The sequence below is a fragment of the Telmatherina bonti genome (assembly GCF_933228915.1).
Source record: "Telmatherina bonti genome assembly, chromosome: 2".
Classification (NCBI taxonomy): Eukaryota; Metazoa; Chordata; class Actinopteri; order Atheriniformes; family Telmatherinidae; genus Telmatherina; species Telmatherina bonti.
The window spans coordinates 29,563,779-29,707,957 of NC_136620.1; the positions used below are offsets into that span (position 1 = coordinate 29,563,779).

Sequence of the window (144,179 nt, forward strand, 5' to 3'; positions counted from 1 at the left end):
TATAAGGAGCACCCTTGAAATGAAATGTAGCTGCTAAAGTTAGAATATGTGGGTTTCTGAGTTCTGATTAAACCTGTAAGGCTACACTACCGAACTGCAATAGATAGCTTACATTCTTTTCTTTTTTTTTTTAAATAAAGCCAAAGCAGGTTTGTGGGATTGTAAATATTGCTTTAAGATATACAAATATCATAACTAATTTAATATAAAACATGAATTAATACGAATAGGAATATGAACTAGTTTGGGGCGAACTATTGTCATAGTTGCAGTTGACAGTCGGGAATGGGTTTATCGTTGAAAAAGAGGAACTTTCCTGCAAAGATGTTGAAAAAGAGGTGTGTGTAGCAGCATCCCCGCCTTTCCCCCTTTTTCCTGTCTTTAGGCAGAGATGGCCATTGAAAAAGTGCTGGTTCAGTCTCCTTCTGTCTCTGGGCATTGCTTTGATCAGTCCCACCTCAAGACTTCTCCTGGAGGGAACGCTGTACTTCTATTCTCCATGGCTAATCATACTTCCTGTCTTTGTCTTTATGTGCTTTAGACAAGCGTCAAATAGAAGCACAGGAACAGATTTGCCCCGAAAACCTGAAGAATAAAGCCTCTGGTTGTGCTGCAGCTCATCCAGCAGATTTCCTCATGAATATTTCCACAGTTTTTGGAGTGGTGGATTTCAACCCATCGCCGCTTTGAGAAAAGATGCTTTTGAGAGGCAGAAAAATAAGTCTTTAGAAGTTCAAGCTCGCAGAGTAAATGTGATGTATGTTGGCAGACTGTGGTGGATCATGTATTTTTAGCTGTACCTACATTTGGTGCATTACAGGCGGCTTGCAGACCAGCTATGGGTTCTAAATTGGTTGCTCCACAGTGTAAATGCTTGTTAACCAGTCGGGAGACAGAAGCGTGAAGTGGTTAACAAAATAATTTCACATGCACAGCATATTCTTTGGGCTCAGGCAATATTGCTCTGCCTGCCACCGGTGGCACTTTTCACCAAGAAATGTGCTTTGTGGGTTTCACACAATTGCAGAAAAGACCATTTACGCCAGGAGCCAAAAAGAATAAAAAGAAATAGACAAAAATCCTTCTTCTTTTTCAGGGGAAGCTGAAGGCTATGAAAACCATCTTGTGTTCTATTTTTGAACTCATTTCCATTTCCATGGCCACCTGAGGGAGGTCAGGCTGCTTGGGCCAACTTCCTCACAGGGTGAGGAGCAACTGGTGACAGGGACACAAACCCAAAGACAAACCATATAATATGGGTTCCAACACCCATGCCACTCACTATCCTCACTGGCACCATCAAGAGTCTCACATGGAAACATAAATTAATGGCAGTAAAGAAACAGAAAACAACAAAATCTTTTTTCCCTTTTACCTCTTTCTAGCTGTTTTTCTTGCTCTTCAAAGCCTGTTACTCTCTGCGGTGCCCCAGGGTTAATTAACATGAACCAAACAGTGAATGATCAGAGAGAATGGGAAATCTCCAAAGGTTAAGTCTCACATGGGAAGCGTGTTGTCAGAAGAAGCTGAGGAGGTAGGCTGTTTTTTGTTTTTTTTTCTTTCCCTTCCCTCTGCATGTTCAAAATCAAATGAAAGAGCAGCAGTGCAGAGAGAAGAAATTTGTAGACACCTTTCCAAAACTTTGCATTTCTCCTGTCAGAGCTTCACAGGCAGGCTTCAAACAATATCTGTAATTCCGTGACATTCAGAAGAACAAAAGAAATCTGCAGTTTTCTCTCACTTGCCGATCTTCCAATGGATTTTACTCCGCTTTCTGTGTGTCATTATGATTCACTTTATAACACACACAACACAATTTAATAATGCGATAAGCAAAAACCCCTGAAAAGAAAAAAGGGAGGAAAAAAAAAAACCCCAAAACACTGATCAGAAAGTTAATCACTGCTTTTATAGACCTACTCATTGAAATTGTGTCTCCTCCTGGTATCCCTGCAGGGAAAAAGAGAAAATGACTTCATGATCCACAGATATCCTGGATGGCGTGTTTTGCAGGTGAAATTGTATGATTTCCCCCTGTAATAATTAACATGGGCTCCTCTTCTCTCCCTGTGGCTTGCCGCTGACATTTGGTTCATGCTCGAGTGTCTGCTTGGCTGATTTCAATCTTATTCATGGCATGAAGGTGGGGCTGTGCATGCTTGTGTGTGTGTATGTGTGCACAAGTATAGGGTCCAGTGGCCAGTCTTACAAGGACACTGAAGACAGGCCTTGCCTTTAGTGGATGGGATTAAACATCATGACAATATGTATTAGCACCCCCCACCCTTCAGTGGATCCCAAACCTAGAGCAGGTTAGACGTTGAAAGCCAAATACCAAAACACAAATTAGTCTTGTCAATGTGTTTGTGTTTTTGCAAAACCGTGTTATGTAAAGGGTCATAGCTCACTCGCCACTGAATAGGCATTTGACAATTCCCAAATTTATCACACCGATATCTATACATTTAGTCTGCACTGACACCCTGCATTGATTTACACCAAACACCTCAGACTGGCCACCTCATTCGCAGCTGCAATGGACCTTATTTAACAATATTACATTATGTATGCAGGCTTGAGTATGGATAATGGATGAATCTAAAGCAAAGCAGTTTAATTACCTACCATCATTCTGTCTCACCAAGCTGCAGAGCACACATCTTATTAGCCATGATGTAAATAAACATTAATATGCCACCCTGATAAAGACTGTCCTCCCTCTTGCAATTCTCCGTATGCTATCATCATCGCTGCAAAGTACACACACCCAAACTGATCTGGTGGCATGTGCAAACAACTGAGGAGATGCTGAAGTCGGGGCCAGATGATTACAACCACTTCACTGAAAATTATCATTAGTGCTTCTGGCTTGAGGCCACACAGGCTTGTCTAAAGATAAAACCGCACACGCATTATTCACAAGAGGGTCGTGTGTGTTAACATTATATAAAAGAGAAGCTGCGACTTAACCAGCTGATCCAAACCAGAGGGATCGCAGTCCTCTCATGCAGCGTCTGGCAGTGTTTTTGCAGGCCAGCAAGTTGCAGAATAGGCATGTGGTATTAGAGACGTCTCTGTGGGCTAGCTGAGGGAGCAGAGACATAGATATATGTGGGGGATAAAGATATATAGCATGTAGGTTAACCAGCCGCAGGGTATTCTCATCCTTTCAGCACAAGGCAATAAAGAAAAAGCTTCAAGCAAAGAGAAAACTCAGCATCCCGTCCAGCTCAGTGCTGATCTGATTTAACTACATAATATGAAAGTCTAGTTATGACTGGAGGATGGCTTTTTAATAAAAGGTCACCATTGATTTAATTCACAATTGATACAAAGGATGATTTCATCAGGTGCAAACTGCACCTTGTGTGTATGAAAATGGAAGCTCGAGCGCAGCATGCAGAACACACTTCAAGTACAACCTTGTTGAGAATCCTTTTGGCATTTCAGATGACAGAAGCTGAACTCTTCAAAGACATCAGTTGTACTGCTTGTACACAAAGCTCTTTTATAAACTTCTCTATATGTCTTTTTTTTTTTGTCTGTAGATGGACTGACTGAAACCAAAACCCAAGAGAAGACAGGCCTTATTCCGCTCTCTTATGTTGTTTCAATCACCAGTCTACTGTACAAAGGAGGCAGCCTGATGCCGTGATGAGTGCACAGCGCTCATCTGCCTGTGCTGTTGTCTCAGTTTGAGCCTCATAAAAGGAAGCGGGCCTGACAATGCCAGAGGCAGAGGATCCGGCTCCACGGTCTGAGCAGAGAAACATCGTTCGGCAGAGAGTGCCGTTCTTTAGAAGGAGATGTCCTTCACTGTGGTGCCAAATCTCCCTGGGGCAGCAGCATAAGACACAGCCTCTTATTTACCATATACAGGATCTCTTTGTGCCCTTAATGAGCCAGGATATTCTGCATCACAGAGACAAAGGCCACACTTTCACTGAAGAAGCTGTGGTTTTGCTGAATTAAATAATGATAATTAAGAAAATATTAATCAAACTCTGGCTCTCTCGGCTCTGTAGATGTGTTGAGGGAGCAGGTCTTGCAGCTTAGCCTGTAGGAGTTCTCATTTAGAGTATGCCTGCGACCTATGAAGCTGCAGGCAAACACACATACACACACAAACACACAGAGATGCAGCATACAATTAAAAGCAAACCCTGGTGGCCTTCTACTCTATAATTAAACACCCTTTGGTGCTCTGTACAAAAATACTGAGCTGGGTTCACATGTGTCAAGGAGAGAGGAGTGAAAGGAAACGTTAAGAAGCTGTTGGTTCTCTATGTTGCAAGTTCTGTTCAATGCAATGAATTAATAAAAAGCACAAACTAATACCTTCCCAATGTGCAGTTGGTATGTCTGGCGGGGCAGCAGCAGCAGCTATACAGCTGTTCTGTGAAACTTTAATGCTGCTGCAAGCCTTGAGCTTTGCCTGGGCGTTTTTTTCCTCAGAGGTGAGGTGATGTTTTTTTTTTAATTTATTTTTTTTACAAATTCACTCTAACTGGGGCAAGTGTTTGAAGACAGAAAATAATTCCTACAACCTTTAAAACCTCAAAATACAGCTGCCTGACAGGTGGAAATGGCCACTAGATCCCAAACAGCATCTTTAAAACTGAAACTTCACATGCATATTTTTCTAAATATGTATGAATTCAAAACTTTATTCTCAATAAGCTATTAGATGCTTGTATGGTTTACTTCTTCACCTCTTTTGATTCCAGAGTTCTTGTCATGTGGCTGTAGTTGTTATGGTAATGTGAGGTAGTCCATCTCCTTCCCAGCATGCTCTGTGTTTGACATTCATGGGGTTAAAGTCCTCTGAATGATGAAGTGCCAGTGTTTGGGACAGTAAATTGCATTGTTTCAATTGAGAGGAGAGTTCCCCTTGGGTTTGCTGGAGGTCCCTGCGGTCTGGCCTTGAGCAGAACAGCATGTTGTACATCCATATAAAAAAGGGGAAAAATATGGAGGTACTTTTCTCTTTATGATGCAGAGATTAATCTGTCACCATATTCAGACATAAATCTCCCTCCATGCTTTGCAAAATACTGTTTTATCTTACTTTAAACTATATTTTATTTTTTTTATTGCCCATAAACACAAACCCTCACAAAGGGCTAATGTTCTCATCAATATTATTACAAAATGATCATAAATCCAATCCCTTGTTAAAATTTGAAGTCCTCTCTCTCCCAGCTACTCAACCATTGAAAATATTAGACAGAAGTATAATTTATCAAGCTTACAATAGGAGGTGATCCTCTAACAAATATGAGCTACAGCACACCACATTTTTTTTCTCCCCTGCATGAAATTATTGCACTTTTCTTCCCATCCTTTCCTCATCAGTGTGTTCAGCAGTTCTGACTCTTTGCCTTTTGGGGCTATATTTTTCTTATACTTCAGTAGAAATGCCTTGACAACACTGTGGTGGTTATTTCATCCTGAGAGACCACAAACTAAACAGCAGAAACACGTTGTATAGACGCTTGTTTAGTGGTATGCAAATCATCTTTGCCGGAGGTAAAATTAACATTTTCAATTAAAATATTAGCACCAAACAAACACAGAAAAACACACTAATGATTAAATCATCTAGATAGAATAGTACAGTGGAAAAAGAGGCTTACTGGATGTTTATTTTATCTATCACAAACTCCTGTTTTCATAGTCATGTATCTTTATGTTGGTAATTGAAGGTTTAAGTATAAACACAACTATTTTAACATTTTTTATTCATTCACACGAGAAGGTTTCATGCAAATCCAATGAGGTCTAATAGCTGTTTGCAATCATTTTAACTTGTGCTACATCCACTCATTATCAAGAACAGGGTTGTTAAAAGACTGTTAAAACATGGCATTTATGGTCAAATATGCCACAATATTTTAAATTTGAACGTCTCGACATTTCTTCGTTAGGTTTCACATTACAAGGCCGTTGTGTTACACGAAACTTTATCGCCCCCTGGTGGTTATTTACAGAAACAGCATCTACTATGTCGGAGGGAAGAAAAAGAAGAATGGTGTAACAGACAAAAAATGTAACTCAGATTTGCATTTGATGTTGCACTCATAAGTCCAGAAACAGCTGTTTGCAGCTCCAGGGTGATATGTATGAGCCCAAATTCCCAACTAAACTTTCTTGTGGTAGAAATTGGTCTCAATCATTTTACTGCTCTGGTCCACAGAGGCTGAGCAGAGCCTTTTGGTAGTCTCCCTTGGTATGTTCCTGAGAAGTGAAAAGTAAAAGAGCAGGTTAGTGGTGCATGAGAATACAAACTTCATGGTGAATCAGTAACTGGTCCCTTACTGTAATAGCCTGCTGCAGCGTCTGCCCAAAGGCATTCTTGTATTCAGAAGCGATCTTTTTCAGGTCCACTTCACAACGTGACACAATAATCCTGGTCACTATCTTCTCTTTAGCTCCTTTACTCTGAGAAAAAAAAATGAGGAGCACAAGTCAGCATTTAAGTTTTACAGGCCTTACACTTTACTGCAGCAGCTGATGCAAGACAGTTGTAAGATAACTTTTGCATACTTTGGATTTTGTGTTCCTGCAGCAAAATTGTACTTTCACAAGCAAAAGCACTTCTTACATTTGTTGGAGAAAAAAAAAAAAAAGACTAGCCCTTAAAATAGCCACACTTCAACAAAGGGAAAAAGGAAAAAGAAAAAGAACAGCTCAGTGAGTACCTTCATGGCTTCATTCAGTCTTTTTGCGAAGAACAACTGTTTGTTTTCAAAGCACTGAACTGGAACCACAGAAACACAGAATGAGTATATACAGCAGTACATCTAGTAGGCAAAAGCTTCTTTTCTCATTTTCTCATTGTTCATTCAAAATGTTGCCTATTTCTAAAACTATTGATAAAAAATAAAGAATAAAAAAAACAAAAGAGTACCTAGTACCAGGAAGGACCTTTGCAAGTCTCCCTTAACTTCCTTCACAATGCTCTCCTGCATGTCGTAGGGGCTGTAACTCTTGTACTTCTGAAACACTATAGAAACATATTTTTACTTTGAGTTTTGCAATCAAAGTAAAAAAAAAAAAAATTGCAATCTTATCATTGACAAACTTCAACACGTGCAGTATTTATCTGTAGAGTTCTTCAGTAAAACTGAGTGCAGTACCTTTCTGCAAGTGGGGAACGCTTCTCTCAGACATAATGGAGATCCAAGTGGCAACGTCAGTCCCTTTTATCTTCACTCCAGCATCGTAAAGAGCCTAAATGAAATAAACAAAAACACCAGTTTTATACTGCTTGTGGTGTTCAGGTAGTGTTTGATGGTTGAATAAATACCTTAACAGTTTGTTTATTAAAAACCAAACATCTTTAACATTATGTAGGTCAACGTAAAATGGGTTTGTTTATCGGGAAAGGATGATATATAAGGCTTATTTTAGAATCAATGTCAGAAAAGCTTCTTTATCAAGAATAAAATATTGTGAACTGTAATTCTCTTTTCAGGTAATTTTATATCAGAAATACTGTTCATTTTCTTTAATCAACTTATGTATATATATGTAAGTGTATAAAAACCAGTGACTTACTCTGGCATCGTCATCAATCTTCTCATAATCTACAACAGCAGAAGGTTCAGCCCTCTTTGTCTGTGCAGAGATTAAAGATAACATTTGTCAGTTTTAGCAGGATTTTTATATAAATATATGTTTAGCCAAAGATGGTCATAGTCACTGTCATAGTTCACCTGAACAAGAGCCAAGAGCAGCTTAGCAAAGTTTCCAGAGGTATCACCGGCCACATCCTTCTCCAGTTCCTTCTTGAACACTGTAGGAAGTTAAAGAATCATTTCTTCGTATGAAGCTCCAACTGCACATTAACAACTATCACATAGCTAATTCATTTAATGGTAAAAGATCTTTAAGCCTCTTGATAAAGCTTGCATAAGCCAGTTGAATGGACAGTATAGCAAGCCATGGGTAAGACTATATTTCAAGCTCTTCGTATAAAAGCCTAAGATGCTTTGAACTCACAGTCTTCGTAGACTTTTTTGATTTCCACCAGTTCATCCTTGCTGCGTGAGCACAAAATCTCAATCAAAGTTTCTTCATCTGTTCCCAAGCCCTAAAAGAGACAGAAATCTTGCAGAGACACCAGTCTTCCAGTAGAGGGCGGTGCTATCCTTCAACTGAATTCTCTGGTTAAATTTCTTTACCTTGATAGATCCTCTGATCTCTGTGGCATCATACTGGGCTGTGCTCTTCATCAGTCCAAGAATCACCGTTTCCAGTGATCCAGACAGCGCTCCCTTCAGAGCTGAGATCATATCCTACAAGTACAACATCAATGATCAACTACTGGCTCTTTAATGAGTACCATGTGGTTTAAAAACCTGTGGACTTTTCAACTGGACCTATGTTGTACCTTCTTTGTTCTCCTTTCATATGAAAAAGCAATTTCTCTCCTCTGGGAATAGGTCCGCTTTGTTAGGACATCAATGATGGTCTGTTCATCAACACCTGATATTTGAAGAGTTATTCACATTAAAACAAAAACAAAGCAGAAATAAGACAGATTAGGGGTTTATAAGAACATTTCTGTGACTGGAGAGTTTATGGAAAGGGAATACACAATGTTTTTAGACTGCCTGGAGATAAAGAAAGCTTCTCCATGACCTGCTCATTTCATTTGTACAATTTCAAAACTAAGACATTTTTTTTAACAACAACAAAATGGAGGGGTGTCCAAGAGTCTGTAGTCAGACTGCTGACAACAGCTCTGCTTCAGTGGCCAGGACTTATTCAGCCAGTAGTTAGACAGAGATGTGGAGGAGTTTCCAGTATGGTCAAAGAGATTTTAAGTCATGGGAATGACTCACAGATACCACTCAGCTGTAAAGAGGAAAAACTTTTTTCTTTTTTTTTCTTTTTTTAAAGAGACAGGAATGCATCTTGCCTTTGGTTTTGATAGCAGTTTCAATTCTGGCAGCATCTCTGTCAGGGTCAAAGTCCAAAGCAGGTACCAGACTGGGGTACTTAGGTTTATTTGCCTGCAATTCAAAGCAAATCATTGAGATTGAGCTCCATTGTTACTAAATTCAGCATGTATATTCAGTCATGAAAAACAGGAAAATATATTACCGAAGCATTGAGGGACAGCTGTCCGAGGAATTCTGATACCATGGCCATGTTGAGAGTCCTGAAAAAGTCAGAATCTTGCACTGAAATCTGCTTGTAATCTTATCATTGATTTTAGTTTAACCATGCAAAAGGCCATGTTTATTCAGACTGGAGATATAATCATGTGAGCCAGTGAGGAATGTCTGGACCTGAGTCAGAGATGATTTGTATTAAGTTGTTGTTTTCGGTATAAATGAGTGACTGCAAATGCAGTTTTATCAAACATCTTGTTTTGAATGCTATGCCATGTTCACATTCACAGTTTCTAGTAATAATATGTTCTGTTTCTTCAAATCCTTGCTGAGCCCTACACATCCATTACAGCAGGACTAAAGAGACACACCCTGGAATGATTGCTACTGTACTTCTCTCTTGTATGACAACTGAGTACTTCACATGTACACAAGAAAATTGACTTAAGAACTCACATTGGGTGTAAAAAAAAGAGCTTAAATAAGTTGAAAAGTTTAAACTTTAGTCAAACAATGTAATCTCTGTGAAAAGTTGAGCCTGAGTCATGAGTTGGAAAATTCCTGACATCTTGGTGCAGAATAAAGTCATTTTAAATTACAAACGGAGCATTTAGTCTAAAAATGTCCAGCTACACAAGACTTACCCAAGTTGTGGATACCGATACGATGCAGAGATTTGTCCTGGTGATGTTAAAGTGAAAAGGGTGTGGAAGCTTAGCTTTAGTCATGTAGAAAAAGGCTTCAGTTTTCACCACCCAACTCAGCCCCCTCCCCTTTCCATGCAGTCATGACTCCACCCTACCCCAGACAGGGCTCAAACCAGCTCGAAGTTTGGAAGCTTTGCAAAGTTTCCTCAGATATATCCAGTGACTACACTGATGTGCCTTCAGGAGATTTCTCAAGGTGGTGTCTCATCTTGACTTTGCACAATCCAGATGGTGGCAAGATCCAAATATTTAAGACAACTAACACAATCCCATATGAACACATGGAAGTTTATTGTTTTTCTGCTTTAACAAAACTTGGCTTAATATAGAAAATGCAACTGGGCAAAAGGGAAATTTTAAAAAACAAGATCTAAACAGGAAAAGTGCCTCAATGTTCACATTTCAAGTACAAATCAAAAACAAGAAATGTGATATTTAGTTTTCTTCTTTTCTTTTCCATCTTTGTCAGTACAGTTTCAGCTAACTAAAATATTAAATGATCATCAAATAAACAAGATGAAGTTGAATCTTGAGTCCTGAATCCTAATTCAGTGATTTTAAACCGATTTCTGAATTAGCTTCTTTATGTATTTGTTACGCCTAGCTGCACGTTTTTGTTTGCCCTTCTTGTTGCCTTGTGCATTTGGGTTGTTCTGACCTCCTCCATTGTTGTCGCCACCTTTTTTTGTTGCCTGGAAGGATACAGGAGAGTAAAACATTTTTATTTTTAGTTATCAGTCTAAAATAAGGTAGTATCACAACTTATTTTTTAAAATGAACTTTATATAATTACTCTTAGATGTGGCAATCGATGATAACTGTTCTGCCTGTTCAGTCACTTAAAATGTGCTGACACTTTAACAACAATAAATTCTAGGCAAGAATCCAGTGAATGTCACAAGTATTCATTAAACAAGCATGGAAGCTTCTGGTTGCTTTCTAATGGCTCCACTATGCAGTTGTGCACCAGTAAAGCTGGTTTGATAAGAAAACAGCTTGTTTGAGTGCAGGCACAAACAATAAGTCAGAAAAACAGATTACCATTCACCTTTTATACAAAGACAGAGAGTGTGTGTGTGTGTGTGTGTGCGTGTGCCTGTACCTATCCAAGCAGGTGAGATTCCTACGCATTAAACCAATAACCCATTACAATAAACTTCGATCTTAAATCAAATACCCACCATGGGGATGGTCTTTGGGGGAAATGTGCAGGGAACTCGTCCATGTTGCTGGTGGAAAGGCAGGAGCACACCTGGATCTACAGGTATCCAGGGTACATAGCCTGATGCAGGGGGTTGTGGAACATCACTGTGGATCTGCTGCAGGTTGTACCCTGCCCGACTCACACTTTCTTTAGTTGCTTTTAATAATGTCACAAATGGTTCCCCTGCTTTATGTGTAATGAGGTACTGTCCTTCCTCTAACCTACAAAAGAAAATAAAGTCACTGAAGGTGTGGCACAGCGAAAAGCCCAACACGGAAACATGCTGTAGCACTGCAATGGTTTCTTTACAGAAAGAATGACCCCTTCATTACTGGAATGTAGGTGAGCAACATCTTAAAAAAAAAAGCAGAACATGACAGATCTGCTGTGTGTCATTGAGCAATCAGTTGTGCAAGTCTTCAACACAGACATGGACAGAATCTTGAGTCAGATTTTTACTCCCAAGCCAATAGAAAATTTCATCATCTTAAAGACAAATTAAGACTAGTTTGAACAAAGAATCCTTCAACTAAACAGTGTTGAACAGCAAGTTCTGAAGTGCTTGAAATTTCACTGCGTCATTGAGTTATTATCACCTTTATTACAAAGTCCTACATATTGATGACTCTACACATTTGCTAAAAATCCATGTTTGCATTTGCACTGGAGCAGAACTTCTGCGTGAAAGATGAAGATATAACCACCACCCCCCCCTTAAAAGAAGTTCTGTGTGCATAAATATTGCCACTGAAAACAGCTTTATATATTAATGCTTTTGCAATAAAAAAAAAAAAAAAAAAAAGAGAATTGAGATGGTGGTGCTTAAAACGAAAAAAAAAAAAGGAATGCAACTTACCCTGTTAACTTTTTCAGTATATGGTGTAATATATTCAGTGACTTAGCAGGTCTATAAATGAAAAAAAAAAAGATAATCAGATGGGTGAGGATTAAAATTTAAACTCTGCGATAACAAAGACAGCATGGTATAAACTAGGGGTGCAGAATATAAGTATTACTTTGCAGTTTCATAGTAGATGAACCTTTACGACTTCATTAAGTATTACAAATACTGTTACTGCAATAGAATCAGAGCTGCTTAATATATCAGAGTTAACAACCATCATAAAAACTAGTTAAACCACAACATACATTTGGAATACGTTTTAGAATAAAAGATTTCAGCTACAGCCATAAAACCAAAGAATCCGACTAGTCATGCAAAACAAAAGTTGATTACTTGATTTTGACTTCAATAATCTTCAGTTTTACGTTATCTTCAAACAAAAATGTAAAATGTGTGAGTTTCTTACATGACATTTTTTTTATTGTAATATACTTTTAACATTGCATAGGCTCTAGTGATCTTTATTGTACAGTTGATGATGATAAATGGGATCAGGTAGATGCCAGGATTAAACCTGGGCTGTCTGGGTTTATTGGGTGTCTGCTATGCTTTGTGAATACACCACACCCTCAGACGCATTCAGCAACAACAAAACCAGTTATTTTCCTTGTCTTTCTCTTTGGTCTTTTCATTCCTGAAGCACAACATTTCTGTGACAGCTAAGTAACTGTAGTGCTCTGGTCTCTTGCCTCCACCATCGGTGAAAACTGACAGAACTAGCTGTTAAACTTGTCCTGCTACTGCCTCTAAACTGAGGTCAGGAGGCTAAGGCATCATTCTTCCTCAGGGGTAAACCTGCAGCTAGTTTCAGCAGTGGTAAAGCAGACACAGGACTCTGCTGAAAACAGATTAGCTGTGTGGTTTTTATTGCTAAAGGTTGTAGCAAAACATTCACCACTAGATAGGCAATTTCTAACAGGTAACTTTCCCTGCTCAGACATTCCCACACTCTGACTCAAACCTGAGCTGTGTGACACAAAAGCTGACATACTGTGTGTGTGGCATTTTTCCCTACACTCCCTTTATGTCAACTTTAAAATCCAGGGCTCAACAAAGTTACAGATAATTTTTAAAATATCATTTTATGCTCAAATTGGCCCCTCTGGACAGATTGCACTTTCAAGTTACCTCCGTGGTGGAAGATCTGTAAAATATTAGAAGCCCCTTTCACACTTCAGTTCTGCAACATGGGCCACAAAATTGAGCCTTTATTCATGAAGACACAAACACGAAGCTGTGGAGCTAAACAAGGTATTATGTAAAGTCAGCAGCAGTAGCACATAGTGTTACATATACATATATAACATATGTGAAACATATGTATCCCTACAGTCTTTTCAGTTGACCGTAAGCAGCATACAATGCATTGCATGATTGCAATATGATGTAAAAATATTCAGACTCTTTATGTGGTAGTATGTATGAACCAGTAATGGAGTTTACGCTTCATGCGTTGTTAAAAAAAATTAGGCTTTTGTGCTACGATGCAGGATTGATTCATAAAAACAACTATGAGCCAGGCTTGTTCTACTTCTCCTTCTACTGCCCATACTTGCTCAGAGGCTGTCCATAGGTGGGTCAACTTTAAAATCTCATTTTGCCTGTTTTTTTCACAATCACACCAATTTGAAACAAAGCACAAGTAGGCATACAATGAAATCTGGAAACTATAGTCTGATAACAGCCAGATTGCTTATTAGAAGTCTTGAAAATAAAGATGTCAAGGCTACTGAATAAATTAAAAGTTACTTTTGTATAAAAATAATAAAGCATATGTATATCTCCATAAAAGTTTTTTTATTTATTTATTTTTTTTTTTTACACTTTTTAGTCAAAATGCACCAGTAGTGCTATTTAACTAAGAAGTAGAAGGTTAGGTGGCATGACATGACAGAGAAAATCAGCAGACACATATGTGTACCGCTGCTACAGATACGCATGTACGGATTTGCTCTTGTGTAGCTGTAAATGAAAAGGCCCTGATGGCAAAATGTAATTATGGATATAAAGGTGCCAGTTATGGTTAAAGAGTCCTGCTTCAGAGGCTGCATGTCTGATCGGTGCATCTCATTCATCACTGATTAAAAAGGCTCAAATTAATGAAAAGCTAATTCCATCTCTGGAAAACCTTTAGATGATCTCTAGCCTTAAGATTTTGGGCATTGAAATCACTCTCCTCACATATGCTCTAACAAGACTCACTTGAATCCGCAGGAGATGTTCTGCTTCCAGTCGTCAGGCAGCTTTCTTAGCAGAACCACTTTAGATGTGTGTGCATTGATGTGAGCTGCACAGCCATAGAGAGAGAGAGAGAGAGAGAGAGAGAGATTCACTGAGACCAAAACAAGCGAGTCTAAATCAAGAGCTTCACTTTAATGTGTCCTTGCCATTCTTTGTGCTGACGGTGTAGTTAGTCTGTGGTGATTTGGCAGCACTGTTACAACCATGAGTTGGTGGTGAGAGGACACTACTTATTCAAATAAGTTAGCTTTCAGTTAGTGTTTATACAGCCTGCAACCACAGCCATAAATACACAACTGGGGAATGCCACATGATAAGCCACGTGGTGAGCTACAAATCACTGTGAGGAAAGTCATTGCTTTGCTATGCTTGTTGCATAATGACATTACCAAGGAGATATTCAAATATTTTACACAGATCAAATGTTACCACTATTTCCTTTACACTATTCAATTACTATGGTAACATAAAAAGAAAGAAACAGGAAAAAAAACTAAAGATACTGGGCAACACCTGATTATTAGCAGGGCGGTGTTCTTTAGCACTGAAGTGGCACATAAAGAAACAAATCAAGCTTCTAGCACTGTCATTATTCATGTGAACTATGCAAGCAAACTGTGAAGCTACATAATTTAGGATGTGCTTGTAAAGAAAACATCATTTAGCTGGACATTTTCAGACACCACCTACAAAAGTCGACAATTCAGAGAATCTAACGCTGAAGGAAGGGTGGAGTCATATGAATCTTGCGCTACAGGTAAGTAACACATACATGTTGACAAAATGCATTAAGGAAACATGACTGTAGCTCCAGACATCATTCAGTTTATCTTCACACATTGTACTCTTTGTTATTCCCCTTAATCAGACGTGTCTGTAGCCAAGGTAACAAAATAAACTTCAACATCACTTAGTTACAACATGTTGAGTCATCTATTCAACTGGTTTGCGGGAGGATCTGCCATGTGGTCTCCTCTGAACCAAGTAAGGAAGGAAAGTATGAATGAATGTTCCTTTGGCCATTTTCCTGGCATTGTGAAGAGCAATATTCGTCTATAGTTTAATAATATACATACATATATATTTTACCTATGTAAGATATTGTGCTGGAATGAAGCAATGTTTCTGTCCACAGCTGACAGGCCTCACTGCTGGTTAGACATTCCACACCGTAAGTGAGCTGGTACTCCAGCTTCGGCAAGACATGCACTGGAACATACTGTTCGGTGAGAAGATAATACACATTAAGAGGCTTTAACATATATTAAATTTTATGTTATTCCAAACTGTTCTGCAGTATGTATACCGAGAGGGGTCTGGCTGCAGAGCTCTACTGTGGGGACCATTCTTTTGCAGGCTCCACCCTCAGGCCACCTCCACAATACGGCAGGAAGAAAAAATTTCCCACACCCCTCCCTGCCTCACCTAAAGTCACCCGAGAGGTGATTAGACAATGAAGAACATTTGCCAACCATGAGCAGAACAAGAGGAAAATGACTAAGATAAACATCTGACATTGTAAAAAAGTGTAGAGCACTCACTCAAATAAAAATGAGGACCTTATCTTATAACACAATAGTTTTATTGTAAAAACATGAAATGTATCAAGTAACAAAATAGATCTTTTTTTTTTACAATAAAACTTATTCAGTTTTAATGTGACATGATTCACGTTTTTACAATAAAACTATCATGTTAAAAAACAATAAGGTATCCTTTTGATGGGTGACCGCTCTACACTTCCATAACATTAAAGACACTAAAAACTGAACGGCAAGCAGAACTCAGTTAAGAAAACTGAAACCTAAGAAAACAAAATACAAAAACAAATTAACCGAAAGCAAAAAATTAGCATTGGAGTGTTGTCATTTATGTAATATAAACACAACATTTAGCTGAAGTCTTTAGGTGCAGGTATACATTCACTGGGCCTATCATATGCAGTTATCAATATTTTCCATAATTAAATCAGAAGACTGTACCAAAAACATTCAAAAGAGTGTTATGAAATGAAAAGTATGTTGTATTTATGAGGACAGGAGACTGTATGCTTGTTTGATCAGTACCCTCAATGTTATTTAAAACATGATCCACACAGTGACACAGTAGTTATACCATATTGATTTTGTCAGTGCATTTTAATTTGAAAAATTTTCTGTCTTTTTTTCCTATCTGCCCTACGGTGGAGGTAGCCTGAGAGTGAAGTCTGCATCAGAGCTGTCCTCACATTGGAGCTCTGCAGCCAGACTGTTTAGCACATACCTGGTTTTGGCTGCTCCCTACATTTCTTGTGTGAGTCAGAGACACAGAGCTGCGCACCAGGAGTAACAAGTCTTGCAGACTGTAGAGCTTGTAGATCAGGTTGCCTTCTTCTGGAGTGTCATAATCTTGCACATCTTCAGCACAAACCTGAAGGTCCTGGGATAGTATCTCTGAATGGGGGAGGGGGTTCAAAGAAAAAAAGAATTGGATGCTGACTGAATTTCACAAATGCAAATTGATGCCACAAAATGAAAATAAAATACACTCACTTTTATGCTCTGCAGCATTATTTCTGCTAACTGCTGATTCATGAGGAGCAGCACAACTCTCGCCATCCTTGTTTTGGTGTCTTTCCAAGTATGAGGTCACACAGGGTTTAACCAGGGATGTTGTATGACTATGCACTAAAGGCTCCACACATCGACTCGGGGACTTAGTTGCAGCTGTCCCATTGTCAGACTTGAACATGGCAGTCTGCATGCGCAGAATTTCACCTAATTGATCCCCAGACACTTTTGTTCTTTTAGACTGTCGCCTGGACCTTGTACCTTTATGAGGAGATGAGTCTGAATTTACAGGAGCAGACTCAGGGGAAGGGTTCGTGGCTTTTTTTACAGGTGTTGCTTTTGGAGACACAGACTCATCAATAGCCAGCCTGTCGTCATCCGAGTCTCCTGTAAAAGCTTGGTCTTGGTCACTTTCTTGGGAAGAGCCCTGTCTTAATGGATCAGTTTTAGGTAGAGCAGTCTCATTCACAATCAAGTTGCGCATCTTGTCTGGTGAACTACTGCTCAGATTTCTTTTGGCCAGATGTTCACTGGACCTTTTAGACCCACTTGAAACTGGGGAACTTGTAGCTTTTTTATTCACAATTACTCCATCCTGTTTATTCTGTGTCTTCTTTGTCATGGACGTTTTAGTGGTCGTTGACTCTCCAAACGTCTCCAGGTCAGTGAGGTCTGCCTCAAAGTCAAGACCACTGCTATCTACAGGCACACAACTTCTCTTGGAGATCTCCTGTGTTACATACAGAAAACAAAAAGTGATTGCTATAATTAAAAAGGATCAGGTACTTGACAGCACTAGAAATACCATGCCTGCCTGCTTTTTAGCATACCGGTGGGATCTGCTGTTCAGGACGCTGTGTCATCAAATGAAAAACATTTCTGCTCCCATTCTTCATGAAGGAAAGCTTCAAACTCTCCTCGTGATAAATATGACTTCTCTCTCTAACTGCAATTTCAGTCTTCAGAAGCGGCGAGTCTACGTAAACCGTCTTCCTCTGTTTACTCGCTGTTGATAAAACATTGGATGAATTAGTAATGTGAAACAGCACCATCAGGAGGCCATTGAGGATCAATACAATGATATGACCAACATTTTCTCACTGCTACACACAGACAAAAAGAAATCTAGAATCTGTCAATGGGTTAAAAAAAAAAATCACTGCAGTTCACACACACTTTTCTTCGTTATCATTATTGAGCTCATGTACTGTGTTGTTATATTAAACCTCTGGTGCGTTTAAACATGTGTTACACTGTTTGCATTATTTAGATAAATTTGATAATTTAAGTACCTTTTCTATTAAAGACATAGAAAGAGACACATACACATTCTTCTGTACTTTCTAATACTTTCCCCTCACTGGACACTAGTCTGTTCGTCATACCTTTTCCTGGGTTTACTTTCACTGAAACAGGCAGTTCCCACTCATCCCCAAAATCAGGGCCGTGGTTGTTCAGTAGTCTGACCAAAGCATCTCGAGTCAAACAGATATGAGGCTCATAAGAGGCACACAGTCTCTCTGCATTTCCATCTTTACTGATACCCTGGGAAAACAAACCAAACAAAACAAAAACCAGTAAATTATGTGACCAAATCCTTTACTCCATCAGTGAATCTAACACAAGTGTTCCTGTTGTAATTAAAGTGTTTGATAGTACTATGTACAAGCATCATTCAGAAATTAATTTGTGCTCAGCAAGACATGAGCACCCTCTGGTGTCCTTTGTGAAAACTGCAAGTGTTAAGACAGTTAAAATAGACCTGCGGTCATGAATCCCATTCTGGCAGTAAAAAATCTCTGTGACTTACTTTATAGGAGCAATTAAAAAAAGGAAGACAATTGCTTACAGCATGCATGTCCTTAGCTTTTTTAGCTGGAGGATTCTCTGATGAAACACTCTGATAATCCGATGCAAGCTGTGCATCAGCAGGCACTATCTTGTGGTCTGTAATGTTCACACAGCCCTGGAGAAGTAAAAAGTACAAATATGGTAATGGAGAAAGTTAATCAGCACTGGGCGACTGATTTTGCAATTCAAAACTTTAAAAATATGGGAGAAAAAAAAATAATAAATGAAAATAATATTATTATAGCTTTAGAGTTTGAAGTTACAGTCTTAAACTTCTGGGGTGGATCTGCAACCCAGGAGTTCATTACCAGAGTTAGCAGCTGTTTTTCAAAAGTCAGCAGCAGTCCAGGATCGAATGTTCCCCCTGTCAGACTTGTCATCTCATGGATCTGATAAAACTGAGGAAGTGTCTTAAGGTTCTCTAAACAAACCTTGAAGAATTCCTGAAAAACACAGTTGGTGTTTATTTTTTTTCTTAAAAAAACCCACAAAAGAGCTGATGACAGGTACAACACTTGTGAAATCGATACCTCTGTATACTGCATGGCTCCTTGTGATATGAAGTTGTAGTCTTCAGGACAAATTTTAGCTACATCTTGCAGATACTTCATGAACTGCATCACCTCATTGTTTAATCGTGCCTTTAAGCTCTGAAACATTAGAGATTATTTTAAAGAAATCATGAACACAACAACCATTAAGATGAACAGAGAGACAGTTAAGTAGTAAATTATAATACCTGTGCTGGACTCCTGCCTTTCTTTGTCATCAAATAGCCAACATATGTTTTCTGTTCTTTACTGGTGAGACTAGATACACAGGGAAAGGGCAGCCTGGGTTCAGGATAAGCATCACTGGCTTCAGTCTCCTTCTGCTTTTGCTTAGCTTTGGATTTTGTGCCATGTTTACCGACTTTGCCTTCAGCACCATTGTCCCCACATGGACCATCACTATCACAGCTCTCCCAACAGGACAGTTGGCTGCTGATGCAACTGTTATCTTTTAAGTCTGCAGCATCATTTTTTGACATAGAGCTGGAGGCTGCTGCAGGCCTGACATCACACTCTTGTTTTATGTTGTCATTTTGTGAGCCACTAAGAAAAGAAGAAAAAATAAATTAAAGCAACAAAATGTGTCAAATAAAAATTTAGTAGCCATTCTTAAAAAGGTAAACAAAAGAAAACTATAACAATACACCTCAAATGACATATTACTTAAATTATATATTACTGACAAACCTTTGGAGAAAGGTCCAGAGTTCTCTGATATGAGGAGCAAGTGTATATTTGTCATAGAGATCTCTGGTAAAGAAAGGACCGTCAGGGATTGGGTGGTCATCCCTGTTGATAAAGGGGTAAAACAAATTAAATTAATATGCCTTGTTGTTCCATGGCAGTTCTTAATTGTTATGTCCCTTTAATGGAACAAACTAACTTTTCTTTTACACACAAGACAGAAGAAGTTTACTTGTGTCCTTAAGTGGCTCTGGTGGGAGAGTGAAAGTAAATTAGTGCTTTTAGTGGATCTGATGTGTCTGTATCCTTTTCTTTTTCTGAAACTACAAGCATGGTAAAGTTTGTTTTAAAAGCAGGTTTGTCATGAAGCTAGTATCTTACTAAAACCAAATTACTCCATATGAAATATACTGACCACTAATTCAATAAAGAAAGAGAATAATAATTATTTTATTTACCAACACATTACTATTACTAACCAGAGTAAATTATTCTGAGTATACAATATGCTTTAACAAAAGAAATACCACCTGATAAAGGTTTTTAAAAGATTATAAAAACATTTAGTATTGGATTTTTATGTCTGAGTGCATTGCTCATCATAATACAAAATCAGCCACAGTATTAAAAAAAAAAAAAAAAACGGCTACTAATCTGTATGTATTTGTATTACCCCAAAAAAAAGCTTGGACTTTACAAAGCATGAAGTCCTCAAGACTTCCAAGGGTATTCTTTGGTACCCCGCACAAATACTTGCCCTAGAAATTCTGGGCACCAATAGAGTGACTTTTCCAGCATTCCCTGCAGATACTTGGAGCTGAGATCCAAAGAACTGTTCAAGCCATGCCATGAACTCTTTGTTTGAGTTTTCAAACTACTCCTTTACTGATTTTGCATTGTAGTATTATTCACATTATTCTGCTGCCAAAAAATACTTCTGGCATTATTGTTTTGTTTGTGCAAGTGGTGGGTAGCATTTATCAAAAACTTTGACGGAAAGCTTTAAAGAGCACCACCCTGTCTTGTCTTCTTCCCATAGCAACCTCTGTCAAGGAGGTAATGCAGCTGGTTGAGCTTATTTGTCAGTTTAAAATAAAAATTACAGACTCAGTCAATGTGGCCTTTTTTTAAAAATTTTTTTTTATTTTTAAATTAATAAATCAGAGATCAAAAATGGCCAAACCTAATAACAATTAATTATGTCAATTTAGATTTTCTTGGCAGGTCATTTTTCATTCTTCCTACATCCCCACAAGTAAATGTAACATATCCACCCAGCCGTCAACATTGCAAGTGGGAATAATCTGACCACACCGAACTGTCTTGCTCCTTTGTCTTGTTATAATATTTACATCCTAATTTTATGTGCTTGTTGTTAGGAATCAAGACATATCAATTTGAACAATTTGCAAAAAATCAAAAAACAAAACAGCATGATTTTCATTCACACTACAACACTGGTTATCTTAAAAGTACACTTTTCATCGTGGAAAAGCACCCAAAGACCTGCCTTTTTGGAAAACTCTTGCCCAGTTGTCTAATTCCTACTGTTTGCCATTAATAAAATTCCCACATAGACTTCATCCTGCCCAGTTATCATACCAATATATCAACCTCCAAGTGGCAATTATATTTTTACTCTTTTAAAATACGCAACTCACATCGTTTATTCACGTGAATAGCGTGAATCACGTGATTTATTCACCCTTCTATTTAAATAAGATTTAACTGCTGAATTGAAAAGCTCGACTTGGACTCCTTTTTGCTAACATCAGCTATCAAAAAGTTAATTAGGTAATTTACTTGGTTTGACTCAGAATCTACAATACAATACAAGGACTGCATTTTGTAGGAGCGATAATTAAACTTACCATTCAAACTCCATTACTGTGTCTGTGCTTTTCCACTGGAATAACAAAGCTGAGACTGTGGAAAAGATATGTTTGTGTCCGCTAACTTACTGTCACCATCCTGTAACTAGGAAGTGTTTGACAACGACACTCTTCATCTGGTGAGAATAAGCTATCATTAAAGCGCCGTGTGCACATCGTTGCCCCCTTGTGGACATTAGCTATAACTGGTCTCATTGAACATTCATGCTCCCTGTGATCTGTTTAATAACGTTTTCTGTTTTATGTTACTCTGTGCTCCTTCCAGCCTCTCCCGCATCTTTGACAATTTTTTGATGCTCAAAGTGTAAAGAAATATCCATATTTAAATTTATTTCCTCTTCTTGCGCAAACTATTGCCATAGTTGAAGGTTAATAATGTCCAACCAATCTTGAGATTGCAGTAACACACCTCAGCTAAGACCCCAAACTGCATTTCTGCATTGACAGTAGATTATTAAATTAATAAAAAAAAAAAACTGTCTTTAAATGCTATCCTTTCAGTTATGTGGAATAAAGGATGTGGCACATTTATCAAATTTTTTATTCCTAAAAATGTATATATCCTAATCTTTTACTCTAAGAGTTACCTTGGAATGCATATTTTCCCTAAAATGTGTCTTATAAATTAATTTGAAGAAGTAAAATCACTTCTGTGACAGTATATACACAGAAAAACTTCCTGACTAATTGAAATAATGCAATGGCTTTTCTTTTTGCATTAAGCAATCGCTTAAATTACAACATCTGCACAACTATTTTAAGTATGTGGCATTAATGGGTATTTATGGAAAATACATTTAAAATGTCTGCAAATTATTCCACAACTTTATCACACTGCAGTTCATAAAATCTCTAATGTATTACAAAGAAAAATTAGATGAAAAATTAATACTGCTTGCAGGGAAGTTGAGTCATTCATTAAAATAACAGACACCCCCCACCCCAACCCACCCCCATCTGAACTGCTGAGAATGATCTTTCCTTACCCTGCATTTTCAGCAATTATCAGATTTAACTCATTTCTCCTCAGTGACCTGCTATGTGTCTAAAAAAAATAAAATAAGTTTTATGATGGTGTGGAATTTGTCTCCATCATCTCACTGGAAGAGAGTTCCTGGGTTAAGCCTTGGCCTTTGAGGAGCATGGGAGGATGAACCAGACCTTTGAATATACTGGTGTAGAAAATGGATGGATAAGTAGAAGGGGTAAAAATAATAAGCAAAGCTGAATTATATTTAAATATCTAAACTATTTGAATAGTTTTGCAGTTTGTTGGATTAGGAATGAATGCACACTGTTATTAGAGTGATTATGTTTTTGTTTGTTTTTCCATCTTTTGATTGTCAGGTCCACATATTTCAACCTTTCTATTTGACATATTTTACAAATATAGATGTTTCTACTGGAAGTAAATACTACTTTAAATATTGTAGCATTAGGGTACTGAGGTTGGAAGTCATTATAAATTTGAAATAAATGCCATTTGTTTCATGTATTCAAGAGAGAAAGCTGGACAGAGTTGAGAAATTTCACAACGGAGAGATGAAGAATCAGCAGAAAGAAACCCATTACAAGCCGTAAATTTTATTATGGGATAACAGCACATAAAGCACATCTAAAATCGATGTGTCCAATGCACTTTTAATAAAGGTAATATTAAAGGTACAGTTTCTAAGTACAATATAACAACATTCATATTAGAATGAAAAGTATTTAAAAGACAACATTAAATTTCTTATTTTTCTTTACAGCTGTATTTACAAAATGAATCAAAATACTTATTTTTCATATTTAAGAATCAGACAAGAAGGAGCAAAACTACGCTTGTGAAGACTACCTGCTAAAGAGATTTTAAAAGAGCTGGATAAAAAGGTACATGATCATCTGTCCCCATTTAACATCAGTAGCAAACATGTGACTTAGAAATTTGTGACAACCACACACTAGTTTGGGCTTTTCCAGAATTTGTACTTGGTTTGCATGGAAAAACAAAATTCACCCCTGCTTCACCCACCCTCAATGTGGCGTTACCCTAACAGACTGAGGGCACACTGAACATAGAACATTAAAGAAATTCATATGAGTTGTATACCTGTTTTACAAACACATACAAATACTTAATATACAATGCATTAGGCAAATCTTCTGTTTGCAGTGAAATAAAAAATGGGTACCACAAACAGAAAACTAAGAATGTGGGTTTTCTGTTAGTTTCTTTTTTTTTTTTTTTTTTTTTTGCTTAATCAGAAAAAAGACCAAAAGACAAAAACAAACAAACAAAAAAAAAACAATATACATGTGCAAGTATACAATTCTGTAATGTTTTCCGCGAGCATTTATTGACCATTTAAGATCAACACAAAACAAACTTCCCAGCTTCTGAAACAAGGTGAGGGGTGACAATGTACACTCAAAACAGACCATCTATACATTGAAAGCCTTCAACATCGCCCACCAACCCATGTAAAAACAACTAACACCACATGAAAAAAAAAAACAACAAAACAAATCTAAGCATGTGAGGGTGAAATTTCACCCTCATATACAAAATACATCGTCACTTCAGTACACGTCTGGAAAAACCACAAAAAGGAGACAATCAAAACCATGTATGCATTTTGTTACACCGAGAGGCACTCAGTGTGATACGCTGTGTATTATTGCGAGCATATTCTGACTGATATTTGCTACAGAGAAAAGGTCGACTTATGTCTTCAAATGGCAATCCATTCATGTACATTTTTAACACTTCATGTGGTGCAAAAAGATTTATGCCACTAGTCTGAAGAAACCGTTGTTTCTGGGTAGTCGAAAATGGAGAACAACAAAAGCATACCGAGGTGTTGTTTACTAAAAACCAAGCACCACTTCCCTGCATCAAGTGAAGGACAATGCAGACACAAGAGGTAAATAGTATCTTAAAAACCTGACAAACTAAAGCCTTAGTGAGTGGTTTTTACAATCAGACAAAGGAAAAAAAAACAAAAACACAATACTGCTGTTTCATTTTGAATATCATAAATTTTTCCACAAACCAGAAAAGCAACCTTAAATAGCTTGTTAATTATCAGATTCTAGATTTGCTATAAGTCAGAAGGAAATAAGTGCCTTATCCCAGGACTAGCACACTGATACAGGTACTGGCTGGGTAATTTTCTTTTACCGCTATCATTTTTATTATCATTATTATTCATCCGAGTCCTAATATCAATAATACGTTAATAGGCAATTAAATGAATGATCTAATAGGGCGGCCAGGCTTAGGAATCAATACTTGGTTCACAAAATTAACTTACCTAGCACCACACATTAGGGCAACACAAAATAAACGTCAGCACACCCTATCTCTATCAAACTAATCCTACAGGAGGGAAGCAAAGTAGAAACAGTTTTATCATACAGTATGATGTAACTGATAAACAAGATAAATATTTTCACTGGGTAGGCCTTAGTAGCAGTATTTTCCTCTTACCTATACAGACAGAAGTTACAAAGCTACCTTTATACATGTGACCGATAATAATATTAAATATGGTGACTAAACGGCTGAAAATGAGGGACAGAGTGAGAAAATAAGATATACAGCATACAGGCCATATCAAGTTCTACGTTCTCCACCTGGGAACAGAACTGGTCAAATATACAGATGAAACATAAAAACATCCACAAAAAAAAAAAATCAACACAAAATAAAACCGAATAGTGATAAATAAGAGGTGTATTTACATGCAGATGTTTAAAGACTATTATGCACAAAAGAATGAGAAATAATACACTGACATATATTATTGCTTGACATTCGATTATGGCTAAAAGTTGCTGTTCATTTTTTTTTCTTTAAACTATATTCTTAAACATAATTTTAATCATAAATTCTTATCGCCTGTGCTTTGGAGAATGAGTTTTGTTAAAATGCGACAACTGACTCGTAATTCTGGGTAAAACATACTGGCAACTTTAAGCGTGACGTAACACCGATTGTTGCAATTTACAGTCATGAGAGCTCAATTCTATAATTTAAAGCCCAGATTTTCTGTCCTTCAGGCCTGCGGTCCCCCGACTGATGGCAAAGCAGGTTTTAGCTGTGAAGCTGGTCAATGATGCCTCACAGAGCTCTGCAGACCGCTGAATTGTTGAAGGTATTATGTCACACTTCTTAAAACCTACAGTTATTACGGATGGATCAAGTTCAGCATTAGCAAACCTTTTTTTTTTCTTTTCTTTTTTCCTTCTTTAAAAAAACAAAATAAACAAAATAAAAATCAAAACCTCCTTGTCCACATTACCCTAGTCCTCTGTAATTATTAAAGCCTTGTCTGGGGTTTTATTATATTCACACTGAGAACACACACACACACACACACACACACACACACACACACACACACACACACACACACACACACTATTGCTTTTTACAAAACAGACAACAGAGCAGAGACAGAAGGACCAGCACGTTTTACTGTATACTATACACTGACTGAATAGCACACATAGCATCAATCCTTTTCTTTAACTGGGATGTTGCAGATGAGAATATACAGAACAGGACTTCAGGCCTCTGAATAGGCATCATAATTACTTGTGTGTTTGACTGTTTTCTGTTGTCTTGTCTTTATCACAACCATACATTAATAAAGAATGGGGCTTTATTACTTCCTTTTACAAACTGAGAGTAAACATTATCGGTTGTTTGAATACAAACAATTTAAAAGGCGGATGACTGCAATGTAGAGACCCGTAATTTTAACACAAGGCATATTGCTTGTTATATATTGTAGAACAGATGACCTGCCACTCAACTCTAGTCAGACTTGAATAAAAGCATAATGAAGCACGTTTTCACATCGTGGGGAAAGACCCATTAGGTGGCAGACATTAGGTGTTCATGTCTGACTAAATACTCCACTGTTAATGTGACTATCAAGCAAGATAATAAACAAATTAAAATTAAAAAAATTGAATTAAGAAAACAAAAAAAAAAAACCAAACAATTTTTGCAAACTTTCAATAGGAAATCTGCCAAACAGGAACTACATGTTTAGTGTGCTATGCCTAAAAGTTCAGCCAAGCTCCTCTCATCCACTGAGTGCCTTAAAGAGATTCTTCAGGTCACACAAACTCGAAAGCAGAGCTACTCCTCGGCTCTGCAGCTCCAGTGGAAAGCGAGCTATGTTTTTCCAGCCTACCTGTTACCTCCCTGAGCGTTCCCACCTCATCCTCTATTTGTTGCTCTTGCTGGGGCCGCTGAGGCCTCTAACACCTGGATTGTCTAGCAGTGTTCCAGACTGGGTTTCTTTTGCTCTGAGACTGAGGTTAACTAGTCGTAGAGGGCTTGTGCATATCCAAACAACATTGGATCATAACAGAGATTATTACTACAGCATATCTAGTATAACCCAAACGCAACCGATTTAGTATTGCATAAGAATATTTGGTTTTCTAACAAAGAGGGTAATCATTTATAAAGACCCTGATGACACCATTTTAAATCAAGAGATTTTTTTCATGTGACAAGAATGTGTTGTGTGCTGAAAAACTGCAGTTTGTAAAAGAGATGGGGCTTTTCATTAATTATACAAATGATTCATTCTTTTCTTTTCTTTTTTCTTTCCAAACTTGGCTGGAGATCTCTGATGGAAATGTAAAATTCTGAGTAACAATTTTCTAATTTTTATTTCAACCTCTTCTTCTTAAGGAACCTCCCTGAAACAAACAAACAAAACCTGACACATATAAACAAATGTCCTCGTAAACAGAAAACACAAAAGAAACTCTTCCCTGAGGGGTGACAGCACAAGGCAGCAACGCCTTGTACAAATTGCACGGCAGAGGAATGATGGTGTGCAAACAGAAAACATCAAGAAATAGAACGAAAATCTCCAAAAACTGGATTCTATCATTCAGTTGGTGACAGATGTGTTAACATGCTTTGTTGGGTTTCTAAAGGGATGTAATTTTTCTTAATTCTTTTCCCTGTTTTTGCTCTTTTCTTTTCTTAAAAAGGTATTTCTAGAAGCCGCTACTGAGATTGCTGGAATGTCTTAGGAGTCCATTCTACATTATAGACGAGTAGACTGGAAAGTGGAAGCAACGACTACTGTTTGGCACAACCAGGTTTTTTTTCTTCTTTTTTTTTTTTTTTAAACCACTTTACTACCACACTGACAAGAAAGACACTCAACAAAACAGAAGCACAACAACAAAGCATTCTGAAAATAGCACTTGTCCTACCGTTTTTATGTTTCTCCCCTAATCATACAAACAACAGCTAGTCTAATTATTGCAGGGATATAGTTAAGTGCTACCTGACATCTTTTTCTCTCCCTTGTTCTCTTTCGCCAGTTTATTAACCAAAACAAGTTACAAAAATAGAAGCTTTACTACCAGACAAGGCTTTGAAAATTCACTTTCCCTTCACCATTTCCTCTGTGTCCTGTGAAAGCGTTGCTGGGCCGAGGCTGTGGCGAGAAAGCAGGAAGCCACTCTTAATGACAACAACAATAAAAACATTTGACAGAGGTTCATAACTGTGCTTTTTGGATGGACCCTGGACCTCTGTCATGCTTGCTTGTTGTATTTTTAACCCTCCACTAGGTGGAACAGTTGGATTAGAGACTGAGTAGTTTTTCCCTGTCAGACCACATTGAACCCTGCTGGACTTTGAAAAGAACGCCAATTTCTTTTTTTTCCTCATATATATGTACATAAAGTGAAGTTTAGATGATAAAAGAAAAAAAATTATACCTTTTATTTATAAATAAAAGGTATATTCACATATGCAGTTTTGCAAATATTTCAACTGCACCATAATTTCATTTTCAGACGCTATAAAATCTGGAGCTCACAAAACAAGTAACAGAGCTGCATTTGTTTTTTTTTTTTTTTTTAACTGTTTGACGGGCAGCACTCCGGCAGTAGCTGAGGAAAAAAGGTGGAGTGTCTTTAACTTGCCTTCTCATCCACGCCTCTTTGATCGCCATCCAGCAGCCACGCCAGCCACCCTAAAAGACTTTCTACACGCTTCCAGACCAAAATCTTCTGCAGCTCCCAGGACTAACCTCTGTGACCATGATTCAACTTGTATTTCTTGTGCACATGCAACACATCACTAGGTAAATATACAAGTCTTAAATTAAAGAAAGGTGTAAATAAAAGTGCCTTATCAATTCAACAATTAAGAATGGTCTAACTACTAATATACATGTTATTTAAAATAGATTCTATAAACATTACTTTTTTCTGTATAGTAAGTACTTATGACCATATACCCTGTAGTACATTATAAAACAGGTGGAATGGACCCTTTTCATTGTGTTGGTGCCCTGTGCTTCTCCAGGGCACCTTTCCAGAGAAGGATTAATAGCAGATGGCCTTACATGATTTCACTATGCAACAATGGTGGATGGAGTCTTTGACAACTAAAATCATTGCGTTTTTATTAGAATTACCAGAATTCTAGGTTTCCTCTTTTTTTTTTTTTTCTTTTAAACGATTGTCCGTAGAGAGGCGCCAATTGCATCACATTGCCAATGGAACCTCCCTCAAAAGTTGCTGTGAGTTTCATTCCAAGCACTGCGTTCAAAAGATACGACTGAACACAAAGAGAAAAACTGCTGAACTTGACCAAAATGTGCGCATTTTATCAGTCATATAATTCGGTTTGGGGATAAAGAGGACACATTTGATCATGGAAATACTACAGCTGTTTTAAAGGAGTGCAACCTGGAAAGTAATACTGATGCGGTCATCTTCGACATGAAGCAAATACTCCCAAAACTGTCTGCTTAGTTGTTGATATGCACAAATAACACATGACAGAGGGAATAAAAAGGAATGAAGAGTGCGTTTTAGTTTAGAAATGCGCATAAGAGGGTCAAGTTCAGCTACAGAAGTTGCTCGTTCATATTTCCTCTTCATGTCCCGTAAGGTGTCGGATCCCACATGTCTTCCAAAGAGAACTAAATTCAATAAAGTAAACCTTGACAATCAACTCCCCAATGCCCTCCCCCTACAATGTAAAAGAAGAAGTTGAACAGCGTGCCATCTGTCCGCTCTGGTTTGTGCAGGGCACCGGTAAAGTGTCTCAGATTCCTCCTCCACATTCCCCTATGGTGGGCACACTGGCACCTGGCAGGGCTGCTACCCGTCAACGGGCATGGACTGCTCAAAGTCTGATCCAAACAGCTCCTTGTATAAGGGGGGGAAGTGGGCACGCACAATGTCTGGGTATATTGCTTTGAAAGCTGTGAGCTTCTCTGTATGCCTACTGCACAGCGCTCGCAGTGTCGACACTTTGCATATCAACTGTGGAGAGAGAGGAGACGGGCTGTTTAGATTCACAGGGAAGCAAGGACATGGAGCAATGGTAGTGGGAAAAAAAACCAAAAACATTTCTCCCTACAGTGTTTTCTGTCCTGCACAGGGGCAAACAGACTTGTAAATATTGAGACAAGCACTCAGGCATAAGAAAAACCTGACAGTTTCTATTAAGGAGCAGGTACAGTTGATAAATTGCCACTTCTCTACTGATGAAAAGGCATTTCGTGTCGCTTTATTAATGTTCCCCCTGAAATCTTTGTTCAGCCGATCTAATGTACTGAAAGTGGTGTATGGTCTGTGGATAAGGAGGCTAAACACTGGGAGATTACACTGCTACAAATTCAGAGCAAGCTTCGCAGGCAGCCACTTTCAGGGATAATAGATGGAGTGTGTAACGCATTGCGTTGTACCTTTGTAAGTATACCATCCTCTCTGTGGTTCTTCTGCAAGACATGCTGGAGGGCCAGCTGGATTTTCTGCTGGAGCTTCTCCACCTTCACCTTCTCCTGGAGCCAGGAACGGTCTAAAAATGCACATTGTCACAATTTTATTTACTGTAAAACAAAAGCACGTCTTAACTGGTAATATGAGCTGTTATCTGTTTGGAGGAAATGAACAAACAAACAAACAAAAAAAAAAAACGGTAGGGGCAGCAGCATTCATTGTTGTGATGAGTGATAGTATGGCTGTTTTTCCTCTGTGCTGTGAGTGACACTTACCAGCAGACATCAACACAAAGGCAGAGAACAGGGCGATCTCATCCTCAGACAGGTGCATAGAACACAAGTTTTTCCCAAACTCGAAGACGGAGCTGATCAAGTCGTCACAGCCTGCCACAGCAAAGGACGGAGAGAGGGGGCTTAGGATGAGGAAGACCAAAGAACAACATTCACTCTTGATCTTTATTGGGAGAGAGGCACACGGGGAGGATAGAGGAAGGGGAAGGGATGAAAAGGAGTGGCGTGCTGACAGCACATGGGAGCGTCTTAAACAGAACAGGCAATGCTTTTACTGAGTTTTGCCTCCCAGACGAGTCACTTTTGGCAGTTGGGTAATGTTATGCAACTTAAAATGAGGTCACTATTGAGGCTTTTAGTTAAATCAATTATCAGGACAGAGAGGGAGAGAGACAGGCGGATGCCACTGCAGTTCGGGAAGCCCATCACTCTCCCTCCCCCGCCAAAGACCTCCTGAACATAACTCACAGGACACAACGACAGATGCACATGCTCACTCATATGCAAACACAAAGTTATGGGGAATGGGTGTGTACACACCAAGAAACAGTAATCTGAATTTTCACAGCCACCGTGGGACGCATTTACACTTTTATTTGTCATTGAGCTTGTTGGAAACAAGAAAATCCATGGTAGGAAAATCTAAATAACATCATGGCAGTCGAACATGATTGCTGTTTGCTTTTGCACGAGATGTATTATGTCAAACTATCACAGACAGTTTTGATGGCACTCTCCCCAAAGACACTCCGTCTGGCTTTATTTATTCCAGTTACAGAAACCATATGCAGCAGAGCCTCACTAACATGTCTGTTCTACCATAAATAACCACAGAAGAGACAGAAATGCCAGGTGAGGAAGGGATGAGTGCTCAGTGTTTGCTTCTAGGCCTTCAGCATTGTGCACAACAGAAGAGCCGACTCTAATTTTGGCTGTTACGCCGGGGAGAGGAGGAAGACACTGTAAAGACACACACGTGCACCCACACACCCACACACCCACACGCCTGCACCCACTCCACTTACCTAATGACTTGAACACATCAGGTCCAGCATATTTTCCATCAAAATAGACTGTGTTGTTTTGTGAGTCAAAGGCACGGCACATTCTGACAAACACAACTTCCAGAGAGCCTGTGGAGACAAGACAGGAACAAGATGCTGAATCTGAGCTTTGTCTCTCTCTCTCTCTTTCTCTTCTTTTTTTTTTTTTTTCTTTCAAACACTTACACATCAGTCAGGGATGCTAAACATACGATTGCGCTTTGTGCTAATCTTCCACAATATGAGTAACACAAGCACTTTGAAATAAAAGATCCTTGCCATCAGAAAAGAAAAAAATAAATAAATTGCCTCAGAGGATGAAAATATCATAGAAAGAAGGCTATTCTTCTTTAGTGACATGACAGATAAAAACTACTTCATTCAGCACTGACAGTGCTTACTCATACCACCTTTATTTAGCTAGATAGGTATTCATTATACAGTATAATTTGTATCAGTCACTGGGAGTGGATAAGAGGATCTAGAGTATGTAACAGAAACTAATATAGCCTCTGAGGGATATGCCACTATTTTAAAATGGCATATCTGACAAGGGATATCAGTTTATATTTCAGCATGGATTTTGGTTTTGCTAATGTAAAAAAAAAAAAAAAAAGAAAACAAAAAGACTCAGGAGAAGGGTTTGTTTGTTGCATCTATCTATATTTGTGCATAAATAAAGGTGACAGTATGCAAAAAGCCACAGCAGTGTTACGTGTACTGTTCTGTAAGCACATCGTAGGGGAGAGCAGTTTGAAGAGACATCTTCGGTGTCTGCGAAAAGTGAAATGGCAGCCGGCATGATAGGTACTATCAGAGCTCAGGAACACATGACTTATCTAATGCTGCGTCCGTCCCTGCTATACATGTAATGAACAGAGGAAACGGGGAGACAGAGCGGGGGGAGGAGGGGGGAGCGGGCGGGGTGGGTTCTCCTGTCTGTGACACTGTGTGCATGTGAAGAAGAGAGCTTTGTGCAGTCAGGTCAGCAACACCCTTGTGACAATGCCAGGGAGGGAAGGGGGGGGGGGGTAGTAGTGGTGGTGGTGGTGTGTGAGTTTGACAGCAGCAGGCCATGTTGACAGGCTGTCATACCTGCTTTCAGCAGCACTATCTGATCGTTCTGACACAGCTCCATGAAGCCGTCGATGCGCTTGGCAAACTCCACCACATATTGAATGGCCTCTGTTATTTTGATAGCACACAGCTGCCACATGACTTCCCGGGGCTAAGAGCAGATAGGACAGAGAATGGGTTATCTGCTTTAAAACAATGCTTTATGATTACGGTAACTGCTGTTGAGGCCTAGGTCGGACCCTGCGTGGTCAAGCTACCTTGTTCTGGTAGTTTTCCACCTCCTCTTGAAGGAAAGCCTGCCAGGTCATCTGCTGGAGCTCCTCTCTCAGGTACTGACATGTCTCCATGTGCGACTTTGAGATGTTCTGGGCCAGGTGCTCTGTAAAAAAAACACAAAAACAAAACAAAAAAACACAGATGAGATCTGCATGTTATTCGCAATGATATATGAAATCGAAGACCTCACTGATGAAATATGCCACAGGAAAAGAAGATTTATTTACTGAGCTTTTATGAAGGAGGAGATGCGGATATGCGTGGGCTTTTTCTTTTTTTTTTTTCCCCTTTCTTTTTGACTGGGAAAAGGCTTGTTGACATTTCCTTTTAATGCCTGCAGGAAGCTCATAGCTTAAGGTTGAGGCAAAGCCAATCTAGTTATGACACAAATGCATGGAAAGGGGGGGGGGGGGGGGGGGGGGGGGTGTACAATGTTACTCACTAAAACAAAGGTCACATTTTCTCTGCGAGAAATATTGAGTATAAGAATTTAAATGGTTTTGAAAACACATCTGTTAAAAGGAGTTTCCGAGGCACGGGGGAGCCTAAAAAAATGATTTCCCCAGACTCCTGCCCTGCTGGATCCTGATTGGCCCTAATTAATGGAAACTAATTACAAAAAAGAGGCTCTTTTAATGAGTGTTGGAGATGAGTCTCCAACCTCCTGCTATTTTAAGCAACCTTTGTGTCGTTTGCCCCACGGTTGAGTTGCCCCCACCCACCCACCATTTTTTTTTTAACCTCTCCCTTTCTCTCCTGCTTCTTACCAAGTTCAGCCATAGACACGGTTGGGGAGGTCTCTCCGTTGGTAAAGGAGCAGTAAGGGAAGAAGCCAGAGCCAGGGGCAAAGTCGCAGATGGGCTCCGGTTTGATACCGTTGATGTCCAAGCCTGACTGGTCAGGAGATGGCTGAATGTCCAGGTAGAAGCTGCTGACTGCTGAGTCTGGTTTGCTGCCATCGGGGGTGTGACCATCCATGTAGCCGCTGAGGTCATCGTGGAGCTCTGTGAGGCCATTGGCTGAGAGGCCATAGCTGGGTGTGAGCGGCTCTGCCTCTCCGGGCTGCTGTTGGTGGTCTCGCTGCTGCTGCTGCAGCCGGTGCTTCTGGACCTCAGCGTACAGGCTGTCTCGCTGCTTCTTTGACATGCGGCCAAATTTCACCGCTGTTAATAACGAGATGAATACATTGTGAGACATTATGGGGATGTTACATATGCAGCATCCCTAAAGTTTTCTTTGCATAATATAATACTATAACAATCATTTTTACACAATTACCTGAATCCATTTGATGTCACTGAATTTCTACAGAGTTATCATTTGCATTTGTCACAATTTAAAATCAATTAAATCATAAATTATGGGGATGTTGTTATCACTCAGTCTTGATGGATGCTTTAAAAATCCAGGGAGACCACTTTGGCAATAAACAGATTTTAGCTGATGTTGCTGGGTCATTTCTTACTTTAAAAATAAACTACAACATTGACAACAGAATTTAAGACAAAACTTCTTTAGAAAACAGAACTAAGGTGGGCTTATAGACACATCATTTACCCATAATGCACAAAATGTGGATCTATTTTTTTTCTACAAATCAAAATTCCACCAAGATTTGTTTAATAAATAGTCTTGAAATCCATCTGTTTACAATAACATTACTTTTTGACTCAGTATTGTAGTACATGGAGTACCAAGTACTAACTATTATGACGTCAAATAATTGGAAGGGGATTGAGGGTAACCAGATGAAGGCCATCGGCATTGCAGGCCATTCACATCTATTTACATCAAACCCTAAAAAGTTTAGTACACTGCATTTTGTTAATCATACTGCTGAAATGGAGGGAAATTAGAGAGCAAAATAACAATCCTGCATAGACCAAAAGCATGTAAATTCTGTTTTAACAAAGTGAATAGAAAGTCCTGTATTATTGCTCCTCATTTATTTATCTATTGTATATTTTATATATAAGAATGGAAAAATTGTTGAATTTTCACAGTGGTTTGCTTCATTATTTGCTGCACACAAGGTAACGGAAATTATTGCAGCCATGCAGGTATGTTTCTTTTAACCTTAAGACAACCTGCTAACTTTTCTGATAACTTCACCACATGATTACAAAAAGTAATAGTCAGGCATTTGTTAATTTGTAATGCAGTGTAATTTTGCAAAGCAAAGATGGTGCTGCAGATTCTGCCAAGCCCAATTGGTCACACACGTCTGTATTACTGCACTTTGAAGACAGATCTGTTCTGCAAGCTATGATGAATTAGTTTTGTAGTGGCACAATTCTGATCTATGTGTACTGCTATTTATGATGCATCACGTTACACATCAAGTTTGATCTGGCTGTACTGGTTGCAAACCCTTTGGCTTGTCTGAGCCATTAAACAGAATCTAATTATTTATTATCATATTTTAAATAAACAGTATAGGTAGACACAGTAAAAACATTATCCCCTTTTTTCATATTCATACAGATTGTAAAATTATTATAAATCTTAACGCTTTCTCATTTTGCACAGAAATCCAGTAACAGTAACACACTGTAATCTGAGTAATATTTTACCATCAGACCAGAAGCATCATACTCCATTAGACTCATCTATAGTACGAGACAGACACAATCTTACATAACAATGAGAAAAATCTACAATAAAGATCATCACATTTTGGAATGGATCATTAAATCTTACACAAACAAGCAAACAAGTATAGAGACAAATGTGGGATGTGACAAGGAGAAGGGATAAGGTGCTGCTTTCTGTTTCAAGATTTCCAGACTAAACAGTGGTGCTGAGAATGAGACTCCTTGGCTTCTGTTTTGGGGGCCTGGCAGTAAGTCAGACATTTGCAGTGTGTATGTGTGTGTGTGTGTGTGTGTGTGTGTGTGTGTGTGTGTGTGTGTGTGTGTGTGTGTGTGTGTGTGTGCGTTGTTGAAAGTGAGTGGAACGACACAGAGGAGAGTGCGGGCAGATGGGCTCTGGTGTGTTCAGCGAAGGTAAGAGTCACCTTCGTCTGTCCTGAGTGTGCATGTGTGTGCACACATGACCACGTCAGTGTGCATATGCGGTGTGTGTACTGCATGACCACACACACACGCACACACACCTACAGACACACATAGGATTAACTTCTGCGTTCATGGATATTCATGAATATGCATAAATGTGAGTATGAAAAAGTGCTGTCCTCCGTGAGACTATGTTTTACCTTACTTCACATCTGTGTTACTCCTCTACGTAGTCTACTAAAAATGATCACAGCTCTGCTCTGTTGTGAGACAATCGTCTCAGTCCAGTCTGAGCTCAGGCCTGCCTGTTGAAGTATCATTCATCCTGCACACATCCCTACTTGTGTGCACCTTTTACTGAATCTCAGCTGCAGTAGAATTATAGATAGTCTTACAAACTCCGACTGAATCAAACCTAGTTTCTATAAAAGAGACAAATTAGGCATAGCAACAACTCTGGCAGACGCTAAACATAGACTGACATGTTTTCAAGTTCATAAAGTTCCTTTTCAGATAAAATAGTTTTGCCTCCTAATTTTACTTCTGTCTGTTACAATATAATATTTTATTAAAGATCAAAATTAAGTTGTTTGGCCATTTCACATGAGCTGATATTTAACTGCCCCACAGCAAGTCAAAAATAAATTAATTAAAACATAAAAAAAATGTAAGGTCTAATAAGTTCTTCATTGCATTTAACAGGGAAGAAGGTGACCATGGATGAAGGTGAAGCATGGATCTGAAAGCGCCCGAACAGAGCAGAGTCTTGCCCACACGGGGCGCTGAACCTGGGTTCTCTACCTCTCACTAATCACCATACAACCATCTTTTGCTTTTCTTCCATGAAGCACTTACCATCTCGTGACATTCCCACTGCCAGGCACTTCTGCAGCCTGCAGTGCTGGCAGCGGTTGCGGCTGGTGCGGTCGATCAAGCAGTTTTTCTGACGGGGGCATGAGTAGGCTGCATTGCTCTGCTGACTCCTCCTGAAGAAGCCCTGCATGGACAAAAAAAAAAAAAAAAAAAAAAAAAAGCAAAGATACACCTTGGGTTGCTGGATGAACCTTTGCAGGTGGAATCATTCTCTGGCATGAAAACATCAGTTCATATCTCACTCATGCCTTAGCGCAGCCATGATTTATTGTAAGGCGATGGAAAGCTTGTGTATTCCCAGTGATATATTTTTTTTTATCTCCTTGCTGCCAAACTAATAAATAACAATGCAATTGTGTTGGTATTTTCCATGCTGTTACGTTGTACTGTCTGGCATTTAAAGAGCGTTGTATCTCACCGGCGTACACAGCATGAGGGTGGTGTGTTTGGGTAGTCGTGATTACAGGGGATAGTATTTTTCTTTAGTGGTGTTCTTAGTGTTGATTAATGCGGCACTGGCATGTGCACTGCTAAAGGATTGCGAGTGCACACCGACTGGATTCCTCATCCTTTGACTTAATGAATTGATTCCAGCACATCATTAACATGCCCCACTCTACTGCTCCACACACATATGTCTTAATTAGCTGCTCATTGGCTGTTTAATTACAAGAAAACAGCTGACAGCTGCCAAGTTGCTTTATAATGGAAGCCGTTATGGAAACAGAGTAAAACTGCCAGTGACAAGCAGGACTCTTTAATAATGCTATGATTTATGATCCAAACTTTTATACGTGCACATATCATTAAAGGCTTCTCTGCCCGGACTAATTAGCAATCATTAAAGATAGATTTCAGCAGTTTTATTCTTGAGTGTTTTGTCCACCGCGCCTCAGTGTGAGAGGGAGGAGCGCCGGGAAGAACGGCTGAAAAGGAACCTCTTTCTGTCCCTCACAAACATGCACATGCACCCACAGGAGCCAACAGCAAAGGTGCAGGCTGGCTGTGGAATGCTAATGATGTGCCTGGTGACAAGCACGGTTACAAGAATACACTCTAAGCACAAAATTCCCCCTCGCTTGTGAATGGCTGGGGTATTTGAAACAGTACAAAAGGTGGCTTCAATAGAAGCAACACACTGTAGCAAACAGCCAACAATCTGCTGTAATTCAAAGCGCTCTCCTTTTGATCATTTTATTTCAAGAAGAGCCGGCTGCAGTGGAAGCAAAAGCAAAAAAAAAGGAGGAAAAAAAAAAAGAAAAAGCAAGACGTCCCTGGGAGGGAGATGGCAGAGAAGGCAGTGGAATAACTTTGTCCCACTAATTGTGGTTCTCTGTGAGGTCCTCCGTGGTGCTTGACCACTTTAATGATTGCACTCTGTGTTTACACTTTGCAATCCTCTCTGAATCGTCGTCAAACTTCAGCAACATTTTCACATGTTCTTCCTGGCAAGCAACTTTTTTTTTTTTTTTTTTTTTTTTTTTTTTTACCTTCTCAGTTTTCCCTCTCTTTCTGCTTTTAGCTCTTCTGTCTCTCTCTCTCTCTCTCTCTCTCTCTCTCTCATACACTGGCACACCTTCACGCACACCACCTCCCATCACACTAACTGGTTCAGTCTTTTGATGCTTACCTTACAGCCTTCACATGTTATCACACCGTAATGGATGCCTGATGATTTGTCTCCACAGATCTTGCAGGGAATTATTTCGATTTGAGCTGCGGAGAAGAAAAGGAAATGAAAGAAATAAATAAATAAGAAAGAAAAAAAATCAACATTTTGCTGTCACAAGTCACTGTACAACACACTCACCATGGATCCATGTTGGTACATGAAAGCACACTGTGCTTCTAAAAACATCTCATCCAGTACCTTTTGAATCCTCACTTCCACAGAGCATTAGCTGAATATCTAGAGTGAGTTTGTCTATATGTGTGTGTGTGTGTGTGTGTGTGTGAGTGTGTGTGTGCGAGTGTGTGTGTTACCATGTGTGAAGGGAAGTATCTCATTTTAAGTCCCTACAAACAGCCAATGTAAACATAGTGTCAATTTGCATCCAGCATATACTCAGTAAAAAGAAGCTACCCACGGATTCCCATATATTACAGCAGCTGTAATATAAACCTTGTGCAATGACAAAGGCTCATTTCGCGACATGAGAAGGTCGATTCCCCTGTTGGAAAACTTCACTTCATGCAGCCTCTTAAATTTCAAAACCATAAAACCCCAAGGAGCAAATCCACTGCAGCCACAAAGAATCATAACATGCCCGCTGTGTTGGATGGAGTAACGGGAATGACTGTGTGTGTATCTGTGTGCACTACAGAAAAAAAAAAAAAAAGAATGGATTCAGTTGCAGTTTGGCTGCGGTGTTGTGCCGTCGACAGGCCTGTGATTCAGTCGCCATAGAAGACAAAAGCACTGAAAGGATGGGCCTCATCCATCGTTGGCTCTCTCCTTTGGAGCAGACCACAGGGCAACACAACACAACAGACAGAACACACAGACATCAGAGACCCAGAACTCCCAGCCTGTCCCACTGCTCTCAGCTTTATCACTGCAGCCACCGATGCTACATCCCTCTCCATCTCCACCCTCCCCACCCTCCAGAGATTTCTATCTCACAGCCCTCCTCCACATCTCGAACATCTCTGTCCCGCCATTGCAACAGTACTCTACCGTGCCAGACAAACACCCCTATCTGATATAAATCGAGGAAAGATCACTGTAGGATATTTCTTTTCGTGATGTAATGTTTATAGTCTGAACAACACTGCAACCAACCAATCAAGAGTACATGTGCTGATGCAATTTAATTCTAGACCAATTAAGGGAGAAATGTTATGATTTGTCTTAATAGGGTGCAATAAAGATTATAACTCTCCAAAGAAAAAAAAAGGTGGCACATTGTCACACTGTTACATCAGCTTTTCCCCTCTAACCAGGTATAACTGTCTGCTATAATGCCTCAGGTCTCTTCTAAAGACAAAAGGCTTAAAATATCTATTGCACACCTTAACAACCAACCTCTTTATTCTAGTTTGATCACATCAAAAGTACTTTTATTGGGGTTCAATCCACAGATCCTTGCCCATTTTAATCAGCTGCCTGGAAGCCTGTAATGTGTCATGTGGATAATGTCCTTGTCCCTGAGGCATGCCCGGGAGAGGCCCTTAACACAGAGCCTCTAATCCACCAACCCGGGAGCCACACTCTGTTCATTCAGGGATCTCAGTCTGTTCTCTTCGCGCTGCTGGAGTCAACAAGACCAGCCATGTTTACTTGGAATTAGCCTAGATTTTAGTAAAATGAACAAAAGGGAGTGGTGAAACATGCACGATTAATTCTCCTCCAGACAACACCTCCTGCGATTTGTGATTCTCATATACAATAGAGGGCACTGCACCTCGTCGGCCTGGATTAGAGGGAAATCCAGGCAGGAGGCGGGCTTTGACAACCTAACTGAGAGGGTTAATTTATAATTAATCTTTTCCTTACTGTGCACAGTTGCTTGTTATTTCATTTAGGTCTATCTCTGAATGAGTGCACTCTATTGTTTGTTTTTGTGTTCTCCCTGCATGAGCATTAGCAGTGCTGTGTGTTTCGACTCCTTTAGCATTTTCAGCCTCATTACTTACATAATTTGTTCTGACATGCACTCACAACAACTGAAGCGTGCTGTAATTATGACTAGCTGCGGTTATGGCGAGCTAGAGGTTGTAGTAACAAACCCCAGCCATTGGGTGGCAGTGCAGGGCTGTGGCTATGGTTGTCTTACCAGGTTAAGCCAAGCTTCCACCCACCCTGTCCAACTCACAGGCTTTTGGCTATGAGCTCCAGCCTCTGATAGCTCCAGGCTTCGGCTGCTGCTAGCTTCCCCCACCCCCACAGCCTAGCTGTGAGATGCCTTCATCTCTCCCGAAGAAGCAGAGCTGGCTGGGCACTTGCTCAGGCCTGACAGAGGCTGTGCCACATCAGGTGAAAGCAGTGGGAGTATAGACATAGGGGTGCCAAAGCTGGGCAATGCATGCATTCACACAAGCATGCTTCACAAAAGCCCTATCTGCAGCAGGAAGGCCCTAAGTGCACGCAGTCTCACCAACTAACAAACCACAGCTTTTTACTCCACCATTGCACGAGCCTCTAGATGTTCAGTGCACTCAGCAGTAAAAAGGGTTTGTCTCTGGACTAGATGAGGCAGGCTTTATAGTTTTGCATAAGAAAAGCCATACATGTACCCCACATGAAAATGAACTGGATTTAAAAATATCCCGATACAAAGAAATGACACATCGCAGATTAAATTTAACATGATGTCAAGGAGTCATCAACAAGTATTTGTCCCTTTGAATGATCGGTCATTGGGTTTACAAGCCATGCTTCAGACACAAAGGATGATTTAAACTGAATTCACATAGGAGGCTCAATCAAATTAAAAGATCTACACTTAAAGGCACTCCCAACCTGGCAGTCAATATCTATTGACATGAGCTGTGGTGTTAACTGCCTCTTGGTGTGAAACAGGCAGCTGCTGGCTCCTTTGAGCTTGACCAGTGCATTGCTACTGATCCCATTCACCGCGCCTGCCTGCCTCCCTGCCTGCCCGCTTCCCTGCCAGCCAGCCTTGCCCGCTCTGTTTACAACATCAAAGTCAGGCACAGTTATACAGGCAACCATGCTAAAGCCCATCCCAGAAGCCTGCCTGTCCTCACTACACTGAGACATGGCCTCTGCACATAGGCCACTTCAAAGACACCTGCTGAGATGCCAAGATTAGGTTTGAATTACACCACAGCAAAAAATCACACCCTGGCCATTACCATGATTGTCCAATGGTTGCTCAGGTCTGATTTCCTCCATGCAGTATTGCATCACGGCATATGTTCTTGCATAACCGGCATGGAAAAAAAAAAAAAAAAGAGACGGTCCAGCAGAATGTTAAAGCTTGTTCTTTGTCTGTCTGTAGCAGAGCAGCTCAAGGACACTGATTCACAACACTAGCAGCCCCTTTGAGGGGATGACGTGTCACTCAGTGCACATGTACAATAGGGCAGTCAGGCCATTGCATGTTCACCCAGTGCCCTTCACTGTCTTCTCCCCTGCTCTGAGATCAAGCCGCTGCTAGAAGAGTTCAGCACATTATCAAAGAGCAGGAACATAACACTCGAACATGAACACCCAAAAACATCTGCTAAAAGCATTATTACCAGTTTACAGAGGCCTTGTCATTGCTTGTTTAATAATAAACTCTAAAAGACAGGACAAACACATTCCCTCCGTATAATGAAAAATGAATGCAGTCGCCCTTAAAGACATAAAAATACTTTTATGAAGCAGCTGAATAGTAAAGATGAATAGTATACTGAAAATGTAGAGTTTTTCCCTTTAGAAATATGATCCAGAAGTTACAATGCAGTGTAAACAGTTGATGAAAACTCAAACACGCATCTGCTGAAAGGACTATGTGAATGTATCTTCCTCCATGTTCTGCAGTTAATGTCAGGTATGCATAAAGATTTAATTCTTTTGATATTACCCGGTTTAGCCAGGAAACAACACTCACAAAATAAAGAAAAAAGTGTAAATCCTACAGGCATGTGCAAACATGGAAAAATCTCAAGTCAAAATCTCCTGGCTGTTCCCACTGAGCCCTTGGTATACTGACATAACGTTGCAGGATTAAGATTATCCCTTACATTACAGACCCATGCCCAGGCCACCGTCATAATGCTGGGAGCTTAACCCATTACTCGATTGGACCATTAAATCAGTTTCTCGTGGCCTTGTGATTCGCAATAGACGTTCACAATAAATTAAGTCTGAAACCAAGGACTGTGTGTTTTTGTGTATCAGCAAATATGCTTTTAAAAAATCTACAGCACTATTTATCTTTCTACAGCCATGTATATCTGTGAAGAGGACATTTTAAACAGTTTGAGAAAACACATTTGCTTGTCTGTGTGCGACAGTATGTGTGTGTGTCAGCCTTGTTGTGCCGACAGCTGTCAATGACAGAGTGACGCAAGCCAACGGGCTCATGTCAGAGATTATGTAAGGTGGACAGGGCACAGCTTTATGAACAGATTCACAATTCTTCTCCCATCAGAAAATATGTGTTAATACATTCTTCTCAAATATTTCACAACAAAAGATCCCGTCTCCCAGGACTCTTCTACATGGTGCCGTTTCTTAAAGAGCCAGACGCGGCATTTACATGTGGTCAACACACAAACACAAGAGTCACTGAAACCGTTTGGCAAACATGCAAAAATCAGTGTTCCTCCTTCATTATCTGCAACTATTTATTTTTCTGCATGAACTTCCCATTTGGCAACCGAGTTCAGCTGTGGGTTGATAAACAGTCTTTTCTAAACAGATACCCACAGCAGTCAGATGGAGCTGTGGATGGGCGACAGCCTAACAAGACACTGAATCAGAATTCTGCCTCTCTTCATCTGCCTGCGCTCTGCTGCCGTGTTAAGTCACACAACACATCCTGTTTTATTTCCATTTATGCAGCAGAAGAAAGGTTATTTGAATGTCAGCAGGAAAGGACAGTCGTGACACAGAACACAGCCTGAACTGTATAAATGTGTTATTTGTTTAGGGTTTGGAAGAGTCTTGGCATTTTCACCACAGAACAGAGCGATTCTAATGGCATCAGGTATTGAGATAAACCTGCAGGCCAAAGCTTTGCATTCTTTGCAGCTATCCTAATGTCATAAAAAAAAAATACTCTGAACCACAAGGATCAGAGTGAGGAAAGGCATAATTGAGACGTTTAGATTCTTCTGTGCTGAATCTGGTTAATTCCCCTCCAATCATTTAGCTGCCTAAGCTGTGATCCCCCTTCACTAGAGACCAGCTACAGTGCAGTTGACGAGATATTTCCATTACGGAAAATGGGCTTTTTAAGCCTTTTTTTCTATTATTCCTTCATAGCAATGCAGTGACTTTGCTAAAGCTCAGGTCTGGACCATTGCCCTAGGCTGCTTTTTGGATGAACTCATGCGTACATCTCTGTGTTTGTTTGTGTGTGAGGCCTATTAATATTTCAGCACTGCCCAACTCCAGATGCCTGTACAACATAGCAGTGCTTCTCTCTTCATGTCTCTCCTTGTATTTACTTGACTGTTTTATTGAAGTGCATTCTGACACCCCCTATGAGGCGGAGCAGGAGAAGGAAAAATGTATTCCCAAACCGCAGCGCAAGACATCTCTCTCTATGTCTCTTTCTCCACCAGCACAACAGTAATTTGGGCACTAATTTATGTATTGTTATGGCAAAGATTGACGAGCTTCCTGACTGGGAGTCTGCTTGGCTGCACTCTAGGGGGAACAACAAAAGCCTGGGTTTACTGAGCAGACGAGCACCATGAAGGGTAGCATGTGTGCGGCACTGACTCTCCCCTCCCTACTCTGTCCCACCTGAGCTCGCATCTCTCTCTCCCATCACTCTTAACTTTCCTCTACGCATCCTCCCCCACTTCTCCTTCTCCATGTGTGCAACCACGGGGACAAGTGAAGTTGCGCCTGGCTGAGACTGGAGGGCACGCCCCTTCTGTGTGCGCCAGCCTGTGCGCATGAGCAACATGCGTGCCTCGGAGAAAGTCTCGCACTGTTTACTCCCATAGCTAAATACAATCTCACTCATGTATTCTAGCAGCCCTAACTTTAGCCATGGAAAAAACCGCGAGAGCTGAGAGCTTTTCTTTATGGAAAATTTTGTTTCAATCAATCAAATTCATTCCGTTTTGTGAAATGCATCTTTGAATAGAAATATAAGCTTCCTGGGAGTCAGAGTCAGAGTTGATTGTGTGCATTGTGTGTTCTTTGTGCTTCACGGCATTGGGATGCATAAAAACTCAAAACCACTGAGGCTGAAATCACACTGGGCCGACTGATTGACTGGTGCAGGAGCTGCTGGTTGAATTCTAAGAGTTAGCTGGAAATCATGTGATGCTTCCGAGTCCGTAGTCTGACCACTTGAACTTAGTAGGAAATGGTTAAAGACTCTACTGTGGTGGAGTGCCTTAGTTAAGGACCCCTCAGCCTCCAAATCTCCCTGCAGGGATAGCAGCCTAGTAGGCTCCTTTAGAAAAACAAGAATTTATAAATAATGAATCCTTCAAACCATCCACTGCAATTACATGCAGAAACCTTTACATAACAACAAAGAGCCTTGTTTCATTGCACCAGGGAATTTGCCTCTGCCACACTGTACAACTTCCTTCCTCCTATAATTGCTGTATTAGCATGCATTTCTGTAAGACAACCAGGGTTCTCATGTGTCTGTTGTGAATAGGATATTTTTACAATTTCACATGCTGAAATCAAAGCTTACATCTGCAAAAAACCTCTTGCGCGGTCTTTTTGTCAGAGTAACTGAGTACTTTATATGTTTATTAAAGTGCACATTTGGTCGCATTGTTTATGGTGAACACTCGGGGGAGAAGCGAGAGTGTGAGGGAGAAAAGAAGAGGCGGGAGGCTGGAAGTCCCATCTCATGCTGCTGCTTAGGGTCACTGGGTCAGAGGCACGCAGCCAGAACACACATGCAGAGCAGGCTGAATAGTTCAGCTGACAGTAATTGTCCCTCTGTGGTCTCTTTAGGAAAACATGTTTCCAGACATTGCAGAGTGGCTGCACGAGCCAGATAGTAATCATGATCTTGATTCGCTCTATCGAAGGGGGAAGCTCAGCATAAGCCAGTCATGGCACGAGTCAGTGTTTCCATCAGAGCTGAAATCAGCTGAAGCAAACGTTGGGCAGCAGAGTTGCACAGAAATGCCACGATGCAATATTTCTTGAAAAAAATGGCAACAGTGAGGGGATCTACAGTGGGACCTTTGCTTAAAAAAGAATGTTTCTTTTTCTATATTCTGCTGGAAATGCTTTGAAACGTTAAACTAAATCTAATAATGACACCATGGCACAACCCCACAACCAAGACTCAGAGTCCAGACTAAACATGGTGGAATGGCATTTAGCTGGAATGCTGCAAAGGAGTGGAACAAAAATCCAGTGGAGATTTCACCACATGTTGACACCTTTAAGTCCATGGACAGCATATCCGGTTAACAACATTTTCTTTCCTTTCCTACCATATGCATGGAACCTGCACTGCATCTTTTTAACTTATCTACTATTTTGTTTGCTTTTAATCATTATAACTGGATTATTTAATGGTACTTTATCATGACTTGTGCATACTCATAAATATGTCTTAATACAGGAGTGTCCAGGTCAGGTCCTCGAGGCCCACAGTCCTGCAGGTTTCCCATGTAGCCCTGTTTAAACACACCTGCCTCAAATGAATCAGTCATTGTGCAGAACTTCATCGGCTGTTGCATCAATTAAATGGCAGCCACATTTCCAACATGGAAAACCTGCAGGACGGCGGCCGTTAAGAGGCAACTTTGGACACACCTCTTTTAATATTATTTTTTTTTACTCAAAAATGTTCTTTTATGTACTTTTGAATGCCACTTCTGCACCCCTGTACTTAAAATATGCTATACAAATAAACCCTCATTGCCAAAATAAAAAAGTTTACCACAACTTTCTTTTTTTAAATGATGTCGTTTGGTTTTTGTGAATGTGTGATCCAAAAATGTGAAAAAAATAATAACATCTGCTGTGATTAGACTGTCAGCCTTGTCAGTTGGAGCTGATGTGTTGAAACTGCAGCAGCGGCCAAAAAAAACTGCTGTGGGAAAACAGAAGATAAAAGTGTCTGCTCTCGCTAGTTGTTTAGTGTTGTGAGGAATTGTCAAAGTGAAACTAAAAATGAAAGAAAAATCAGTTTTTTAAATAGTTGACTATCAATCTGAAAGTTGGTCTACTTTTTTTCTTTTGGAAAAGTTATTCATGTCCACTACATGTAATCATGAATGCTGGACACAGCAGCACCGTTACTCAGCAGTTTTCACTCGGATGAGCAGTACCTCTACTATTCTGCTTGAAGGTCTTCAGCTGAAAAAGAGCAAGCAAGGACAGGGAAGATGAATGACATCAATGGCCAGCCGATACTTCCAGGGACGTGTGATTGAGACAAATGAGCCTTGTTACATTAGCCTGGATACTGAATCCTGCTGCTCAAAGATCCAGAGCTTGATAGAGCTGAAACTAGAGGCACCCAACCTTTCTACAGATCACTGGTGTCATGGGGCCTCAGAAGAGGAGGGTTTTTTTTTTGTTGTTGTTTTAAATGTGCCTGGTGTCTTGCGATTCTTTTCTCTAGTTCAAATTATTTTCCTTATTTATGCACATGCACACACACAAGCACCACCATATGACCTTCAAAGAATTCTTTGCCTGCTTTTCCAGGTGCAGATAAAACATTTTAAAAAGACAAAGTTGTTATCTAATCATCACACATTCCACGCAAGTATCAGAGTCCTGAGAAGGTTTCTATGTTTCCCTTTCTTTTGGTAAATAGCTCACCTGCTGATTTTTATTTTAGCCAATAAACACTGATCCTAAGTTGTTCTAATGTTTATCTAAAACTGTGTCATGCTTGTCATTATTACACTGTAGCTGCATGAAATATAAAGATCGTCAAGTTTAGAAAACAAGATAAAACAAATAATTTATTATATCTATATGATAAAAAGTACAAAATCTACCAGCATGTTAAAGCTTCTTTGCGTTCACTGTGAAGTAGCTGCTGAGCGACTCCTCTGACATCCTTCAGCTGTATCAGACTGAATGAAAGGCATTCCTAGACAACAGGGGTGCAACATGGAGTATCTGCTGCCACGCTGAGTTCGTGGACTGCTTACAGCGTGTTAGCCACATTCCCCTCTACTGCTGTTTTAATAGTCCTTAAAAACACTGGCCTGGTTTTGTTTAACATGGCAGGATTAAGCAGCCATGCACAAAGCATGCTTCCCCTTCTTGCGCACAATCTCTGCTACCTTTTGGTGAACCAGCTTCACGGTGAATACGCTGGTGATCTAATCCCAGTCAAACAAACAAGTGCCAAGATTAATGATTGCATAAACACATCCCAAAAGCCCTGGAAAAACAATCAGCTCTTCAGACTGTTCTGCTGCCATGCAAAGGCTCTTGGATCAGCTGACTAGTATCCTCTTCACCTCCTGCTGCTTCAATACAACCAGGAATTGTTTGTCTTTTGTTGCTTCATTAAAGACAGGAAACTGTCGATATTTGCTACGTGAGGAAAAGGAGGCGCTTCAAAACAAAGCAAAAAGATCATGCACAGCTCTTCAGCGTGGCTCTTTTAGCTGCTTATCAAGGACACCAGTCTGAGGCCATAGTACAGGCAACATGGAAAGAATGTAGCAAAGGTCTCATGGTTTTAATTAATTTGTCAACTCTGTTTTCATCATAAGTGGCAAAACAATAGCCTTCTGGACATAAAACAAAAACAAGAAAAATAAAATAAAAACAAAAAAAGGCTGTTGACATCAAGGGGACATCCGTCTTGTGTGCAGATATAAATCACCACCACAGCAGACCGAAATAAGGCCATTAAAATGACATTAGGAGCCAGGACCACCCTCTCATTTCTGTTTAACCATGTCTGGAGCTCTATGATGAGCTGCTCTGAGATGAGGACAATGTTGTGGAGACAGGAAGAAAGAGTGAAAAAGAAAACTAGAGAGGTGCAGTGCAGTTCACTGGTCTAGGAGCAGGGGAGCGCGGATGTCCAACTGACTTGGGAGGCCCCTCTCCAGGAGGTTGCTCCTCAACATGAAGGCAGAGGCAGGACATCGCCTAATGAGGGGTGAAGTGGAGCCCCCCCGTGGGACCCCCTCAGGCACATTCATTAGGAGATGAAATAGCATTTCCCGCAGCAGAGCAAGTGTCTGCCTCGGCTCGGACATGTTTAATTTAGGGCCATGTGAAAACATAAGGCCACACTGGTAGATAGGCTATCACCAGTAAAGGGAGTCAGTGTCACTCAGGACCCAAGAGCCTGAGCCCGACTTAACAGTGCTCAGGGAATCAAATGATGTTTATCTTCTCGAATGGGGTTTGATACCACCCTTGATGCTTGGAACATTCCTGTTATTATGGGTCATGTGCAGTGATGCTTCAAACTGTGGGCAAAACAAATCTCCTGTAGAAAGGCTGTTCCAGTGAAAATGCACGGCGTATAACAACTTTCAGTACCTTCAATGCATTGCATTTTGTTGCATCTTTTTGGCTGCAGGCAAAAATAATAGATTCATTTAGCCAGTGGTGGTTTGAGGAAGGGAACCAAGGATTATGGTAATGTAGCGCTGAACGCTGCGAGCAAAAATACAGTAAAAGAGAAAATGCTGCGGCAAGAGGCACAGGATGAATATTTCTGAGAGGTTCATTTATGTGATTGCACAAATCTGCATTAAACAATACATGGTGTAAGATGTCATATTGCACATGTATAGTATTCATAAAGAAAACAGAGAAGACAATGGATCTTTTCTATTCTATAGAAGGACCTTACAGGGCATTGGTACACGGTAGATCAGATACTGTGCATGTCCGCTTATCACAGCCACTTATCCTTGTTTCTCACATCCTCACATTTATTAAGGCTGTCTCCTTGCCTTGTTAGATACGAATAACCAATCTCCTGTAATTAGCAACTGCTAACCTTTGGGGTGCTAATCCCCCATGAACTGTGGATTTGTACATCAAAGCCCACACACTCCCATATAGCTGGTGCTTGAAATCACACCATTTGAAACCTGCAATTATTTGTATAGCATGGATGCAAACAGTCTCCTCTTTTATGTCTCTAAGAATCCCGTGGGTTTGCAGTAAAGAATCCTTAATCCACTCCAGTAAAAAATCCAAATATAGAGTTAACGCTAGCTTCCGAAAATTTAGACGCACAGCCAAGTGCTTTTCGTGCGATGGAGAAAGCGCTCCCGTCTTCTCTTTTGTTTATCGCTAAGATTTGATCTCTTTAGTAGATTAGATGCATCATATAAGCAATGGATTTTGCCCAGGGGGGTGCAACACAACGGTACTTCAGTAACAGAGCATGCTTGTGTTGGGATCCTGTCCTTTCTTACTTCTTAAATAACAGTTAAAAGTCAATCAAACAATCAATAGTACTATTCATTATTCAATTTTTTCTTAATGTAATCATGTGTCCAGGACTGTAAATACCGTGAATCCTGTTGAGAGTCAGCTGATTTTGCACTTTTTTTCATTCAAGGCCAGAATAAATCCATTCTGGGAGGAGGGGGGAGATTATAGAGTGAAAATAACTAAGATTGCCCCCCATACATGCACACACACACACACACACACACACACACACACACACACACACACACACACACACACACACACACACACACACACACACACACACACACACACACACACACACACACACACGCACACAATGCTCATATACACACTAACTTGATACACATGCATGGAGGATGCCTGAAGCATTCATCTACTTTAATGAGAGACATGAGTCTCATGTATCAGTGATGCACAGCATGGGAACAAAGGAGTTGGCTTTAATTCCATCAATCTACTGTATTTATCCTTGTATCACATCAATACCTGTCAGTTAAGCAGGATGAGATCAAGCCTGTCAGGAACATACTGAGCTCATGCACACTTTAAACTTCAGGTGACTACAGTTAAACACATTCATCAACAAATTTAAGGGATGGGTTGTAAGCAAAGGACAACAAAAAATTATAAGACATAAAGATCATCCTTCCTGCACTTACTCTAGTAAGTGATTAAAAAGGTATGAATTAGCAATGGCGTTGTAAGGTATTTAGAGGAAACGATACACCTCAGCTGTCACCTAAGCCTCGAATGGAAATATCTTTACTTACCTTATTGTAACAAGAATCACACCTCTTCTAGCAGTTTAATGAAAAACAGACACCCCACTATCTGATGCCTCAAAGAAAATGCATGCATTACTGTGCTGAGCTATTGAATGACATAGAAAACGTGACAGTGACGAGAAGAAGTCGCTCAACAGTGTTTGTATATTGTACTGTTTGCGTGAATTTGCCCGAGCTTACCGCAAAGCATGTGTAAATCTGCATTCATTTGTGAGCGCAGACATAACACTGTGTGGAATCTTCTGAAAGCTCTTCTGCACATATGTGCAATAACATAAGATTTATCATCAGAATTGGAAAAGTAACATATAAAAGACTTGGAAAATTGACTTTGAGCGATAGCAATACCCCTACAGGGGACCAAATTATGATTTATATACTTTGGCTTGAGAGTGCAAGGGGCAGTAATGTATATATTTATGGTAGCTGGGCTTCTCACTGCAGCACAGGAGAGAGTCTGACAGAATACATTTGGTGTAAAATTGCTTCATCTGTTTACAATTCCATTTGGAGTTTATGAGAAAGACAGGCAAACACAGCCTGATATATTGCCCCAGTGTCACGGCATGGCAGGAGCATCCACACAAAGATTCATCTCTCACTTAGAAGCCAAATGATACGTCTAATTTGCTGCAAGCACAGTTATTTTTAACCTCTCAAAGCTGTCAGATAATGGAGCTTGACTGTCAGCTCTGGCGTGTGAGTGTGTTAAAAGGTTGCAAACTCTTTTCAATTTACCATTCCCTTTGAGGGAATTACAAAATGCAGACTCCCATTAGTTCACCTGATTGACATTACTTTTTTCTTTCATCAAAACCAAAGGATCGGTTCAAAAAGAGTTGACTGAATTAAGATGGAAGCATCCAACAACAATCTAAACTTGGTTTTCACATAAATTGTCAATAACTGTGCTGGTTTGAAAACATCTCTGGAAGTTGGCCAAGTGATGGATGTTTTTTGTGGTTAATAATTAGACATTCTGCCTTTTTTGTCTTCCGTTTTGTGCACCGTGCTAGAGTAACATCATGTACAAATCTGATAAATCACCTACCCTCTACAACTGTTCCTACATTATTCAGTCTGCATTTAGGAAGGTGAGTCACAGGGTTGAAAAGAAAATGTGGTGCTTAATCTCCTGAGCTTTTATTTCATTTGGACATTTCTGTCTGACAAGAGACACAGCTGCTTGTTTCCTGTCTTCTGTGGTTCTTTCTCATTTTTTAAACAGCAGAACTGCAGCACTATTAAACTACAAGAAAAAGGCCAGTTACATAAAGCATGATGAGTCTTCTTAATCAATGAACTGTAAATGTGACAGACATTATGTCTTCCAGGCATCGAAAAATCCAAAGTCAAGAAAAAGCCCTAGTTACTTACAGAATAGTCAGTTTCCAGACTTTACTTTCAATGCATCCTCTATTATTTAACTCCATTACTCTATAATTTAACTGCTTTACTAATTAGTTATTTATTCAATTCATGGGCACCAGGAAGGGAAGAATTGTTTGCCTCTCACAGCCATCTAATTCTCCTACTGTAAATAAATCCACTGTCCCAATGACCAGCTGACCTCTCATGTTTGCTAACTCCAGCTTAGCTGTATGTTACGTAAGAAAAGTGAAGGAGACATGAGGAGAATGAGCACTGTTCACTTTGACCATACCAGAGCAGGCAAAACGCCTGATTGCTTTTTGCTCTTGCAAAAAGTACAGCGGCCGGAGCAGAGTGACACTTCATATTGATCAGGTCTGACTTTGGCTTTAAGAAAGCTCGTGAGTCACAAACAAGCCACGACTTCAGCTGCTCCCAGCCCTGTAATTACATGACCAGACCAGAGCTCAAGTGACCTGTTATGAAATAGTTCCTGATCTCTGTGTTCAGCTATAAGCTAGGGAAACTTTTGCTTTGAAATCCTACTACAAGGGGTAGTATCACATCTAAAGATAGAAAACAACAGGTATTAAAAAGCCAACAAAACTTCTGACAACATATATTGTAGTAACTTATAGTTACAATCTGAACATGTCCTGCTGTTTGCTTTTTTTCCCCTTTTTTTTTATTTTTTATTTGGCACAGGATTTGATGAAACGCAGATACGTTTTTGTGTTTCTGACCCAGAAAAGTAGATAATCATATGCTGCGCTTATGAAGAAATTAATAAATGTAGGTGCTCCAAAAGAAAAAGGCGGATCATCTTTTTCTCCTGCAAAAACAGATTTTTTTTTTTTGCAAATAAGCTGATTCGGAACAATGCTGTACTTGCTCAAAAAAAAAAAAAAAAAAAAAAAAACCTGCTGAAAAAGCTTTTATGTATTCTAACCAAGCACTGACATGTCATGCTGTAGCAGGTGAGCAGCAAGTGTACTGTGAATATGTTTCCATATTGGCAGTGTCTCCTGCCTCACTTCATACAAAGCAGAGTTTCATACTCAGGTACCAACAGCAGTGCTCTTTAGGGGTTACATAAGTAGTAGCTAATGGTACTGGGTCAGTATTTGGGATCTAATCCTCGGGAGGCAACACGAGCTGCTACAACAGCTTCCAACTTGTTGTCCTCATGTATAAGGAAACATGACACCCTGTATGAAACTGAAAGAAACCACACAGAGTTGGTAACAACAGAAATGATGATTTCATCCTTTGCCTTCTTGACACGGCGGTTTTATTTTTGTCTGTTCATTTGGCACAAACATCATCAAATTACAAAGAACACATGGCTCAGGGAATTTTCTAGTAAACCCATCGCAGCTTTCCTCTGTGCTTGTTAAATTACAGAAAAGGCCACAGCAGGGGACTTCAGAACACAGCTACCAATCAACCGCAGCAATTCTCCTGTTGTGTTTGTCAACACTGCTGTCTTGTGTAATTGGCATAATTGTCAGGTTGGAGCTCGCAAAAAACTGGGCGTCCTCTTGGCGAGCTTGGGCCGTGTCAGAGAAAGGGACATGTTTCTGGAGGCACTCCCGGGGACACATAACACCCGAGCATGTTGGAGCGACAGTTCGGCTGATAAAATGGCTGCCTCTTATCTCTACTATGCATATGAAAGGCTTATGCCTTCTCCATGACAGATTCTCTGCCACATCACCGCGGGATTTTCCCAGATACACCAGAACAGACGCTGGGAGAAAAACAATGTATCACTCATATAGCTTCTCCTCAACACTGTCAGCTGTTAGCATGTGTGTATTCTTCTATATCAGAACACATACATTCCTGCTCACTTAAGAAAAAAAAATACAGAGGGAACATGAACACAGCACACCGATTCAGCACAGTCTGCTATGGAGGGCGAGACGCGTCTTCTATCTTACACAGTAATTCTCAGTTTAATGGCAGCTCAATGAATTTGGCAATCCTGGAGCAAGCTTCAATTATCTTGATAATCTGTAATGACTACGTGATATAATAATGATATAGTATCTGTAATTACCATGACGATGTGCGGTAGAGTGTGTTGAGAAATCATCATCTGTATCACCACCAATAGGTAGCAACATTATTAATCTGACAGGCACTCATAAAGCGCTCTGTTTGTTTACTCTGATTGCTCTTTTACAACCAAAATAAACAACTTGGCTCCTTTGAGTTACAGCGGTATAATTTGTTGGAACAGCAAAGGCATTTATCTATAAATTTATTTTCAATTTGAGGTAAGCTGCAGTCACGAAAGCTAAATCACTACCAGGGAGAAGATTATTCTAATTACTAACCAGCTGTTGCACATGCTGCATGAGCACAGGATGTGTCAGAACACAGAGCAACCAGTAATCAGTTTCACAGAATCATTTGAGCACTCATTTACATCTTGCACTAGATGTTAAACATGAAATTGTCTTGATTTGTATGGTAATTTTGTTAAACGAAAAGAAGCATAGACAATAAACACGCCATGACTGAATTTAGAAGCACACATTTTATGGTCAATTTGTGATGCGATCTGAAAAAGGTGAGTCTTTATTGGGAGCTGTAATAAGCCCAGTGGCATTTTAGATTCACCTCAAATTATAATGAAAGATATATTGATCACGTGACACAGTAGGAATGTAAGTTATATACAAGGACTACAGTGGATAATGTTTATTTTAAGAAGTGGGAAGTAAAAGTGAGTCTGAAGGTATGCTGTGATTTAGTCATGCAGTAAGCTGGTAAGGCAGAGGAGAGAAATTTTCTCATATGGTAGTCTGTCTTTTCCAAGCTTCAGTATATCTGAATTCGACCATAATGCAAGCGTAGCTTGGTCCCTAGGGTTTTCTTTGCCATTTGCACTGCTAGCGCTGCAATCCCCCTGACAGGCCTGTTTATGACTGCTCTGCTATCAGAGGGCTGAGCAGAGCCAGGGACGAGCCTTCATTAGAGATTAAAGTGACCGTCACAAAGTCCAAAATCATCACAGCTTCCCACAGCAAGGCGAAGGAAGACACTGAATGGGCTTAAGCTCATGCATCAACAACAACTCAGACGGATCCCCTGCTTAACGCGAGTTCTTTTTTAATTTCTGTAAGTATTCATGAATGACATTTAAAGACACTTTTTAAATTGGCTACAATCAATCTTGTCATGTTCATGGCTTTGCTGTGATAAAATAGACGCAATTCGCCAGATACCATGCATGACATTACCTTGGAAATGCAGCTGTATTTTAAGCTTTTTTTCTGATTTCTTATCATGCAATTACAACAGGCACACAAGGCCGTGCTGCATTATATGAGGATATGACAGTTTTGCACATATTAGAAATACTCCATATGTCTGCTAACTGTCTGCTAACTGCTAAAGTTAGCTGAACTTGCCTGTAGCTGTGCACCTTATCCATCTCCAGATCCACTGGAATTTATTACTTAGTGGAATGAATGATATGAGACAGAACATGTGCAGCAGGATGACATTCCTGGCCTTTTGACCATAAACCCTGACCATAATTACTACAGATGCCTTCCCCCTTCAAGCCATTATAAATTATCTACGCTCATCTGTGTCTTTCCAATAACCCTGCAAATTCACCATGAGAAATTTTACTCTACAAGGAAACTGATAGTTTTTCAGTGGGAACACTGGAGGATGAGTTTAAAATTCGGCAGATCTGTGCATTCTTTTACACCTACACTGTAGGTAACAAAGACCACTGTAGCACAGAAAATAATAGCAGACGGAGGTTAAACAAAGCAACAAAGCCTTTATCCACATTACGGCAATCCTCCGCCATCAAAAATTCTTGCTGTAACTCCAGAACAAAGCAGCTATTCTCCGAGGAACATGAAAGACAGACACCTGTCAATCACTGCTCCTGCGACTCCATATTTCCTGTGTCAGAGGCAGCAGAATGGAAAAATGTGCAATATTCTGATAATATTTCATGCAAACTAATGCGAGTCAGAACACTTCCCTGCTGGCCAGAAGGAGGGGGAATGAGAACAGGTAATTATCGGATTGCCTCAAGGCAAGAAATGATAGAGATTGCAGAGAACGGGGATATTTAGCCCTGCTAATGAAGGCCCATGTTTTGGGAGTACTGGGAAGAGGAAGCGAGAGGAGAATGGTTGGGCTGGGGCTCAGCAGGAGGGAGAACCTGATAAGGTGATCTTACATAATGGCCCTATCCATGCCCAGCTTGCTGTTTGGACCAAGGCTCTGTGTCCCTCACACTATACCCTGTGTATTCTAGGTCTCAAAATAATAAGTTAATTCACACGAGGTACACTTTGTAAACTAGGGGATGTGCTCATTTACAGAAACTCCGAAACAACAGAGTAATACCGAAAAAAAAATCCACGACTGCTAAGCCATTACACACTCAGTATACGTGTTATGATAATTCAGAGACAAAGACGAGTGAATGAAGGATTGCTCCCTTTGGCCCTGCCTATTTAACCTCTCTGAAGGGTTTATGTTTGCCCATCTCGACAGCCCCACTTAAAGTGCTGAAAAATAAAAAGAGATTGCTTATTTTGTATATGCAGCACTTCCCCCGGATGGATATGAAAGTTTAATCATGGCATTAGGATTCACAGGCATTCCCTTGCTAGACCTGCTTGCAGACATCAGAATTGCTAATTTGCCAGTTTGCCCAGGAAGGGCTGGCTGATGGCTGAGGAGGGGATGAATGGAAACAGGAGTCTGATTTGTCCAGATAACCTTGAGCCCCAGTGCTCGGCTTCCTGTGAACATACAGAACTCAATCAGTCCCCCTTTATCGTGCTGATCTGAGCTGCCGTCCAGTGAAGCGGCCAGCACAGTGCCACACTTACTCTTACCTGACTATCTGACTACTTACCTATGATCACCCCAAATCATTTCCTGCCTTCTTGGACAAAGCCGTTAACTCCTGCTGGCATGCTGTAGATAAATACAGCGGCATAATTGTTTTAAAAGACAATCTAAGCTTAGCAGTACGATTCCAATCAGATATCAACTTTAAACCAAAAGTAAGTCGTTGACAAAAATCATAGTAATTGTGGCTCAGTTTCTAATCAGGAGAATTAATTTCCATTGCTTGTGACGAGACTCTGCCGGAGGCATAGACATGATAAAGAAGAAAGGTCCTGACAGGGTTATGAGTCAGCAGAGATGTGAAATTCAAATTAGCGAGGCTAAGCAGTTTGGAGCTGATGTTGATTTGAGTAGACTCTCTGGTCAGCCCAACAGTACAGCACAGGAACCAAGGATTGAAAGATGGTGGCGTTACTCATGGACACAGGTGCTTTATCAGCAAACCTCACGTAAGGAGGAAGCAGTCATTACTGTAAGCTGCACTTGTGCGTTTTAGTTAATATTATCAAACAAGCTACCATTTCCATTCCTATGTCTCCTAACACATCTCACGGTTGTCCTTATATTAGAGAAAAGTGGCAGGAATGGCTGTTGCGAGTCCATCCTTGTGTGGGAGCCGGCCTTGTGTTATTAACTAAATCAAAGTGCAGATCTGTCATTGGTAGGGAAAGATGGAGCAGCAGGAGCAGAAGTCTTACTGTTTTCTGTCACAGCCTCAGCTGTGTGCACGTTCTCTCCTTGCACACTGCCATCTTTCACTCAGCCAGACACTCACCTCCTCGCCCACTGTGCCCACCAGGCCCGGGCAGCACGCGACGCTGCAATAACATCCATTTACTCCCCGCAGGACTCCCCTCTGTATCTGAAGTGGTCCTGTCGTTGAGAACTATTTAGATTTCACTGCGCTGAATGCCAGGTTAATACCTGTAATTTCACCAGCTACACACACACAAACACGCACAATGCATGAGATTAAAATGCTTATAGTAAAATCAGCTTTGATCATTTCTCAGGTAACACCTTTACAAACTGACTAGCTAGACGTGATGGAGGGTGGTAATTGCATCCCTGTAGTGAGGCCAGAAGCCTTTCAGTGTATGTGTGGAATTAGTATAAAGCGTGTCGTCAGGATTCAGCTAGAAAAGCTGTAAAACACACACCATTATATCAATTCCACATATTCTGTATGTACAGTACGTCTGTGAGTCTTGTGTACTTTTGTGCTCATGAGCTAAAGCTGTGGGAGCAAACATGTAATAATATATTAATATAATATATGAGAGGCAAGACCTGATGACCAGAGACATTTGCTCTCCACATTGAATCCCACCTCCAACATCTTAGCCTGGAGGCAGATTTAATGCTAACCTGCAGATGCTGCCTTTGTCTTTGAAGTAGAGCGATGGATGTACCAGAACAGATGGAGATGTTGGATGCTTTCAGGAATTATTAATGGCATGCTATGATCCCAAATGACCTTCAGCAAATAGTCTCCCAGCACTGGAGTACACAGGCAGCTCTGCACATCCATATTGTATTTGGACAACACACCTGGTTCAATGAAGAAAACACCAAGCCATCATTACTGTAGTGTGAGAGCTACAGTCATCCATTTGGGAAGGTTTGCTTGCTCTCTGTACCATTTAATCACATTAACTACAACCACACATTTCAGGAATAAATCAGAGATTTATGCAGAAAACACACTAACTCTATAAAGTCCTATTTGTTCAGCTAAGAATGGAGCCACGCTGGAATTCATTTGCAGAAAGCCTTTACTCTGATTTAAAGAATAAACAGTTCATCGCTGGAAGCTTTTGTGATTGCTAAAGTGATGCTAGGAATACAACCATGACAGGAAAATTATTTTATAAACCAGACATCAGTAATAACCATATAATAACATCATCTGTAGATCAGTACAAAATTTACCATTTAAATTACCACTGAAAGAAAAAGTTGTGTCCACAAAATGTGTAGTCTTGTCATTTTGAGTTATCTCTTTCTTGTTTTATTTTGTACTTTTTTCCCCTTGTGTATTATGTTTTGCTTCCTGTTCATGTCATGGCACACCTGGTTGAATTTGCTCATTTGCTTCACCTGCTCGTCATTAGTTGTCGTCCATACATATACCCCTTGGTTTCATTCAGTCTTTGCCTGATTCTAGTTGTGTTTCCCATGTTTCATTTGTGTAAGTTCCCCAGTTACTGTCACTAAAACACTATTCTTGCACCCGTCTGCCTCACGGTTCTGCATTTGGCTCCATATACTCTACGTAACGTGACACCAGATCATTTTCCCCTCCATTCCTTACACTGTAAAATAAACAATTACTAAATGATGAGATCATTTGCATTCATTTAAAGTTTTAGGAATGTCTACATTTCACAAATAAGACAACAAAAAAGAAATTGACTTTACAGTTTCTGAACAAGCATTAGAAAACTTCAGCAGATTTTCTAATGATGCTGAACCTGCATCAATCCTGCATCCTGCATGTGCTGTGAGATCTCTCCAGACAGCAAAAGTCAGTCTGATGTTTGGTCTTGTGTCTTGTTCTGGTTCTTTCCTCTTTCTCTCCGATAATGTCTTATTGTTGACATGCCATATTAAAACCCAGCTAGGAAGTTATGGCTCTACCAATGTGCATAATAAATGTGCCAGCCAATGAATCCAGAATGCAAGATTTTAAATACAGAAAGTTACACATTGCAACTTTAATACATTACAAAGGTAAGTATTCATACAGATAGTAGAGAAATCACAGTTACAGATTTTCTTAGAACAGTTATTGTCAAAGACATAATTGAGATTATAAAATTATCACAATAAATGTGTGGATTAATTTCCCAACACTATAACTGTGTGAAATCGCAGAAATAACCCTGTCAAAATTAAGTTAAAACTTTGTTTAAGGGACACTCTGTAAATATATATATATATATATATATATATATATATATATATATATATATATATATATATATATATATATATATATATATATACATACATATATATATACATACATATATATATATATATATATATACATATACACACACACACACACACACACACACACACACACACACACACACACACATATATATATATATTTTTATAAAATGTTTGGTACAAACCCCTCAAATGCTACAGTGAACTGCTGTTGTTCATTAGTATTAATATAATGGAATAAATGTTACTTATTCATAATAAATGCTCTTAGTTATTATTTTAGGTTATATTTTTGATATTGCAGTTGTTACTATTTACATGTAGGTAGTCTTAAGTAAATTCGTATGTACATCTGACAATTGATGATAATAAAGCTAAATAAAAATTAAACAATTCACCAATTTTGAACATCTTTAAAACCTTTTACAGTGCTTCTCTTCCTTTATGGCACTAATAGTTCAGCAATACCATAGTTCCTCTTTTACAGCTGGCTCTTCTTAAATACATATTTATGTATTAGGGCTGTGATGATTTGCTTTTGTCCCGATTTGATTCAATTCAGACTTTTTTGGGTGCTGATTCGATTTAAACTGCGACTCTCAAAATTCTTCAATATTGCTGATTTTTGTAGATTAAAAAAAAATGTATTCAACTGTTTTTTCTTGTCATTTTTGTTGATTTCAATGAGAAAAAAAAATCAACACAGAAGCAAGATTATCATTCTGATGCTATAATGCTCAAGAAGTAAAAAGATCAATTAAAATAACAAAAGTTTTATAATGGATTATTTTCATTTATTTAAAAAGAAAAAAAAAAGATTTTCTAACAAAAAAAAAAAAATTATTGTGAAGCCAAAAATCCCAATTTTTGATTTTTTTAATTTGATTTCCCCACCCCTAATATGAATAAAGAAACATTTTTTTTGCATGATTTTATGAAGTTGTGCCTCAGGTCCATGGAAACACAACATCATTATTGTGTATAAACTGCACATGTAATGACCAAGTCCATTTACTGTGAAAATGGACTCTGACGTAACCTGAAGCTGCAGTCCCACAGTGTGGCTAAGATGTCACTGGTGTGGCTTTTATCTAGAGCTATACAGTACCTCTGTTTAGGAAGAATTGTACACTTTAACAATGATTCAGGAAGTGGTGCCTTGCAACATTTGTAGAGCATCTGCACAGTTTGCAAACCCTCAGTTTCTGTATAAATACCATGGTGGTACCCTCATAAGACACTGAATGTCTTCAAAGAGCTACATCTAAGAGAGGAATTGATCAGACACTTTTTCTCACACTCAGTATGAGTAGAGAGGAATAAATTATTTGAACAGTGTCTATCTAGTTATTTGCCACGGCCTCTCATTAATTACCTTAGGGCTTGCTAATGAGAATTTGTAAATGAATACAATGTTAATCTACTATGTATACCATGTTTACTCAAGTTATCTGAGGCCAAAGGAAAAAACAAAAAAAAGCAAAATCCCCTATGTATAAATTATAATAATCCCACATCAAGAGTGGAAAAAAAATCCATGCAGAGATCAAAGCACAAAGGCCCAGTGTAATCATGTGTCAAAAGATAAAAAACAACCTCCTTACCAACTCAAGGGGGCAAGGTATGTCAGATAAGCTGTAGTTGAACCTTGATCCTTCCCAATTGGAAATCATGCCAAAATCATGCCTGTGGTAATTTGCTTTCTCACCTGTTTGCAATTAATTCCCAACCGGGCTGATACATGTAGAGAAAAAGCATATTATGTTGTGCAAAAGACAAAATGTTTTTGAAAATGAGATCTAAGCGTGAATGTCCTGAGGTTTAGATCTGTGAAATACATCTCCAAGGATAGAATGTAAAATCATGTGATTTTATAACAGATTAGTCCATTTTTCTTGCACACAAACACACTAATGGTCAAGGACATATTCAGTTAACTACTTATCTCAGACAGATCAGGGTGTCACAAGGTACGTGTTTGGAGCACCTCACTGCCTCTTCCTGTCCTGATATTTTACTTACGAAAGAAAGCTGAGGTTAGACAATTGCCACTTATTTAAAAGGAATGGTGATGCCTCTTCATGAGCTCTAAATTAGCTATGAAATACAAATACAGAATAAGTGAGACCTCTTTATTAGCCTGGGCAACCACAGGGCAGATAATAGGGTTGCACATTTGACCAAAACTCTGTAGGATGCAATTAACATCTTCCCTTGGTTGCATTGCTGAGCCTAAGACTTAGTGGGTCTGTTATCATCCATCCCCCACGCTTTTCAGCACATGTCTGTGTTTGTGTGTGTGTGTGTACATGTGTGTTTCTTTTCCTCCCGAAACTCACAGTCAAAAAAAAGAACATCAGAGTCAGAGGCAATCAAATGGCAAAAAGGAGGCTGACTGTCCCTGCCTAAGAGATTCTATGTAACCCACAGGCTATTCTGTGAAAATGACACATTCCAAAAAAAAAAAGAAAAAAAAAACAAAACAAAAAAAGCTACTGGTAAAAAGGCAGCACAACCAGCAACTTAACTTATATAGAAGTATCTTTTGTTTTGGGTTTTTTTTTTTTTCTTTGCTTTTTTTCTCCATTAGAAATAAAATACTGCATTACTCCTGAATCTAGGAGTTCCAGTTCACACCTTACACTAGGGATCTCAAACTCCAGTCCACAAGTGCCACTGTCCTACAGGTTTTAGATGCTTCCCATGTCCCTGATTCAAATTATATGCATCTAAAAGCCTGTCATATTCTGCATAATGGGCCATTCATTTGAAGCAAGGAAACATGTAAAACCCTCTGGACAGCTGCCCCGGAGGACCAGAGTTTGGGATCCCTCCCTTACACTACCAGTGATGGTAACACTTAATAATCAGTCTCCCCTGTCCTTCTCAACCTCAAAGTTAGCATCAGACTTGGAAAAGAAAAAGCAAAAAATATGCAAATTTTGTACAGACCACTTGGCTCACTTTCTGTCACTGTGATAACGATAAAATGTCTCATGTGATGAGCATCTATTACAAAGAATGCAGCCAAAGCCGGTAACAATGCTTTAGTTGTTGGAGCGTTTATAATAGATATGCTAAAAAAGAAAAAAAAACAACAAAAAACTGTGTTATGATTACTGTCTGACCAACAAAAAGCCCCCCGGCAACCCGAAGCAGAGAGGAGTCAGGAGGATTCAAGTTATTGCTGCTTATAATATAGCAAAAGAAGCTGAAAGCTTGCAGATACAGACCATTTGCCCTGCTGAGGATATACATAGGTCTCTGAGATAATTAATCATTGAGCAAAGAAAAGGTGCTCCAACAAGAGCACGAAAAGGACATTTTCAAAACCATTAAATGATCCATTAACAGATATTTATACCGAATTGTTTGTATAGCACAACGCTTTTTGAGAAATTGACCATTTAGTAAATTTAGTCAATTTAATGGATGACAGATTCCTTTTACAGTTACACTAAAATCACAGTGAAGAAGGTGCACATAAGTCATGTGGCATTCACCTGAAAGGAAAAAAAGGGCATCACTTTAAATCTATTTTTCATTTATTTTATAAGTATCTTTATTTTACTGGGTATATAACATAATAATACAGATGATCATATTTAAACCATAATTAGCCCTTAGTCAATATATCGATTGTATTTCTGGTGGGTGAGCAAAAACCTTAAAGGCATTTAAGCAACTTGCAGTAAAACTGCGCGTGATGTGTTTGACAGTGGGATGTCATTAGTAATAGGCTGTGCAAACAAATCTGTTTGGGCGGATGCATCTTCTGTTCCCCCAATTTGCATATTAGAGGCTTAAAAACCACTATTGGTGTAGTACGAAAAGGACAGCCTTCCTTTTGCATTGCCACTACTGACAAAAACAAAATTTAGAGACCACAGCAGCTGATTTGTAACCAAGTGACAGATCCCTGCAAGCAAATAAAGCAGCTGTACAGTAATATTGCTAGAAAACTGATTTCTTGTCAAAGAAAATTCACCTAACTATATAAAAACCCCTTAAGAGTTTACATGAAAATCTATTTTTTAGGACTATTTTTTCCATTAATTTCCTGCTTTTGTCCCACATTTGATTGTAGGCGCTCTAAAAATGAGAAAGAAGTGATTTTTTTTCCATCAGGAAAGAAGATCCCGCTTTCCCCCCCAAAATGAAGCCCCTGTAAGAAGGCGATCATAAGCAAATCCGCAGACTTTGAGCGTGGGTCTTTGCTGTGCTGACGCTGCTGTTGTTGAGGCTGGACTAGGATGAGCTGAGCAGCCAGGTTGACAAGGACCTGTGCTCAGCACTAGGAAAGCTCTCATCCAGAAACAAGAAGCCCGGGGGAACAAAGGCAACAATATGCCAGAAAACCCACTTGAAAATAACAAAACAACCCAAAAAGCCTCCAAAAGAGTCAGTGGTGGGTGATTGCCAGCTGCACTCCAGATTGCCAGGCTCTGAGAGTCTTTTAGCAATTTCTGAGGGCTGTAACATCCTCTCCAGCTCCTTAATCAGTTCTGCTGGGGAGGGATGGATCCTGACATGCAAAAGGCTCAGCGCGATGGGGAATAAACTCATAATCAGCAATCAGATATTCCACATTGCTAGAGGGGGTGGGTAGCTCATCTTAGACGGGTCAAGGATCTCTCCACAGCCGGTTAACCCCACTGATCCAGCAGGGAAACATGCACACACTTCATTGTCTATGACAGACACTGTATAGTTGGCTCTGATGCCTGACTTGCTGATGCAGGATACCAAGGCCAACAAATGCACAAAGAGCTCAATGTTTTCCTCTATGTAAATACAGTTTCAGTTTCAAAACACACTTTATGAATCTATAAATGGCGCTTGGATTTCATTAACACACCATGTCCCTGAATAAGCTTTGTGCTGTGGCTTTAAACAAAGTTCATTGCCTTGCACATTCTGCCTCCTTTCATCTTTGTAATTAGCACTGAAGCAGCATTTCTTTTATTTCAAATAAATGCATGTGCATAAAAATCAATCTTAAACAGAGTGTGCTGGCAATGCTGTTTTACTTTGTTATCAATGATAAATTCTTTTTCATGCATGGGACAGATGCCGCTGTTAAGATTCTGCCTGGTGGCAACATGTAACCAGTGTCGACAGTTACAAAGAAGTTGGGAAACAGTCACAAGAAAACTCTGGGGCACAGATTTTCATATGATTTGTCCCTCTTGAAGAGCGCCCCCTAGTGCTCAGGAGGATTTACACTCCGTTCATTAGCCCCGACACCAGATCAGATGAGTGTAAATGATGGAATCCTACAAGAAGAACCCCTAATAGGCTCTGCTGGGACATGTAATCAAACGCCTTACACACTTCTCTCCTTTTGTAATCAAGTGGCAGAGCACATGTTGTGACGACCTTTGTTATAAAGCTGCCTGTTCCCTCGTCTCATCAAAATTCCATACGCCTCTCATTTTTCATCCCTGCTTTCCCACCAGGATCCCAGGATGCCACAGCAGCTCTCCATGGAGTAGAAGGGAGTGTGTCTTAGTATGCCGTGAACTCTGACCCTTCCTCATTCCTATAGCATACTTGTGCTGCAATTCTGCCTTCATGCACAGAATTGCTTCGAACTATAAATTCTCACATGTGCAACCGAGTGTGTGTTCCAGCAAACTTCATAAAAGGCGACTACGCCCCACCACGTCCTATCATCAGCACAAGTGCTGAATAAAGCATAACAGCGACAAGCTCTTATCAGCAGCTATCAGCGAGGGTTCCTTTTCAGACACCCTAGGTCACATTAACACTAGACAAGTACTCCTCTCTTGTCTCACCACTGCTGGGCTGACGCAGGAGGAGGATGAGGGTGATAAACCACACAAACAATACTCCTCTTCTTGCCTGCTGCCAGCATGCTTGCCTAGCAGAGAGATCTGATTACAACTGAGAAGAGAGCAGCTTGGTGTTTCATGGAAAAGCAGGTCAACTGTAGAGCGCTGTCAGACCTCGGGAGTCACCGGCCTGATGGAGGAAGAGGAAAAGCTATCCGACAAGGTGGAGAGAGACAGAGGTTTGTCTCCAGTCGTACAGTAATGGGCTTTATTTACTCTCCCATTAGGAACAGAGAAGAGAGCAGAAATGATGGAAGTGAAACGACTGAGCATCAGACTCGAGGGAAAGATGCATTAGTGTTGTCTGCCGTTCCTCCTCACCTTTTTTTACCTCTTTGGGTTTCTCCCCCCCCCCCCCTTCTCCCTGTGGCTCACTCACATGAGACGGCGCTGCCCCACTGCCAACACCTAACTCCTTATGTGTTTTTCTGTCCTCAGTGTTTGAGTCAGACAAAACGCAAAATCAATAATGCTTTTTCTCCCCCATTTCCTCTTTGATGCAACTTCAAAAAGCCAATGGACAGCCCTCCAGAGGCCCACAGAGGAAAAAAAAGCCGATGGTATGAAACACGCTCAGAATGAAAGTACAGGGGAATATAACTTCACCCTTCACTCGCTTTAAACACAGTTAACTTCTAAACCACAAGTGGCAAAGCACATGAGGGCAAAGCAAAGTACATAAGGTTATAAAAATCCCTCTTTTTACCCCCCTATCAAATAACCTACTGACATAATTTATCTTATTGATACAGCACACACAATAAAGCCGATACACACTAAAGATGAGGATGTGACTAATTTAAATATTTTAAACAAATAAACCATCATGAAATCTCTAAGCAGGAGCAGTAAAAATGTCACATCTATATTCTCTGTACATCTTCAAGAAGAAGCTACATGGAGAAAGAGGGGGAAAAAAAGTGAAAAACGGACTGTGGTATATGATTATCTAACCAGTGCTGAAAGAGGAAGTATTCTATCAGCAGTTAAATGCTGCATGACAGGGAGACACTTCAAAGGATCTATAAGTGACTCCTGAAATACTCAGTGAAAGTAAAGTAGGAAATTACCCTCAAGTTAGAGGCATTTGACTAAACCCAGCTAGGTGTTTTACCTGACTGGAGAGCCGAATGGAGAACTTGTAGTGAGCGTGTTTTAGAATGAGCGAAAATGATCTCGTGAAACTCGAGACGCTTTGAGCCACTGCAGCTTGTTGCATCCTGCTGTTTGACTGGCCACAAAGAAGCGGAGTCGTTTAACCTTGCCTGTGATGGGGCTAATCTGTCAAAATCACACGCTATGACTGACAAGACAAGATGACTGACAGAGCTGTCTGCCAGATAAAGGTCTGAGCACTAGAAACTGCAGTCAGATATGGTGATTGTGAAACTCCTTTCTGCAAACAAACAGGCAACCGCATAGTGAGCACAACCGTCTCACTAGCAATTATTGTTCATAAACTCTGTTTAATCATGATTAATTTAACTTTCACTTTATTTAGTTGCTTGTTTTAACTTTATATTTATACTTTGATATATATATATATATACCATATGTAAACTATTATTATTATTATTATTATTATTAATTATGTGATTTAATTATAGACATTTATTTGTAACGTCTTTCAGAAGAATATCTAAATTATCTATAAAAAGAAAAATCTCTAAATTTCTAAAGTTTTCATCACCAGGGTTGGGTTCTCACCAAAGTGCTCCTCTTTCTCTTCCCAACTTCTATGCAGCCAAATCAAAAATCCATGCTCTCAATGGGCAGTCAATATCTCATTAACCAGCTCCTCTACACACACAGTCAGGCAGCCAGAATGTTTGTCTCTGTGTGCACAGCACAGACTGGCACACCTCACACTCTTTAATGACCTGTGGGGACTAAATTTCACTTCCTCAGCCAGTTAGGAGGCAAGAAAAATGAGAAAATCATTCGAGCTGTATTTGTTAGTGTGGCTCGGGATTACCTTAACCACTTCTGTTTAAACTATCCCTGCATGTGCAGTGCTGGCTTTAGAACGACATGTTTTTCACATCAGATATGTTAGGAAAGGATAAGAAAAAAAAAAATCCCTTTGTGAATGAGGTTCCTTTATTTCAAATCCTTGCAGATAATTTGGGCTATATTTGCATTCAACGTAATCTGCAGGAGTTCTTCCTCCTTTAGCTTTTCAAGTCCTCAGTCCCTAACTGGATAATAGCCAATCTTGTTAACCTCTGCTTTAATGTGCGAGAGCCTGCAGCACTTGTAGTGAGCGCTTCAATCGGCCACTGATAGAAAGAGACAAAGAGTGCCAAATCTACAGCAAATATTTACAGCCTTGTTAACATAGCCTTAAAGCGCCTATCACAAGATATTTGGCTTTACCTTCTCTTGGGCCCCAGAACATGTTTTACAGTCTAGTACACACTCATGGTAAATCACATATCTATGTGCTGTCTACATCCACTTTAGTGGCTTACTGGGCCTTGTTTTCAATGATTTTGTTGCCACAGAAATGCTCATTTCAAGGGTTAATTATATGTACTTCGGATAAGAAGCACTTTTTACCTTTTCTATTCACACATCAAACAACTTTCTTTAATGATGTAATTGGAATTTTCATCTTAATTGTGCTGAGTAGGCTGGCTAATTTGCATGGGGTAATGAGAGGGATGTTTCCATTACAGGTAATTAGGTACTTGAGAGGCAGTGGTGTGGTAGAGAGGCTGAATTGAGAGGAAAAGGAGGGTAGACAGGGGTGCAGGGTAGAGACAAAGCCACAGAGACACATATGATGTTTGTTATAATATATTAGCATTATTTAGAGGATGAAAACAATCTTTGAAAGATAGCAAAAAACAAGCCAATGCAGTAGGATCGGGCAGCAATATTAACATAATAATAAGTGTCTGCCACGGCAGCAAGTCATTGTGCAGTTCATTTAATTCACTGACCATTTTCTGGAAGAAATTGCTACTGCCATTTAAATTAGTTTCCAATTATGCTGCTTGTTCACATTTTAATTTCATTTCTGACACCGTCACAGTATCCCGTCATGACACCAATGACCCCTGTCAAACTGAAAGTACCAATGTGGGGAAAGACGGGGCTAAAGGGAGACGTTAAAAGCGGGCAAACAGACTGGTGGAGTAACATTAACTTAGACAGTTGCTGCTGATGGCATATGCAGAAACAATGGAAACATGGTTCACATCTGTTAATAAGTCCAAATCAAACTTGCACATAAAGAATAAAAATGTGTTCTTCCCACAGCTTGTAATTGGACGAAATAAACACTAAAATGTTTACGCTGCTACACTTTTTCAGAAGTCACAAAAATTCTACACAACACACTTCTAACGTTCTCCCAAAATTATGAGTACCCTCTCATAGTTAATGGCACATAAAGCGACAATGGGACAAAGAGTCTTTTTAAATGTGGCTCACTGAAAATAAAATTGGCTCCTTTTGATTTTCTCTTGTCAGACTAATCAGAAACGTCTGAGAGGCTCACTTCATAAATGAATTCTCACAGAGTATCACTAATACAAAAGAATAGAGGAAAGAGAGAAGTTAACACCGGTCATTGCCAGTTTCACACCATTCTAGACTATTTAACAACTCAGATACCAGAGTTAATATAGACATACCAAAGAATACCAAAAAATTAGGTTGGCTTCTGATCATTATATATATATATATATATATATATATATATATATATATATATATATATATATATATATATATATATATATATTCCTAAGTAATTCTTTAAAAAAAAAAAGAAGTATGTGCAATAAGTTTATTTGCTGTTCATGAAAACATAATGAGGATCCATATTATACAAAAGCTAAGTTCATTTTTTGACAGGTGGGCAGAGACTAAAGCAGCACGTGCCAAATTAAATTATTATTATTGGATAGATATTTTCTCTTGCAACATGCAGTGACAGTCGCGTGTCTCCCTCGTTGTTGCCGAAGACGGTTTGGTTGTGTCAAGAGTGCACATGTGAACGCACATGTTAAGGTGATGCTCACATCTCTCATTGTGGAAGAATGAATTCACAAGTGTGAAATACGCGATTAAATGCTTGTGCGTGTGCAAGCATGCATGAGAGAAGTGTGTGCCGCGGTGCATGTCTGGCTGCACTTTTCATATCTGTCTGCATGAATGTGCGTGCGCGCACGTGTACGATGGAGTGGGAGTGGGGGGGGAGAAGAGCTGGATTAGGCACAGGCTACTAGATCAACATCAGAGCGGCTGGTAGGACCTATCGTACTCTCGCGGCCACACGTGTAAACCCCGACTCCCCCCAAAAAATAGGTCAGTGGAACACAACACACGCACGCACACGCAGATATACGCACACATACAAGCGCCGACATCAAGTCAGAGAATCACAGTCTGCCATTCGCGCCTTGTCGCCGGTCTGCGACCCAAGTTCAACAGCGCCACACACACACACACACACACACACCTTCCCGCGGCACACACGTCCTCTGGGCTGGAGCAACCGGATTAAGAACTGGACAGAAAGGAACAGGAACAGGACCCAACTGTACTCTGATGTGCTGTCTGGTATTTACAAGAATATATTCTATATATACATATATAAATAAAGTTGTGTTTTGAAGCTGAGGAAGAGCTCCAGTCAGAGGCGTAAAGATAACGCTGCGGTTTGCACAGCCCCTCACACAGCAGTAAGTGAGAAAACACACTGTGCCTTAAATAATCAAATCAAAACACAACCCTTTGAGGTTTTAAAATAGAAAAAAAATAACTACGTTTCTGTTTTCTGATTAAAAAAACACTAAACGTGCGTGAGAAGATATAGTAAAAAATAAAAACAAAAACTACGAACTGACTTGGACACAATCAGAAGCCCTGTGTTAATATCTCTCTCTCTCTTTCTGTCACACTCATGCCTTGCAAATGAAACGCAAAGAGTTGGCAGACTGTGAATAGCGGAGCTACACTTCTCTACTTGTTACTCTGGCAGGAGGATCAACATGCATTTTTGTTGCTCTTACCTTTCATAGCTGAAATCACAAAATACATCATTAAACTTCGAGTCCATAAGAGAAGAACTACCACCAGCGCAAAGCCCTCCACTGCTGTCTCAGCAGCAGCTGGCCAGCACAGCTCTGTCTCTCAGCCTTCGAGCATGACCACACCAGAATCCATGTGACTGTGACATCAGTGTTCATGTCTGACTGCTCCCCACCCACCGGCCTTTGATTGGCACAGCATGCAGCCAGTAGGGGCGCTGAGAGCTCAGGCAGGGAAGCTGGCCGTCTTCCCACTGATTGCAGTCTTGTGCACCGGCTTGCTAGACACAGCACACTCCCAACTATCTTCCGTGGCTTATCTTTTTCTTTTTTTTTTTTTTTTTGCAAGGATAAAGTCAGGCATCGTTTAATCCACATTCTTGTTCTGCAGCCCTGCTCTTTTTTTTTCTTAAATGTGCAATATTAAAAGCAGAAAAAAAAGTCAAAGGGAGAGGGGGGGGGGGATGGAAGACAAGAGAAAAGTACAGAGGTGATGAAAAAATAAATAAGCAGAGATGATGGATATGAGAGGATGTCTGATTTTTTTTTTTTTTTTTTTCCTATGGCTCAAAGATAGAAGCGCTCCTCCTCCCTGTCTGTGGAGATGAGTGATCAGTGTGGGGCCAGATGTCTGCAAGCAGCGGTGGGCCCTTCGCAGAGAGAAGACAAGTGGAGCCACAGCATCTTCCTCTGACCTCTCAGAGGACCTACACGCCCCTCTCTCTCACTCTCTCTCTCACACACACACACACACACACACACACAGACACACTCTTTCTGACAGGTGAGGAAAAGGAGATAGTGACGGAACCGTTTGGATGATCCCCTCCGCCCCACAGCGACCGGGCGATGAGTTTCTTGCTATCGCCTTTCCGTCTCCTCCTCCTCCAGTGCCCCTCACTCTCGCCCCCTGCTTTCCACTCCATCCTCTGCCGCTCTCTCCTCCCCCTCTCCTCACTCATCCTCTCTCATATGATAATCTGTTCTGACTCCTAACCAGCTGCCTCTCTCTGATACAATATTCTGGTTTTAGTGCAATCCAGCCTTGGCCAATAACCATTTGGCATTTCCATGAATAAGCTGGAGCTCATATCATCTTGTCTCAAGACAAACATCACACAGCTTTGGTTTCAGACACTGCGATATTTTATACAAAAAAAAAAAAAAAAAAATGACCACAGAAAATATTTTTTCTTCCACCGTAAATATTTCAAATTTGCAAATCTGAATTTCAGAGGCTCATTTTACATTCTCTGCAGTTGCCTGATTTTAATAACTCCACTTCAGGGCTCCATCTTTTCCCCTAGAATTATGACTCTTCCACACGACAGGAATTTGAATTTATTGAAAGGATAGCCCCTTGAGATGAAGCATCTCATTTTATAGCGCTAACTGAAAACATAAATACAATATCACAAAACGACATGTCATACATGCAAAAGCAGAAGTAACTCACTCACAGCGCTAAACCTGAAGAAAAGGTGTTGAAAAGGTTCAAATAATACTTTACAGGTAGAAAAATGCTGCTTTATAGCATAAATAAAAAGTGCAAACAAATAAAGTTCAACATGTTGCTTTACAATGAGAACACAGAAAATGTGTATGAGAAAAAAAAAAAAAAAGTTAAACAGATTTTATGCAGGTGTAGATATAATTTAGAACTAAACATTACATGGGTCTTTCAGAAAGGGTAACAGTAATAAACAATAACTAAAAATGAAATTGCCCTCTAGAGTCTCAAATTACCAGAACAAATGCTGCAGACATTCTGATTATTTATTCCTGTGCTATACTCTTAATATCTATATTCATTTTCTGTCTTCTCTTGTGTTCTAATGATTAAATAAAGGTACTTCTAACCACATAAAATATGGAAATGAGGACTCAGCAGCTTGCAACATAAATCTTCCCATGACAATGTTTCATTAGGACCTCTGTGATCCATTAGAATAACTAAACACATTAACTCAGGTTGCTTCAACACTGATTTCTTATTGCGCGCTGCAGTAATGAACAAAATATCATTCAGACGCTGATAGAATCAAATGGAGCGTGCCTGGGATCAAAACGACATGTAGACGGGCCGCAAAAGGTGAACTATTCAAAACAATGTGATGTAAGAGATGGTGCAGGTGTCTCATTTTGATGTCTGCATCTCCTTACAAAATCTTCAAAGTTCACCAGATGAGTCAAGGCCGAGGCCCACGCAGGAACATGTTTAACTGCCACCATCTGCGGTTGTGTCTTTGAAACTGGCTGCTGTATCAGCCTTTTTCTGGCAAAACAGAGGCTTTTAAACCGAGGAGCGGCTAAAGAGTGGAGAGAAGACAGACAAAAAACAACCAGGATAGCATGGGTTATATCTGTTATCCAAGAACATCTGAGAGAAGGAGAACACCCGTATTACAATCTGAACATCAGGAGGAGAGCGCCTTGTTTCCTACAGCATTTATCTACTGTGCTGTGTGAATTCTAGAAAATAGCTTCTGAACTGGTGCGCCACAGGTCAGGAAGATTACTTCTATGAAAACAAAAAGAAAAGAATGCCACATTAAAAATAAACACTGGTCTGACAGATAAAAAAAAAAAAAAAAAAAAAAAAAAAAAGCTCCCATGGTTCAAGCTACAATAAACATCACTGCAATAAAAGAAATAGCTCTTATGCAAGCTGTGTGCTCTTTGGATCATCCAGAGTGGCAGGGAAGAGATGCTGCTGTTGGTCTGTCCTCTCAGATACACAACATATACAGTGCCACTAAGAGTGTATAATTGTACTTGAAATCCACAATCTCCCTAAGGACCAATGTTTCCAGCAAAGCTGCTTCATTAGCTCTTGATCACACTGTGGCTTGACGGATCCACATTACAAGTGACAGCATGCCAATACGCTGCTGATGCATGCTCAGTGGTGCATTGATTAAGCCACAACAGTACTAATGGTCACGTTCCTATTAGTATTAACGCGGTGATGTGAAGTGATTAGAAAAATGATTTTTAGTTGATAAGTCCTTCATACCCCGGAGTACAGAATAACAAAAAAAAAATCAAATATAGGTAGTTCCATAGTCAGAAACGTGGCTCTAGAGACACCAGGGACCATAGTCAAATGCATTCCTGGGGCCAGAGCGGGCGACGTCGAATCGTATTTGAAACTGCTGGCTAAGGCTAAACGTAAATACCGTAAGATTGTAATTCACGTCGGCGGTAGACACCCGGTTACGCCAATCGGAGGTCACTAAAATTAATGTTGCTTCGGTGTGTAACTTTGCCAAGAGCATGTCGGACTCCGTAGTTATCTCTGGTCCCTTGCCAAATTTAATCAGCGATGACATGTTTAGCCACATGTCATCCTTCAACCGCTGGTTGTCTAGGTGGTGTCCCGATAACAACGTGGGTTTTATAGATAATTGGAGCGCTTTTTGGGGAAAGCCTGGTCTTATTAGGAGAGATGGCATCCATCCCACGTTGGATGGAGCCGCTCTCTTATCTAGCAATATGGACTCTTTTATTAGTCAGCTAAATTTACAACTCAGGGTTGGGACCAGGAGGCAGAATTGTAGTCCTACACACTTTTCTGCAGCTTCCCACCTGCCGCCGCCCACCCAAAACCCCATTCCGACCTTATACAACTTCCCAGCAGTAAGAATTAAACAACACAAAAACACTTCTGGGGTTAATCGTGAAAACCTCATAAAAATAAAAACAATGGATCTAATAAAATCTGAAAATAAGACAATAAAGTGTGGCCTACTGAATATTAGATCCCTCTCAAATAAGTCTTTATTAGTCAATGATTTGATAGGTGATCACCACATTGATTTATTCTGTCTTACGGAAACCTGGTTACAGCAAGAGGATTATGTTAGTATTAATGAAGCTACGCCAGCTAACTATTTAAACTTTCACATTCCTAGAACTACAGGCAGAGGAGGAGGTGTTGCAGCTATTTTTAAGTCAGAATTTTTAATTAATCCTAAGCACAAAACTAACTATAAATCCTTTGAATTCCTGACATTAAATTTATCTCATCCAAAATGGAATTCAGAGAAACCGCTCCTTTTAGCATTAGTGTATCGCCCACCTGGACCTTACTCAGAGTTTCTGACCGAATTCTCTGATCTCTTGTCTGAGTTAGTGCTGACTACTGATAAGGTCATTGTACTAGGTGATTTTAATATTCATGTTGACGTTGAAAATGATAGTTTAAACATTTCCTTTAGCTCTATTCTAAACTCAATTGGGTTTTCACAAAATGTCAATGGAGCCACTCACTCTCATGGTCACACTCTTGATCTTGTTCTAACATATGGTATTGAGACTGATAAGCTCAAAGTATTTCCTCAAAACCCTGTCTTGTCCGATCACTTCTTGTTAACCTTTGAATTCACTTTATTTGATTACTCACTGACCAAAAATAAATTCTACTATAGTAGATGTTTATCAGACAATAATATTACAAAATTTAAACAATCAATTGAATCAATTTTTTCACATCTACCATGTGTTAGCATGACTGAGAGTCCCCCTTTAAGCCTTACTCCTGCTCAGATTGATCAACATGCTGATACTATAACAGCTTCAATGCGTACAACCTTGGATAATGTTGCTCCCCTAAAGAAGAAGAAATTAGGTAAGATTATGAAGGCTCCCTGGTTTAATTCCCAGCTTCGAGCTCTAAAACAGGCATCAAGGCGTTTGGAAAACAGATGGCGTTCATCAGGACTAGAGGAGTCTCACTTAACCTGGAAAGAAAGTTTAAGCGTATACAAAAAAGCCTTACGTACGGCAAGAACAGCTTATTATTCATCATTGATAGAGGAAAACAAAAACAACCCTCGGTTTCTTTTCAGCACTGTAGCTAGGCTTACTAGGAGCCGGAGCGCTGTGGAGCCATGTATTCCTTTCTCACTTAGCTGTGATGATTTCATGTATTTTTTCAGGAATAAAATTGACACTACTAGAGATCAAATTCACAATACTCTTCCTTCTACCTATAATGTTGAGCCTGTTGTGGTCTCCTAAGCATCCTTAGAACCAGGATCTGACTTGTGTCTAAATAGTTTCTGTCCTGTCCAACCCTCTGAATTAACTAAAATAATAGCTTCATCTAAACCATCCACCTGTATCTTAGACCCTCTCCCAACGAGCCTCTTTAAGGACATTTTCCCTTTAATTAATACATCACTACTAAATCTTATCAATATGTCTTTAGTGACAGGATATGTACCACAATCATTTAAAACTGCTGTAATCAAGCCTTTACTTAAAAAGCAATCTCTGGATCCAGAAGTGATAGCAAATTATAGACCTATATCTAATCTCCCGTTTATGTCCAAAATTCTGGAGAAAATAGTTTCAGCTCAGCTACATGCCCACCTGAGCAGAAATAATTTATGCGAGGAGTTTCAGTCAGGATTTAGAGCTCATCATAGTACTGAGACAGCATTGGTGAAAGTTACTAATGACCTTCTTATGGTCTCAGACAAAGGACTTGTGTCCGTACTTATCTTGCTTGATCTTAGTGCTGCATTTGATACAGTCGATCATAACATTCTGTTACAAAGACTAGAACAGGTTGGATTTACAGGTACAGCGTTAAGCTGGTTTAAATCATATTTATCTGATAGACTTCAGTTTGTTCATGTAAATGACAAGTCCTCCTCCCAAACTACAGTAAGTCATGGAGTTCCTCAAGGTTCTGTACTTGGACCAATACTCTTCACGCTATATATGCTCCCTTTAGGCAAAATTATTAGACAGCATGGAATAAACTTTCATTGTTATGCAGATGATACTCAACTATACTTATCCTTTAAACCAGATGAAACAAATCAGCCCAATAGGCTACAAAATTGTCTCATAGACATAAAGACTTGGATGTCTAGAAATTTTCTCCTCTTAAACTCAGATAAGACTGAAGTAATTCTAGTTGGATCTGAAAAACTCAGAGCTAAATTTTCCGGTTTTGTAATGAACCTGGATGGCATTACTTTAGCTTCCAGTGCTACAGTGAGAAACCTTGGAGTAATATTTGACCCTGACCTGTCCTTTGGCCCACATATTAAGCAGGTTACTAAAACAGCCTTCTTTCATTTACGTAATATAGCCAAAATTAGGGACATTCTGTCTCGGAGTGATGCAGAAAAACTGGTTCACGCTTTTGTTACTTCGAGACTAGATTACTGTAACTCTCTATTACTGGGCTGTCCTAAATATGCCCTGAAAAGCCTTCAGCTGATCCAGAATTCTGCAGCCAGAGTCCTGACCAGAACCAGCATGAGAGATCATATTTCTCCAGTTTTAGCCTCTCTTCATTGGCTGCCTGTTGAATCTAGAATAGAATTTAAAATCCTTCTCCCTACATATAAAGCTCTCCACAACCAGGCACCACTATATATCAAAGACCTCATTGTTCCTTATATACCAAGTAGAGTACTTCGTTCGCAGACTGCAGGCTTACTTGTGGTTCCTAGAGTCTCAAAGAGCCGAGCAGGAGGCAGAGCATTTGGTTATCAGGCCCCTCTCTTATGGAATAAGCTCCCAGTTAGTGTTAGGGAAGCAGACACCCTCCCCACCTTTAAGACTAGGCTGAAGACTTATCTTTTTGATAAGTCCTATAGATAGGGATGGTTAGCATCCCTTAGTTATGCTGCTATAGGTTTAGACTGCTGAGGGACATTTCCTGATACACTGAGCTTCTTTCTTTTTCTCTTTATCTCTTTCTTTTACCCCCCCATAACAGTGTTGCATCATTAACATGTATGTCTCCTGTCTCAGCAGGTCTCCCTGGCCGGGAGTAGCAGTTCCTGTTGTCTGTTGTCTTTCTGTCCTCTTCCCCCCACACAGCAGAGGCAGATGGCTGCCTGTCCTGAGCCGGGTTCTGCCGGAGGTTTCCTTCCTGTTAAAAGGGAGTTTTTTCCTTCCCACTGTTGCCAGTGTGCTTGCTCAGGATGGGAGATTGAGTTGGACTCAACTCAATCTGTTGGTTTCCTTATATAGGCTATTATGAATTGGCCTTCATTATGTTTTCCCCTCTGTCTGTAAAGCGTCTTGAGATGGCATTGCCGTGATTTGACGCTATATAAGTAAAGTTGAATTGAAAAGTTGAATTGAAAATGAAATAGGATAATGACGTTTGGGCATTCCAGTCAACACAGAAACTGAGCTGAAATAGCTGAAACTAAACACTAAATCTGCATTTAGATTCACAGTCATGTGTCTCACACTCCTCATGGATTAATTCATATAAATGTATTTACTGTAAACAGGCCTTGTGAAATGAAATTCAATTGAGATGTGTACTGAACATCCACTGTTGCCCCTGGAGGAGAGGAGAGGATGAGACCCGATAATGGCCTCATTAGCAGTCTGTCAGTAGCCATTCTATACACAGTCTCACCGTGCAGCTGATCCACATTAACTCTTACAGCTCGGGACTAATATAGAGAACCTGTAGTCTGTATGCTGTTGCACTCTGTGGCCTTTAACCTCCACAAAAAAAAAGAAGAAAACTAACATTTCAGACCTGCTTTTTATTGTGTGTCCCAGTCATGTTGTGCTTTATTTTAGTGAGCTGAGGCGTATATTCCACCACGGAGCCACCTGGGTGTTGGGAGCTGCGCCACCAGCCCGAAGCAGCGGCAGAATTAACAAGCTCCAACAGGCACTCCATGAAAACAATACAGATCAATTTAAAATAGATGCCAAGCAGTGGAGGGCATAATATCAGAACCATAATGGCGACAACTCACACTACACAATCATAAACCAATTTAGGGCCATTTCAGGCGGTTTCCTGGGGGCTTCCACTTGTGGGAAGACTTCAATAAATCACACAGACAACAAAGGAAATATCTATTTAATTGAAAATAGAGGACACTTCTAGGCTCTGTCCAGAGGACTGCAGTGGATTGCATTTAAAGACTCCTTTAAATAAAAACAGGGTATGCTTAAAAAAAAAAAAAGCATGTGCCACACCACTGCTGTGCCAGCATGTTGTAGCTACACGAACTGCTGTTAGCTCATTATGACTAATGGATTTTCTATGAAGCAGTGCAATGTGTAAAAAAGCATAACACCTTTAACAATTTCCATCCTTATACTCAGGCGACAGATTAATGGCTATATACGCTGCCCTTCATCCTTTATATGCACAACAACCCCGGGGCCAGATCATCTCTACTCTCACTTTCTCTGTCACTAAATACACGTGCACACAAACGCAATATTTATAGAATAGTAGGGTCAAAAGGAAGAAATATGAAAGCGCATCATTCCTACACAGGTGAGGTGCACACCTGTCAACTGTCATGTAATCAGAATCAACAAAACAGCACTTATAGTGGATGGTTGACAAGGCTATAGCCTTTTTTGTTTTACAGCCATGGTTATTTATAGACCGAAACTTCACAATATTTTTTAAGGCAAATGTAAAACGCAATCCTCTGGTATTTCCAACTCAAACTGAATCATCATGTTTTTACCAAGACAAAAACAAAGAAGAAGTAATGCAAGAAGCGCTGCTAGGTCTTGGTTGTGTGACCAGACCTCACATCATTAAAGGCAGACCTATGTGATCTCTTGACCATACGCTGCTTTGTTTTCAGTCACAATAATGTCTTGTGCCAGTTTAGCTGTTGCTGTTTCTTAGCAGCGGGCCATTTCTTCCTGTTTCTGGGCAAATCAGCGACAACAAAAGGGTTTATAATCTGCCCAGTGGAACTGGATGTTGCCTTGGAAAAAAAAAAAAAAAAAAAAATCTGCATCTCACACACAAAGTTACAGAATAAAGACTGTCATTGAATTGACTAGGAAAAAAGAGGCTGTTTATAAAAGTGTTTTATCGGATGTAAAGGCAGTGGTAAAGAGTACTCATTGGCACTGCTCCAGTGCCATCTTATAGTATATCTCATGGAACAAATTTTTTTTTTTTTTTTTTTCAATAGATCAACAGAAATCAGATTTAACAATGAATTGCACTGCATCTCTTTTGTGTGAAGCTGCCCTTGGGGACAGAAAGGAAAGGGATAGGCGGATAGAGAGAGAAGGAGCGAAAGAGAACGAGGAGAGGAGATTATCGCAGGCATGGCAGCCTGTGTGAGAGGCTTAGCTTGGCTAGGCAGGGAGGTGGAACCCTGTGAATTCTAATGAACTGGCAAGGCTCCCCCTAAAACCAGCTCCATCTCCATGGCATGAGTGCGATAGGAGGGAAGGAGGAGGTGATTAGGAAGGCGCAGCCCCTCTATGGCAAACCAAACATAGCAGGTCATTTTCCCTGTGATAATTATGGCTATAACCAGGCATGAAGGATTGGTAATGGACCTGCTTATTCTTCATGCTCCGCAAAGGCAACCGCTGAGCCTGTCAGGGGGGAAACCATGATGATGTGTCTTTTTTTTTTTTTTTTGTTAGTAGGGTGAGTCTGGTAAGAGTTGCAATGGCTGTTGAAAAGGGCAGCAGGGGAAGTTGGCCTTTGAGGGAGAAGTTAACGAATGAAGTTCATTATTGAGGAGCATACCAGGGAGACCCCCTGGTGCGTGTGATGTATCACCTAGCATCAAAGTTACAAACTCCCCCAGCATCACCGGTGTAGCCTGACATCAGCTCTGGGGGGAGGTATGCGTGTAAACTAAAATAGTTTAACCTTCTGGCTTGAGGCTAGAAGAAAAGAAGACAACAGAGAAACATGCAGATTTGCATCAACGAAGAAAAAAAGTGGGGTTTTTTTGTTGTTTTTTTTCTGGTTGTGGGCTTTGCAGTTTGACAATTATCTTAACTCCAAAAAACTCCAAAGTGAATAATGAGGCAGTACTTTTTTTAGGTACAGGAACCCTCAAAAGAAAACCGTTTTGGCTTAAACTAACACATATTTAACATTCTCTCTGTGTCTTCAGGTAAAGTAGGTGGTTCGCTGGAGAATTCCTGATCAACACATTCATTTATTAGCTCTGTTCAAGCATAAAAGTTACATTTCCTAAGTTGCCTGAGCTTAAAAAAGGAATGGAGAAAAAAAAAATTTGACTCACCAAAGGGGCTAATGTTTTCCTCAAGATTGAGGGAGATCTTCAGGCTATGCATGATGTGCACCACTTAGCTCCCCCCCCCCTTTCCCCTCCTTCGCCAGGCCTGGATGGAGTTCCTCTGCGGTGGACGGGACGAAGGATCTCTTTACCGAGCGTGCTCTCAACACTTTTACCGTTGACTTATGAGGATGCCATGGGTTCAGGGGAGTGATTCATCACTGGATGTGTTCCTCTTGCACCTTCACACATTAGTAATGTGGTCCGCTGAGGAGGAATCCTGTCATCAGTCTGTACCTGGACCCTCCGAACAAGGTAGGTCAACAGGAGGCAGCAGCGGCTGGCCCACTTTTAGTCTTTCACAGCACCTTTAAGTTTCCTCCAGCTCCGCCACAGCCGAGTCTGATAGACATGCTGAGAACAGCTTGGTCAAGCGCAGACGCTGCCTTGGTGGTGTAAGCGTTAACCTCGCATTATCTGTTGACTCAGTGGAGTTTTGTCCTCCGAGTGTTCAAGCCCAGCAGGCTAAACTAAACTTGGTGAGAGTTACGGTAAGTAAAAAGGTGGGGGAGGGGTTTTGGAGGAGTGGTTAGTTAGGCTTTCATAGCATCAAGAAAGGAAATAAAGAGTGGAAAATGAACAAGTTATGAGTCATAGATTGGATGAAAAGTTCCCAGACTCATCCATCTGAAACCACCTGAGGATAACACAGCCGCAACAACAACAACAAAAAAAAATTACATGATTGTTCTTTTACAAAATATAGAGCCACTTTAAGTCAGCATAAGCCTTTGACCTTAACATTGCAGGTAATGCACGTTTAAATACCTACCTCAGTATTCATGTTTGTCATTTTACTTGTGAAGATTAGGTGTAAAAAGGCTATTTGAAACCAAAACACAGGATTAAGGGATAATGCTGCTCTGTGTCTTGTGAGTCGACCTTGATTCTGTAATCCAGCACAATACTGGAGAACAGCATATTTCTCGCTCTTGTACATTCAATACACTCACTGTTGAACAGCTCACTCTGATGTAATGGTACAAGCATAATGGCACCATGCTGAAAGAGAAAGTAATCTGAATTAAAGGGGAACTTCATTGTAATATCTGTGTGAAAGAAGTGAAAATAGCATTACAAAAATGTGTATAAAGCCAAATATATTGGCAGTACTTTGATAATTATATAATATGACAGGAGGGGGCATGATAGTATAAACTGAAGATGTTGTTAGAGAAAAAGTGAAAAAAAGGAATGTGTGTGTGTGTATGTATATAGAGCAACAAAAGTAAATCGTTTTTAGTTATGCAGACCTGTGCTTTAATGGCCACTTTGAGAAATGAACTTGATCTTTAACGTGAACCAACCTGCAGCCAGCGGTGGTGTTATTAAGGGTTGCGCCAATTAATCAGAGTGGACGCCAATTAAGTATGGAGGCGGGACCCTCTGTGTCATCAAACACATTATAAAGCATTGTGTCACCTGACTCCAGCATACTCAGTATACATGCTTTCCTCTCTTTTCCCAGTCTCCTTTATTTTCCTCACTCCAAATCTCCTTACCTGTTTTTTTTTTTCCTTTTTTTTCCCCCCCTGCCTTCACCGTGCTGCAGACAGTGTAGAATGAAAACCTGCCTTTGATGTCTGGGATCCTATAATGCTGAGCAGTAGAAATCCGCATGCCTGTTATCTGCAGAATCTTAATGATGACAGCTAACTTCACAATGGGTTAACCACATCTCTCTGTTCTCGCACTGCACACCCACAGAAACACAAATTAATAGCAACGCAGAAAAAACAGCATTCCTCTAATAAAGCAGATTCAACAAAATGGGCCCAATGCGATCAGCACAAATGTCAATGTATGATATCAACGGAAGCTTTTGTGAGCTTGTCTGTTTTCTTCTTTTTGTATGTGCAACTCCTTTTTCTTTTTTTTTGTTTATGAACAGAATGACATTATTTGAAAAAAAGATATCATCTTCACCTCAAATTGCCTAATTCCAGTTCAGCACATATTTGATCATAAAGAAGTTTGCATTTATTTCTTTTGTGCAGGGTAATGAGGATTATGGAAAATATTGCTTTAATAGTAGGAAACTAAAATAATATTATTTTAATTTATTTATTTAGTCAAACAAAAGCATATGTTCCGATTACTACAACCAGTTTATTTCATTTTGGTTTTGTGCAATTTGTCCCTAAAGATTTGTATCGTGCTGGCGTAGTAATTAGTTCAGAGGAACCTGATGAAGGTGCAATGGAGGATAATGAATGAATGATGCCCATCTTAAAGCTGCTCCATCAGCATCCGTCAGGATCATATCTGGAGGAGCTCCATGACCTCCGCCTCTGTCGCCCTCCATGAATCAAACCCTTCATTACATGCTGACACTCTTGTCCTGGGCTGAATGTGTGCACACCATGGGACAAGGATGAGGCATCAGAAACCTGATGAGAGACAGATAACTTGCTCCTGTGCAAATGCTGGCCGACTGCATGGTGCAGCGACTGTGTGGCCGGCCGTGCCCTCCCAGCCATGCCAACTGCTTCGCCTGGCAGCAGCTGACGTCTCCGAACAGCCCTCGCTCCCCGGCCCCTTTCACCTGAGGCGGCAGACAGCCGGCATAAGAGAAATCGCCCGCAGCAGATGGGGCCAGTTACTTTGGCTGGCCCATCCAAGCATTGTGTCCTTGTCATATGTCACTTACTCCAGCTTTCTGGTTTGACAACACTTTGAGGCAGGGCCTTTCAGTTTTTGCATGAGACACAAAAGAGACAAGGTAAGGAAAAGCTGACGTGGTCTCTCTTTGCTCCAACTCAAATTCTCTAAAAGAGCCGGCACCCAGAGAAGAACCAGATTAAAAGCCAACAAAAGCATAGCCCACAAAAACCTATCTTGCACCCCTACAGCTGCCCCTTACTACACCCTCCTAAAACACTCTGGGCCCCTGGGAGGTGATAAAAAGAAAAGTTTTTGGTACCACAAACTTATGCAAAGAAAGTGCATAGGCCATTTGCAGTTTTTGAAAATGGCAGACATGTTTTTTTTTACTGAAAAATGAGGACTTGCCATATTGAGTTGGAGAGGAAAAGACATGGCAGGAGAGAAAAAAATGGAGAAAAATCACGCTGGCCTGGTTTATGACAAATAGATAGCTCTATTGATTTCCCTTTTACAGTGACTGTCCATCCCTCACTGCTGTGATTACACTGACCCATTTAAAAAAAAAAAGAAAAAAAAAAAAAGAAAAAAAGCCATCTATTATAGATTAAACTAAAGCGTCCAAAAGGAAAATACTCCTTTTGTGAAACAAACAAATAGAGTAAGATGAAACATAACCTACAGGACAGAAAGAGAAAAAGATTTTGTCAATATAAACATTCAGTGCTGATTCAGGAGAAGAGGAAACAACCAGTTCTCGTACCATGCTGGGAATCAAATAACTTTTCACAGAAAGCGAGGTTATATGTGAGGCCGTTATCATTTTCAGTTGCAGCAAAAACACATCAACATTAAAACGGCTGCAAGAACCAGCATTAAAATAACAGAATGGCAATTTTACAAACTTACAATATATTTTTAAAAAAAACACAAAAACAATGTGCAATACATCTGATTATAATCTGCTGTGGAGTATGCAGTGTTCCATTGTGTTTATTTTTATTCTTAACACACTACAGCGCGGTTCAGCGTGGTAAGTTTTGTGCCTATGATTCCTTTGTGTCTGTGTGTACTGCTCTGCTATGTCTGTGCCATGCGTCTCACTAGACTATCTCACTCCGTGCAGCTCAAGGGACTCTGGCTGGCTGATCTTCATTATCAGCCCAAGCTTAACAATGTTCTGGATGCACTTCCCACATGACTGCAACTAACAAATCCCCACAGAGCTGAATCAAGGCAACAATGTGATGAAATACCTTCAAACAACCACTGAGCATGGAACACTGAGCTATGCAGAGACAACTCACACTGCCCCGGGCGATTCCACAGGAGTGCGCCTGTTGCCAAGCAAAATTAGACAGCAACTGGGACATATTATTCTCCTAAATTGGCAATGTACAGCACTATTAAGGACCACATATCTCATGTTTGATTAACCGAAAACTAGCTGAGCCAGTGCAGTAACGATGTACAGCTCAAAACATCACAGCCACCTGTGTCATGTCATTTAAAGAGCCCATAATATGCTTATTAAAATTAATAATTTATGTTTGGAGTCAAACTGACTGAAGATTTATGCATTTTGATGTAATTAAAACACTTTTTTTTCCCCCTCATACTGTATTTTGCTTATACATCCTACTTTCTGTATCAAGCTTTGTTTCAGCTTATATCTCATTCATTCAATCCTTTATGAGCATTAATAGCAGACTGGACCTCATAAGAGGCGGGCCTGAGAGAGCCATAAGCTGAACCAAAGCTTTTCTACATGAACATGAGACATAATTGCATTTATCTGCCCTTGTTGATTTTTCCTCATACTGAAAATGGACCAAAACATTAGGCAAAAATGGTGCTTGGGGAGCAGTAACATCTTAAAGAACAATGCCTATATTGGCTGTAGAGTTTGTGTTTTGTAAATTTGTTCAAATTTGACCTTGAATGAAACCTGAAAAAAGCTATGAGACACTTAAAAATAAACCCTGTCAGCATTATTTATAATTTTTATGTTGAGCAGATGCATTCAAATGCTAAAATTAGTTATAATAGAAAGTGAAGATTAATTAAATAATTAAGATAATAGGGCCATTGGCAAATGTTCAAAGTCCCGTTTCTAGACTGCTGCTTTAATAGTAGGACAGCAAGAAAAAAAACAAAAGGCACAAAGTCTGGTGTTTGAACTTTGAATTACTCTCAATAAGTGCTACATTTCATTTGTAACTGCACTGATTTTTCTACTGCAGCACAGAAGAATCTAAATCATCTGGCTCTTTTAAAACAGATTTGTTGTACTATTAGTATGTGAGTGCACGTCACTGACGAGAGAAACTCAATACAAGCTGCTGGCAAATAAATGAAGATGCAGGAGCAAGACCATGTTTCTCAATCAGTGTAAGAAGGCTGTCACCACAATGGAGATAAATATAGGGTGGGAAAAGATCGGGGCTGTCTAAAATGCATTTGCAGACTGACGAGAGGAAACCTAGTCTGTCTGCTTCTCTCTTTTCCCAGAGTTACATTTGTACTACTGCCTCCCTCTGGCCACTCAATTCCAAACCTAAACCTGCAGTCACACTCAACTCTTTCAGGACAGTGGAATGATGATTCCAACACATGTGAATGCAATGAAATAGAATAGAATGACATATCAGATATTGTGCGGTTAAAAAAAGGTCCTTACACATTAATTTATTAACTTTTTTAGGGAGCTTTTCATTTAGTAAGGAAAGGGTCAGAGAAATGGGGTGACCTGCAGCAAAGGGCACCAGGCCGAGCTTCAAACCTGAGCTAGCAGCGTTAAAGAACAGTATTCTGTATACATGTACCAGCCACTCAAAGCTGAACAGGTCCCTCTAAGACTTTTGTTTAAACTATCAAAAAGATGGCAAATTCAGGTTGATGATGATTTTAAAAGCTGTACTTTTAGATTTCATTATATTCATGGTGTTTCAGTGATAAAGATGCACATAGTCTTATTCTAATTCTGTGTGTTTCATCCTGTATTTGAAGAAAGTAAATGTAGATATGCAGATATTTGTATTGTTCAGGATTAAGGTTCAAACAGCAAACAATCAATTTATTGCATGCCTGCTGGTGCAAGACTGTGAGACGATTACTTCTAGGTATTCAGGAGATCAGCTTTTCTCGACAGAGTATTCTAGCTACCTGACCTTTGTCTGTCTTTGTGTGTGTGTGTGTGTGTGTGTGTGTTTGTTTGCCATCTAGCCTTGTGCAATACGAGCTGTGAGACAGAGAACCAGACTGCTGATAACAGATTAAAGGTGAGACGTTGAATCTCAGCATAATCAGCTGCTACATCTGAGCCTTTGCTCCACACTAACGCTCCCAACAGGTCCAAACAACAAACAAACATTTGTCCTACAGAAACACAGTCCTGTGAGGTGAAAGAAAGTGGCGCTACAAATGTGGCTAAAGTTAACTACTGCTAAGTAAAAAAAAAAAAAAAAAAAAAAAAAGTCAAATAAAACTCCCCCGCTCTCATCTCTACTGGCATGGACTGTTTGACACAAAACATCAAATGCTTCTAAAAGTCCATATATCAGAGTGTTTGTACAATTGCCAAGGACATGTAAAGGGACAACCACAGCTGACTTCTTGCTGAGAATTACAGCCTTGTGGCAGGATGCCGTGCGGGCGAGGGGCTGCCCCGTCTGGTGAAGAAAGAAGAGTAGACAGATAAACAAAAGCGAGTGTGTCTGAGGGGTGCTTAGACAATAAATCTATGTGAAGACTCAAAAGGGGGTGGAGATCACAGCCATTGGCACAATGATATAAGTATCCGTTTTCATCTAAAAACCTTCACCTTCTGATGGCGCAGTGATTAGTGAATTTGGGTAGATGGAGGAGAGGAAGGGAGACAAGTCTGCCAGGGAACAGCTGCCCCTGTAATTTATATTGATGAGGGGACTGGCATGGAGGGGAGCTTCCAGCAGTTTGATCACTCAGGCAGAGTGGGGAGTTAGTCAGACACAGCCCATCCCTGTGGTCTGGGTTGGACTGGGAAGACCTCCTAAACACACACAAACACACACACACACACACACACACACACACACACACACACACACACACACACACACACACACACACACACACACATAAAAACCAACATACTTGCACACACATACAAGCAAGACAGCCAAGCTCACATTACGAGTGGCAGAGTGGACTGGTTTAACAGGGAAGCCAATGTTTTCACTCCAATAACAGAAATAGATCTACAGGCTGGCTATAACCATGTAGGGCAGAGACATGTCCCTCATTATTACTCCACCAGCTGTATAATCACCAGGCTTTTCTGAAAAAAAAAAAGAAAAAAGAAAAAGCTCTTTCCCTCACAATCTCAATGACCATTAACTGGCCCTTGAACTACTTCATGTGCACACAGTTCTGTCGAGGCTCTGCAGCCGCTTCCTGTCTGTGAGGCACAGCAATCAACAACTTGTTAAGGGGTTTTACTTTGATTTCCTCACATGAACAAGATTTGAATATTTCTAACTAAAAATGAGACAGCGTAGTCCAGTTTCTGCCCAGGGCTTTAAACCCAAGACTCCTAAATCATGCTCTTTGATTTGAGCCCCCCTTTCTGTGTGGAGGTGCTTCAAGTCGCCCTAATTAAGATAACGGGACGGTGGATTGCGGGTCAAAAGACTTCTGTCTACCTTAAAGATACCCTGAAACAAACACACATTCCTATAAAGAAATATACCAAAGCCCCTCAGGACAAGCAAATAGCTTAACATATAATCATGCTGGTGTTTTGATGGGGCTTTTTGAGCAAGGTAGAGCCGTCAATAGCGTTGAACATCACATCCTTTGCTCTGCTGTCTGATGTAACAAAGAAGCAGGGTGTTTTACAAGGGGAGATGCAGCCTCTCAATCTAAAACACTCAGACCACTCTTACAGAAAAGCCCTCTGGCCTTCCCTCTCCACAAGTTTCATCAGTGATCAGAGCAAAAGAATAGCCTTCAGGGCTAGTTTCTTCCATTCACACAGTGGGGGATGAACACATATTACAGCCGCACACACACCAGAACAGCGCACAAAAGCGTTTTTACATGCCTTTTCGATTGCTTTGCACATGTGTCAAAATATAGTACAAATCTCTTGGAGATCATTGATTTTTCCAGGTTTGGCTGCTCATCAATTCTTAACACGCAGAGCGAAATTGAAAGGCGGAGGACTACAGTATTACTTTAGAGCATAATGAATACTTGCATCTTACAACTGAGACGTGTCACATACTTCGCTGTATCTTGCAGTTCTAGTGATATGATCTGTATTGAAGAACAGAGACTCGAGTAGTTAGTGCTGTCTCAGAGGTTACAAACCACCACATAACACCACATCCGTGTTGTTCAGCTGCAAGGCCTTGCAGAAAAACAAAGAGGCGCTTCACCACACTGCCTGCCTCAGATGTGCAATGATTATGTCGCAGTCACGAGATTGCACAACATTTTAATGCACTCTCTGGAGTTATCGTCACACTATCTCCAGTACAGAAATTAAGAAATAAAAAATAGTGGGTGAGTGCAGATTTAATGGAAGGTGTTGAGTTATTACAATGGCAGTCAGGAAAAAGTTTGCTTGCAGGCAAAGATGGGGGAAAAAGACACAACTGAGATACAGATATGATTATTACTGTGTATATGAGTCATAAGAGGAGTTTTCACTATTTTTTATTTCTTAATTTCTTTGTTGTGTTTACTTTTTATATCATGTAAAGCACTTTGTGTTGCATTTTATTGTAGAAAATGTGCTTTATAAATAAAGTTTGATTTGATTTGATTTGATTCTCCCATATTATGTATAAAATTTGCTTAACAATGATATATATATTTTTTAACTGACTTATATAGTGGAATATAAAGCAATGTTTATACTCACAAGTGTGTGTCTTCTTTGTTACTGAGATGCCTGCAAAGAGAAAACACACTCATTAAAAAATGCAGAAACAAATGAAAAATGCACTTAAACCTAATTTTACATTGAGTTCTGCAGATTGTGATGACCACCATGAAAAAGAAAAGCTGTGATCCAACAAATGCGAGGGAGCAAGGTCATTTAGGTGGCTGTCTGACTTCCAGCCATGCTATATTAGCGTCAGTGACAATGTGGCTGAAACTCTATTCTCTGCAGGCATTGAATGAAATTTTCAACTAAAAACAAACAGCATTTGGAATGCTAATGTGCTGAGAAGCCACAGTGAGCGGGCCTGAGCACATGACTAGGACTGGGGCCTCGAGGGGGATGAAAGCACTTTGACCTCACTGTTAGTTAATCCTCTGTCTAAAAAGGTAGCGTTAGTGAGATCAGGCAAAGCAGAGTTGGAAAAAAACGTATTTTAAGACACAAATATGCTATAGTTAAAAATGAGCACCAATGAAATCTAACTGTATTTTTATTATACAACTTTAAATAAAAAATATATATTAGCTGCCTCCAGCAGCTAATATAGATGGAGGAAGTTGTTCTGTGCATAATTTATATGTTTAAACAGTTTGGAAATTATTTGTTGACTTCTTTTGATCAGTGTCAGTCGTCCTTTTGAAAAGGATTTTAACACTAAATAAGTAATAAAACTTTTTTTGTGGTATTTTTGTCTATTAAGTTTTCCACAGCTTTGCCCTTGTTTGCAAATATGGTTACTTTTACATCCAAATGAACAAGATGGTGGCACCTAAATACTGGAATCAACTACGTTTGCTTTAAAACTACATTTCAATAACCAAAGTGTTTTTTTCCACACAGTCTGTACTTGTTCTTAAAATAACATGTGACTAAAGTATGTTAAATTTGAGTTCAGTATAAAGAAAACTGTTATGTGTGTCAAATGACCCTTTCGAAGACAGATATTCAGCAGATTTACACAGGTCTGAAAACAAACACTTTTCTTTTTATTGGTCTCAAAAAAGATTTGAAAGAACACAAACAACGCATGTCTCTACAACATGAGCATGTTGAAGTCTGACCAATCTGACCTGGCTGGGGCAGAACTGTACTGCTTTTGCTTATTATGCTCACTTTCAGGTGTCACCCCATCAAATCAAATTGGATTTTGCGGTGACTCTGGCTACTGTTTGCAATGTCGATCTAATGCCCCAAGAGCTCGGTGCGGACAAACGTGCAGCCAGCCGGGGTCCCCTGCGGCCCATCGGGTGCTCATGCTTTGCAGGACGAGAACCCACTAATAGATCCCACTTGTCATGCTGAAGCAATGGCTAATTTTTCTACAGCTTGCATTTGAAACTCTGGGGATGGACAGTTGACATGATTCAATAACTCTCTGTGAAAAAGGCATCTGGCCACAGATAACAATGTTTCAGACACGTTTGAGGGGAAACAAGTCAAAGAGCAACGAGGGGGAAAACAAATAAAGCCCTTCAGTCTTCTATAGACATACCCAGAGAAAGCCATAAATGATATCAACGCCACTGAGCAGAAACAGTGAAAACAGTTACCTAGGGGCTGGCAGCCTGTGATGTAGCTCCAGCATTGTTCCATTGCTAAAGGCAAAAAGAAGCTTCTGTTCAGTCCAACTGTGACATTACGCAAGGAGAAAAATAAACTGTAATCCAGTCTTAATTCAGGACTTCAGTCAAATAACAAGTAAAGCAGCAGGAACTGATGGCCCTTAAACACTGTCAGCATCAAGGTGATGCAACACAGGACCCTTGTAAAAGTGCATAAGGCAGTTCACTGGCTTTTTTTTCCTTTTCTTTTTTTTTGATGGGGAAACAACTTATTTGACCACATCTGTGCATTTTGTGGAAACTATAATAGATGGATTAAGAAAAAAAGGCCGTTTAGCAGGCGCAATAAAAATTACATCCTTTCAACTGCCGAGCGCTCATTTTGATATCAAATAATTTTTTATTACTACGAGTTTCTTCACATATTAAATAACTATAATATACAATGCAAACAAACAAACACTTAAAAAATTCTCTAGAAATGCAGCCTGTTTTTTTTTTTTCTTTAAAGAAACAGGAATGGTCAAATGTTGCAAATGTGTTTTAGTCTGACTGGAAATCTTAAGGTTGTAGGGAACTGCTTGTTTTGTTAAATTCTCATCAAAGAGGTAGCAAGAGACAGTTTGTGTGAGGGTGTGTGCAGCATATTTATCTACTCTTGCCAAGGTTAGCCGCACACACCACTCTACCAGCACATGCTCCTACTTCTTCAAAGTCAATAAACTATTCATAACATCCTGTTACACTTAGTTTTCAGCTTTAAATGAAAAATGATGACTTATTATTGTCTTATCACAACATTACCTTAGAAGAGCACCCCCCCATCCCCCACAAACATCCACAAACTATATCCACAGGCCCCATTTTGCCCAAAGTCACAGTTGTTGGAAAGGTTTCTCTTGAGTAATGAATTGAAATTCTTAAAAGCAATAACTGTGAACCTTTGTTTGTTTTTAAAGCTACAAAGTCATCACTGACAACTAAAGTATATATATACATATATATATATATATATATACACACATATATATATATATATATATATATATATATATATATATATATATATATATATATATATATATATATATATATATATATATATATATATATATATATATACATTAAGGAAATTAAAAGTGCAAGTAGCTACAGAGGCTTATATGTTAAGGTACAGCTAAAACAATAAAGCATGTGCACTTTTATGGGACTATTCCTGCACCTTGATTATTTAGTGTGTACAAACAAATTGTCTTTTGCCCAACTTTGGTTGTCTGCTTCATGAAGTCAAGTGTGCGTAAATAGGGTTAATAATTGTAAACCTGGGGAATTTTAAGCATAAACAAACTGTTTTGTTTGCAGGACTGTGACCTTTCTTTTATTTTTTTTACTTACAAAATATTGTGTTTATCCTTTGGGATGAACACTAAATACTAAATTAATACTAATACTGAATACTAAATTAATTTTCTACCTCATGAAAACTTGCAAATTTCTTTCAAAACCTAAATTATCCAGAGGTTGCTTTCTGCCTCTCTTTTTCCTGATGCGACCTTTCATCAGTTAATATATAACTATATGCAATCCAAACCTGTGCACTTAGAAGCACAGCTTTGGAATTTTCTCATTGCTTTATTGAACAAGTACTGTAATACCACAATTTCTCTATAGTGGATACATTATTAAGTAAATAAAATGCATAGAAATAGATGGGAGAAAACAAGAACATACATGTAATATTTAAAAAAAAAAAAAAAAAAAAAAAGAGAAAAGAAAACAAGAGGATGTTGCTGTTATTGAGCCAGTGTGTGGTTTGAAGGCTGCATCAACTGCTCTTCATTTTCCACCCACCAAATCAAAAAACACCTTTAAACAGGTTAAAGTAGAGTTTTTATTTTGTTCTGAGGTAAAAAGATCAAACCTTTACTACATTTTACAGTAGCGAAATCTCACCCAGCCTGTTGCTATGCAGGCAAGAAGAAGCAGTGGGGGCGGCAAGTGGGCCCACTTCACCCTCTACATGTCATTCAGAGCCCCGTGATTGGAGGTGGCAAGGAGAAGGGGCCACAAAGCCAATGAATGAGTCAGGCGGTGAGAAAGAAGGATCCTGCTCTGGGCACTGACATTGGCAATGCCTGCCAGCTTCTGTCTTCTCCACTGGATGGCAGGTTCAAAGGTCAGTCTGGAGGTGAAGCTCTCCTTGGCTGACAAACACGCTGCCATAAACATGCTTACAGCTCGAGGCTCGCCTTTGGTAAACATCTCTGTACTGTGGGTATTTATTGAAACCAAAGGTAAATGAAAAACCTGTATGACAGGAAAGCATAATTCTAATTTCTTTCTTCTCATTTCTCACAATGGAAAGAGGGATGATTGTCAAAATATGGCCTTTGATCAGTCATATTAGCTCTTGTATCTGTAAAGAATTCAGCAAATCTTCTCATGAGATGTTGAGAAAGACAGCGACTACACAGGCGACTTGTGGTCAACCTCCACCACAATCATCTGCAGGGGGTACACATCCTGTAAACATGCCACTTACACTGTGGAAGAGTGAGTCTGAGGTTTGGCAGCCTCAGTGCTGCAGCCAGCTGTGAAGCACGGTGCCATCGCAGACGACTCAAAGTGACAGCACTGTAATGAAGTCTGAGGCGGACGGGAGGCTGTACGTCATAATTCCAGGTTCCTTAAAGCCTGACAGGGAATGATTATCATGGATGGTTATTGTCACCCTGCCTCCCTGGTAGACGATGCGTGCTCTGGGGTTGTTGCACCGTGACATTCAAAGTTACAGTCTCCTTCATATAATGGAGCTGTCCTCTCAGCGCGCTAATGGGAGCGATCCATTTAACCTGTGCCAGAAACACACAGACGAGGAAGTTCCTAATGCGAGGCCTCTCCCGTGGGGACATCACACTCCCCCCCTGGCTGCTCCCTTCCTGCTGCTTGATTCATTGACTGGCGCTCCTCACTTATCCTCATTCACTGTTCAGTCTGGGGAGACAGGGAGGCTCGCTTCCTGCTGCCTGCTCCACATGCCACCACTGCACGCCCGCCGCACACAAGGACATAGTCGGTGCAACAGACCCAGTTGTTGGAAAAGCCAGTGTAGGTCCAGGGAGGGACTGGCTAGACACCCACTGGAGTTACGGGTCAACAGCATAGGCTTTGGGAATGCTAATAGTACCCACTTTCCACAGTTAATTAGTTAATAAGGCCTCTTCTAAAAAAGAAAAAGAAAAAAAAAAATCACAATAATGGAAAGTTTCCTTATTGTCTTAATGATGGGAGCTGTGTTGGACTATTAATTTAAAGCCACTCCTGAGGTTGCTGAAATGATATATTCAGCCAAAAGAGCAGTCCATCTTTTCACCGCCACGATCGGCCTTCCTAACAACTGCTACTGAATTAATGAGGAAATAATCTTAAAAAAAGTTTTTTTCTCTCTCTGGTCATCAAACCTTCTTAAAAAACGAGTTTGTTTAAGCAGTATATTCCAGGTGTTGCTGAAAATCCGGTTGAGAAAGCAATAAAGCAAAAAAGAAAGCAAAAAAAATAAGTTTATGTGAAGATTCAGCATTTTGAGGCTCAACTCACCAAAAGTCACAAGACGTGATGGCAGAGCTGATCTGGGGACCTCTTTGGAAAACCAAGTTTCATACACAAAGTCATTCCGTTTCTGTGACACACTTAGCTTTATTAGCTATTATAAAGCTATAAACTATACATGCAAAAATTTAATGATTAAAAAAGTACAATGGTTCTAATCAGCTGTCCCCTAATATACTAAAACATTTAATCCATGGAGAGGCCAACTCTCTTGGGACGCTCAAAGAAAAATGACTTCTTTGTCTCCAGGCGCTGTTATTTCTGGTCATTTCTAATTGGTTTTAACTAAAAGCAACCACTGTGAGGCTCCACAGGTTACTTCAATGCATCGCTATGGAATTGTCTGCAAATAGAAGATATACATCCAAATTAGTTTTAGAGGACACCACAACTGTCTTTCAGAAGACGAAAGTAGAAAGGTCAGGAAAAAATAAAAAGGATCTGTGAAATACTAAAGAGAGGAAAGAAGGTGGTGGGTCCCACTGGAAGAGCAACATTATCAGGGTGACCCTGAGATCACAGAAGCCCTGGATGTCTTGAGGCTCCATGTCACATGCACCTCGACCCCTACAAATGTCTCTCAGGCTCATGTACAACATATCCCTGATGCAGTTCTGCATTGCTGGGCCCTGTGAGTCTCCAGGTGAGTCCTCGGCGCTGTTTGGTGGCTCGTGAATTATACATTGCAGCAGAGGAATTGATGTGGCCCAGGAGGGCCGAAAAACAGCAGGCATGGCTGGAAGGCAGAGTGAAGACTCAGACGGAATTTTAATTGTACCACAGGGAACGTTGCAATAACTGCTATTGTTATTGGTAAGACACTGATGCACAGGTTCACTTAGCTGAGAGCTCATAAATGACTCAGTCAAAAAATTTGTCATGGCATCAACCCAACATTTAATGACCGGTCTGAGATGGGCAGTTTATTTTACTGCTGTAAAAAAAAAAAAAAGCATTTATGACTGCTTTGTCTTTGCGCAGCCAAAAAACATCCCAGTGACCTCTGAGGCGATCCACTCAGATAAACTGTGATGTGATTAAGTGTAGTATTGTAAGGTGAAAAGCCAGGATGGTGGGCTTTCTGCTGCTCATGTTGTTCCCTCTGATCCCAGCTCAAGTTGTATTATACAGTAATTCTCCTCTGGTTGTGAGCTGGTTGACCTGATGTGATGCTAGAAGGCCCTGGGCAATGGTCAAAGAGTGGCCACAAGCACAGCCAGGCCTTTGTGTACACGCTGTGTGGGTGGTTCCCAGCCCAGCAGTAATCTCCTGATCCAGCTTCAACCACACATGAAACCCAATAGCTTTACAGCCCGCACCGTAAATAAGGACAAACCACATTCAGCAGACCACCTTGGCTTATTTTACTGTTAGGGGGGCAACACTGAACAGCACTGACAGACCACCACAGACTGTGTTTACATCCTTTTATAGAAAGGTTTAAAGTAAGAAAAAAAAGTCATTTATTTCAAATGGTGCAATTAGACATGACAGCATTCTCTAGACTCTTCTGCATTTCTGTAAACACAACGTATATAGAGAGCACCATCCAAACATTACATTGTTTAGGTTAAATACTGTTCTGCCTCTGTAGTACACAACAGTAACATTCCCCAAGAGAGAATCATTTCTATTCACATTACAATAACTTAGCCATGCGCAGGTTAAAATCTAAAGAGGAGATACAATTACCTGCAGCTCCTGGGGCAAACACTCCAGTTATGCAATTTTTACAATAATGGGTTGTAAGAGCTCTACACTTGGCCAATGGAGAAATGGAGAAATTTAAATATTCATGATACCCACCATACTGCAGTTGAATTAGGATGATCTCAGAGCTGCAGCTTGCTGGAAATTGCATGTTTTCTCTTGATTTGTTTTTCTCTGTTTGGTTTCAATGCCTGCGTGCAAAGGATGATTCACAGGCCACCTACATCAGGAAGCCACAGTGGTAGACTGCTTTCATTTTTTTATCTTAAGAGACAAGGCATTGCTCAAGATTTGTTTATTCAAAATCCCCTGTCCAAACTTTTACATCACCTTAGGAACGGTTGTTGTGAAAGATGGCATTAGAATAGCTGAGTTGAGTTGTGCTCTGACAGTTAGTGACAATTTGCAACCATAAAATCCCCGGTCAGTCAATAGATTGTACACATAGGCCTGCTTTTATCATCATCCAGGGCTAGAGAGGACAATAGATTTTATGACAAACTAATGTTGGGTAATACCAGTTCCATAAAGGCTGAGTCAGAAATAAACAGGAAACCTTTCATTACAATCACTCATTCAGCCTCACTTCTCATCCAGGAAAGTACAGTACAGAACACTTGTCTAATGAACAAGGGTCTACAGGGAAGGATCACTCTATGAGAGTGTGGTGGAAGTCAAGGTCCCACAACAGTGGACTTGTGGCTCAGCTGATAAGGACTTGGCTATAATTGCTCAAAAGGGAGGGAAATGCAGCCCCATTAGGTCTAGTCTAAGCACTTGCCAATAAGCCAAACTGCCCCTCTGAAGCCTCGCATGTAATGAAAACTTCCTCGGAGATGAATTACATGTCTGTCAATCCACTAATTAATATCATGGACTTGTCGTTTTTTGCTTCCCTGCACTAGCGAACTGAATCAGAGAGATGGGGATTGAGGTATTTGAGGCACTGGAGGACATAAGGAAAAGAAAGGCAGAGGCAAACTAGCGGTTGCACTGCGACTGCGATTCACTGCAGTCATGGTCGGCACTTAGAGCGGCATTTATTTTTCATGCATTTCATAATTAAAACCTACAAGTTCTGTAAGCTCTCCACGCTTTATCTAGATCAAAGGTTGTCCTATTAGCAGGGAGTTCATCAGTGAAGCTACTCCTCCATTTCCAAGCAGAGGTGCCGTGCTTAAAGCGCAAATACCCTGTAATTACACACAGGCACGGTAACGGGACAGTCATGGAGCTGGACTATGATTAATAGAACACAGATCACAGTTTCCACCTCCCTTTTTTTCAAAGCTTACACAACATAGGACTTTACACACAAGGATAACCCATGCGTAGCAGATAAAGAGGTTGATGAAAGACTGAATACACATTTCATGCATTGTCCCTTGTGGTGCAGGTGGAGTGTGCTTCAGTTTTTTGCCTTCTCCCTCCCAGATGCATTCTCTATGTAAATGTAATCGGAGGATAACACTGGATAAAGCTCTGCAGAGCGAAGACATGATGGCGCTCTTCTGCGAGGATAGAGGGATAAAAATCGACCTCACATGGTGTAATGAGTGAGCTGTGCTGTGTTATTTATTTGTCCCACTGACTCCTGGGTAACTTTATGCTACAGGAAGAACATGTCTGGAGGATTAGACTGAGCTGCTTTCAATTAACCATGTAAATAAACAGCAGATAGATTCCTGAAGCTTGCGTGCACCTGATTTAAAAGAAGATATAGGAAATGCACATTTCTGTAATTCTCAACATTTTTGATGTGTGACTCTTTTATAATAAAGACTTCCTGCGAGCTAAATTCACAAGTTGCATTTGTTGCTCCATTACCTTGAGACCTGAATTATGTTTACATCATTTACTCTGTCTGTTGGTTGACAAGACTGTGCAAAAATATAGTAAACTAAATTCTTGACATAGTGGGGAGGTAGAAGAAAGGCAAAATAGGATTCAGTCAAACTTTGCAAGGAAACAAAAATATTCTAAAATAGAAAAGAGGGGTGATACCCATCAAAGAAGATCTTAGAGGTGATCTTCAATAACCCTCCTTTCTTACCATTTATGGTATTTTTTTCCATATAAAGATATGATTCCCTTTGTTTTAAAAAAATATTCATTCATTCCTGGCTGAAATATCTATTAGTTTCACAAAAAAAAGTAAGAAGAAAGTCTGAAGTACCAAGCACAAGTGATGAATAAAAACATAGAGGACCAAAGTCCACTAAAAGAAAGAACTCCTTTAACAATTTTATCTAAAAATACACACAATTATTCCAGCGGCAATCCAAGCAAAAGCTGGAAAAGACAATCTTTATGGGATGCAATTTATGGTTAAAGAAGCCAGCTGATATTTGCCTGACTCGCATGCAATTACATGCACATTCAGCTCAACTTGTTGAACAGCATCGAACAGGGAAGCTCAGATTGCAGCACTCAGTAGGGGAGTGTTTGAAAAACTTAGCTCTCTGGGAAAGAGGAAGTTTATTATATCTTTGCTTTGCTGTTAATTGCCACTTTGTTACGATGCAAATTGTTTTGGTAAAATATTTATGTTCAAAATATAATTTGCCTTAGAAATGTCTCAAACAATGTTAGATGATTTAATAACGTGCACATACAGTATATAATAATTATTTAATCTAGGGACGCGCCGATACCAGTATTGGCATCGGCTCATTACCAAGCGTGTGTACTTGTACTTGATATTAATAAAAGTGTACCGATACCACAACCAATACCCGATACCACACTAGTCAAGCTAGCGCAGATGTGTTTGATGACATGCTTTGGACATGTTTTAAAAGAAATAAATGCCTTGAATGTTAAAATGTAACATTTTTTGTTACACTAAAACCACACATTTATAGTTGTATTTAGGCAAAATGAGCCAAATCAAAATAAAACTTGTTGAAATAGTTAGATCTGTAATGTTATATTTGTATTGTTGAGGTAACTTCAGAAAGGATGGATAGGTTATGACAACCTAATGAAATCATACACTGTTATAACAGCAATAATAACCCTAGTCACAATGATGTTCACATAAACAAATTTGGTATCTGCAAATATCGGTATGGGCAGATATTCAATTTTCAGATATCGATATCGGATCGGAACTCCCAAACAGAACGGTGCATCCCTAATTTAATCCTTCCAACTTGACTCAATAATATTCATCAAGTTTTACCATTTCAAATAGCTTTTTTTTCATATGCATAGTTTATTCAAAGGCTGTGAAATCAAGTATTTTCTGGGCACTCTTAATTTTTCCATAAACGCCTCAGGTTTCAGAATGTTTTAAAGCATATCCTTAGATCTGTTGAGTTAAAAATCACTCATGATTTGCATTTTCCATATGCTACCAAATGAATCTTCCTGCTACAAAGCATCCTGCTGCCAGTGGGTTTATTCTTAAAACCATTGCATAACATTGTCAGACAAAGAAAGTGTCACGAAATCATTTGAAAAGATACTATAATTAGAAATACCAGTGTTTGCGCACTCAGACATGGCAGTTGGGCTGTTTTCTCTTAATTTCCTATTGACAACCTAAACTCTCATTCTGAAGCGAAGTTAGCAGCAGGAAGAAAACTGCTGAATTTCCTCTAGGCTCATGGGGTCAGTTACAGTTCATGCTACAAATGCTCTACACAAATAGCTGGATGAGTAACTGGATGCACCGTCTGTTTGTTTGTTTAGTGGGAGGAAGACAATCCTATTAGACCAACTCTCTGACTGCCGATGCAGTCCAATAGGTTTGTGGAATATTTAACTATTTAATGCATGCATTTATTTATGCTTTTTTTTCCCTATCTTTTCATCATTTTCACACAGCTGTCTTTCTGCGATGCGCCTGACCAGACACATGCAGAGCAAACAGAATGCACAAATGGATGCATTCACATAACAGGCATCTGCAACATATGCACAGGCAGCCTTATGACACTGATCGCAATCCTAAAGTCATGAGGGGGGTGTGAGGTTGGGTCTGGTATCGCATCTATACAGCGACCGCAGCCATACATTCTCAGCAATATAAAAGCTTGCAGCCATGGCCAGCAGTAATAATTAATAGCATACTCTATAAGCATTCCATTAGGTGCAAGCAGCTGTCATAAACATCTTAATTAATTTACAAAGCAAGCAACTAGGGAATTATGGCGACGTAAAAATCTGCTTCCCTCTGCCGCTCCATAGCACTGGAACAGATCGGGCTTTTAAATTTTTAAACATGCCTTTCATGTTCTCTAGAGCACTAAAAAGTCTTTGAACAGTCAGCTTGTTAGGAGATGCACCTTGCAGCCCAATACCTACGGGTCGTCTTGCTATTCTTTTCATACTGTGACAGAGGTTTTGGGCTTCTCTTTGCTGCTCCTGCTTGACTCAAGGAATCTCCCTGTACCTCATATTTTCTTTGTCACAGTGATTTAACTGTACAATGTATTTTCTTTTTTTTTTTTTTTTTTTGTCCTGGCGGGCTCTGTGCCTGAGCTCCTGCTGCTCATCTTTCTCACTTTGCCCATGTTTCTATATTTTCTTTTCCATGGACAGAGTGGACAAACATTTATAGAGATTCCACTGATGAGATCAAAAGCTTTGGAGCATTATCCTTCAGTCACAGCAAGACGGTTTATTTGAAATATGATGAGCAGAGGCAAAAAACAAAAATCTCCCACAATGTGCTTAATGTTGTGGGGGGCATTCTCTTGAGCGCACTGGATGGTGCGGTTTAGGGAAGCTTCTGCACTGCACCGTAATCTGGATGCTACCGTGCAAAAGTAAGGGTCAGAATGTTGTGGTAAAAACTCTCCTCCTTACCTGCTTTCACTCAGAGAGGGAAAGATTAGTCTGGCCACTCCATTATATGAGAACGGCTTAAGAGCATTTCCACTTTCAGGGCTAGGGTATCAGCAGCTTGTGACACTAAGCGGGGGCTGACCCATCATTTTGGAGGGGGTGAGTGAAAGGCATCTCCTGTCCTCCCAGCTATACACTTGAGTCCAGTGTTTTTCTTTCTTTTTTCCTTTGACCAGTTTAAAAGAAAAGATGCAGAATCTGAGGTGATGCTACACAATCTTCAATATTACGTTAATAAAAGAGGCCCAACACCCTCCACTGACATGAATCAACTATGATTCACTTTAACTATGCATAACATCTAGACTACACCACTTACCAAGCAGACATAGAATTTTAATGCACCCATTACTTCCTGATGATAGCCCAGTGTCAAATATCCTTTTTTTCTCACTTCTCCCCTAACTTGTCTCCTTCTTCCCACCTCTCTCCATTTCAGCCCATGCCATATTTGCTTAACCCAGCCAGTGTGACAGCACTCAATGCTAAAGCACTCCCAAGGCAGATGATCAAAGTCAGCAGTCAATTCACATTACAATGCATTGATTTGATGTTTCCTAACCTCCAAGGCCTTTATCTAATACTGCCAAAGGACCTTTGGGATATTTTACAGAGCACCTCAGAATTCTCTGTCTCCCTCTCTTTATCCCTGAGTGTTTGTGTTTGCTGCTGGAAAAAGCATTTAAAATAGTTTTTTTCTGGTCATGTTTGTTTAAAATTTGAGTATTTTTTCGTAAATTGGAGGAAAAAAAAATCTTACAGATTCTGTAATTCAACCACAGCAAAAGCGCCATCCTTTTCCAATCTATTTTCTAACCTTCACCTCCTTTTCCAAGTATTGTAAATCACTCTCTTGTTCTCATATACCACACTTCGTTTGTTCCTCATCATTTATTCATTTGCAATTCTTTACAGAGCAGGCTTCTATGCTTTAGTGACTACCATTTCCCTTTGAGGGGATGTTCAGAGCACGTCCATGTTTTATTCAATTATGAGAATCTAATATGGTGGAAAGGTGTGCAGAGTGTTCACTCATAAGCATGCATCATTTTCACACAAACCGATTCAATTTATTTTTCTTTCTTTTGCAAAACAAGCTGCCTAAACTGATGCATGCAGTTTTATTTTTCCCCATTTGTCTTGACCATGAGTCGGAGAAAAAGTTACCATATCCATGTCTGACAGATTAATCTATTGGTGCCTGGCCTTTGGAGAGAATAGAGTTGCTTTGTTTGTTTGTTTGTTTTGGAATAAGTTGTCAAAGTGTGTAAGCATCATTGGCACGGCACTGTGACACACTGACCTACAAGCACAAAGGAAAACTTTGTCTGCCTCGATAGACATGCTAAAAAACGTGCAGAAAATGAGAGAAGAGGATGGAAAGAGTAAAATAGAAGGTGAGAGAGAAATAAGACTCATTGATTTATGCACAAAAGGTTTTCCTTAAGCAGCGTTAGTCATCGTGGTCATGTGCAGCAAAACTGAGTCTTTAATTATTCACCAAAAGCTGGACAAACTCAGTGCTGCGTGAAGGGGGCTCATTAATTTCTGATTGATAGATGGGACTTTCTCATGGCAATTCACGATCATGTGTTTGATCAGAAAGACAGAGATGCCATTTACCTCACTTTTACTCTACAGGGTAACAAGAGTAACTTCCAAAGCTGACTGATAGACAGTGAAGCAGATCTCAAGATGCGTAGGTCAAGTATCTGACTTTTTGGGGCCGACTGGTAAGAAACTAGTTAACTGAAAGATGAATATACCTGTTCCAATATATCAGCTGAGAGATCCCATTCACAGAAGACACGAGCTATACCGCTAGAACTAATTCTACATGGAGCCTTAGCAGGAGTCCGGTGATAGGTGTGTGTATATCGCTAGTAACCTTTTCTTTGAGTTCTACTCAGTGATGTTATTGCTTTAACACAAGCAGGAAGTTACAATATTTTCTTTTTATTGTAACATAATTATCTTAATCAGGTATTTGTGTTATTTTCTAAATGTAACCAAACAATGACAACACTATGTTGGTGAAGTGTTGTTTTACTGAATGCATGAGATTCAGAAATGAAAGGACGGGTGTCAAATGTTGGTTCTAAAGACGTTTAACTTCACCATCCCTGTGGTGACAATTAATTATGTCTGAAAATGCAGATCAATCATATTTCCCTCCTGGTAGTTGCATAGGTAGTAGGTAGTAGTTAAGAGGATGCCGTTTAAAAGTGAATACTTTTAAATGCATGAACAAACAGCTTCTTAGGCCTTGTGATGTGTGGAGCAATGATTTCAGAGAGAAAAGACAGACTTTTGTTTATCTTTGGCTCTCTCCCTTGCAACAAACTATAGCTCTTATAAACACACATACACAAAATTTTAAAGATGCACTATTTGTGTCACTTTCTGACTTTAAAATGAAGCTTTTCGGACTAAATAGATGGCACAGTGATATTTGTCATGTTGATTTCTGCTGCCCAGCAGCATCCCGAGGTTGAGAAACGGCACCTCACAACTTTTCCTTCCGGGACACCACATGACGTCGCAGCTGAGCTTTACTTCATGCATTGTGTCGCATGCTAGCAAGAAGACATCACAATACAGGAATAACAGTTCTTTACACAGCGGCTTAAAAAAAGAAATGCAAGATGACATTATTGGAAGGAGAGAGAAAAAGAAAAAGACACCGAGCAAGAGATAAGACAAGAGTCAACATCATATTTGCTTTTACCAGCTGGAGAGAGCTCATAGTACAGGTAGGAAAGAATGCAAGATGGATGCCAATTAGCTGTCAATAGGGTGAACTTCACACAGAATATCAGCCATAGTGCCTCTTTAAAGAATAATAATGATATAAAACAATCAAGCAAAAACATCTGCTGCTTGATGTATTATTACAGCTTTATTAAGATAATAAACTTAAGTATCTAGTTAATAATCCGACAGACAATACAATCACATAGAAAAGCTTTAAAAATAAAGGGTCCATCTGTCTTCTTCTTGTGTGCCTTTTTGGTGCCAATAGTTCATCTTCTGTGAGGTCTGTGTTTTAAAGTGCTACTCTATAGTTATTTTATGAGCAGCGTTAAGCACCGAGCCAGAGCCCCGTCTGAGCTCTGAAAGAAGAATTCCCCTGCATGGCTACACAAAACACAGACGGCACATTTAGAGATGTCAGCGTCTAACTAGAGAACAGTCAGTGAGGTGAACCCTCTAACCCCATGTATCTACCATGTCTAGCCAGGCTGCTCTGGAAACCCCAGTTAAAAATGCATTCAGACTGCTGATGGAGTGGGTAAACCATGCTACAAGGCATGCCAGGAGACTCACATGCGCTTTTCACAACCCTGGTTAGTGAAATGCCACAACTGAATGCCTCATCATCGCTACTTCCCCTATACTTACATAATTTACACAAGCATAGGGAGGGGAGTACAGAAAGGAAGGGGGAGGTTGGGCGGTTGATATGGCTGAGCTACAGGGAGCTCACGTCCAATTGTGTTTGGCCATGTGGAGAGACAAATACGGCTGTATGAGGGGAGCTCATGCCACAGCGGGATTTGATGACTACATGCTGAGACATCCCTACGACATGCTGATAGACAGCGTAAGACCCCACCCCTCCCCTGCATTTACAAAGTCAAGCGGAATATACAGTAGATGCAACAGGAACAAGGCAGAGAGTCTGAGCACATTAGAGGTGCACTGATCCAAGACCATGGCATGGTTATTTATTAATCAGCTGAGCTTAGCTAACTGCCTGCTTAGATGAAAAGCAAAGGCTTTGTGCTACACTGCAGCAAGACAGCAAAACTCTTGGTACCATGCAGCGTAAACTATGCTCCCCATTAACTTGGCATACTGTTGTTTGGTAGAGCAATTTATACATTTACCTTTTAATATGTACTTTGTCATTAATATGCATAGGAAAAACACCAACAACAAAAACAGCAATACAAAAGTGAACCAACAACCTCAATCTCTCTTCTGTAAATCTCTGAGTCTACTTGGCTGTAAACAAAACATTACTACATGATCTAAAGCGAATGCAGCCAGTCTGAAGCAAGCAAAGAATGTTTGCCCATTTGCACATTATTCATCTCCAAGGGTGAAGCCAGTGATGAGTAAAAGCATGGCGATGTTGTCGGTAAATACATAACATACACAAAATCATCCCTTTCATGATGTACTTTTGGAGTCATTGGCACCACAACAGTGTGCACTGACAATGTTTTTTTTTCTTTGTTTTTTTTTCCGCCAATTTCAACACCTCACAGTTGGGGTGTTAGCGCATTGAAATGGTGTTGAGAAACAGTCTTTTAACTGAGAAGAAACATCTCTTGGAGTTAAAAAAAAAAAAAAAAAAAAGAAAAAGAGAAAAACAGAATGGGATGCAATTCTGCATCCCCCTGTGTATCAGTTTTCCTCTCATGTCTCCTCCACTGTTTTTTTTTTTTTTTTGGCAGGCTGGGTAATACACAGAAAAGCACTGGCACACAACACTCTACCTGAACACAAAAGGAAACATCTGATGCTGGAACTTGGGCTTCGGAGATTAACAGGAGGCTTGCACATTACCACAGGAAAAAATAATTGTTGGGATCACTATTGGCCTACACTGCCGATGCAAGGTTTATGGACTGAAGGGGGGTTTGCAAAATTATTCATTACTTCAGGAGGCTTTTATAGAAGCAGTTTGAAGGTGCCACAAGGCCTCTGAAAACATCTGGGGATCAGGCAAGTGAGTAGGAAAGGCAGACTGTGGTCATTACCAGACATTTCCTTTCATCATTTCTGAGACTACCTTGCACATTCTCTCATTCCCCGAGACTTCTGCAGCATGGAGCTCAGAGAGCTAAAGCCCCTTGGACAGTTCATTTAGGTTAACGCAGTGATGAGAGATTGGTGGAGGGAGGTGGGGGAGCTATGTGCATATGTGTGTGTGTGTGTGTGTGTGTGTGTGTTCCAAATCATGCCTGATAAGTGTATCTTTTCAAACTGTCTCCTCTGCATTTCAAACAAGATGCAAAACATGCCAGCGAAGACAAGAATGATTACTTTCATAACCTGCTGAAACATAAAAAGGCAATCTAAAGTGCAGACATATAATTATTTTATGAATTCAAATGAACAACACAAAAAAGGATATTTCAAAGAAATTTTCACACAGAAAAGATGGAACAGAAATTATCTAGGGGCTTTTTTCTCCTTTCTTCAGACTTCAGAAAAGAGAAATTTATTTCTGCCTTCATCTCTAAATTGGATGCAATTTATTGCCTCTACAAAGCTCATTTTTCACTGGCTTGCAGGATCCATGGGCCATGGCAGGCAATGCGTATCTGCCCGCCTCCCCTGGCCTCGGGTGCTAATATGTGGAAACTGGCCTGGGGATATGGAGCCCAACCAATGGAAGAGGAGGCAGAGGGACAGAGGAGAGAATCAATCCGTAATCGCTGAGGAGTAGGCAGTAGGAGGGGTGAAGAGGAAGTGGAAAGGAAAAAAAAAAAAAATTCAGAGAGAAAAGACAGAAGGCAGTGTGTTTACCAGCAGACATTTGGTGCTGTCAGCTGACTGCAAAAGCTCTGGGATATCAGAGAAAGAAAGCTAAGTTATATAACCAGGCTGTTAAAGCAGGGAGAAGGTGAAAGAGACAGACAGACTTAGAACAAGACAGGGACCAGGAAAATAAAAACAAACAAAATAAAAAAAACTGCCATTTGAAGTGACAGCAAAGAGGGGAATGAAGCAAAAGAAAAAGATAAATAAACAGTGCAGAGAGTTGCCTGTACAGACACCAGGCAGAGGCAGGAGAGTGTCCAACAAGGTGAGTAGGTAAAAAGTCAAGTACCACAAAGAAGAGAATGCAAGTTAATAATTAGTAAATCCATCTTGCATGCATTACTTCTCCTGTAAGCAATCGCTGCATGCCCCAAAAGGAGCAATGATCCAAAGTTGCCTCTGCTATGTCATGTTTTAGGGCTAAACCCTGCTCTACAGATGAATATCTCAGTTTAAAAATGCCACACAAGCCAATACCGACAAAATTCACTAACATCCTACCCCACGTAGGTTCACCAATCAACCATTGCTATCTGAATTTATTTGTGTCTGACTCGAATGGGATACATAAACCTGCAGTCTCATTTGGTCAGGGTGTAAAATAAAGCCATAATTTGAGGAATCTGCTCCACATGACAAAATACATGCTGTTCTGCCACACAGGCATTAAGTACAGTTAGCTCAAGGTGCATTCTGTCCTGTGACCTTGCTGTTACACTTCTGCAGAGCAATGAATAACTATCACATTTCTTTGGCTGACAGCTGACACCAAGAGGCCCAGGTGATATACGAGACATGACAAGTGATTCTAATTAAATGTAGGGCTTGTGGATGTAAAGTGGCAGGAAGGGAACAAATCCTGTCCAGCCAGCGAGCGGCAAAGCGGCATGCCTTGCTCCAAACGAGATGAGCTGGGCTGTCAGGGCTGCCTCAGCTGTCCTGTAAACCTGGGTCCTGCTCCCCAGGGGGACTGACAGGTTTCAGCTGGAGGGGAGAAGGCACACTGCAAGCCTCCTGCTATTCCACAACAACAAACACATGACACACAAACAAGCTGATCTGATGTAAAGTAAAAGCCACGTGGACCATGAGCATTTGTCACATAACTATGTACTAACAAGGTACAAAGCATGGTTGTCTGTTCCCTGGGCCCAGATGAAGCCTACATGAATGCAACATCTCTGGCGTGATTCGGTGACTAAATAGCAAAACAGGCTGAAATCACAAAGAATCAAAAGATACAGGAAACAAGACACCTCTGTTGATGCTGCATCCCACTTGTACCTTCACCACGACTGTGTTCATCTAGCCCAGGAAGAGAACAAAGAACTAGACATGGTTAGTTTTTTTTTTCCTTTCTATTTTTTTTTTTTCCCACAGACAGCAGAGGACCCAGTGGAACTCAAAGCAAACATGAGTGTCTGTAAGTGACATAGGACTGCACTTTACAGAGGACACTCTCAGGGTCTTCAGCTTCCCAATAAGACCCCCAGAGAGAAACCTCACCGAATCAGTTAACCTTCGACCCATCTGGAACAACTTTGGGCCCAAGAGTCACCATCACTCAGCTAAAAGACAAATGCACATTGCGCTCTGTCCAACTGACAGGAGAAGTCATATTGGTTGCAAACTGTCTCAGGAAGGGAAGGAGCAACAACTTATCCCAACAAGGTGCCTTCAAACTTATATTTTCTCTTTATGGTAGGATAAAATAATTAAACTGTTGCAGTTTTACAGCAATGACTCATTGTTTTCTTCATTCATCTTATTTGCTTATTATATATCTCACAGATGTTGCTTAAATCATCAGCACATCATGGTACCACTGCTCCACATGCTTGTGATGGAGTTCACTTTCTATGCTTCACTGCTGTTCATTGGGTCACAGACACTTAGAGGAAGAAAGTGGTGACAAAAGTTAATAATCCATGGACCTTTGGGAAACTGCTGCTAATTTGTAGACTAGTTTCCTCTGTCATTGGAGATTTCTCCATCTTGTCCATGGTTACTGTGTAATTGCAAGCTCACACATGACTAGTTAAGATGCAGAGTTAGAAAATATATGGTTTGGATTGTTATTTACTATGGATGCTTTTATCTGAATTTTAAAGAAGAGAGGGATACACAGTTTGAAAATTCTACATGGGTACAATTTACGCATTTTACTTTTCATTGGTCAAAGTGTCCATTATATCATGTAAACACTGCTCAACAAAAACAACAGCCTGAGGATATGTTACCACCTCCTAATTTACAACCATAGCTTCTGACATTACAGTGTTGGACAAGTGAAAAACCAGTTTTAATACAAATATATTCACTACTATCACTGGGGTGAAATTTGATGTTCCCATCAGATGTTTTGGAAAAAATAAATGGATTTAAAATTTTGTTGAATCAAAGAAGAAAAGAAAATATAGAGAATGACAGACTTCATACCTGCTAAACTGTTTGTTTACTGGAAAATATTGCTGCTATTTTCTTTTTTTTTTTTTTTTTTTTTTTTACTTTTTAAGTTATACAGTTTCTTTGTAAGTGGCACACCGCTTGCTAGCTTTCATATTTGATGTGTCACACCATCTGATAACATCCATTTCTTTCAAATGAACCGACTTTAATTTCAAGATTCTCACTGTAGCATAGTACAACACACAGTGTTAAAACGCAACCAAGAAAAACACTTCTTTTGTTCAAAACTTGCTGAAGCATAATCTAAAGAAGGAAATGCTGAAGCAATGTTGGACAACACCTGAAAATATGCAAATAATCCAACAACTTGCCAACAGTTAATTCCTAGTGTGTGAGAGGCTTTCTGTGCTGGTTTTAAGACCCACATTCGAAGGTGGTCCAGACTTGGACCAGCTGATTTTTTGGGGAGGCACATTTACTATAAACTATCACAAAAAATTATTTCTAAGTTTATGCATTATTAAGGTAATATCACAACGACAATGCCATTAGACATATACTGAAAATACTAAAAATAGTTTAATCTCAGTTGTGGAGCTCAGTGTTTGTCTCAGCATTTCATCTCAACTTCAGAGGAATGGTATCCAGCAATGTGCAGTCAGGTAAAAAGGAATAAATGGAATATTTCCATTTTTAGATTTTACATGTTTTCACTTTCTTATATAATTATTATTTTTTTCAATAGAATTTTTTAAATGATAATTTCCAACTGCCTGTACCTATTGATTTGAAAGTGATGGCGTTTAGTGCTTTTCATAGCTCAATAAAAAATTACTTAAAACCCCCCTTCTCCTGGCCAGGCAGGGAAGCTGCACAAGTAACTCACCCTTGTGCTGTATTATGGTCATTTACCACACTTTTCCTCTTACATCATTGCAATCATGTGTGTTCACACACCTGCAGTCAGTTTCTGAATGTGAAAATCATTTACATACAAAGGCAGATTGCTACTCTGTCCTTTCACGTTACTGTATTATATCAATGGTCTACGTACGTTCACAGAGAATTAGTGAATTGATGCTTTGCTATCAAGCTAGCTAATGGGTTCACTGGCAGGATGACCTGCCTAAAGAGGCTTAAACAATGTCATGTCTTTCTTCTGAGGAAAAAAACGTTAACTTACGCCAGTGTTTGTCATGACATATAAAGTTATTTGGGAGAGTCTGGGGAGTTCAAGTTTATTTATTTATATAGCACATTTCTACAGCAGCAGCTGCCCAAAATGCTGAATAATAAAACAACAGACAACAACATTCCACAATTTAAAATTAAACACTGCACATTAAAAAAAAAAAAAAAAAAATCTGGACACAAAACAAAAATCTAAAATAAAAGTAAAAGAAATTAAAATACACAAGAAAAAGCTCAGGCATGACCAAATCCCAGCGCAAAGAAGTGGGTTTTAAGGACAGACTTAAAATCAGAGACAGATTGAGCAGCTCTGATGTGGAGGGGAAGGCTATTCCATATCTTAGGAGCAGCAACAAAAAAGGCTCTATCACCCCTGGATTTTAATCCGGCCAGTGGGACCTCAAGTAATTGTTGAGAAGAGGACCTAAGAGTCCTAGCTGGAGCATGTTGATGTAACAACTCTGACAGGACTGCTATCAAATGTTTTATTAAACTTTGCAATTTTTTAAATTGTGTCTTATGATCTTGATCTTGTTAGATTAAGAAGGCACTTCTCTACCTACACAATAAAATAACATTGGTGTTTCTGACACAATTTGTGATTGCCTGCCTAAACTTGGACTTCCGGCACAAGCCTGATGATAATACAACTTTACTTTTTTTTTTTTTTTTTTTTTAAATTAATTAATACTGCTTGTACAAAGAAAAATGTCCAAACTTTACCAATAAAATAATCTTTAAAAATACATGAGAATTATTTTATTTTTCAAACACACGATTCAAACTGGTTTTACATTTCTAGCTACAGCTTTTCGACGGATCTCGCCACGCAATCATCACATTTTTGTGAATGTTGAAATACAAGAAAAAGTGTAAATAGCCTTTTTGTCCAGTTTTTGTAAATCATATGAAACAGAAAGCATGTTTGCAGCAACTAAATGCTTTTTGGAAGTTCATTGTGAAGCATTCTTCATGATTAAATGTCCAGTTGCTAATAAGAATGTAAGATAGTTGGCTGAAGGCAAATTGCTGAATTAAAGATAATCACATTTAATCTGTTTCTACTGCAGTGCCTCTTTTTTTTTTTGTTTTTGTTTTGTTTTGCTGTCAAGTCCTTTAAATCTTTTTGGGATGTTTTCTGCTGAGGCACCACTCCCCATTATTTTCTTTGGTCCTTAGGAACTGCACTCTTTTGTTTGTCCAACCCCTTGCCCAGCCTACAATCCACCTATTTTTGAAATTGTTGTGAGTTACGAAGCTGCTGATGTGATGAGAGCAGGGTGATGATTGCAGTTACATAACAGAATTAAATTAATTTGTGGTTTGAACACAGCAGTAGCAGCGCTTAGAAATCACTCAAGTTCTCAAATCTTCCTCTCTGCCAGTTGATGGGTTCCCTATCTTCGTTCAACACCCTCCTCCTTTACCTCTCTCTTGCACCCGATGTGACCTCCTAGAACACATAGAAACACCCTTCTTTCCTCTCTGCCCCTCCCTCCAGTCAATTAAAGTCACATCGAGGGATTAAAGGGAAGTAGGTCAGTGGAGCATTGCTGGAAGAAAAAAAAAAAAATGCAACAAACCACGTCAGAAGTCACTATGCGACCTTGTGAAACACAGACCAAACTAGAGGCGGCTTGTGATATAATCCCACGTCCACAAATGCCTGAGCTAAAATCCCTCAGACCAAGCTTTGCCTTTACCTTGATTTCTCTGTGGCTCAAATGAAACCCACCTGGAGGGTAGCCTAGGGAGCAAGGCTTTGGTGGCGGACACTTGATATCCTCCATAGAGTGCTTTGTCTCCAGACCCCCTAACAGATCCTCTTCAAATTCAGGATTATAGCAGTGCCATGGGCAATGAAAGCCCCATAGCTTCACTGGAAGGACACATTGCCAATAGCCACCACTGAAGGCACAAGCACTACAAAAAATTGTAGTGGCACTTTTATGTCTTTTTTCTAAAGGGACAGAAATGCAGCTCTGCAAAAATACACTCGCTGATTGCAGAAAAATCCTGACTTTACTGTTTACAAGTCAAATCTGCAGCTTTAGTTCTGTGCAATACATCACATGGTGTAAATAACCAAGAAAAATACAGTTTATGCAGAAAATTCTGAAGAATCTGCACACCATCCAAGCATATAGTACTTTTATCTAGTAAAGAAATGACAGTGATGGTCTGTGAAGGTAGAAAACAAATTTTGCAAAAATAAACAGCGGACATATGAGGTATGAAACATGTGGTGAAATTTGCTTCAGTAAATATAGTTTTCGCTGTCTCTTTCTTCCTTTTACTCATTCTAAAAAAAGGTCAAGTTGTTGGATAAATGGTCTTTACTGTAAATACAAATAACAGCTAAATGTTTCTGAGTTTCAAGAAGATGGTTTATGCAACTGTCATTTTGAATTAAGACCCCATCTGATGAGAGTAGTAGAAGTGGAACCTGGGAGTGAATCCCAGCAGGGACAGTGGAAGGGAAGACCTCATGTGTACTGTGCCATGACATAAGGTTGCAGCTCTCGACATACTGACGTTTACAGTATATGTCCAGTTTAATCAGTCTCAGAGTCTCTTGCGCCCCATAAAGCAGTAAATAATGGCAAACAAAATAGCAAACATGTCATCGCATGTTAACAAGTGGAAATGATCTCAGTTACAATGAATCCAGACTCGCCAGCTGTGAACGTCTTTACAAATAATGTAAAAAGGTGTGGTCTTTGACAGTTGCAGGGATAAGATGACACATCTAATTTTTTCTTCATCCACAGCATGCAGTGAGATGACAAGGGATTTGAAAGGAAAGGATGCTGCAAATAATTTGTTCATGGTTTTGATATCAGCCAAAAAAACACATGACAAGATTTACAGGCTGGACATTGAGTTAAACTAAATTATAAGACTTCTACTGATTCATTTGATCTATTTGAACCCAGTTTTCAGAATAAACCAGCAGCATAAACACAAGGACTTCATGACAAAGATGCGACATACTTAAGATACACACGGTGCCTTATAATGTGATAATAAGTAGGAATTTTGTTTGTTAAAGTTGTTAAACAATTAATAAAGGTTTCCACAGTGTAACGTGACTTCACTCGTGTAAGTCTATTCCATTTTAACAAATTTAACATGTAACATGAAGCTGAGGATGATCAAAGCTCCGAAGACTACAGATTCCAATCAGAGAACTTGAATCAATGTATTTCTGAGATGGTTGTTGCACGTTGTAGTCTTAAGTCATAGTACATTCGTTATATTACGTAAGGTGAGACTGACTATAAAATATGCTCATCTTGCCCTTAACTGAGTTCATCACTGTTTTACTGGTTCTGTAACCAGTTTATCAGTGGCAACTTCACATTGGTTGGTCCTGCTGGAGACTCTTTTGTTTACTAGGAAACTTAAATGCCCATGCGGGTCATGACATCGTACCTGTAAGAGCATGACTGGGAGGAATGGACATTGCCTATGTGAACCAGAGTGGTGTTTGTTACTGGACTTCTGTGCTCATCACAGACTGTCCAAAAGAATCACTATGTTCAAGCATAAGAGAGTCCAAATGGCACCAGGGCCCTCAGGTTGACTTTGTAGTGGTGTTGTCGAACATGTGGCTGGATATCTTGGACACACAACTGATAACCACCTGGTAGCGAGTTGGCTCAGGTGATGGGGGAGGATGCCAGCTGGGTCAGGCAAGTCCAAAAGTATTGTGAGGGAATGTCTAGGGGAAGTCCCTGTTAAAGAACTGACAGCGCTTCAACCATATCATGAAGTGGGAGGCATTGAGTCCAAGTGGGCTGTGTTCTGTGTCTCCGCTAGTGAATCAACTGACCAAATCGGTGGCAGTAAAGTGGTCAGGGCCTGTCATGGCATTGGACATCAGCAGTCAGGGATGGAGTCGAGCTGAAATAAGACTCTTATTGGGCTCCTTTGGTCTGTGGGGGTTCTAAGGTAGATGATAGGTACCAACAGGCCAAGTAGAGAGCAGCTTTGGTGGTCACTGATACAAAAACTCAGGTGTGGGAGGAGTTTGATAAGGCCATTGAGAATGATGGAAATTCAGGTCCATATCTGGCAGCTCAGGGGGGAAAGCAGTGCACATTCAAAGCTGTGTATAGTAGAGGTGTGGTGCTGACTTAAGCTTGGAACCATATGGGTTGGAGTAAGTAATGCTTCAAGGACCTCCTCTATCCTAACAAAACATCTTCCGATGAGGAAGTAATGAGGAAGCTTGAGCTGCTGCTTCCTTGGTAGTGTCAGAAAATGGACAGATGGACAGAACACAAAAATGTTTTGCTAGTGCTAAATGTAAAAAATGTTATATCTGTTTATATTTCTATTATTTAACGTTTCCAATTTAATATGTAAATTAAGTCAACAAACAGAAAAACCATGATGGTAAACATATTTCACTTTATAGAAGGGTATGTTTTATTTCAATTTTAAATGCAAGAGATGAAAGCCATTCAATTTTAAAGAGCTGCTGCACTGACAAATAAAAAACCTGAGAGACATAGATGTATAAATTTCAGAATGACAGAAAATATTGCCACTGGTTTACAAAGCTGATTTATTGAGCAGAGTTTGTGTTCGATTATGTTTTAAAGCGTAAGTAAAACTGCAAACAGACCAGACTCCGAGGGATTTGCAGCAGCAGGCTGAGTCAAATGTTGACATAGCTCCCTAATGACCACTAAAGGGCCTGAATGGAGGACATGATATATTTCATTTTGACATTAGATGTTAGAAAACATTTTCTAAAGCAAAGCTCATCAAAGTACTCTCTTACTATATATATATCTATTAGGGGTGGGAAATTATATTTGAAAAATTGAAAATCATGATTTTTTTGCTTTACAATTTTAAAATCGATTTTTTTTGTGCACTCAAAGCACAAAGAGAGTGCTGCAGTAACACAGATTATGTGTGTGACCTTAACAAAGAGACAAATAATCATCAAGTGATTTATTTAAAAGAGCATTATCTTAAAACAGACAACATGCAGGCTATGTTTGCAGACATAAGTAGTGACATGTTTGGCATGTCACTACTTATGCACACAGATTTTAGAAATTTGTGTATAAAAACCAACCAAACAAACAAACAACAACAAAAAACACCCTTAAAGTGACGGTATCACCATGTGTCCCTCATTATCACAGTTTGTGTCAAGTGCTGTCATTCTATGATTTGTCCCACTTTATTAGATTAACGCTTTTTCTTAAATCAACCTTTCTCTTGAACAAAAAGGCTAAACTTATAGGTTTGTATTTAAAAGAATATGCATTTTAACCCTTTCACACATAGTGGTTACTTTTGTGGACATCTATGTACATGCTTTTTTTTCTTGCATATTTATGAATGAGGATGATGTATTTATAAATAAACAACTTTAGTGGATATTCGTGAGTCATGCAATACATTACCACTCACTGAAGAATAAATAGATAGATGATATAATTGAACAGAAATACATACACAGTAATTATGCAAGTTTGCCTTTGTGATAAATAGGAAAAGAGAATGAACGAAAAAAATGAAAATATTTATAAAATATTTACGGCATATATTTTTAATTATACATTATTTTAAAAGTATTTATAGAATACATTCAAATAAATCAAATAAATTGAAAATGTCACTAATAAACAAAAAAAAATCATAGTATATGTATAAAATACTGCTTTTTTTTAAAAATGTGGTATTGTTTATATCAATGCATGCATGAAAGGGATAGATAAAAATTGCGCACTTCCATAGGTACAAAATCACATTTACTTTTAAACTTATAAAAGACTCCATATATATTTAAGTAAATTCTATATATAAATATGGCATTTTTAGTGAAACCTTCTTGATAAATTAACCTAAAATAATAAATAATCTTGAAAACAATCTGCTTAGTCAGAAGAAACTAGGTTTTAAATTTGAATTACTGCTCAGTTGTAAATGTTGGCAGTGGTACATTAAATACATATCACTACAAAGTTGCTCTATAAGAGTTTATCCACAGAGTTTTATCATCATTTCAGCTTTGTCATGACTGACTTTATTTAAAAGTTTTACCTTCAGGACATTTTTTTGGGCCCTTCTGTAAGCCTTACTGAATGAACAGGATTGTCTTCGGATATGATCCAACATGCCTCCTAATGAACGTTGCTGAACATTTTCTTCTCAGCACAAAGGCATAAAAAAGTCTATTGCTTCATTCCCAAACAGCAAATTATCAGGAACGATGTTGTTGATATGGTGATAAACTAATCAGTTTGAGATGCAACTGGAGACTCTCACACCAATTCAACCTCTCCTCTTCCGATGTGTTCCCAGATTAAATAAAAACCTCTCTGGGGCATCGATTTATAGTTAAAATGAAAAAATGAAAAAAACTAAATAAATTACAAGAAAGAAAAAAAAAAAAAAAGGTCAAGCCTGCCACATCAACATTACGTCAAGGCAAAACCCTGGCAGAGATGTTGGTTGGCTTGAGTCCTGCCTTCCGACTTCCTCCATAATGAGCATGTTATCGCATCCTGATTTCAATTAGAGCAGGACACAGATCTAGACAGCCGCGTGTTCAAGTGTCTGCAGCTCAGGATTCCCCGCCATTATCAGATGAGGAGATGACTGAAACAAACCTGATTGGTTCTGAGACAAATTGCTGCAGGTCATGGTTTCAAACTAATTTGAGAATCCATTTGTTGTGCCTATCACATAGAAAAATCACATATGTTGATCTCTAAAATTTTGATTAGATCAGCGTAGTCGAGGATAACATAAAACTCTTGAAATTCTCACATCTTGGTCAATGTGAAGTCTAAAAGGGTTTGCATAAAGTGAATGTATTCAGCCCTTTAGTTGAAGGCATAAATGTTGCAACGAGCGGCTTTAATAAATATATCTTGTGATAAATACACAAAGAAAGACTTTCTATGATCTAAGCGTCCAACAAAGTCAGTCACATGAAGACAACACTTGCATTAATCAAAGTCCCATCAACAAAAACATTCACATTCAAAAAGTGATATTTAACAACAATATAGCTGGCAATTTCGACCCTTTGAAGAAATGGCTGTGGCAGTGTGAAATTCCACTGACTCGTCACTGTTAGGATGAAAGTCTAAGAAAAGCAATGGATGAAATCTGCATTCTCGAAAGAGCCTGCCGCCCTAATCTTTGCATTGTGAAGGCAAAAGACGAGTGAGTCAGATTTACGTCACCATTTGTTTGCTCTTTTTTTTTTTCCACCCACAAACGGCTCTTCCTGCTTCCTCTTTCAGACTCGCCTTAAGCAGATGAATCGTTTTACAGTTTAGTTCCTCATTTAAATGAAGTGGGCGGGATGTGGGGAGGGTATTTTAATCACTTATATAAATATTTGCATTCACTTGGGCTGACCCTTGGAATAGACTATTTCTTCATCTCTTTCACCCGCTGGCCCCCACCTCTTATCCAGACACGCTTATTTACCTCCTCTGCTCTCCCATTCAACCACACTACAACCAGCCAGGAAACATTAGCATAGCCACAGAGCTCCACAGAGCAGACAGCTATGAAGCTTTGTTCGGTGCTTTGTTCTGAAGGGAGAAATAAAGCCTGCAATGTGAAACTATAGCAGAGGATGAGAAAAAGAGGGGCGGATGGGGAAAGGGGGGGGGGGGGGGGGGGGGGAGTCCTCTGTTTCAACCCTCTTGTGCTTTGACAGCAAGTAATAAACTGATCACAGCATTGGGTACGATCGTGGTCACTTAAAGTAGTAACTGAGCAGCGGAATGAAAGGTGGTCATCATCATTACCATCATCATCATCATAATCCAAGCACAATGTGTAGGATTTACTGGCAAGACTCAACGATAGTGATCTGGGGTGGATCTCAGAAGAGACAGGGCTCCTGCATCTTTAATTGTTCAGAGGAACAGAGCCTCATCACAATTATAGAGCATTCAGGAAGCCTCCAAACTCATTTAGCGCTCCTCATCTGGGAAAAGGAATCCACTAAACACAAATTCCTCTTCTGCAGCCTGCGGCAAAAAGCCTTCTCTCCTTTTCTTCTTTCTTTTTTTTTTTTTTTTCAAAGATTAATAAGATAAGAGATTTAAGAATATCCAAAAGACGCAGGAAAAAAAAGTCATTGTTGAAAACGAAACATTTACACATGTCAGCATATAAGGGAAAACAAAAGGGTGGGTGGTGGGGTGGGGGTGTGGGGTGGGGGGGGAGAGATACCTGGCAACGCCTTGACTGACCATTTCATTTGTCCAACTAAACATTAAATTGCCACAAGAAAAAAAAAAATGCTGGTCTTTTTGTTCTCAACAAAAGAATTAAAAGTCTGATTTGTTTTAGTGTAATTCCAACTTACATCTCCATTTTAATCAGAAAAGGAAAATATGCACGTTTTGTTCTCCTTCCACACCTGATCTACATAAGATAAATTTAACTGTAGCCTTAACTGTGCATTTTATCCTATGTGAGTCTTTTTTTTTTTAAAAAGGCACAAAGTGCATGAAGACAAATAGCAAACAAAAAAACAAAACAAAACACAGACATACTACATGTTGATTAGCAGCAGTGAATATTAGTTATAATCAACCTGAATATCTCTCTACATTTCATCCACTGGGATATCCCGTGTGCATGCTACCTGGTGCGGGAAAACAAAGTAAAGCCCAGAGTGATAGAAAGGTGTGAGTGGGTAGCTCATGAGCAAATAAAAGTTTAAGAGGTAAAGTAAGCAGGCTGTTCCCTGATGTTAAGCAATGTAAATTTTTAATGCAGCCACAGACTGCAAATACTTGGAATAATTCCTCACAAGGGGGAGGGGACACTTCTAACAAGAAAGCCTGCATCATAATTATATCTGACTGGATTTCACTGCAAATATTGTAAATTTCCCCTGCTGCCCTTTCAAGGTTCATGATTTTTGCCAGAAATTGTGCTTATTTTGCCCACACACTGTGTAAGGAAATCACATTTAATCAGAAAAGACGGACATCACCCACATCCACCTGTAGAGGGCATTGTAATGCATAGGAGTTATAGTGCCCCCACTGTGCCACGTTAAACCAGTGAGGAAAAAAAACAGACAGGGCACAACTGTCATCACAATGCGAGTCTCCCTCGGCGTAATCACATCACCCTGATCACGGCTCTTTAGTCATCATGGTCACATGACAGGAGGGAAAAGAAGTGACATAATTTCCTCCATTTCAGCACATCTGTTCTACATCTGACAGCCATCCAGACAGATTTAGTGAGGTTTTCAACCTCTGCTGTGGAGATTGTAAACAGGCCATTCAGCTTGTGTTGGTAACTCAAACAAGATGTGAGGCTCCGGGCCAAGTCTGCGGTCAACCTGGGGCCTTGTGATTACACTGGACTCAGGACAAATTTGGCTCTTTGCTGAACGTCTGCCTGAGCCACAACACCTGGTCTGAGATCAGTGAGGGAGCACACAAAAAGGCGCAAGATCTGAGAAGAAGATTGGCTCTGTGAGTTAGGATTGAGTGCTGAGCAGACAACTCAGGTTGCGTAACGGTGCCTACTACTTCACCACAGGCCCTAATGAGGAGAGCTTTTCAATCCGCCTCACAATGACGGGCTGCAAGGGACAGGGGAGGAAGAAAAGCATGTGGCTGCAGGAATCCCATTTGTATTTTCAAGATGAGCTCTTTCAGACAAAGGTGTCCCTCGGAAGTATCACTGCATAATGTAGCTAATCTCACACCAAAGATATTGTAAATGACAGCTTAAGACCTCTCATTTATCTGCACTACTCGCACTCGTCCATTCGATCAGCATCATTTAGCACGTAAACATGCTGCTGGTGACAGGTATCAGAGCCGCCTCCCTAATCATACACATACCTCGCCACTGTGGCTTGTCCTCATCTATCTCCCTCTCCTCAGAGGCAGCACAGCCTCCAAATCAGTATGGATAATACCCTGTGGACCAACTTCCACCATCCACACGGACAGAGAAACACAGCAGCTAAAAAGAAAAGACAGCTCAGGCCCATTTAACATTGGTGTGTTGACACTAATGGACACACCGACTACACCCTCATGTTTGAGAATAAGGATATTATGCAAACACCCAGCCGTCCCTTGGCTTTCCTTCCCTGAAGCATAAGGTGGTGGGGGAACAATTGGTTTTATGGCTGCTGTGGGGTATCATTTGGTAAGGTCTCCCTGTCTCTGCCTCGACTTTCTGAGCAGGAGCTGGTGGAGTTGAAGAGGAAGGGGTATTATCTCAGACTCTTGCCAGCCCAGTGCACTCTTTGGGATAATGTTCTTATAGGGCGTGATCCTCCGACTGCAGAAGTCATGCTGTCTTTACTCAGAAAAGCAGAGGGAGTAGGTGGGGGGGATTGGAGGTGGCTGGTTGGCTTTGCCCAAACAGATTTAGAAATAAATAAATAAATAAAGTTGATCTAACTCTTGCTTTAACCCACTTGTTTACAGAAAATTACAGAATTAACAAGAAAAGGGCTCATATGGCTATAATTATTCATAATCACATAAGAAATATAATTTTAAAAAAAACCAAAACAAGTTATCAGTTTTCACTGATGAAAAACCACTAACTTAATATACAAGATGAATCTTTATAATAAAACCAGAAAGAAATGAAGTCGGTGTAAAAATCCTATTTATAGTTCTCAAATAATTTACATCATTGATGGTAATACTTCACTGGGTTCCCTCTGAACAAATAAATCACACACAAGGCCATGAGAGCAAAAGACAGAATGTTTCATCTATACTCTAAACTGCAAACTCAGAAGAAACTTTTTCACTTGCTGTCATAAGCTATGTCAACATTTGACTCAGACGTCGGCAGGATGTTCAGAGAAATCCGAAGGATTATACAGTTCTGGGAGAACATTACAACACAGGACTGCAATATCGGAGCAAAGTTCTAATAACACCGGCATGGGCATACAGACAAGACTGATACAACTTCAGTAGACTAACAGGTTCGTAGAGCTGTGCCACGATACTCTTTAAGCTCCCAAAATTAAACATTGTGTTATGCTAACACTTCCCCTCCAGCTTCAAATCAGAGTCTTTTGAAGAATAAATAAACAATCTATGAGGCTTTAGGTGACAGCGCAGCACAGTGGCAGCACCTCGACATCTGATAAGGTCCATCCACTTGCCCATGGCTCACAATCACAGAGATCAATTTCAATCTGGAGACGTGATAAAGAGAGTTGACAATGCCGCCCTGCAGCTGTAAACACACAATGTCATGTCTGAAAATAACTGATGAGGAATGATCTGAGCTCGAAATGCGCATTGATTTCATTGCCTCATACTCATCCCACAGCAAAAATAAGACTAAAAAAAACATATCAGCTTCCAGTTCTGTTGACACTGGAATTAGCCAGGAAAAAAAAAAAAAAAAAAAAAATCAACATCAAAGCGATAATCTTAAATGCAGAGAAATATGAACCTCTCTGCTTGAACACAAGTAAAAGCTGTTGCATTACACTCAATTTTTCCTGTGTGGTTCCTCAGTTAGCTTATCTAAATGATATAGTGTCATTTCATAGAGAAAATGTGTTCTTTATTAACCAAGAGGCAATCTAGTGTTGCTTGCCAGACAGAGGTGATTGTGTTATCAGTAAGGCCGGCTGTGTGACTCTCTGCTGGGCTCCCACAGTTCGCGGATTGTCCCTTACCTCTCCAGTACCCAGAGCACTGCTTCTCCCCTGCACTCTAATTGCCTCCATTACTGTATCTGCAGTCAGATAAAATGCTAATTTCACAGCACATTAATTTCTCCAGGCTGAACAATAAGCAACACAAAACCCCGGCCGCCTGTCTTTGCCTGGGCAAGCGCGTCTGCGGTGCTGGGTTCCTTCCCAGTGGTAGAGGAGCAAGAGTACCATTATGCACAGGTCAATGAAATGAAGGAAAAATCCATTGATTCCACATCTGAAAAGAAAACACAGGAGAAGGGCTGGGGCAAGGTGATTTATCAGTCTCAGACGGAGTCTGGCAGACAGGTTAGGAGAAGGGGAAGAAAAAAAATGCTCCATCCTCAATGGCCTGCTTCAGCCAGTCCATGATCTGTCTAGGAACGGATATAGCGTTTCAACCTTTACCAGTGACATGCAAAACTTAGAAATAGAGTTATAGCTAATACAAAAAAGAAGTTAATATATTCATGTTTTTTTTTAACACATCTGTAATCTACTTAATTATTATTAGGTAAATTAGCTAATTTTATTACCATCATTCTTTCCTCCAAGAGTTCATCGATCATTACAATTTCTGTTGCTCTGAATCACCCGTCTGTGTACATCAACCTAATGTTCTCATATTATATGCATGGCTTGATGCCTCCCTCCAGCATCCCCAACTGGCTCTGGATTAGCGAGTCCACACCCCACTTCACAAATCAAAATGTAATAGCTCCCATCCTCTAACGGCTACAAACACACTTTATTTATGCAACTGCAGTTTTTAATAAGTCATTATCAAATTCTGCTTAACTATATTCGGGCCCCCCCAGGGTGGCAAGAACAGTGACGGGAAGTGCTGTTAAGCCTATGCAAAATCAGCATTTGTTTATATATCTGCACGTGTGTGTTTGTTCATGTGTGTGCTTGTGTCAGGAATAAAGAAATTCATGACCCAAGACGTTGTTTCTGGGAGAGGCAGATTTCCAGACTGGAGTGAAGCTGGCTGCTACTCTCTCTGATAAAGGCTTCGCATGAAGAGAGCTGGAGGGCTCACAACATTGTTAACAAACATAAACAAGTCGCATCAAGTCACAATTCTTCTCAGTAGCGGTATAACAGGCCCAACAAGCACTACTTTAGTATTGGTTCTTTCTTTCAAATATTGTCCGTTCTCAGTTTTCACTGTGCTTGTCAGGTCAGTTATTGTAAGCATCCGACCTGACCACTTCCATCTGTTGCATGGCTTGTCAATGAATGCAGTTTTTTTTATATTACTGTGACTGTACAGTGTGTTTGGATTTGATGTAACATTGCAAATTAATCTGGGACTGTGTCATCACTGTGACACTGTTACACGGGTGTGTGATGACGGACAGTCACACTGGATCTTGATGTTCTTTCCTGAAGGAACAAGAAACTCACTCACACAAAAAAAAAAAATAAAGACAAAACTGCAATTTGTTATGTCTCTAGTTTGTTCTGAACAAATACCATTCACAAATGTTGCATAAAACATGTGAACGTGTCAAAACCTTAATCAGAGATCACACAAAAATGTGAACATCCGGTTGTAAAATATTAAAGAGGCAACATTTTGAGGTTTCGCAGATCTTCAGTGATAGTATTTAATGACAGCGATTCCAAAAACAGCTCCACTCCTCCACCTGAGAGACGGCACAGAGAACATGTTCACAATGGAAAACAGGTGAATGATGCAACCGAGGTAAACTTGTGTATGAATATGGCTTCTTCCCTACAGCTGAAGTTTGTGCACAGCAGGAGCCAAACTCAGGGCAGTCAGTCAAACCCCACGGCTTCAGTTCTCTGAGCACTCAAATGATATTCACTCTCTCCGTGTCAGGTAGTTTAAGTTTTGCAACGGAGCAGGCAAATAAACTTGAGACAGTTTGTGTTGACAGTGTGTTCTGCCCGGCGCTCATATTTGTCAGGTGGAAAGGAAGCATTCACCCATCTGGGTGTGCAAACCTTTTCCTTTGAAGAAAGAACTAAAAACTTTGCCTTAAAGAAGCAAAAATCTGAACAAAAGCACACAAACTACATGAGAGATAAGTGTCAACTAGTGCCAACAGTGTTAGAGACAAAGCAGGAGCTATCTGTGTCAAGACTCCCTGATTGTCCTGAGACGCGGTCATTTTGCCAGATTTCTTAAGACAACAAGGATATTTTACAACAATAATAATTATACTGAGCTTCTTAGAATAGACTGAACAATTATAATAAGAATTTGGATAGTTACATCAAATCAAATTTTAATTATTAATACTTGTCATACAAGGGCAGCACAAAGTGCTTTACATAATAACATCTGTTTTTATATATTAAAAAATGCAAACCATCACAAATTGAAAGTTCATGAACACACTCCTAACTGTAGACATATCATCACACTCACTCACACAACACACACATACAACACCCCACCACTCTCTGCACAAACATAAACTCTGACCTCTCGTTTCTGACTCTTTTACCAAAACATCAGTATAAAAAAAACATACCTCGAGATTAACATCTGGTTGATGCTGCTGTGAAGAAGCAATATCCTAGGGATCTATCCACACCAGGAGCTCCTTCACCGACAACCAGCGTCCCCCCAGGAATCGCCCAGATGAGGGCAGGCAGGGGCCCACACCACAGGTAGGGCTGGAGTGCAGAGGACCCCTCCAACCACACTTACTGGGGGTGATGCCCACAGCAACCATCTCACACACTGAGTGATCATAGCCCCCTGATGTGGAAGACCCCCATGATGTGAAGACTTCTGATTTTTCTAATAAACTGTTTACTTGGAACAAACAGAATTATTAGGCCACTTAGGATCCTTCACAGTCAGATAACAGATGATCTGATGAGAGTTTAATCAAAACACAATGAAAATTTAATAAACATGGGATGGTTCATTTGTTTAATATATTTTGATGAAGTTTGATCTTTGAACTATTAGTAACATAACTGTAAATACTCTTCATGGCTAAAACTACATGAATGCTGCACAATCTGACTAGTAAGTATGATACCTTTTAAGGCACTCGTGATGCAGTTCTGAGCTTCCCAATGCAATTCATGGGCGTCTTTGGAAAAAACATGTAGACCTTTCTCTTTAAATGAATAAATAAATCAATCAATAAATAAATAAACAAACAATTAAAAATCATTGAAAAACAAGCAGAGGAGTGACTCTGCAAAGGAATATACCACCACACACTTGGGTCATAAGATCAATCATTGAGTGAATTATGAATATGTATAGATTTAACAAAATAGTATACTCACACTACCAATAAAATAAATAAATAAAATAAAAAAAGTACTTAAAATATTTCAAAAGCCGCTATTTATTTATTTATAGCACTATAACTTTAACACCCAGGGGAGTGAATACTCTTTCAGTTTTTTTTTTTTTAAAGCATTTACTCGAGGCCTTTTTATTAATTTGAAAAGTAAATATGAAAGGCAAGTGTTATTTTTTTTCTTTTTGTTTTTTGTGTATTGCAAGTTTCTTGTAAAAAAAAAAAAACTAATTCAAAGGGTTTTACATACAAACATTAAAAGCATTTGCAGTTGAATGCAGGAAATATTAAAATGCAAACTTTAAATTAAAATTAAATAAAAGCAGAGGAACAAAAAATGAAAACAAAGCAATTTCATTTGTTTGTATTCAGTGTGTGGAGCTCAGATACTGAAACAACAAAACTAAAAATGTCAGATCGTGTTTATTGGGAATCTCTCAATGTCTAAATTACACCTTTTCTAAATTACACCCATCCACATAACTGGAGTGGAACTGAAGATCTATTAAAACACAGATGTCTAGGGAAAGGCTCAAGTATGGCATGTCCAGTTACATCATACCGTAGGTTGTATTAACCCCCTGTTTCTGTTGGCTGTTTTGGCAAGCCCATGTGGTTTCTCCTGTTTCCACTCAAACACTCTAAAGTGTTGAGAGACTGAGCATGCCTGCACTGGCTGGCTGGCTGGCTGGCAGGGGACTAGGTGGGGCGGAGGGAGTCTGCGAGAGCAAAAGGAAGGAAGATAGGAAGGTGAGACCACATGCTGCATGATGGACAAACTCTGTTCACTCCTAATCTCAGTATGCAACAAGCAGGCACAAAGCTCCCAGCTGAAAAGGTGCAACACATGCAAAAAGCATCTGGTAAATTGAGAGGACAAACCAAACAAACAGAAACAAAACAAAACAAAGAACTGTTTTGTGAATGTTTGAGAAATGATGACAGGTAGGATGCATGATGCCCACCTCCCCTAATTAAACCATTACTCTGGGGCGTGGAGACTTGGAAAGGATTACATAATGCACTTCAATGTGCTAGCATGGGCCAGTCCCAGTGGACAGCAGGCACTGAGAAGAGAAAGAGGAGAGCATAGAGGCATTTGAGGCATTTGAGATTAAGTCCCTTTCATCTTCAACCAGACTCATATTTCGTAAAGTTAAGTACTAGATGAAGACTGTGCGATTATTCTCCCCCCCCTCACCATCTCCCTCTTTCATTCTCCCTTTCACACTCTTTTGCACATATATACACACTCCCTCGGTCTTTCTTTTTAATTTTTTTCTTCCTACTTTAATGGAAGACTCATGGAATGTGCATTCAAATGCCTGTGGAAGACCCAGGCTCCCAATCCTCAGTGCTAAATACAGGAATTTCTAAGAATCACAGTTCAAAAGGGAGACACTTAGCTATCTGCTCTCACATTTCACAAGAGAAGGAAGTCAACCAACGGGGTTAGGTGCTTAAAGTAGATGCTTCAACATGGAGTGAATTATGTCAAATGTTGCACCGACGTCTGACCAGACAAGGAGGATATTGTGTTTGAAACGAATACATAAGTATATAAACTGTATAACCATGATGAATCATGTCCGGTATCCACTGGGAAACAATCTCACTGATGTAATCAAAATCAGGCTGAAAGACCTGATGGCAAAGTGTTTGCGGCAAGCGGAGGTATAAACATGTGCTGGTATTTAAGAGAGCATGCTCCTCATTTCCACTGAGCAAATTGCACTTACACAGTCTTTCAGAACATTCTCTACACTTTTGTAACTACCCACACAGGTCATAACTCGCAGTGCATATTGCACATAAGAGACTTACTACACCAGCATCCTTCTCTAAGCAGTTTTGTATGCTGCTTTTCTGCCACAGACACTTTCTTCTACGCTGTGATGGGGCCTTTTAAAACAAAAGATGAAGCGCTCAGGCAGGTTGCGTGTGTATGAATGGATGGATGCATTATTCTAAATCTCACATGTGATGGAACAGTTTTAGCCAGATACTCGAGGCGGGAGAGTAAATCACTGTGATTGCTCACAAACAGCCGAATTCAGCTGAGATACGCTCAGGTTGGGGAGCCATCACTCAAGCCCCGAGAGACAGAACACTCAAATCCGCCCTCTCTGAGTCCTCTACATGTCAAGTGGATGGGGGATATCATGACATGAAAAATGCGTATTCTCTGGCTCCAATCACACGGGCCTGCTTATGATTAAAGCATCGCAGCAATCAAGCAAATTCCTGCTTGTGTGTTTTTTGTGAGAAAGGGAGCAGTCGCCATCAGGGCAGGGCTTCTCCACTCAGTTGTGTTTGCTGAAATAAATCCTACATTCAGCGATGCCAGACAGAAGACGCTGTCTTTGCCAGCTGTCTGCCTTGCTGCTCTGCTCCATTCTACCCGCGGCTTGCTGCCGTGACTGCTGTCCGCTGCTCAGCACTCAGCCCGTTGTTTTCATAACAGTTCCGGCACGGACGGCTGGCACAGCTGTTCAGCGGGTCCCCACGGCCTTTTAAAAAAGGCAATAAATCAATCTAGGCACTCAATACAGGCGGGAAATTGACCAATTAGAGTGGCCCAAGATGCTTATGTTCAGGCGGACGATTTTACAAATTGGCTATCTATTTATACCAACACAGGCACTCCACAAGAAAAATTCACTGGCTGAAGTCAGTACATTAATGTTTTTTTCTTTTCATTTTTTTTCTCAGGCAACAGACCCCGTATTATAGTATTCTGAAGCCCTGCTGCTTAATCACACATCCCTCATTCAACACAGCTTTTGTACGACTACTATGTTCTTATAACTCCCACTGTTTCTGTTAACTGCTCAGAGAAAAGACGTGATCAAGCATCAGTGGTGTAATTAGAGGCCAAGCAGTAAGGCTGCATGGGAGCTAACTGTATTTCTACTTTTACTCATAGTTTATTCTTCCAGAATAAGCTCGATGTTGATTCTGTTTGTGCCCATTTATAAAAGAAAAAATAATAATAAAATAAAATAAAATAAATAAATATTCTTGAACTGAAAGGACAATATTGTGATAGTTTCACCAAGTTTCAACTTCTTTTTAGGTAATTGTTTACATTCCCTTTCTTAACATGATCGCATCAAGTTGTCATGGCGATTTATACCTTGCTGAATGCCCCTTTTGCAATGCTGAAACTTCATATTACTACAATACCAGAAGAGATAAACTACCCACTATGCCGACTCCCAAAATGACTTTTCACTTTAATTTATTGATTTTTAAGAAAAAAAAAAAACTATTTTAGTTTTGAGGTTGGTGGAGGTTCAGTTCAGCTGTTGCAGTTTGTACTCATAGATGTCCCTATGATGTATAAATTACATTCAGTCACCTGCTTCTGTTTCTGGGTATATAACAAACAAGTAAAAATATGTACACTGCATTTCAAAACAGTTCTAAGTGTTTAGATTAATCAACCAAATAAAAAAAATATACACACATGAGTTATTATTTTTCCTTTTATTAACAATCTACTAATAGAGGAGTTTCTATAAATGGAATGAAGTAAAAAGCAAACAAATCAACAAACAAATCCACAGAATAGAAACCACTGTGGCTTAATGTGTGATATAACAAGTCAAATTTGTTCACAGCCTATACATGCTAAATAAAGAAAACTGGTTAAAACTTTGGTGAAAGACAATAAAATACACAAAAAAATGGGTCTAGGGCGGACGTGTCGTTGATGATATAAATTAACTGCAGTTTGTGCATTAGCATGTGATATTTCACTGTTATTAAATCATCCTTTCAAGCTGCAGGTCTGCTGCCTGTCTTAACCTTCCTTCCGCTTCCAAATCAAGAAATGAATTAAATTAGAAGCCACAGGTACAACAGCATCTGTTAGCAATCTGTCTGCGTACCAGAACTTTTCCACTATATTTTTCAAGCATTTACTCGAGGCCTTTTCATTAAGCCGACTGAACATTACCCTGATGCCTTCACTGTGTAATTATCAATCTGTAGGTGACAACCAAGTAAAAGGCTTCTTGCACCTGCACGGCTGCATCTCCATATGCGGTTCTCATAACAGGTAACAGCATAAGTTAGCATTCATCTCCACAACTAGCTGATGCAAGGCTCAGGCAAAATCATGCACAAGATCCAGAAACAAGCCACAATGGTGGTTTTGCAGAGCTGCTGGCTAAACGTCGTAAAGCCTAATTAGTGCTAGTTTGTAACAAAGTCCACTGACTGCGTTCTGAGGAATGCCATGAGCACAAGCAACGGTCCCTTATGTTATGCTAAGTAGAACTCCACCGCATCATTATCATTCACAGTCTACTTGCCTGCAGACTCATTTATGCTTACATGTCACTTTGCTTCCATACAGTCTAATCAGCTGATTAACACACATTCATGCACATACACACGCACACACACAGTGAAGACTTTAAAGGTTATCGTCCATATTGTGAAAGCTTAAACTAGATCACCCAGTTACACAAGGTTATGCAAACTACAATAAACAGGAAATGAAAACAAATGCTAGTGTTGTTTTAGTAAGCTACGCTTTTTTCCCAAAAAAAAAAAAAGGATGGCTCGCAGCTTTTCAGCTGCATCAAGGGAAACAAAGCCCACTACTTGTGCTATGACTCAATTGCCTGCTCTTGACAGAACTCATCAGCCAGTCATTTGTGCATTTTGTTGTTTCCTGCTACTCACAACTAAGTTCAAAGGTTAGATTTGTGGTTAAACATTTAGATGCAAAAATGACCTGAATGCTTGTTAGAGTTCGAGCTCATATTGTCGCAGCGCTATTAGAAATATTAAAATGATATAAGAAGGCTCAAACACTTCCATTTTGATGCTATCAATTACCCTCTTTATTCCTCAATTTCAACCCCTTAAATATTAATATGATTCCATAATGAGGCTGAGTGGTCGGAATCACTCACTGTCCCTCAAGGCAGCTTCGCAGTGGACGAGTGCACAGACATCGCTTGATGAATAAAACCATCCCATTAAGCTACAATTCACCACTCGAACATGCCTCCATGGAAATTTTGTCTTGCTCTTTGTCACAGGAACTAAATAAAAGGCTGTGTGCTCAGTCTGCAGGTGCCTCCTCTAATAACTACATTCCTCACCTGGTGTCTTCAAGCTGCACGCTGCCAAGTTAGGTATAATAAAGTGGAATGGGTTTATGTGTGTGTGCATGTGTGCTTGCAGATGTATATGAATGAGTGTGTATTTTTAATGCATGTGTGCTTTCTGTTGTCTCTGGTAGTGTTGCTCAGCTGTATAACAAAGTCTGCAAGGAAAAAAAATTGCAATAAACCAGCAACTTTGAGAATTAATCACAAAAAATTATATTGTTTTTTTTTTTGTTTTGTTTTTTTTCCCCTCAGTAATGCGCTTGATAAAAAGCTTTTCCTGCTCCCAGATGAACTGCATGATCAATTCTATGGGGTCAGTGGTTTACAGGAGAAGGAGGACCTTTCAATTACTGCTTGATGAGGCCTGAAAAGAGACAGTCCTCACTGGAGTGCAAAGAATGAGAAATGAGACGCTTAAGATTACTGAAATTGTTACATTTCAAAAAGCAATTTTCTTAAATTGCTGAACAAGTTACTGAAATCAGACACGCAATTAGGATCTGATTTTTTGAGAGTGGAATTAAAGAAGTCGCTCTACTATCAGCGCTGTCTGGGGTACAGGCAACCGTTGCTCATCTCCACAGCAGAGCTTTTATGTGTAGGACCCCATATCATGCAACTTACACAATCTAATTAGCTCCTCTGAAACGAGGAGAACGCGCGTTTTGAAATGCAGCTACATTAAAAAAAAAAAAGGGGGCAGAAGATAACTAGTGCTGCTGTTATTGTCGCATTTATCGACAGATTCTCCCTTTCATGTGCTGTGAAAATGAGTGGCCATGCTACTGAATCATCACTATTTAGACATTCAGCTAATACACTATGAAATGAGAACCGCTTCGCCATCACAGCACAAAATAAATCATGCTGCACGCAGAGCTTTTGACAAGAGTACATATTATTCCTATAATACAAGCTGCTTGATACTTCTTGTAATAGTGTATTAAGAAATGATCCCCTCTAGGAACAGCACTGACCTTTCACTCAGCAACTTAACATAATATCCTTCACAGAAATTACGTGATGGCAGAGTCTCCTGCTCTTTCACAAATTCAATAAAGAACATGTTTTTATGTGATTACACGCACATGCATACTGTATGTAGTGTATGTGCACTTTGTCATACAAAGTGAGACATGTGAAGATTCACTCAGACACACACACAAGCAGGCGAGGCAACCAGTGAACCATGAAACATCTTCATCCATCTCTGTTCCCATGGCAACAAGTAAAATCATATTCCTTTTACAACTTTGTTCTCTGCTAAAAAATGTAACCATCTGCTAAAAACATATAGCCACACAGAAAAGTTATGTGATGAATATTTTAGAAGGTTTTGCTAGCGGCTGCAGGCATTATGGTCCCTGGCCAACGTCTTCCTTCCAGGCAGAAAACAGTCACATCCTCCCCCACCACAGATGATGCTGAGGGGGATGTCCTTATTCAGGAGAGTCCTGGCTGCTCCCACCTCTGTACTGCTATATTTCTTATAACAAGACACCACAGATCCATAGCTGACCTTTTTTTTTTTTTGTTCTATTCCAGTACAAATAGTGCAAAACATTTATATATATATATATATATATATATATATATATATATATATATATATATATATATATATATATATATATATATGTGTGTGTGTGTGTGTGTGTGTGTGTGTGTGTGTGTGTGTGTGGGAGGGGGCTCGATTAAAAATTTTAATCTAATTAATTACAGACTTTGTCATGAATTAATCGCAATTAATCAACATTATACAAAATTTGGCCTCAAAAAATAGACACAGATATTAATATTGTAAACTCAGGCTCCATTAATGTTTAGAAAAATAAAATTAACTCACTTTCTATTAAAAAAAAAGTGGGAAAAAAATAGGAAATATCCCAAGTCTGAACAAACCTAGAACAAACCTAGCTTCAGTCTGCAACATTTTACATTACTTTTAACTTTTTTAATGTTTTTGTCTAAACTCTTGATTACTTGACATTAATATCTGACAGTAAACCAGTCTTGTGGCTTCAGTTAGGTCATGCAGCAGAAGTGATCACCTGCTGCTCTGACTGCAGCATGAGGCTGGATACTGCGTGAGGACCATAGACTGTGTATAGAGATGGATGTAGCCTCCGTGATGTCAGCCATAGGTTTCTGAAGAGCTGAAGTGAAGCTCGGTGGGCGGTTCCTACCATTGCCATCTTGGAAGAGGCATGCCAAAATACAAAATACGTCTCACCCAGAAAATACAAATACGGGCAAAAAAGGTAGAGCTGAGGGGGGACTGTGAGTCTGATGGTGGATGATTGACATCGAGCAAACTCTGAGCTTTCTGTAGCTAAGAGCTTACCGAGCTAAACTGGAGATAACAGGAGCTAACAGGCTAACAGAAGTAAGCGGGCTAAGGCTAAGTTACGTTGTTAACCGACTAAAAAACCATGGTTGTTTTACGTTCTTCTTACTTAAAGCGGGAGATTGGTACCTGTCAATCAAAAGGACACGCCCCTAAATATGCCGAACTTCGAGATTAAATTACTTTTAAACGGGCGAGTTGGAAAAGAAAAATCACTCCCCCCACAGTTGTCATGAAGGTAAACCTGATCTATTAACCGAAAATGGATTTTTGAACCAGGCTGAAGTTGGCCTTTTTAGCATGGGAGTCTTTGGGGATTTGCTCTGTTTTGCAGCCAGCCCCTAGCGGATGAAGAGGGAACTGCCGTTTTATGCACTTCCGCATAGGCTTCACTTTTAACCGCCAGAGGTTGCCGCTTGGGCTGGATGCTTGTGAGGACCAAGCCTGTAGTGTGTTCTTTTGGACAGGGGAGGAGCTTATACAGCAGCTGCTGCAGAGAAGTGTAAATCCTTTGCACTTTCACGTTAGTCAACAAAAGTCTTAAATAACAGAAACAGATAATAAATAACAGACAAAGTTGCCTGATGTATTGATACTTGTTTTTTTTTAGCTAAAGGGGTCTGAAAAATTCCTAAATATAGTGCCAAACTGCTACGTTTTTAGCAGAAATGTGCATCATTGTAATCAGTATACTTGAAAACTGAGCCCTGACAAACATTATGTGTGTAAATGCGTTCATTTTTTTTTTAACATGTTCAGAATTAATTAATCGCAATTAACACATTAAAGTCCGACACACACAATATATATATTATAAACATTATATATATAATATTATATATATAATATTATAAATATTATATATATATATATATATATATATATATATATATATATATATATATATATATATATATATATATATATATATATATAGATTGTTTGCAGGCTTTGTAATTAATTAAACTTGATTATTCATTGCCTAACTACATTTGCTTCAATATGCAACATTTTTGTAATTTAAATGGATTTTAATAGATGACCAAAGAAATAATAAACACAGGCATTAACACTGTAAACACACATTCAATTAATGCATACATTCAATTACATTTCAATTTAAGTAGAAAAAAAACTAGAAAATATTGTTGGCCAAAACTAAGCAGACCTGAAGTTAAAGTGTTGTTTTAAGTACTTCGACTGACAGTTCCAGCTGTTCTACAACATGTTACAGTACTTTAAACTTAATAGGTATTAAGATCTGACAGTAAAAGCCAGTACAGGATATATCTGTGGCAACTTGTGTGTGTTTAATTTTCAGCCTGGTCATGGAGCAGAGGTGATCATCTCTTGGTCTGACTAGCTTGGAGCTGCGTGATGACTAAGTCTCCCGTGTGTTCTATTGGATGAGGGAAAGACTGGACAAGAATAACTATACATGCTTTTACGTTATTCAACAAGAGTCTAATGTAACCAGAAAAAGTCGCATGACTAAAGTCGCTAGTCTTTTTAAAAACACAACTTGAGAAAGTCAAGGATATTTCAGTTTGGACATAATTTATAATTCTGTTGTTCATTTCTTTCAATGTTTATCATGGATATGTCTTACTAAAAGGATAGAGAACAAAAATTCACATGTAATTAGTTTGAGCACATATTGCATCGCAGGACTGATTAACAATCATGCCGTTGGGTGGTAAATAACCTAATAACATTTTTAAACCCCAGCAGACTTGATGATGCATATTTCACAGAAAATCAAAGAAAATCAACTGAGTGGTTTTTCCTCGAGTACGAGCAGTTTCCCTGCTGTAACTTCACTTCACTCACTCAGATGCAGTTGTGACTGCATTCACTTTTTGAACAACCAATATCGTCTGATCTCATAGACTAAATTAAATACTTTAGGAGGATGTTTTTTGGTATCTTAAGATAAGCATATGTTTCAAGTATTAAGTATATGATAAACTGCAGATTATTTGGTTGCACGTCAATTCATATACTCTATACGCTTGAAGAAGTTGCAGATGGTAAACTACATGTTATTAGGCAAAGATACATCATACCTGACTCATTGTGACTGCAAGGAACTGGATTTTAAAGTTACCACATGCTCCACCATAGATGTTGAGAAACATGGATTAATCAGGTAATTGATAAATGAATTGATAAACAAAATGCAAATTTTACAAGACGTATATAGTGCTGCAATAAGTGATTTAAGTCTATGAACTCATAGGGCAGATGGCACAAATGATCAAAAACAAAGCAAAGGTTACCTCAGACCTGATGTCACGACTTAATGCTCATCTGTCACTTCATAATATTGTTCTTGTGTTGCCTAGTTACATGTCCAGAAACCACAGCGCTGATTCACAGTGCTTCTGCAGTTTGGGTCGGTGAATACAGCTCCAACATAAACTCAGCTTTTAAAGATTCCCAGTGCTTCAAGCTGCTTCTAATTTCCTCCACTGAGCTCTGTCACAAACTTTATAAGGTGCATGTTTCAGCGTCTGCTATGTAGAATGTGTTTATCACTTTTTCATAAGTTGCAGCTTAAACTAAAGAATGAATGACTAAAAACCAAAACGGTAAACAGAAAGTCAGTGAAACGGAGCTGAAATAACAACTTTTGTTGCTTAAACTTATACATCCAGATCATTCATGTTTCGATTTATTTATTTTGTTCATTTATTTGTTTTGAAATCGACACTACTCTTAAAATGCCAGTATGTGACCTTAAAAACACTGCAGAGGCGTTATTCATGACCCTCCTTTGTGCCTGCGAATGGATACCTCCCTACAACACACTGATTTCAATAAGCTACTTTTTAGTGTTTAAGAGTTTAATTAGGTGAATTTAGTGCTGCAAAGAAGGTAGAGCAGAGCTCAGACTCCTCTCACTTCCATTCTGGAGAGGTGCCAAATGCTTTAAATGGCTTGAATCCCTATTGTGTACCAGTGGATTCACACGTATTGCAATACATTACGGCCAGTCAGAGGAATAAAAGGGACATCTGAACTGCTATATAAATCACAACAGCATTCTATCCATAAAAGTCGGCATTAATAGCCAGGTTGGCCATTTAATATTTCATCTACAATGAGGGCAATTTAGATGAGTTGAAATGAGCTTTTGGAAAGATGCCCATTCTTTAGCACCTTGTCACACAGCGCTACCACATTATTTATTCCTCCCTCTTCACCTGCCAGAATTAATAGCTCACAAAAAGCTAATTATCCAGTTTAATCTGGATTATAATGTATGTACTCCTGACCAACAGCAACAGTTTGGGAAACATATGTAGCAAGTCTGCAGTGTTCTGCTGACCCCGTGTCGAACATTACTCTGGAGGACCGACACTTTACACACCAGATGGGGGAAGACCACGCTCACCGTTTTTCTGGAGAGGTAAGAGTCTGGCTAGAATGACTCGCACTGACACCACAGCCAACACATCTGTTTCATCATGTAACTGCATGGATTCCTCTCATTTTTCTCCTGCCACTTTTGGCTTCTATGTGAGCAACTTTCAGTATGATAGCCTGGTTGAAGAAGGCGGCATATGGTCCAGCGGAAATGTTTGCCTTTTTTTTTTTTTTAATGTGAATGTAATGGCATGTTTCCGTAATGACATGTTTAAATTCAACCACAAACATGTAATAATGAGTAGTTTGGATGTCTGTGGCTCGTTTTGGTTTCTTTAGTATAACATGAACATAAATCCTTGTTAAATTAAAAAAAAACAAAAAACAAAAAAAGCAATCAATCTACTTGCCAAAGCTGCATATTTAAACTTAACACTTCTGGAAATAAATGTTTGCTTGTTATGAAAAAAAGTTAAATTCCCCTGTTTTGGTACAGAAACAAAGTCACCTGTTGAATGACCACAATGGAGAATTTTGTCCAAAGCAAAATTGAGGATATAAGAAGCATATTTTTAGATCTATAGAGATTAGAAAGAGTTGTGCTGGTGACATCTGTCTGCAGCAGTAAGACTGACATCTGCTGGGAGGGGAGGGATCCCAGGCTAAACTGGAGCAGATAGTCACCTTTAAGAAGAGTGGATTCAGCGTCTTAAAAGCGCACAAGAAGAGCAAAAGTCTACAACTGTGGCAATTATGTTTTACAAACTTGATTCAGTTTATTTGAACGTGTCAAAGTTATTATTCATGCAACCTCCTGATGAACACGCTACAGACAAACCGTCTCTGGATGGGGGTTGTGTTAAGTGGTGGGCACAGGATTTTGGCTTAAATACAAACACTGTATCTATCCTTCCCTTGTTGACTGCATCCCCGGGCTTAGAAACAACTTTAAGTAAATCTTACTCCTGCTCTGGAGGGTGGAGGTGGTGGTGGGAAGGGAGGGGATAAATCATTTGGCACTTGAGGCCCCATGAGGAGAGCAACTTTGACTGTAAAATAATCACAAATACAAGTGAAAGTGTTCCATTTTGAACAGCATGCCTCCTAATGTAAAAGTGGCAGGTGGCATATTTCAAGTGGTCTTTGATTGATCCCCAGCTGTTTGTAAAATTGTCTGTCGTCACAGAATTCAGGTCAGAGCGATAAGCATTGTGGGCACTCCCTCTGGGAGTGCTGTTCACATGTTCGCATTCACAAGTCTGTGTGGCACATGGTACTACTGTGGCAGAGGCAGAGGCAGACAGGTGCTGTGCCCATAAGCAGGGTGAAGAATGGTGGAAAAAGAAGTTTATAAGCAAAAATACATCATTTTAAATGTTTGCCAAACAAATGTAATCTAAAATATTTGAGACGATAAAGTGCTCTGACCTAAAAACCGTGATTTTTCTAACCAAAGAATTTCTTTTCTCTGCTGTAATTACTCTTAAAAGTAATAATAATCAACATATTCTGTGTTTATAACGTGTTAAAATGAGGTTGCTCCTGCATTATCCTCCACAAAAAAAAAAAGATTTATTCTTTCCATAATTACAATACATTTCCTTTTGAAATAACCCGAGTTAAAATGTCACTGGCATAGTAAAGTAAATTAATTTTAAAACAAACACTTTTAAAACTATGGCTATGTTTTCTTATTGTTACTTTTTTATCTATTTTTTTCTTCATCATCATCATCATTATTATTATTATTATTATTATTATTATTATTGTTATTATTATTATTATTATTATTAATAATAATAATATTTTTTTTCTCTTTTCTTTTCTTTTTTTACTGCCAACCTGGCATATAATCAAAACCTGCAACAAAGGATGAGGGGGTTGCAAGAAAAACTACATGAGCAGTCATACATTTCTAATGGGACTCTTTTAATCTTGCAAGGGAGACTTTCAAGAGTGAATTAGTATTTTTTTTTTCTTTTTGTATTCGTTTAATGCGTCCGAAAGAAATATATGCAAATCTCTAGCTAATGCTAACAGCAGTGACAATAGAGCCAGTTCTTCCTCTGTGCACGGCATTACCAAGCCAGCAGTGCAGGAGTGACCGGCATAAAGCCTCCACATTCCAAAAAGGCCTCCTGCATCAAAACCTTGTGAATACATGTGAATGTTCATGGCCACAACCGTTTCTTTCCCTTGCTGCAAGTCGTTCATGTCTTTTAACCCCTCAAACCATGCTATGACTTTAAGCAGATGTTCAAAAGACATATATTTTTTCCCTTTTAAAAATAAAAACATTTTTTCTTTACAGTCATAAAAATTCAAGCCTCTCATGACAGCAGGTGACTGATGTCTGGAAAATAAAATAAAAAATATTTGTGAAAGCAATTTGTGAAAGAAATCTGCATGTCTTAATACACAAATATAAATTTGTAAGAAAATACATGAATTTACCTTTAGATCGGAATTAACATCATATATTGAAGAATATATAAGCAGAACATTAAGCTGACAATACTAATTCATATGTTGTAAGTATTGCAATTACAATTATTGATAAATGCATTGCCCCCTGTTACTCGATGACACACAATCAAAACACACTGATGTAGGCATTTGAAACCCATCTATTTTCATTTTGAGGGCCTGCCTGGCAAAGTCTAAATGTGGTTAACTACTAGAGGCAGAGTTAATCCTTTTATCTAGATCCCTGCTGCAGGGGATCCCAAACACACACTCTGATTAAAAAAGGAAACGTGGGCAATGAACAGTTTAAGAATCATGGGCCCTAAACAGATAAAAGCGGAACATCTTGTTGCTATGGCAGTGCATATGGAATGATTGGCGACTGTTCTCTCCCCCATCTAATATATTCACATTATTTATGAAATATTTTATAAGTAGCATAGCAAATGCTAAATATAAATCCCAAGGAGATGCTCTGTGCTTTTCCAACTGGAGTTGGGGAATGCCAGTGCCTGTGTTACACAGCTTCTCCAGTGAAGAGAGTGTTTGTGTTTGTTCATAAGGCAGATTGCATTTGATTACCCTATCCTCCTATTTTATATAATATATATATATATATATATATATATATATATATATATATATATATATATATATATATATATATATATATATATATATATATATATATATATATGTATATATATTTTTAAGACTTTCTATAAGACATGTGCAGAATGGGACACATCCCCTCCCTACCATGTTATATGACAGCGCAGGACAACTGCATGGCTATTTCTCCTGTCAATACTCTCCCAGCATCCATTTTCACCTGGCTGACACCTTTTACTGGTCAAGGGATGAATAAATCACACTTAGTGTACTCCCCTGGTAGTTTGACTAAAAAAAGGATATCAACATGAAGGAGGACTGCAGTGTTTTCCTGTCATCGTTGCCCCTGAGGTACGGTGAAAAATTACCGTTGATAAAATATAATTTTTCAAAGAGCCTTATTGCTCTTTTAATCTATCCGCCACAATGGATGGCTTCTGGGATGTGTTTCATTTCATCTGAACACAAACAATCTTTCAAAGGGCTTAATAACAGTTACACAAATGAGAGTCATTAATTACCTGCTAATGGAATAATAAATGTGCCATCCAGTGCAGCTATACCACAGGAAAGGTGTGGGGCTTAAAAAAAAAAAAAAAAAAAAAAAAAACTAGGACTCCACTTGTCTTTGAGCTTCATTAGTGCTCTAACACCAGCACCATAATGCAAATAGAGGCACAAAAATATGCTGATCATATTCTCTCTGATTCTGGTTGTCCGTTTACATAATGATAGAAAAATTCGCAAGTGGGAATCATTCCAGCTGCATAGAAAGGGCAAGGTAAAGAAATAATGCAAAATGTGCTGCACTCTGAAAATTACCGTGTGGATTCCTAAGAAATGTTTCGTGGTTGTTTTTGTGTTTCCTTCCTATGAATTTGTTTATTGAAAATCCTGCCATTGCATGTAATTGCAGCTTAAATGCATTCTGAGCATTTATCTAAATAAATTACTGCACTCCAGTCCAAAAAAACACAACGCCTCTTTTGCAAATGATAGCAAGTGCGCACTGCTTTGGCTTTCTGAAGGCAACAAACTCTGCGACTGAGAGGAAAATTTTCACTTTGATTATCAAATCAGATCTGACTGATGTGACACACTTGCAGTCAGAAATCACATTCATCTTCCAGCAGATTCTAAAACTAACGCGTACATATTTTTCATCCTAACCTTACTGATAAAACTAACAAATAGAGATGGATTTAGGGGGGAGAAAAGAGTAGTTAATGAATGATGAATTAGAGACGAGGGGAAACATCATAAATTCTGACAAGGCGCTGTTGTCTGCTGGATGATAAACAGCACCGCTGGATGGAATCTGCCTCTCCGTGTGCATCTTTCAGACGCTGGCTGCCACTTTATCTCTTCCATCCTGCTAGATTACACCTCCAGGGTTCAGGTGGGAATCAATCATTGCTATTATTACCTGAAGTCACAAGATGCATCTATCACCACTAAGGTTACCATAACCTCAATATTAACAGAGGAAAAGCCCCTCTAATAAACAGCAGAAAGGATGGGCTGGCTGGTGGGATTTCATCTTCCTTTCACTTTTAATAAGGCACTCAGAGGAATAAAGATTACAGGCCATATTTAGCATGCAGAACAAATCAGGCTTTTCCAGGCTCTTCCTCTCCTCCACTTCTCATTCTGGTTAGTCATTAAGACTGAGGAGGAGGAGGAGGGGGTTCTGATGTGGGGAGACGTTCCCTGGTTCAATAGTCATGCTGCCGCTCTCTGTGTTCTCCAAAGGCCTGCAGCTGCTGTTAATAAGTCTCTTCTAAGGTCCGATATGTGTAAACTTAGCAGCGAGTCGCCACAAGTTCGGTTAGACAGCTGGCTCTCTCAGGCCAAAATCGTGCAGCAGCAGACAGATCCAGTAAAGTAAGAGTGGTTAAAGTCCCCGGGACACAACCCTGTTAATGTTCATCCTCTCTTATAAGCCACCATTACACAATGGTGTCTCTGTAAAACAAGATGCAGGAAGAAAGTGAGCATCAGAGCAAAAATGGCTAAGCTTCTTTGAGGATTAGCGGAATTTAGTCAAGTAGCAGTCTGTGAGTGCATTAGAGCAGCTAACATGGGGTCACGGCACTGCCGAGTGTTTTCACACACCGCTCTTGACATGAATCATTCATCGTCATTCAAATGAATATCATCAGCCGAATGAAATATCATTAACCACAGCTAAAGTCATTCCATAATAATATACCTCCAATTAAACTATGATCAGAGCATCAAGCCTGATAATAGATTCACACCAATTAAGTTAGAAATATATTCAAAGGACTTTTCACTTTGAAAGCAGTCTTGTTATTCCCCACGACATCCAACAACACCACTCATTACAGTGGCTCCAAAACTAGAAATGCAGAGACCATGTAAATATTTAAAACCCTCACAAATATATAAATATTCATTCCAGAATGATTTGATGCACTAAATAAATAATCCCTTGTTAAATAAATGACACCCTAAATAAAACTTTCAAAACAGGATCTGGGGAAATGAAGATGAGATGAATCAGAGGGGAGGATTGTGGATCGAGGGGTGTGAGGGGAAAATGTCAGCTATCACTCCACCCTGTTTGAATTCCTAATGGCAGCCATGCAAACAAGCCAAGCTAATTAAAGCCCAGCAACCAATTAGACAAGTTATAGCTGAACCTTTTGGGGAGGTGCTGAAGCTGAGCCACAGAGGGGGGGTGGGCGCCTGTTTGGAAGGTGGAGTTGAGGGGTTGAGTGAAAATCTCTCTTCTTTTATTCCTTAACTTTACAAACTACAGATCTTTTTTTCCCTCACTTTTTTGTATCAGTCTTGCACATTTCTTTCGTGGGCAAGTCGGGTGTGCAGGAAGTAAATAAAATGTGAACAAACCAAATGTGAGAATATTTATATTCTGTTATAAATAATCTGCAAAATCTCTATTAAGACTTTTAAAGTTGGAAGAATACTCGTTGTCATGGTTTGAGGTCATATCCTCGATACAATATCGCACAACCGTTATCACTTAACTTTTCTTCTTCTAATCATCTGGTGTGAAATTATTACTGCTCTATTGCTTCGGCCCAGAAACTGACCTCCTCTGATGGATGTCTGGTCCTACAGGTCCGTATTCTCCCCACACAGTGGAGAAGACATAATCTTAGGTGTCGCCTGGCCTTTTCTGCCTCCCTTTTGACTGCCTCTTCCAGCCTGCCGGCTCTCTGGAGGGCCAGGCCTTTATGCTGCCGGAGCCCGTCCTATCACATGCTGGGCTGCGGGAACAGCGCTTTTGTGATGGCTGTGATTAGTCTTTTGTGTTCCCAGGTAGAATTAAGATGAAATTCTACAGGCAGTCATTGTGTTACTATCTTAAAGACACTCAGAGAAATATGTTGGGTTTTGAAGGGGTGAAATGAAGCCCGCGGGGCTCGGACAGCGCTTGCTCTGTGGGGAAATATACAGTGGAAACACAATGGGAACAATCTTGTCCTTCAGTTTCCTTTTATGCTCTTCTGAACCTTAGTCAGTGCTGCCCATTTAGTGTGGCTTCTTTTTAAGAGAACAGTATTGTCTCACTCCAGCCTGCCTTTCCCATTTTGCAAGCATCTGAGATAGACCCAAAAGCTGATGAGATGACAGTCATGACTTTGCCAGAGACTGGGAGACCCTCAGGGTTTATTACCCACATTCCTCCAAGTGTTGGGTATGCAAATAGAGTTTGGGATGGCGGCTTTCAGATGTGATAATTATGGGTTTATTTGTAAGCTGTCACTTCCCTTAATGCTCAGGGACATCAAAAAAAGTTCAAATGCAGCCATCAGAGAGGATCACATTTGTTAGTATACCACAGATTCAAAGAACATGGGATTCTCATGATGCCAAAGGTCTGTCAATAACCACTCATTTAGACAGCAATGTGCTTTGGAGACCGACTGCATGCAGTCCCACTCAAGATGTCTGATAGAAAATATTTACATTTTCACATTGGTTTAGATATTCAAACATCAAGGCACTTTTTCCCTCCTTTTTTTTCCTTTATCAGTGAAGCAACACAAACAAAGACTCTCTATATTTTTATTGCCACCTCATCCCTTGAAACAGCCTGGATCTGAGAGGAACTGTTTTATATTGTTATGATCCTCTGATTAAAAGCAGAAGAAGCTTTTTATTTGTACATGACAGCCTGAGTCTGTTGGCTTAATATTGCAGCAGTCCTCACTAAACACCCTTACCCTTGAACAGCTTCAGATTACATCAGCCAGTGTCTTGACAGGACATAAACGAGTGATCACATAAAGACGTCTGAGAAAACAAAGCGCTGCGCGATGAACTGCACATCTATTGTTTTGTATGAAGTGGAACCTAATGGGGGAGGAAAGTGGGAAAGGGCTTCCAGTTGCTGTTTCAGAAGCAGTGGAGAAGCTGGGCAAAGTGCTGAGCACGGTGCCCACCTGAGAAACAGCCCCGCTGCCGGGGCCGCCTCACATCACAGAGTCTCTGATGGAAGAAAATGGCTGGGCCCAAAGAGCACTATCTCCCTCAAGCGTAATTCTCAAACATTGGACTGTCGGCCTCTGGGAGAGAGTTCTCTGTCATTGTATAAGTGCACATTAAGGCCTGATAAAAACTATGGAATCCGGCCATCCGTCTTGATTTACAGTCCTAGTGAGCAGAGAGTATGAGCACTGAATACCTGCCACTCAGTGGAAGAATACTGCAACTGTAGGTGGCTTTATGATGACAAAGAAAGA

At 39.7% G+C, this 144,179-nt stretch overlaps 3 protein-coding genes across 3 annotated transcripts; all 3 read right to left on the minus strand.

Annotated features, from left to right (window-relative positions):
• Positions 1-5,717: 5,717 nt before the first annotated feature.
• On the minus strand, positions 5,718-9,842 carry LOC306762694 (annexin A2-like). Its single transcript, XM_079249279.1, has 13 exons — positions 9,767-9,842; positions 9,112-9,169; positions 8,927-9,020; positions 8,396-8,490; positions 8,187-8,300; positions 8,005-8,095; positions 7,719-7,798; positions 7,561-7,620; positions 7,140-7,233; positions 6,911-7,006; positions 6,702-6,760; positions 6,319-6,441; positions 5,718-6,237 (listed from the first exon to the last, which is right to left on the minus strand). Exons 2-13 carry the CDS (start codon positions 9,157-9,159, stop codon positions 6,178-6,180), a joined length of 1,014 nt encoding a protein of 337 aa, XP_079105405.1. The 5' UTR covers positions 9,160-9,169; positions 9,767-9,842; the 3' UTR covers positions 5,718-6,177.
• Positions 9,843-10,151: 309 nt separating this feature from the next.
• Positions 10,152-21,698, minus strand: ice2 (interactor of little elongator complex ELL subunit 2; the record flags this gene model as incomplete). The annotated part of the gene is made up of 15 exons (XM_079257582.1): positions 10,152-10,521; positions 11,011-11,254; positions 11,890-11,940; positions 14,140-14,224; positions 15,268-15,397; positions 16,441-16,610; positions 16,710-17,457; positions 17,558-17,733; positions 18,113-18,272; positions 18,577-18,693; positions 18,887-19,021; positions 19,109-19,228; positions 19,318-19,672; positions 19,817-19,918; positions 21,685-21,698. The coding sequence occupies 15 exons, from the start codon at positions 21,696-21,698 to the stop codon at positions 10,387-10,389; spliced, it is 2,742 nt and encodes a 913-aa protein (XP_079113708.1). The 3' UTR covers positions 10,152-10,386.
• Positions 21,699-28,776: 7,078 nt separating this feature from the next.
• roraa (RAR-related orphan receptor A, paralog a) lies at positions 28,777-71,106 on the minus strand. Its single transcript, XM_079251215.1, has 10 exons — positions 70,994-71,106; positions 38,681-38,766; positions 37,033-37,174; positions 33,928-34,323; positions 33,142-33,263; positions 32,903-33,035; positions 31,790-31,897; positions 30,747-30,857; positions 30,438-30,550; positions 28,777-30,012 (listed from the first exon to the last, which is right to left on the minus strand). The coding sequence occupies exons 1-10, from the start codon at positions 71,022-71,024 to the stop codon at positions 29,848-29,850; spliced, it is 1,407 nt and encodes a 468-aa protein (XP_079107341.1). The 5' UTR covers positions 71,025-71,106; the 3' UTR covers positions 28,777-29,847.
• Between the last annotated feature and the right edge of the window lie 73,073 nt (positions 71,107-144,179).

Coding starts and splice junctions, on each gene's coding strand:
- LOC306762694 (XM_079249279.1), bottom strand. CDS start 9,159: ATGGCCATGGTATCAGAATTCCTCGGACAGCTGTCCCTCAATGCTTCG. Junction 7,621..7,718: donor TGCTCTTGGCTCTTGTTCAG/GTGAACTATGAC, acceptor ATCTCTGCACAG/ACAAAGAGGGCTGAACCTTC. Junction 7,234..7,560: donor AGATTGATGACGATGCCAGA/GTAAGTCACTGG, acceptor TATTTCATTTAG/GCTCTTTACGATGCTGGAGT.
- roraa (XM_079251215.1), bottom strand. CDS start 71,024: ATGATGTATTTTGTGATTTCAGCTATGAAAG. Junction 31,898..32,902: donor GATAGTGCTGCTGAAAGCAG/GTATGACAGCCT, acceptor TTGTCTCCACAG/GCTCTCTGGAAGTTGTGTTT. Junction 30,551..30,746: donor CTTTGTGTTGATGTCTGCTG/GTAAGTGTCACT, acceptor GTGCATTTTTAG/ACCGTTCCTGGCTCCAGGAG.